The sequence below is a fragment of the Drosophila santomea genome, chromosome 3R (assembly GCF_016746245.2).
Source record: "Drosophila santomea strain STO CAGO 1482 chromosome 3R, Prin_Dsan_1.1, whole genome shotgun sequence".
NCBI classification, from domain to species: domain Eukaryota; kingdom Metazoa; phylum Arthropoda; class Insecta; order Diptera; family Drosophilidae; genus Drosophila; species Drosophila santomea.
This window is the reverse complement of record NC_053019.2, coordinates 22,477,631-22,620,308: the sequence shown is the minus strand read 5'-3', so window position 1 is coordinate 22,620,308 and position 142,678 is coordinate 22,477,631. Positions and strand designations below refer to the sequence as shown.

The 142,678-nt window shown below is 43.5% G+C and overlaps 2 protein-coding genes across 5 annotated transcripts; both read left to right on the top strand.

The window, feature by feature from the left end:
- Positions 1–40,483: 40,483 nt before the first annotated feature.
- Positions 40,484–127,682, top strand: LOC120452739 (nucleolysin TIA-1-like). Of its 4 annotated transcripts, none has more exons than XM_039637111.1 (9): positions 40,484–41,126; positions 41,935–42,433; positions 90,944–91,031; positions 116,209–116,284; positions 124,772–124,874; positions 124,977–125,169; positions 126,853–127,197; positions 127,331–127,499; positions 127,557–127,682. In XM_039637111.1, exons 1-9 carry the CDS (start codon positions 41,004–41,006, stop codon positions 127,596–127,598), a joined length of 1,638 nt encoding a protein of 545 aa, XP_039493045.1. In that variant the 5' UTR covers positions 40,484–41,003; the 3' UTR covers positions 127,599–127,682. The 4 variants fall into 4 exon arrangements, with proteins under 4 accessions (XP_039493045.1, XP_039493048.1, XP_039493047.1 ...); XM_039637114.1 differs by having other exon boundaries at positions 41,848–42,433; XM_039637113.1 differs by having other exon boundaries at positions 41,837–42,433.
- On the top strand, positions 127,611–129,643 carry LOC120452740 (putative cyclin-dependent serine/threonine-protein kinase DDB_G0272797/DDB_G0274007). Its single transcript, XM_039637115.2, has one exon. It carries the CDS (start codon positions 127,611–127,613, stop codon positions 127,962–127,964), a length of 354 nt encoding a protein of 117 aa, XP_039493049.1. The 3' UTR covers positions 127,965–129,643.
- The last annotated feature ends 13,035 nt before the right edge of the window (positions 129,644–142,678 follow it).

Genomic DNA, 142,678 nt, shown 5'->3' with positions numbered 1-142,678 from the left:
TCACCGCAACTGTGTTTAGTGGCAGCGTTAGGTAAAATGGTCAGGACCTCACCTTTCCTTCGGTGACCCACTGCCCCCCCGCCCGCCCATCTTTCGGGGGTGTGAGTGTGTATTGCGGCTGTCTCGTTGATTATGCGCTGATAACAAATTATTCACTTGGGAGCACACTCCAGCCGACTTTGGCAAACACACACTCATACTCATACTCACACACTCGAGCTCAAACTCGCACTTGAGCCCACACACACACACACAAACACACACACAAGCAACACACCTACGGGCACTGGAGACGCGTGGGTTTTGGCCAGGATTACATGAGACCACTGGCTTGGGAGGACTTTCGAGCCGCTCTAACAGTATGTACTCACGCCTACCGCCCCCTTCCGGTGAGAACCCCCTCCCTCTCCTACTGCGACCCTGCGTGCCGAAAATTAATGAAAAGCCACCAGCGACGCCGCTGACGTTGCCTATTTGTGTTTGCTTTTTGTATATTCGATTTTGCTTTTTGTTTTGGCTCCCGGTGACATTGTGATAACAATCAGCGACTTTTTAGTGGCATTAGGCAACGGCATTATGCATACGCAGCGTGGCCATTGAGAATGTGGCATACGAAAGGACCTCGTTGAGTGCGTAACTGGGCAATATGCCGGACAGAATCGCTGATTACGCCACAATCAATATATCGACTGGTATGGAAATATAAATACTCGCATACTCGGGGCCAAGCAAACATGAAACGAAAGAGTTGACATGTAAAAGGGCGGCCTATCATAATGTTTTCGGTGAAAGCAAAGGGCCATGAGGCCTTAAAATTAATTGCTACATTAAATATCAATTAAGTAAAAGGCATTTCCTGACCGAAAAATGATTGTCCAGCAATGTGATATAGTATATTGTTATAGATGAAGTTGGGTTAATGGACAATTCCACAGATAAATAACATTAGGATAACCGTAAATTGAAAGCAATTCAAGGATCGCAGTTAAAATCGATTTCGGGATATACATACATATGGAGTTTTTGCCAAGCCACTAGAGTTTTCGATGGTGAAGCTATTGCCACCAGCACAGCACTTAAATCCGTTCGTTCGAGTTTTGCCAGGAAAAAGGTAGCGCTACAGTGGGCTGGCTCATAAAAATAACAATTCGGAAATCAAACGCTGGCGGAAATAGACAGCACAACTTCCGGGGGCCGAGTGCCGCTGATGGGCCAATAAAAAGGACACAACTGGCCAAACGCCCCCAGGAGGCTGGAGGATGGACCGATTACGCCCGCTTCTTGGCCAACCCACTGTTGTTTTATTATGCGAAACAAGCGAAGGAACAAACAAGAGGAATGCCGGCAAATTCGTGTTTAAAAAATAACAACTACACACAGGAACTGTGCTGGATGGTATGGGGGTGGCCAGGGGGCGACCAGGGGGTGGCAGGGGGCGTGGCAGCTGCGACAGCCGAAGAACGAGTCGCCATTTATCTTAATCTACCTTTTAACTTATCTCGTTGGCTGTTCTTGAACTTCTTCTTACTTCTATCTTCTTTCCTCGGGACTCGAGAGCGTCCAGCCAACGTGGCTATCTTTGCTTTTGTTGCAACAAAAATCAATTAATTATTTATCACTTAAACTCTCCGCCACTTGTCATTATGTCATTGTTTACTCATTGCCCGCGGGGGCTCCCAAACGCGGTGCCACAAGGGGGGAAAGCCAAGGGAAAGCTGAGGGAAAGCCAAGAGGGAAAACAAGCTCTGGCCTTCCTCGACTTTATCAATACGCTATTGAGATGGGCATGGAGCATTAGCTGACCCCATTGATGTTTGTGCGCTTAACTTCTTGCCGGCAGTTTGTCTCAGCGGGCCTCTGTCGGAATGGCGGAATCTTTCCGAGCGACGTCGTATCTCCTGCTACTTTATTTTACTAACTACTTATCCTGGCAGCTTTTTTCCATTCCCGATTCTAGATTCGCCCGGCAGTGTCGTCGCTTTGGCCTCTTGCAACAATCGAAATCCCCAATTGACAAAAAGAAAACCAATTTAGCAGACAACGACAACTGTTGTGGTTGTGTTGGCTGCCACAGCTCCTCCTTCTACTCCTTCTCTGGATTTTGCTACCCGGCAGAGTACTCATTCCCAGCTGTGATAAATTCATCAGGTGAATGCCGAGGCATGGCGCAAATATGCTGCTCCGCTGGCAGCCCCCACCCCCCTCCTCAAGACCGGGCCACTACGCCCCTGGTGCCCCTGGTGCCCCTTGATGTGGCTGACTTCGGTTTGCTGCGGCTGGGCTGTCGCCGCATCAAACGACAATTGAATTTGCCATGTTGAAAACTTGGTCGGCCGACGCCACAATATCGACTCGAAGCCAACAAGGTTCCCGCACTCACAGTGCAGGTGCACTGCAAGAAAAGTTAGCTGTCTTTACCAAACTAAATGAAAAGGAGAGCATGGTTTGCCCTTGCAAAGAGGCATCATTCTCAAACAGCTGTTACATTTTACAATCAGTTTCCTAAATATTTTTTATAATTTTTATATTTATTAATATATTTATACATATATTTTGCAGTGCCTGGACGAGCACCGAAGCAGGAGCTCCAGCCAGGACATGCAGCATTCCACATGCCTGGCCGCACATTCCTTGGCCAGTCGTTGTTATTTATTTAGTTTTGTTTGCCGTTGGCATGCCTTCAATTAATGTCAATTCGTTTTTAAGTAAGATATCGATAGCAGGTCGAAGTGCCGCCCCCACCCTCCTTCAGATGGCTAACAACCGAACGCATCCAACGAAATGAGAACATATGGGCCGAGCAATTTGTCTATATTTGGGGAGGGTGAAGGGGGGTCATCACTAATATACCCAATATGCCAGGTGGAAGGAAGCCAGGAGTGGGCAGGAGTCAGCAGGTGATCAGGCTGTATCATGGAGACAGTTGATGTGTGGATATAAACTTAATGCTAATGTCTTGTCCTCGTCATCGTCGAGTCCCCGTCTAATGGAAGGGTAGCAAAAATATTTTCCATTATGTTTGAATGCAATAAATTACCTGTAGAAGCAGAGGCAAAAACCACACACACACACACACACACACAGGTGCACGGGGAGTAAAAGGATACAGGATGTGGATGTGGTTGGGGTTTTTGGGGCAGAGATGTACGCACATTAATTTACTTTTGTTGTCACTTTGCCAGTGGGCCACATTCGAAGTGCGCTGCCGGCATGGAAATAAAACAAATACAAATGACAAAGCCGAGACAGAGTCCTGGCTGAAAGATGGAGCAGGACACTCGGAAAAGGTGGCCCAAAAGTGTGAATGAGAGACGAAGGACGCCGGACGAAGGACGCCATGCTTCTTGCTAGCCAGGATATGTAAATGTGTAGCAGCGCACACATTTTCGGGCCGAGTGTAATGGAATTGTATGACATTACTTTTAATTAAAAGCGCAAAACATTTTTGGCCAGCCAGCCAGTTGAGTGCCAGGCTTTCAGTCCCTGACGCTCGGTGAAAAGGCTTTTCCTCTCTCACTCTTATTTTAGCAGCTAGGTGTGAAGTGTTTTCCATTTGGGACAACGGCCAGTGGACATTGGACACTGGACACTGGACAGCGGACACCGGACACCGGACACCGGACATTGAGCATTGGGCATTGGACATTTGGCATCAAGGGGTTAAGACGAGCCAGCAGCACTCATTGTTAGACAGCTGCCAAGTCACAAAGAAGCTTAACACTCAACACTCAACACTGGGACAACGTATTTATCAATTGTATTAAATCTGAGAGCAGCAGCGGAAATTGCATGCAATTCAATTGCAATCAAGGAAAATGGTCAAGCGCTGGCACAAATATAGAGCAAAGTCCTCGAACTCGTCCTTATTCACATCCTGGTCCAACGCAATTACAAGAGCAGCGCCCGGCGAGTGGATGGCAGATAAATCAGGAGTTTAGCGGATAAACCAGGTCGAGGATGTCGCATGTGTGTGTCCTATCTCATTTATGAATTGAACAAAATTACGTCCAAAAGCTTGAAATAAAGTAAAAAGTTTTAGCAACAAGACATACATAAGTTCTTTTTTGTCAATGAAATACAAAGAACCTATTGAAATGAAATGCTCATACTTAAATTAAGATGGACAACCTCAGATATATTAAATAATATTTAAACCTAAATATAAACCATAAAATTTCACTTTTAAAGGACGACAATTTAAAAATAATATGAACACATAAATCTATGATATTAAGTTATGATATTAGCAAGATCTACACAAACTTTCTTCGAGTGTAATTAAATGGCAAGATGGCTTTCTGCAGACTTTATCAAGATCCTGTGGCATTTCATACTTTTGCGAGTACATAAATTGCAAAGCCAAAGATCACATACTGAAATTGCAATAAGACAGGATTTCTGAGTTCTCAAAGCAGCAAAAGGATGTTAGAGGTTCGCCCTCCGATTCTGTGGTTTAAATAAAAACAATATCGAATGGCAGGCAGGCAGCAACCCATGCTATTCGCGTAAACGCACTTTATGAGGGCCGCGTAAAAACCCAAAATTGCAAATAATGCGAATCACGTGGCTCACTGTGACCCAAGGCACAAAAAAGCAGTGGGAAGTGTGTGTTTTTTGGGTGGGTTGGTTTTTGTTTCTGTTCTTTTTTTTTTGGAGTACAATGAGTGCAGAGAGCAGGGATCCTATCGCACAATCAACCATTACCGAACGCGATTCGAGTTGGGCACGAGAACATTTCGATTCGCAGGCAAATCATAAAAACGAATGAGTAAAATCAAATGGAAAATCAATGAAGCCAGCCATCAATTGCGTTCCGGGTGTTTTTTTTTTGTTTGTTTTTTTTTTTGTTTTTTGGGCCGCGTCACCCGCGGTTTGCATAAATTCCGCTCCGTTCCGCCGGCGGGCCGAAAGGATACAGGATACACAGGCATCCTGTGCCCGAAAATGCAGCCCTCAAATTATTATTTTTATTTCGAAACGTTTTCCGAACGCTTTTAATTGGGCTGCATGGGGCATCATCGCATCAGCTCCGGGTACTTTATGCAAAATCAACAATGGCGGTGCCATAAAAGCGAGTGAGTGTTTGGGTGGTGGAGAGGGGAGGGGAGGGGAGGTGTGCGGGAAAATGGGTGGAAAAACATTTTCCCGGAGCGGGTGGCTCGCTTTCCATTCGACCGCTGAACCCAAAATAATTAAAAGTATTTGGCGTCTGTAAAGTAATTTTTAATTAAGTTGAAGTGCGCCAAAAGTGCGTGGATGGGTCGGTATTTTTGGGGTGGACCAAAGTGGCTGCCGGTTTTTGTAGGTTGCTTATTACCGTGCATAAACATAAACAATTTTAGAAATTAAATGATAATTTCGGAATATTTACATAATTTTATGCATTATCTCGGCAGCTGGGGCGGTAAATATGGCAGCTTTTGTTGTTCTGTTGTTTTGCTTTTTGCCGGCTTTCATTTTCACGCCGCCAAATACAGATAGATTTCGCTGTATTCGAAATTGAGTGCTCACTTTTTGCTTTTTCCACCTCCCATTCTTGGCAAGTATTTGGCTTTTGAAAATTTCATTGTTTTTGGCCGCTGTCGAGAACGTTGCCTTAATCTCAATCCAAGTGATGGCTATCAACAGCCACCAAATTGATTCTAGTTTCATTTACGTTTCCTGCCGTTTTTCCTGCGACTCCTGCGATTTGATCGGATTGTACTGCCTTCACTGCAGTTGGCAGGACTTGCACATATATTTTTATGACGAGCCAGGGGGCGTGGCATTCTTGCCAGGAGATTGGATGCCGGCCAAGTGCAATGAAATTCTATTTGTGCCCCTTGAAGAGTGGATATTTCTTCTGCTGCTCTTTCAAGTTTTAATTAAGTGCAAATTAGAGGGGTGTACCAATCTTTTTTTTCTGCAGACTCAAGAAATTGCCAACTCTGAATATTTCGGGATATATACGTATATATCCTCTATATAAGAGGTTAAACTATTTAAGAGCGTGTTCACATTAGTGAACCCCGACTGCTGAAAACGCGAAAACTTAATTAGCAAACATTTTTAATGGCACCAGCAGTAGCAGTAGCAGTAGTAGTAGCTGAAAACTGTAATGTTCCCGGCAATTTGGTTATAAATTACAACTATTATTTTAATATTTTCACACATTTTTGTTCTCAGCTAAATGGTAAATGGTAAAAGGGAAAGCGAGTGTCTGGTTGTGAGCAACATTATTTGCACCTCCATGGAATGAAACTCGCGAGCAGCCGGCAATTATTGAAATAAATTTACGAGCCTGAAACGAATTATGGCAAGGAAATGGAACAATTCCCGACCTCAGCCTCAGAGTGAGAGTTCGGCTAATGAGGGACTGACTGTAATGGAAAGGAAAGGAGCTTGTTGGTTGAAGGCTGGAGGACGAGGCGGTTGCCACCACATTGTTGGGAAACTTTGCATATGAATGATAATAAAAAGGGGTGACTTCGGGGTAGAGCCCATTAATATGCTGCATAATTATGCGATAACCCGGCTGCGAGTGGGCGGGTGGCAAGGATCTCTGCTCCACTCTTTCGTCTCCCACGGAATATGGCAAAAACATAACATAACGCTACACGGCGTTAACGCTAATGATGCCCCAGCAAAACGGGGTAACAGCAAAGCAGCACAAACAGCAAACAGGCAACAAAGGTGGGTGTGTGGGTGTGTGGATCAGGTGTGCGTGTGTGGGTGTAAGTATTGGGTGTTACATGCTGCCAAGTACTCCCCAAAGTGCCCCTAAATGCAAGAAATGACAGTCATTTCATATTTGTTGTCCTCCAAGGGCCGCACACTCTCCGCTCCCGTCTGTGACCTGCTGCTCCAAAAGGATCTCGTGTCATAAAATTAAATACTTCACTGGAGAATTAAATGCAGTAAAAAGTGGGCGTGACCCCGCACAAAACACACCTTCCACGCCGCTAGGTATTAGTTGGGGGTTAACTAGGACACACAACAAGTCCTTGCAAATGCCAGGGGCGTTGCTCCGGCTGACAACTGTAAAATAAAGCTAATAATAAGTTAAAAGCTAAAAGTGCTTTCTGTATTACGATTATTACGGATTGTCCTGCTCGTTTACCCCCCCACTTCGCTATCCATTTCTGACTGGAAACTAGATCCTTGCCCCTTTCTGTCCAGGATTTGCTGCCAGGATTTGCTGGCCGAGCTACGAAATGTCAGTAATAAATACATAAACTGCAAGTGCCGAACAACAAGCGGCTGCCATTAGCCGGCAGATATCCTGGGAAATACCTTACCTCAGTCGCTCGTAAAGAATTGCAAAGAGCATTAGCTTAGTGCTCGTAGTGCTTTAAGCCAAATACTTGCGTGATTTGACCTTTCACACCGGAATCTTCAGGTGCCAAAGGTCCTCAAATCGACTGTCAAATGATGAGAATTTATAAGGCTGATGGCAAGTTAAAAGCCCAAGCATATCCAGCTGACCATTTTATCAAAGTATATTCCGTTTGTTATTTAGGCAAGTGAAAGTGGACTTCTAATATATAGGCCACCAAGATTTCATGGCCTTGTAAGTTTGGATATCTTAAGCCGCTTATCCCGCCGAATAGCTATTCATTGAATGTTCGTGAGTAGCCAGCCCGAGGATAACACATCCATAGTGAGCCATTCAGGCATTTAGCCATCCTGCCATCCATTCATCCATCCATCAGTTCGTCCATCTGTCCGCGCGTCCAGTCATTTATCGCTTGAGCCGCCAATGCAACCGCATGGCCAATCCCAATCCCAATCCCAATTCCAATCCCAATCCCCATCCGAAACGCAATCCCATTCCCATTTGAATCGACTCGCATCGAATTGCATTTGGCCGGAAATTGCATGAGCCCGATTGCTATAATTAAAATTAACTAGCGTTGATTTAGCCAAGATGTTCCACTGAGGTTGGCGGTTTTGCCGGATCCCCTGGCTGTCCCCCGTCCCTTGCCCTGTTCCTGTGCCCGTGCCCGTGCTCCTTGTGATCCTTGGCGCTCCTTGTCTTGTCTTGAGCAGGCGGCGATGCGGTTTTGTTAAAATTACATTTGCCAAAGTTTTATCGCAGCTGCGGCAGTGGCGAAGGCAGTGCCATGATATCAGCGCTGTAATTAATTGCGGCCGCTGCATTTCTGGGTGGCCATGGCAATTGTGGCGTGCAAATTAAAAGCCAGCAGGCAAAAGCGCTTGTTCTCCCAAAAAGTTGAGGAAAACAAACACTTTGAAATCGAAACAGAACAGAACGGAACAGAACAGAGTAGAACCGAAGCGAACAGCACCGCGCAGAACAGAAAAACAAAACCCTGGAAAAATCGGGTGAAAACCACAAAATAAAAAGGCTGCCAAGCCAATGACAGCCAAGCGGTGAGGGGAGTGGTGGTGGAGGGGGTTGGCAAAGGGGAAAAGTGTTTGATCAGGGGGCCAAATAAACAGCAACAGAAACAAGGCCAAAGGAAATGGAAAAAGGGAGCAGGGAGCTGTAACCAGATCCAGACCCATCGATGGAAGACGAATAAAAATGGGAGTACGTATAATAATAATAAAAAAAAGCGGACAAACCGCGAAATATCCTGTTGGCAATTTACGCTTGGCACAAGCCAGCTCCGACACTGAGAAAAAATTAGTAATCCACACACACATGCTTTCTATACTTTGCATATGATTCGTTAGCAGTTAAATCATATGTCATAGAATATACTTTTGCCATAGCAAATTCAGTAAAAGCGTTCAAAGCTCTTAATAATATTTTGCACATGTAATGAAAGCGCATTTGTTTGCAGTGCATGGCCGCAGGCCTAGCGAAATGTCTTCGATTTCAAAGTGCTGCTCGCACTGCGGTGGCTGCAGCCACTAATGGTGGTGCGGTGTGGTGCGGTGTGGTGCGGTGCGGAGCGGAGCGGCTTGGAGCTGAGTGGTGCGGTGGTGCGGCAGTGGGGCAGATGAAGTGTTGCCGCGCGAGGACAAAGCTGGCTAAAAGTGTCGCTGCAAATTGAGTGGGAAAGGCAACAAATCACATCAAAAACATATTTGAATATTTGCCGTCACTTAGCTTTCAGTTGGGGCCAGTGTTTGCAGCTGTGTGCGTGGAGTGTCTGTGGCGTTGCCACGCGTGGGCGTGTGTCTCTCTCTGTGTGTGTGTATGTCTGTCTGTGTCTGTGTGCATCCGCGTGAGTATCTGACGCCTTGGTGTGAGTGCGCCTTGGGTCGTGTTGCTTGGTGTCGATCAGAGAACTGCAGCAAGCCACCGGCACCCTAAGTGTACCCGCTAAACACCGGGAGTCTCCGCACCCGGGTGTTTGGAGACACCCTAAATTTAGCAATGACAAACACCCGGGTGTTTTGCCACCAGGGTGTTTTTTGTACTTGCACAAAAACACCCGGGTGTCTGCTGTGCAATGAAGTTTAGGGTGGGTGACGCGCAAGCAAGGATCGGCCGCAGGTACTTTTCTGTATGCATAAAAATTGTATGGGTGGAAGCGAGACACGGTCCAAAAAATTTAGGGTGAATGGAAATACCCAAGGAAAAGGTCGTGCACATGTTTTTGCGTTTTGATGTATCTAATGTCTTAACAGAAAACAAACTTATGTATTATTAAATAATATAATATATATATTATATATATTATTAAATAATATTTATGCTTAATTAAGACAATTCTATTTCTATTGTTTTTTTTTATCACTTTAAAAAGAAAAATTATACATACAAAATTAAATATGGGAATTAAATATTAAAAATTTTAACAAAACAAGTAATATAAGATATAAAAAAGAAATGTCTATTTCGTGTTGGTGAAATTTCTGTAAAAGGAATGCATAAATCTACAGATTTTGGGCATAATATATTTCGTTTTTCAGTACTTACTGTACTTTTCTTTTTCGTATGTTACCTACAACAGGCACTCGAATGTCTACCAGACACCCGGGTGTTCACCAAAACACCCGGGTGTTTACCAAAACACCCGGGTGTTTTGCCAGACACCCGGGTGTTTCCGAGAAAAAGGCACTTGCCTTTTTCTGCATGTTTGCCTTCTCTACCCTTCGTTATGAGTGGCAAGTGTGATCGGTACCCGCGACGTAGGGTGCCGCATTGATTCGGGTGCGTAGGCACCAGGGTGTTTGCAGACACCCGAATATTTTGAGCGGGTGTTTGTATGTACCCGCGAAAACCGGTGTGAGTGGCACCCGCACTCAAAATTGTTGAGTGTGATCAGGGTGGCAAAAAATGCCACTCTTGCAGTTCTCTGGTGTCGATGTCGCTGCCAGTGTTTGACTAAGCGCCACGGAGGCGCAGTCGATGAAACTGACACTTTTCCAGCATGCAAGTGGTGAAGAAGCTGCCAGCCTATTGCACATGGAAAAATATTAGAAATATATAACCACAGAGCACAGTAACAAACCTCAATTACAACAAAACACATTTATGAAATATGTCCGCTTCACATAAAAGCATTAAAGATTATTTATACTTACATTTAATGTGTTTTTTGATTTTTATTTTCTATTTGCTGTATCACATCATTTCTCTCAGTGCACTTGCTGGCAAGTACTGCCTGATAAAGAGGTGAAATCCGTACAGTTTACTTTTGGCCGAGGCTGTCTCTCATTTTTCGGTAAGCAAAGCTTAACGGTTAGCTGACACTTTGCATACAGTGAGTGGGTGGTGAAAGTGGCAGAGCCTATCCACCTGCCACCAAATAGGATTGTGTGTGTGCGTGTGCGTTTGTGGGTGTGTGTGCGTGCGAGTGCGATGTTTACATGTGTATTGTAAGTAAAATGCCTTGGGTAAAAGTGTACATTACGAAGTTTTAAATTACATACAAACATGGAAAGCACAGAGAGAGAAAGGATAAGGCGGCTGGTTGGGAGGTTGGGAGTGTAAATGGCGGGGGAACCGCAAGGATATGCGGTAGGTCTCAGACTCAGGCTCCTTCGCCCCTCTTTCACTCAGTGCACTTAAATCAAAAGTGGATATGATCCTGAAATAATGTTCTTCAAAAATGTAACTATAGTGACAAACTTTTAAGAAATCGAAATACTCAAGAAATGGAAATATTTAAAAATAAAATAATATGACGGTCCTTTATTAAGGACATGTTTCTCTCGGTGCAGCCGTGTACATACAAACAGGTTTGGTAATGGAATGAAATGGGTGGCATTGCGAGCGATGGGGAAGCGAGTCCTGTGGCGTATTGTATCAATGGCAACTCCGGGATTGGTGGCTGCACGTGTCAAAATTTGCGCAAAGGATATACAAAGTAACTCATGCTAATTTCGCCATTGTTGCTGTGTGATAAGGGGTGGCCAAAGTAAAAAAAAACGAGGGAAAGGAGCAGGATATTCATCGCCATCGATTTGCCTTCACACGTGTGTGTGTGTGTGTGTGTGTGTAGCTTTTATGCAAATCATTAAGTGGTGTGCGAGTCTGTTGTAAAGCGTAATGGTTAAGTGGAGTGGAATTGTAATTTCTACTTAAAAAAGTTGCCTATCTGGGAATAGAGGGCGCCAGAGGATGCCCATTAAAGAGACGCCTCCGGAACTGACTGGATCGTCAATCAGTATTAGCAAAAGTAAGCAATGAAATTCTATTTCGATATTCCTTGTAGCTCTGTCATTACTGGATGTTATCAGCTCGAGGTCCAAAAACACAGGACCACAAAGGGATCGACCCTTTCACTCTGCCCAATCCTCACTGGGTCAGCAATGGGCACCGGCTTAAGCTTTAATTTCAGCTAAGCAAGCACATTGACAACCGTAAATGGTACACACTTGCCAGATGCCCTTACACTGAAACAAATTCCTCTAGTGCGAGCTGGAAACTACGTTTAATGTAACATGCGCTTTTCAATTGTGAGTGTTGAGTTTATATGTAAAATACTCTAAGCTTGTGGTAACTGCCATTCGATTGATTGCTTGCATTGTTCGCAGTGTAGGCTTTGCATATTTGCATGTATGTAAATACGTGAAGCCCTCACATTTGGTAATGCACATGCACACACACACACAGTCGGCACTGCAATGCTCGGAGAAAATTGCAATTTCGGGTTTTATTTTATCTCATTTGGAAAGCTGACTTCTAGTTACGCCAGTGACAGCAAATATCAGCCAGGCAACTGCTAATTGACTGGCCTATGTCGAGACCTTTGACTTTCGAAGGTTGAAGGTCCCCCCATAGCCACCCACCCACTCGACCCTTGTCACCTGCCAGTGGGTAAATACCATTTGCGGTTTGCAGTTAGCAGTTTGCCCAGGCCTACATAATTTGACCACACTTAAAGTGCACAACTATTTTTGGTTTTTAAATGCCAAATGTCGCACACGTGCAGCTCACGACTGCAACTGCAACTCAAGCTGCCCCACTGTCAACTAATTGCGTGTGGCAAGCGCTGATAATTGTGCCCTATTGCCGCTCATAATTATTGGGCGCCACATCAAGTGCACTGCCCCCCAAATTCTCGTGCGTTGGCATTTGATGGCCTCTCGGGCTCCCAAGTGCTCCCAAGAATTTCCACTGGCAACAGCTGCTAACTGCTGGCAATTGCATCGCTAGGGCAATTCATTTCCATTATCATTATCAAAACTTTTGCGCTTTCCTCCGCTGCATGTGATGGGATTTTGTACCTCTCTTGTGTGGATTCGGGTATTTGCTATTTGCTCGAAAATAAGCATTTGCTTGAGTACGAAGTTTCATTCAGAAAATGCACAAACCGTGGTAATACACTTACCAAAGTTTTGCTAAGAAAAACTATTGTTTGCATAAATAATAATTGTTTGACTTCTATAAATTAAATAGGATAGAAACCTACATTCATGTGGCTTAGTTAGCGAAACTCTTGAAAGTCCCTAATAAGATTCTTGACAGGTACTTTGCAGTCGATTCTCCCGATGGAATCCCCTCATTTGTTTTCCGTCTTCCCCTGCCATGTGGGTGTGATTTACGCGTCCTTGTGTGTGGCAGGATTGTGGGTATCTGCGAATGTCTTAGATGGCAGCATCATCATCAGGAGCAGCAGCAGTAGCAGTAGCAGCAGTAGCAGCAGCAGCAGCCGCCGCACTTCTTAAAAAAGCAATTACATTAAAAAGGATATGCTTGTGGCAGCCCTTTTTTCTGCTGGCTCGCTGGCTGGCTGCTCACATTACGTATACGTAATCGCAATGCCCGCTTACGTGCCGCCGCCGCTGCAGAAGAACGAGGACGATGTCTTGCGAGAAAGCGAGTGTGTCTCTTAAATGTTCATTAAATTGGATTTTTAGTGCGCATCGTAAAAAATTCAAAGCGTCCATTTAATTCGCTCGCCAACAGCGATAGCAACAAGAACAACAGAAGCTCCCGAAAATGTTGGGCAGCTGGGCAGAAGGTGCCGCTTGGTCAGCACTTCAATTCCGTAGGGGTCATAAAAGCGCTACAGTCGCAGGTCGTGAGTGGAGCCGAGTGCTTGAGGACGTCAATTGAAATTGAAATATTTTGCAATCCTATTGATTTTTCGCTTAATGATGCACTGCATTTTAAATGGTCAATGCAGCAAGTGCAGGGCATTACGAAAAGCAGCTTCCCAGCTACCCAGTTTCCCAGCTACCGAGCTTGCTGGCTTTCCAACTGCAACTGCAACTCCATTCCATTCCATCCACTCCGTTGTCATTATGTGTGGGGGCTTTCCATTTTCTTATTTTTGCCCGCCTCGGCGAGTGTCGTGGAAAAAACCTTTTTACGGCAAATTGTGCTGCATTTTAAGCGGAAATGATGCGCATCCTGCGGCATCACATCCTGGCCACAAAATGGCCACCCCCCACCCCCCTTTGTTTTTCTTTCACCGAAAAATATTTGCATATTCATCTCAAAAACAAAACACCAACTTCCAGCCGGGAAAAGACAAACGGCAAACTACAAATGGCATAAAAAATAAAATAAACATTTGAAAGAAGAAAGCGGCAGCCGCAGCAGCAGGAAGGAGCAAAGTTTAATGGCCAACATGGCCATGACCAGAGTGCTGCACTGGAAATAAACATTTAAAGTCATTTGACTATCATGTAATGTATATATGGCCATTGAGAAAAATCAGACATGAGTCTCAAAATCGTAAACTGCATAGGGAAATATAGCAAAAACCTGATTTTTAAAGGAGGTTTGTTAGTTCTTGCTTGGTCCCACAAATAAAACATCCCAATTACTTATTAAACGATTATAATACGATCTCAGCAAAGCATAGCAATACACATCTGTATAAAGCTATCAGTTTTCTTGGCCAAAATACTCTTTATTTTTTTTGTCAAAAAAGAGTCCATCAAAACCACTATACTAAGTGAGGTTTTTTAGCTGCAACTTGGTCAAATTAAGACGCAGAGTCAAAAACAATACTGTTTTGTGCTGCTTATAAGCCAAACTAAAAGCCCAAATCACTTTTTTAATGTTAAACAAAAAAAATTTTTTTTTCAAATTTTGAATTTTTAGTAAGGGGTACCATCATCAAAATTTGCAAAAATTTATTTGTTCTGAATTTAATGAAAATGGTGTCATTCGATTAGAAATTAAGCTGCGAGCATAAAAAGGTATGACATTCGACATTTGGTTAATTTTGTCGGTTGCTATCGCTAAAAAACCAATAATTTTATTGACTAAAAATAATTGTCAATGCGCATTAGGAAAAACAACATTTTTTGAGACAGGAATTACCTGTAACTTGATTAAATTAGGTCGCAGACTCACGATATGGACTGTTTTATGCAGCGGACAACCAAGGCTAATGATCCATATCATTTTTTTAATGATATAGAAAAATTATTTTTTTTCCTATTTTTTCATTTTTTATAAGGGGTACCATCATCAAATTTAACAAAAATTGTCAAAAAATTAAAGTTGTCCGATTTGAATGCGAATGATATCAAACGATTGGAAATTAATCGACGAGCATAAAAAGGTATGACATTCCAGATTTGGTTAATTTTATCGGTTGCTATAGCTAAAATACTAAATATTTTATTGATAAAAATTAGAAAAATGAGCATAAAGAAAAAATACATTTTTTAATGCAGGATTTACCTGTAACTGGAGCAATTAAGTCGCAGACTTAAGATTGTTTTGTGCAGCAAAAAACGTTTAAAAGAAAATTTTAAATGGCATTTTTAGGCCAAAGTAAATCTCTTTTTTAAGTGTTTGGTGCGTGGGCGCTGGAGCAGGTTGTCCAGGGGGCGTGGCAGCGAGCCAGTCAATGAAAGTAGCCCATTAAGGGGCCGCCTCGTCGTCCCAAAGGATCTGCGCCGCATTGGGAAAAGGCGAAAAAAAGGAAATTCGAAATAATTGACACCAACAGCGCTGTCTGATCTGACGGCATCAAAGGGGTTAGAGGGGTTAGGGGTTAGAGGTTAGAGGTCGGGGTAATTCTGTTTTTTTCGGTGCACCGGCGCTGCGTCAGCGGACGATGCGATGTATTTTCTAATTGCCTTATCGCTTTCAGGGTTGACGGGCGCTCGAGCGCAAGGACTCAAAGTCCTTTGACGATGAGTGGACACTTTTTGGGGTTGGGTCAGTGCGAAAAAAATGGTCGGGAAAGGGGGCGGGAAGAAGCAGTGTTAATTGCAATTTGCCTTGGTATTCGTGTTTTTGGCGAACACTTTGAACAGTGTTTGCATTCCGAAATGGATTTTGGCCCAGCGTCTGCAGCAGAAATATTTCATAAGCGCCTGGCCAAAAGGATCAATTAATGTCAACCGCCACGCAAATCGACAAATCGACAACCGGACAAACTGTTTGCCATCGAATTTGCTGGATACACCGGGATTGCAGTTTCCCATTTGCCTAATTGCAGGCCTTCGACACTGGAGTGAAAACAAAAAGAAGTACCGGAGGTTAATTGAAAGCCATGGCAGAAGAAGAACCATAATAAGTGTAGAACACTTTTTCAAATAAGAAAAGACGAGACTCACCTCGCATGCAAACTTTCGAGCACTTTGCCGGCTTGAAAGATGAGGCCAAACTTGCGGATATATCCTGCAGGATGTGCAGGGTGGCACTGTGGTGGGGAGGGGGCGGCGGGGTCCACTTGACAGAGGCAGGACAGCAAATTTATGGCATTGACCACAGAATGTGTTAGTGAGTCGAGTTCCCACATGTGAGTGCCACACTGCTGCTGCTGCTGCAGCTGAAACTTCACTTTGTAAGTAAGTTTTGGGCAAAGTCTAGCAAGTGCGCTACTAAATAAAAATTTATGGGCAACGAGAGGGGGAGGGTGGTGGCCAGACACTTGACCACTTCCACACTTATGCAATTATGAAATTGCCATAGAAAGTGACACTTTTATTCGTCATCCTGCTGCCCATTGTCCTGTGGGTGGGCTATCGCTGGGTTGGCAGGCTGAATAAGGAAAATTGCGCAACGAAAACTCTTAACAAAGTCATTTGGTCCAGATGCTGCCAGTTAAGTTAGTGAGAGCTCCGCTCCGAAACCCAGGCACCCAACCTTCCGTTCGCTTTCGATTTTCCCCATTTCCCCCATTTGGCCACCGACAAACAACGGTCGCTTTTCCGGGGCAAGGAGTTTCCCAAGCGAAAGGCTGGGCGAAGCACATGTGGTTTAGGATGGTCAAGTGGCCTTCGAAGGGTTAAGCGAGCGGCTGGAATTTCGGCAAAGTGAGCTACTTAAGGACGAGTGGGTGGTGTTACTAGACCCACCCACCCACACGCACTTTGGCCACTTACTGTAATTGTCTCTGCCCCAGCGGGAAACTAAGGCGTCGCAAATTAAGTGCAGAAAACGATTACCCTACTGAAAGGACACTGGAAATAAAATATGTCATTATGTTGGGCATGTTCAGCTGACATTATTTTTACAAAATAAATCGAAGAAACTCTTTGATTATTATAGATATTATTGTTAGTTATACGTTGCTTATAACTTGATGTTATGCTATACTGATGTACTATTTCTCTCTGTGTAAAGTGGAGTTAGCAACGGCGAGGCAGTTTCCAAGTGTCGCAGTTGTAACATCAGGGTCAAGGCGCAGCGTTTGATGAACTTGTGGGCAGAGTCCTTGGCAGGATGGGCGGTTCAGTTCAAGGAGGATGGTGACTCCAAAACCATAACTTTGGCCTAACTTTGCAGCTGAACTTCATCCGAAATTGGGATAGACATTTACTTATCTAGTCGGACACGTGGCCAGCAATTGTCTGTGGCGATTGGAAGAAGTGGAAAACTCCAGTAGCTAGTTGAGTTTTCCAACTGTCTTTCTGAACAGGCGCTATAAATTTTCCGCTGTTCGCTTTCAATTTGTTGTTTCTATTGCTGCTCCATTGTCAACGCTGGAATTTTCATTGCATTTTACTTGGTTTTTGGCAGTACAAAGTCGCCTGCCTCACTCCAGTACATAACTATTCATTTGTTTGATTTCAGCAACATTTTCCAAGCTCTACTTATCAAGTGCAGTTGCCTTCTTGGATTTTCCCCTTATGAGCAACTTTAACCAATGCCACTTGGCTTCTGCAGGCAAGTTAGATGTCTTCTTTATTCTTAGATTTGCGGCAGAAGGAGTCCAGCTGGCAAGCGGAAACTCACAAAAATAATGCAACACTTGGCAACGCATTTCATGGCAAACGGCAAACGGCAAACGGCAAAGTGGCTGCGTTGCACGTGTTTTGGTGTCGTATCCATAGCACATAGGCACAGAGAAAAATACTAAAATATTCTCTCAAATATGAGGATTACCAATATGTTTTCATGGCGATTTCTCTGTTTGCTCTCAAATGTTTTCTTTGAAAATATGTTTATATCACAAATCGATTTGATGATACTTTTCGAAAAGTACTCTTATTTTTTTTGTAGTGAGTATGCAATTTGTGTGGCAAGGCGACAAGCAGGATCTGCCCCAGAAGAGGCACCCTGCTGCTAGTTCTTTAGTTGCTGTCGCATCCCAGCAGCTTGGCTCATCTTCAGCTACGCTGCCATTTGCGACTTCACTCGGCAATTTCCACTTGCTGCACTGGCAACTTTCGGGCATCGTCTCCTTGGCTGCGCTGCGTCCTTTATTGTTTCAAATTTTATTGCTGCATCAGTTTGTGGCAGACGCAGCAGCTCAAAGGGATCTGGGCGCACATCCTCTGGCATTTTTCTTGATGCCTGTCCAAGTGCTCCACTTTCCCTGCTCGCATTTTATTGCTGCGCTCGCCAGCAAGTTGGTCACCACTTCACAGTCAGCAGCCACACAGCAGTTTCTAATCTTTTGATTATGTACGACAGACGCAGCGACGAGTCGAGTTTTGTGCATATGGCATTTCGAACTTGCATTCTTGCCCCATTGTTTATGGCTCTATCAATAAAAAATATAAATTATGGTTATTGTTGTTCCTCAACTGCAAGTGCAATTGATGTTGCTGCTGCTGCTGCTGTTGCTATGGATGTGTATGGGTATGTGTATTGAAAATCGCACATCGTGCAAAGGTCAGTCAGCAATTGTTGTTGCGGCTCTATTTGCGCATCTCGTTCTACCCCGTGATGTCCTGCCAGTGGCAATGGTTTTCGTGTTGGTATTGGGATCCTACCATGACCACACGTGCAACCGCCAATGTTTGTTCATGCCGCTGCCGCTGTTGCTACTGCTGTTGTTGCTGCTGCCGTTGCTGCTGCTTTTGGACTTCCTGCTGCAGCTGCAGCGGCAGCATCAGCCGCTTGTTGACTCGGTTTTCTGTGTGTTTGCAGCGCTTATGCAGCCTGCCTTGCCAATAACAGCAGCAGCAGCAACAAGAACAACAGCATCAGCATCAGCATCAGCAGGAGCAGGAGCATCAGCAGGAGGAGGAGGAGCTGGAGCTGGAGCTGCGTTCATGTCCATACAAAGCGGTTTATGTTTGCCTTTAATTTGCGTTCGCCGCCTTGGCGTATGCAGCGATTTTTCTGTTTGCCGCGAACAATGCATTGCAATGCCGTGGGGCACAAAGAGTGTGCTGCCATAACTTAAAACCCAAGTAAGCAATGGCCTGCGAACTTCATCGATTGCAGCGCAATCTGCTCTGTAAGGATTCACTTTAAACAGAATCAATATCTAATTTTCAATCTGAATGCCAGAAATAAATACATTCACAAGTAATTAAAATAAAATTCATTACATCTCGAATGGAATTCATCCACTGCCATCTTTTGCTTACTGATTTTTTTCATTACGGAAAAGTTAAGCTTATGTCAGGAGGGATTGATTGAAAATCAAACCGAAACCCTCGAAGCTTTTTAGCATGTTTGAGTTATGCTGAATGCATTGTACCATAAATATAAACACAAACAGAAATACACTCCACCCACACACACATACCACACACACACACACAGCAGCACGAGCATACAAACGCATCAAAGAAAAGTCAGTGGGGCGACCGATCCTTTGGAAATTCCAACTATAAAACAGAACAGGAGCAAAATGTTTGCAAAAGAAATGTAAAAGCAGGGAAAAAACACAAAAAATTGCATATTAATTATGTTTTTCTGGCACAGTTCCACAAGTCGATGGTGCGCGCAGGGGAAAGTGTTTTTAGGGGGGAGAGGGGGGCAGCCGTGCAGGACGAAGGCAAAGGGTAGGATATTTTTCACTTTGAACGTTCGGGGCGTGGCAGATGTTGAACAACAAAAACTAGTTTGGGTTCTGTATTGGGGGCGCGCAAAGTGTTTTGCCACTGTACACTGTGCGAAAAGTAAAACATTTAAATGTTTATACACACTTAGAAGACGTAATTAACGATAATTACAGCAGCTTAAAGTGAAAGCTGTGTATTGTTTACTCGAATTATTTTTCTCAGTGCACCATACCTGACTTTTATAAATACACTCACTCACACACGCACACTCGCCAGTGCACCTCTTGCACTAAGTCGGTGTCTGCGTGAGGGAGCGAGTGTGTGTGTGTGTGCATCTCTCAAAGGTGTTTGTGTTTAGCCGCATTCTGTTTGTTTACAGTTTTTGCATGGCTTTCAACACACGCACACACACTCACACTCACACAACACTCGCACTCACACACGTACGCAGCTCATTCTCCTGATGTTTGCCATTATCTTACATAGCGCTGGGTCCTCAGCACTTCTTTTTGCCCGCCATGCCGTTGCCACCCCCTCCCTGCGCCAGGACCTTCCTCCCCTTCCCCCCATTCTTCGGCAACTAAAAATGGAAAATTGAACAACAACTTATGCTCGTTTTGCTGCCCGAGCGAGCGGAAGTCCACAGTGGATGTGCCTGTGCCTGTGCCTCAGCCCAGTTTTCCACGCAGTGTTTTCCTTTTCCTCTTGCCACACACACACACACTCAAGCCGTATATACATGGGCGTTGCAGGCGGCTATCAAACTGCAAGGTTAAGCCATAATGAAAGTAAAATGATGTACAAAATTGTTGCCCCTGCTGGTCCAATGAGGAAAAAATGCGCTTCGTTGGCAGCGGAAAAGGGGGAAACAGCGCGCAACATCGTCACACATTTGCAATGCCATCAAAAGGGGTGAGGTGCCACCCAAAGCAGGCGAAAAGTGGGTGGCGAGGTCACTGTTTCCCAAGGTGTCGTCTACTGACCAACTTACAATGTTTTTGATTAAGCGAACGTTAATCGAGTATACTGAACTGCAAAATCTAAATCGAGTATGCTGAACTGCAAAACCCGAATTTCGCTTCAAGCCATATAACTTGTTTGTTCAGTGCATAGTTACATATGCAATGTTTCTAGCTTAAGTTTAGAAACCATTTCAAAGAACTCAGCTTTAAAGCTCCCCATTTAGCTACAGGTAAATAACTCAACTGCCGGACTAATGGCGAAATCATTGCGAAACGAACTACGGTCACTCCCAATTAAATCTGGTAACTGCAACTCGCCTCTTGCGTCGTCCTTCTGCAAATTAATTACATAAAAATATGCCGCAACACTTTGGGCCGGCATTTTTCGTTTTTGGCTTTTATTTCGCCATATTTTTCGGTAGCGTGTAATGGGGAATGGGCAGCAGTAGGAAGGGGGGGCAGCAGCAGGAAGGGGGCGTTGGGTGTGCCGCATGTGGCAGGCTTCCAAGGATGTTCGGCGTTGCAGTGTCAAGAGTGCGGTATGTGTGTGCGGCGTAAAAGCCACATGTACGTATCCTGGGCCAAATGTGTGTGCGTGAGTTATGTGTTCCGATCCCGTCCATTGCCTTTATTTGCCTTCATGCGTTTATCGTGCCTCCGTCAGCGGCAAGAACAACAAGACAAGGGGATGGGAAAGTGGAAGGGGGAGCGGGATGCTGATGCTGCGTGCAGTTGTTTGTCTTTAATTATGTTTGGACGCGATGCCATTTTTGCGCTGCCCAGGACCTACTTATGTGCATCCCGAGCCTGCCAAGCAGCCAAGCGGAGTGAAGCGTTGTCCCTTCGGATCCACTACTGTTCCCACACTTGGCGAAATTCACAGCAAGAACTGTGGGAAAACATGCAATAATTTACAATGCTAAACTTTCATCGATAAGGTATAACTTATGATGTATAGAAAAGTATCCATTGTCTTCTTATTAGATACGTACTTATGAATTTAACAAATTGAATATAGAATTTCATTTATATTTCAACTAAATTCCCAAGACCCGCATTACTATGAAAGTGTGATCAAAGCCCAACAGACTTTGCAGTTTTGCTGCCGCACGAAATTGATTGGCTCATATTCGCAGAAAGAAAATCAGATGCGTTTTGTGTGAGTGCAGCAGTTCCTTGTGCTCCGCACGTTGCACGCTCGCAGTTATTATGCAGTGGCGCCAATGGCGAAAATAAAATTAAACGATAACATTTCCTTTTCATTTGCGCACGCATAAAATTCCAGTGAACCCATCATGAACGCAACGCAACGCAACACTCGAAGACTGATGCCTTTCGGCCCAGACGGGCTAATACGAGATACTGGCTGATGCAACTGAAGCCAAGGAGTGCAACATTTTCCATGTCAAACGCATGGAATTAATTAAAGGAAGCGACCGGAAGTATTGATTGCTCGAACATGGTGCAATATCGCAAGCGGTGCAAGCGTGGCAAGCGGTGCAAGCTATGGCTGGTAATTTTAATTGGCAGCCCAAGCAGCAGTGCCGCACTTCATTGCAAGCAAATTTACTCCGGACTCCAGGATGAGTCGCGCCAGGACGAAACAGAACGAAAGCGGACGAAAGCGTATGAAACCGGACGAAGCGGGCACAGGACATGCCGCACTGGACAGCTTCATTTCGCGACACTGCATGTCAAAGTGAAATATTGGCTGGAGACATGTAATAAATTTTAAAATTTTTTATTATGCGCTGCAGCAAAAATGCGGGCAAGTTGGCAGGGGACAAGCCAACGCATTGCCGCCAAAGTGGTTTGCACGGCTGCCTGCGCGTCTGTCATGCGTGTCCTCACCACACACACACACATACGCACACACACACGCATACAAACACATATATCCTCACTAACGCACACACTTGCACAGGCTTGTAGTGCCGGCGTATTCATCCAGCGGCTCCTCAGTGTGGCGTGAATCGTAAATCAACGATTTAGGCGCACATGCAGCGACTGAGGGAAATTTTTTAACCATTTTTTTTGTCCTTCGTCGCCCTTCTCGCCATCTGACATTTTTGGCCTCTCTGCAATTGAGGCTATTGCAGTTGGCAATGCCCTGCAATAAGCTGGGATCTATTTCGATCTTAAATACCGCTGCCACTTGAATTTTACAAACATGTATCTCTTCAATATATTTATAACACAGAATCTATGGCATAAAATAACATAATATTTTATTTAGCTCCTAGTTACCTCTTTGTATTGTTTACTCCCGCTAATTTTACATTTAGGTAGAACAAGAATGGAATAATAATAACTAGTTGGGGAAGCTCATTACAGCGCCATTGCAGACCTAAGCGATTGCTCATTTGCAGGAAGCACAACATTGCGTATACGCAATAACGCGTTATTCACACACACGCGCACACATACAGTCATACAGGAGGCAACACCGTCAACACATCAGCATGATACTGTTTCCGTTGCCGCAGCATCGTGGAATTGGCGGCACGGGGGCAGCTCCTCTCATGACATATTGATTTGATGCCCCGGCTATGTCGAGAATTTCCATTAAATTCGCCTCCCAAAAGGTCGGCGGGCATATACCACCATCGGCGATAGCCTATAAGCCTGCCGGCACAACAACAACGAAAAACAGCAAAAAAAAAAATAAAACAGCAAAGTATGAAGGGGAGGGGGTCGTGGAAATAGGGAAGCTTTACAGGCATTTGCCATTAGAAGCGATGCAGCCGCCCCTCCACTCCGGCGCTCCCTCAATTGTGTTTTTGCAATTGCAAATCGCGCGAAAAATTGCGACGCACATCAATCAGGGGACAAAGGAACAAGGACGACGATGAACGGCGGCTGGGTAAAATATTAAATTGGCCATTGTTGCCTAATTGAAAACATAATTAGCCTTAATTTATTAGCTGGCCACGCACAGCGAAAGGTGTCATTGCTGTCGATTGCCGTCAGTCGGTGGAAAAGCGCGTCAAGAAAATCCAGACAACATATCCATGGCCGGGCAAAGGGTTCAACGAAAGAAAAGCAGCGCGACAGCTTTCTAATTTACTTAATCCCTAAAGAGACGCACAGTTACACTGGTCTGCTAAGTAATTGTTATGAGAATTAAATATGAATAATATTTTATAAGTAGCCCAAGAGAAAGTGAACGATTTCATTGCCACAAATTCAGCAGGATAGCATTAGAAGAGAAAATCCTTGCCCCTTTGGCAAGCAACTCGGCCTGGTTGCATAGTGTGGCTGCCGTTGATGTAGCGGCTGCTAATACCTTAACTAAATATATAATGTTGCAGCCGCCTCTGGCCGCGATCCTGGGTAAACTTGAGAGCTGAGCTTGCCGGGCGTCCTGCCTCGTGTCCTTGTCGTTGTTGCTGCGGTGTCGCTTGCAGGCGCAGTTAGTTAATGCTGCACATTATTTCGACAAGAACAACAATCTCGGCGACTTTTTTCTTGGCAGTTTTCTTTGGCTGCCGCCGCTTCTGTTGCTGCTGCCTCTTCTCTGGGGCTCCTGTCGCTGCCAGAAGGACTAACTAGGTTTTTTGACAAGCTCATGCATGTGACTTTGTCGTTTATAACTGCCATCCGCCGTGCACATGTATTGGCATCCTCTGCCTCGGCGCTTAAGTGTGTGTGTAAGATGGCGCTTGTAAATGTCTGCTGGTGCAAAAGTCTTGTATCCCTTCTTTCAGCTCCGTGCATTCATTTTAATTTTGAAACTTGTACTTCCCGGCATTCCTCACAGACACACGCAAAGGCTCTGCCCTTCTGTTCTGTGTGGGTGTTTGTATGTGTGTGAGTGTGTGTGCCATCCATATTACTTCCGGTGCACGTAACGTATACGCCAAATGTTCCGCTGCCTGTTTCCTTCTCTTTGCCACACAACTAATTATTTTTCGCTTGACAATGAAAATGTTTAAGTTTAATTAAATGCATCTTGCGCTGCTTTCTTTCTGTCTGTTCGATGTCCTTGTTGTTGCTCCTGCTCCTGCTCCTCCTCCTGCTCCTCCTGCTCCTCCTCCTCCTGCTCCTGCTCCTCCTCCACCTCCTGATGCTGCATTTGCTGCTTCTGGTGCACCTGATGCCGCCTGCGTGTGTCCCCAAGGCAACAATGGCGAAAGCAACTTTTGCTGCAGTGGCTGGCAGTAAATTTATGCTGCCTGTTTCCATTTGGAGCGTGTTAAGCGAACTCGGGATTGCCGGTTCCATGTTCGTAGATGGCCGTTCCGTTGCCTCCTTTTGCCTTCCTTTTTGCCGATAAAGTTGCCACTGGGAGGCGCAACGTGAAATGTGCAGCTAATTGCAGGCGCTTCGATCGAATACTAAGGAAAAACAGTAAGTAACAGCATCCAAAATGGCAATCTATCTTTTTGGTTGCCAGTTATCTGCAGCATTTTTGGGATTTTTGTAAATATAAGCTTTCACCTATTTAAGAAAGTATTTCAAATATTCATATTTAAATACCAACTTCTGGGAATTTGAAGAAGTTTTTCCTTATTTCTCCACCACAATGTCTGCCCCTCAAATATTTTTTAACCCATTTATCTGCAGCCTTTTCTTTTTTGATCTTTCCAAGACATGGACTGAAATAGCTAAACATGGCTAAAATGTATGATTTTTCAGTTTGTGAACAAACCCACCTGCTGGCGCAAATATGCTTTGACAAACTAAACTATTTGTCTTGGCATGACTTTGGGCAAAAGTTGCCACCAGGCCGTTGCGAATCAATAGACGTGAAAAACCCTGGAAACCACCGCAAGCAGTGGCAATTTTTCTGGTGGGAAATTCAAGGGTTGCCTTGCGGCCACACTCGTCATGCGGCTGATAAATTTTTAAGCGCGTTCTAAACACTTTCTAAGCACAACTCATGCAGTTTATGGCTAGGAGATACACGCACACACAATTGCAAACTCACTTTGAAGGCGGCAAAAAATTATTCTAAAATTCTTGCACACAACTTCGTAGAACTGGGCCAGATCCTTGCCACCACTTGGAACATCCTTTTCGTCGAGTGTGTGCGTTTGGCAACTTGCTGACTTTGTGGGTGACGCTTTTTAAACATTATGCTATGCTAGCATACATTTGGAAATGCACACGCAGAAAATGTGAAATCTGTATTAAATTTACGAGCCTGGCGCTGTTTGTTTTAATTTCTAAGTGTATTGTTTGAATTACAATGGAATATCCTTTCCAACTGATATTTTTTTACAGTGCCGCCTCCACCATGTTTGCCAACGTGTTTTTCGGTTTCGCGTCCATGTCGGCGTGCTAATGTTTATAAATGCTGCGTGGCGGAGAGTCCTTTGAATATTTTAATATGATTTAATATTAAACATCGGCGGGCAGGAGGCAGAATGAGCGAGATCAAGATAACAAAGGCATACAAAGCGCCTCGCTTTCATTGCCTCGCCAGGCGCCGCTTGCCCGAGATGCGAATATTAAGTAAATGTTTTGAATAGTTATCCGCCAAGTTATTTGGGTTAAGATTTTTTCGTCACTCCCCCCTGCCCGCCCCCGTAAAGCTGGCCCAAAAATACCCATACATGCGAGTATATATGCCTGGGCCCAATTGCCATTTGCTGGTGTGCGAAGAGCTCAAATAAACGCATTTTAATTCAAAGTTTTTGGCTTGTCCTTTGTGCGGGAGGGACATGGCCGTCGGAACCATGGATCCATGGAACCCTTAACCCCCGGCCGCCCGCCTTAACCCATGCTCGTGTGTTTGCGTTCGCCATTTTGTGTGCGGTTGAGCGTGTTTGTTAAAAGCTTTGAAAAGATTTGCCATGTAATCGCATGCGGCAGAGGGACACGGGCAGGACATGGCGCGCCAACATGCTAAATCGCTTTGATGACATTGTTAATTTGACATACTTGGGTTTCTTTCTCGCTTCTCGCACTGCGAAACCCCCTTGTATCCCACCGCCGCCACTGTATCACTTGACTCCGGCCTGTTTGTACAGGCTTTGATTGCCACATAAAAGGCCCATATAAAATATGAATAAAAACTTTTGTAGTGCTGCCGCACAATGAGAGCGATAAGTTAGACGCATGACAGCACCAAAAGCATTTCCCATACTCGCCCAAATGGGATATCAGAATGCATAATCACTGTGGTCGCTGGTCCTCCAGCTTCGCCAAAAAGGATCCAATAAAACGGGTGTAGTAGTTACTTGTCGCCGATTGGTATTCAGAGCAAGAAATGCCCGAGATCACTGAGATAAAACACTGACAGTACATATTGTAAACTTATGCAAACCACTGCTACAAGCAAACTGTTGGTCGTAAAACAATCTGCTCATTAAATCAGGCTGCTAGCCATAAAACAAGCGGCTAACTAAAACTTAAAACTTAATTTCCTTTACATAATAGTAATTCCCATTATAATTCTTTATTGAAACCTGTATATTTGATTATATTATTAAGTTAAACTTTGTAAATTAGTTGAATAAATAAGTTTGCATTTTATTTGCACTTCCCGACGCCTTCCACCTTATTCAATCTCGACGTGAAGTGCTAAGTAAGTGGAAAAAGTGTGTGAAATGTATAAATGAGGCGCATACGCATCGTTGTCCCCTGCACACATGTGTGTGTGTGTGTGTGTGTGTAAGTAGATGAGGACATGTCAGCTACACATGTCTGGGTACATCCCCGGCAACTGCAAATGCAACTGCAGACAAGAAGACGAAATGTAGACAAGTTGTCGTCATGTTGGCATCCTTTGCAGAATGGCGACGCCGGCGGCAGGTGACAACCGACGCCTTGCCATAGGCAGTAGCTCAGATTCCCCAACTGAAGGATGAGAATCTGCGCCGCTAAGAATCCCAGGATCGCACCAGAGCCCACCATCCACCATCCAACATCCAGTTTCCAGTAGTCAGTAGTACCAGTACCCAGTACGAGAGTACCCAAAGTCCTGGCTGCAAGTGCAACTGCCGTCTGTCTGCCGAGCGGCGAAAGGGGCGCAATCACACATGCTTTCACTTGTCGCCCGGCAGGCATTGCGTTCGTTGTCTTGTCTTGTCTTTGGCAGTGTCTGTTCATTATGTCTGCTGCAGTGTGTGTGCTGGTTACACTGGCAAAAACTTGGGGCTTAATGGGTAATTGTGTACAGGATAATTTCAAAATTCGCTACTCTCAGTTGTTCCAATTGAGAATAAATTGTGGGATACTTTTAAATTAATCTTGAAACTATTGTGACTTACATTGCTGGTTTTCTGGAAGTACTAAATCAATTTAGGTGTAGTTTTTCCTCCAAAGCGGCAGACATATGTATACGTAATGGCAGCTGCTTATTCGGCAACAAGTTCCACTCGCCTCATTTTTTTTTGGATGCCTCAGCTAGCCAGAAGCTGCGTCGCTCGTGCGCTGAATTCTTCTTAATGAGCGACATCAAGTGTTGTATTAAATGTCAGTTCTGTGCTTATGTGCAGTATCTCTATCTTGCTAGTGGGCGGCAGCACAAGTGTGTGTGTGTGTGTGTGTGTGTGTTTTAGCCACCCAAATGCCAGAAGACCAGGGTACGGGAATACCAGAATAGCAGAATAGCAGGCCCGCAGCCTTGCTGTTGGGTGAGTGCCGGGCAAGTATCTGTAATAAAATTTGTAATGAGTTGCAGGCACGGAAAAAGGATTTTTGAGTGCAATTTATTTTATTTCAGCGCTTTTATTTTTATTTCCTCTTTCGCTTTGGCTCGCTTTCCTTTTGGCATATTTTTATGGCACTCGCACAGCACAGAGCAGCTACATCTACATCTACAACCTACAGATGCAGATACAGATACAGATGCAGATACAGATACAGCTACAGCTACAGATAGAGATACAGATACAGCTGTACAGCTACAGCTACAGAGATGGAGAGCTGCAGCTGCTTTTATGCTCTCGGCTATGGCATGTTTATTTCTGTTTGTATTCCATTTCTTATGATTTTTAATTACGCCCCCCGATTCAAGCCCCGATTCCCATGCCCTTCCTTTTTCGCCCATAAAACGTTGCATACTTTACGGCGCTGCAGGGACTGGCGATTTCGATGCCGAATCTGGGCACTGCAACTGAAACTGAAACTGAAACAGAAACTGTAACAGAAACAAAGCTGAACTGAGCTGAGCTCCACTGCAGCTGGGCAACTTCATAGAGTTGCAAATTTATCGAATGGCCAAAAAGACAATTCATTACATGCTTAGCCATGGCCATCTCCCCTCGGATTCGAGCCAAGCAAAGCATTTGCATTTCAGATAATTGCCGCAGCGTTTTGTATGCATAGCCGTTGGCAGTTACCAGCTACCAGCTACCAGCTACCATCTACCAGCTCCACTTTCGGCCAATCCCACCCCATGTCCCTTTTACCCTTTCCCGGACTTTTGGCTGGACAAGTGCGTCATGAGCTGGGCCATAAATTCAGGCCCGCATGTGCAGGGGTCACTCTCTGCCCCCCATATCCTTCCATATCCTTCCACAGCCTCGTGCTCCTATCCTCCTCTCTTTGGGCCAGTCTGTTTACAGTCATTGCTACAAATTGACAAATTCGCTGTCGCCTGTCACCCGCTTTGGATACTCTGTAATCTGGAAAAGTTTGAGTATGTGGCATTCGACTAAAGGTACCAAGAAGTTACTAACAAAAATATGAAAATTAATATGATTCAGTGTCTCTAAGTAAGCAATAACCAAATGAATTTATCGACTTCCGTAACATTTTCCACAAGTAATTAACTTCCGTAACCCACACTGATTGCAAAAGTAGCGGGTACATTGTAGTCGTAACTACGCACTGCTTTGTGTTTCCTCTGGGATGAGAATTCCCGGCCAAGCTGGAAATTCTGGGGGACATAAATGATAACAGTCGCAAAGCGCTGATTCATTTACTAAATATTTGCATAGGCGGCCTTGTCAATGCTGCTGGTTCTCGTTCTTTTGGCTCTCGAGCGTTTGAGCGGACAAAGCGACGCCGTCGGCCATTTTTTTGTATTTGCCTTTTTTTGTCTTTTTGGCCATGCGTGCTAGGAGTCCTGGATTCAGCCTTAACCCCCTCTGGACACACTGGACACACTGGACACACTGGACTCACTGGACACTCTGGACATTGGACAAACATTGCTCAGATATGTTGGCCAAGATTTACGATTGGCGCATGTCAAAGGCTTAATGCCTGGCCTCCCAGCGTTCCAATCCGCTTCTCTGACCATCTATTTACTCAGCTTTATTAAAAGGACGATCCAGTATCGTTCCCAGCCCCAAAACCCCTTTGCTCCACCCATGATCGCGGTTGCCCGGCGGTTTCTTCATTAATTAAATGCGTTGTCCATCGGAGTTGTTTCGTATGCCGGACACTGACAAAGAGCATAAATATTGTAAAGCATAAAAATAAATAATAATGCCGTACGCGTGTATAAGAAAGTGATTGTTTAAGCACTCAGGAAAATACCCATGACTAATTATATAATGTTCTTTAACGAAGAGTCTTACTTCCTGCTTACTCTCACAGTTTTATAGCTCTAGTTTGTCAATCGTAGATCCTGGAAAGAGCTTCCTTATTACATTAATTGATAAGTATAATTTACAAGTATTGATAAACTTATTCACCACTTATTAATAGGCACTTTTCTCAGTGCATCTGTGTTTGTTTTCCGCATACAAATGGCGCGCACATGTCACCCATTGAGAAATGTTCGGGGAAATGGTAAAAATGGATTTTCTTGTTCGCTTCTTAAATTTGATTGTATGCAAATTTGGGCCGCGGCAGGCATTTAATTAACATGTTTGCCGTTGGACAGTCATGTTGCGTGATTGAGCCATTTAATTGCCATTATTGTGAGTGGAAAATGCCTTGAAAAATTCGCCATTGAATCGCAACGTAATCGCATCTTTAGAGCACTCCTCATTAGAGAACGCTCTCGCCAAAGTCACCGTTTTGTGTAACAGATTTTTGTCGTTTTTCCCGTTCTAGCGTTCAGCCATTCTGCCGTTCGCCATCCATCCATGCCAAGGACACACGTTCCGAATTTCAGCTCATTAAATACTTCAACCTTAGCTGCACACAAAACCACCCACACACGTACCCGTCAAAGGCCACAAAAAGTGGAGGAGCAGAGAATAAAAGTGGCAAACATTTTGAGGCAATTTCATTTCCCCCGAAGCAGCAGCAGCACCAGCAACAACAGCAACAGCAGCATCAAAATCCCCACAGTCACTGATCACGGCAACAAAGTAACGAAATGTGGAAAAAAAGCAAAAGTTAACCACGTTGTCATGTTGCCATGCTTAAATTATAATGAAAAGGACTCGGGCCAGAAGCAGGCTGCTCACGCACACATACACACACACACTAGCGCATTGGCTGTGTAACCTTATTTCCTTCGCCTTTCTCCTTTCTCATTTCTCCATTCTCGATTCGCCTTTCTCCTCCGTGCAACGGCGAATGCACAAGTCGATTTTGTCTCATTGAAGGTTGTTTTTCAGTCGCTGTGTGAGTTTTCCTTTCCGTTCCGTTCCGTTCCGCACATTTTCCCCCAGCTCGGACTGCTCAGTTTCGCAACCCCACAAACACCACCACCAATCCACATTTTCCGAGGCGAAGCTGACTGGCATCACTTACCTCTCGGAAATGGGATCATCAGCCTGCCATTTCCTCGGTGCTCTGCTCCACTAGACAACGGCCCCAGACATTTGGGGCCAAATGATTGTTTATGTGTACACGCTACACTTCAGCAAAATTGTCATTTGAAACGTACTTTCGAGAACTTTTGAGTATAATTTAGTTTTAAATGAATTTTGTTTGACAAAAGTGAAGAGCTCAGGTCATCATGAGCATATAAGGATTATTCAAAATGTTTGTTATACCCTAAGTAACGTAGTTTTTATTTTCATCTTAATCATCTAAAATTTGAGATAGACAAAAAGTTTGTGAAGTATTTATTTTACAGAATTTGTTAAGTGCACGCCATACTTTCTGCATGTTTATGTGTGAGCTTGCGGTCATACATATTTAATATTTCATATGTCTGCAATGATTTTCTACGCCTTTCCAGCTCCGCAGTCCACAGAGTCAGTCACATCCATCTACATTCACATCCATATCCACATCCACATCCACATCCACATTCTCATCCTCATCTTCGGTCCCTTGACGCGTCGCTGCGTATTATATTAAGTCCAAAATGAGGCTCCTGATGACGACGAATTGTCCTCGTCTGCCGCTGCTTCATTGTCCTGCTCCTCGTCCCGTTCCCATGTCGATTGTTCGTCTGTTTGTTTGCCTCCTGTCACTGTTTATTTGTCACTGCCTGGCCTAATGCCTCCACGACCCCACACACCACATATACTCTTACTATATCGAATGCCATACAGCTCAACCAGCTCGCCAGCTCGACAGCTCATGAGAATTTCGAAGCGGCCCATGTGTATTTCATTGCTGGCGTTTGCCAGTTCCGGTTGACTTACGCGCCATGTTGACTGCAATTTGTACGGGGCACGGGCCGCGTTTCGCTTGGTTAGATGGCTCTCAGGCATTCGGGAGCAGATCACATGGGCGAAGGCCACTCGCGCGTCCCCTTTAAAGGACACATGGCCGGGGCAGGGCTTTAATGCAATTTTAATTAGGCCAAGACCCTGGGGCAGCACAAATTCTCAAATCGCAAATCTCAAACAAATTGACCATTGACTCTGCCCATAAACTCTGCAAGTCGCAAAACTTTGCAGGGCGTTTAGTTACCAGCACTTGTGCAAACACGCCGCTTCTGAAGCTTAACGCTTCTAATGTATGCGCATACACGAGGATTTCATGCCTCCACCCACTCACCTGATCCACTTACACCACCCTGCACCAACAGCACCACTCTGCACCACCAGCACCAGCACCACACGCCCACGCCAAATCATAAGAACGGGCCGAGTGGCTAAGAAAAATATGCTGCCTGACTGCTCGCCACTTTCCAGGCAGCTGGCTAAAATCACCGGCAAGGTAAAAGCCAACTAAGTAAAGTCAAAGTGTATAACCTGGCCACGCCCCACGCCCACTGGCAGTGCATACACGGCGAGAAAGGCTTGTCAGTTAATAATTAATGTAGTAAGAGTTACATTTTGTAGTAACTAAAGCAAATAATCAAGTGCACATAGAGCAAGAATCTAGTAAGTATATTAATAGATTTTTTTACAAAATAATCCTGAAATGTATCCCCATTTTTTCGCCGTGTATAGGCTGCACTTTGCCCGTTGTCCCAAGTATTTCCAGGAAATTTCATTGGTTTCGGCTCTACGCTTTGCAGTTCTAACATAAATAGTTGAGCACTCTGACTCGGACTCGAAGCCAAGTGAATGAGGGGGCGTGGCCATGGTGGCAATGGGTGGGCGTTGCTGGGGGGGGGGGGGCAGGGGTGGCAAACATAAAGTTTTCACTGCATAAATAGTTGTCGAAAAATTGCGCATAAGTAGGCGACGATGCTTGGCATGCAAGTGTAAAAGATTCGGACCGAAACTTTTCCACCCAAATGTGGCTAATGAAAAGTTTACCCAGCGGACCAGTCAACTCCAGAAGTGCAGATTGCCATCCACTTTAGAAATGCATAAAGGACCAGAATCCTGAAGGTTTTTAATTAGTTTTTCGGTTTGGCGACTTGACACATACACGACTTTATGAGCTGCAAAGATTTCCGGCCACGATTTCATCAAACGAAAGTCACAAAAACAAGCTGTTTAAACTAGTTAAAAACAATGAAAGGTATAAAATGGTTTGTAATTCTAGGGATGTTTTTTCATTGTGATTGATATTCACCTTCTGTTTTTCTTTAGCACATCTTGAGGGCTTGACTGATTAAAAAGAATATGTTAAAGCAACTTTTCAAGTGTTTTGGAAATGGAGCCGAAAAATGAACCTGCCAGCCAAAACAAGGACCCTTTCTGGCAGCTCATTAATGCAGAGATTTTTGATTTTCAGCTTTCATTTTAGATCGTTTTTCAGGCATTCGCATTGCTGATCAGCAGACCGGAGCCGAGCAAGTAACTTACATCCAAATAAAAGCTGGATATGATAAGCCCCCTGGTGGAAACCCCCAGAAAAACACACAGACACACTCACAATTATAAGCAGCTTTATCAACTGCAATAGCACTTGTTCTTGCCAGGCAAATAAAATGATTCAGAGATTCAGATTCGTTTTGATGGAGATGGATTAAATGCTCGCCCAAATGCGCATGGAAAAATGACCGGGCAGTATTAGGGGCGAATTTTCCATGTTTCCTCTCGTTTTCCAACACCACTCTATGCAATTGCAGCTGCACCTTGACCATTTGGCAGACCGGCAGATGGAATATTCGTAGAGTAAATATGCCAAGTCTGGGCGCACTTTTCGTTTTGCTGATAATGACGATGCCGTTGTTGATGACTGACTGACTCGAGTTTTCATTGGCCCTCGGCATTAAATTTCCAGAAATGCACAAATTCAGTGCTCACGCACTCCCGCAAAAGTGACTTCCGTTGCCAAATCCTGCATCCTTCAGTCAGCTGCACATCCTTGCGCCGCCCGGCGTTTTGACTCGGTGTTTCGTTCGTCGGCTGTCAGGCTGTTGGGCCACTAAAAAATTCCATTTGTAAACGGCAACCGCATTAAACCAAACTCATCTCCGGTTGTTAATGACTGCTGCCTGCCACTGGAAGACAGGCAACGTAATATGCTCAGGCATCCAAAGACGTTCAAAGGACAGCACGGCGAGAAAATTACATAAGATATAAGTTACATAACTGTGGATAAAATAATCTAAAGGAAAACAATCAAATGAATATTTATAATACCCAATATTATCCTATGATTACAATAACATCGATACATGAATGTTGCAGACTTGTGAACACACATTTTTGCCTCTGCAAGACGGCGTGCATCCGCATTTCTCTCCAGCTGACATCCTGAATCCTTAACCAGTTGCAAACAATTGACGCAAATGAAAACTGACGCCCGCTAACTGCGACTCTGCAGCTGCCATTGAGTGATGGGCCAGCACGCATACGCCGTGTGAGCCGCGACTCGATTCGATGCACGGCGCGTAAATGATACAAACAAGCCGTGCAGGTGGGTGGGCCAATGGGTGGGTTGCCCGGTGGTTGGGTGGTTGAGTGGTTGGTGGGTGGTGCGAGGAGTAAAAAGCCTGCTGCCGAGTGGACAGCTTGTCGCTGCTTGTTGCGACTGTCGGGAGATGCAGCCGCAAATTAGTGCAAAGTGCCACCAGGGTTGGGAGGATACGGCAAGGATTTCGCCCAGAACGCCAGCCAGCCTTTCGTTTGTTGTGGAAAGATTTGAAAGTTGATTAATGAATACAAAATGCGGAAATACGGAAATACGGAGACGGGAATCAACAGTCCACTGTACTGAGTCCAGAGAATCAAGAGTGGAGAGAGATCGTTGGCCTCGTCGGCAGATGGAAAGTATTTGATGTCGGACGGAAATGAATAAAGTGCGAATTTTTGTGTTCTTCCCCGCCATTCCTCCATTTCCTCCATCTGTTTGAAGAATGCAATTTTGTGATGAAGAAAAATTGATTGTCGTCGTCGTCCTTTTGGACCTCGCCAAACGAAAAGCGAGCAACGAACGACCAGCGGGAAAACTCTGCCGCCACAGTCACAGACGGAGTTTCGAAGGAGAGGAAAATTCCCAGACTTGGCGGACAGGTTCATGAATAAGAGCGGGCAAAAATTAATATTTGCTCAAATTGCGGCGAAGAAAAATGGTTTGTTCTCAGGCTCAATAGTGCGTGAAATGAATTGTTTCCGCTTTTAATTCACCAGCACAGGCAAACGGTATCGCATATTGAAATTATTTCTCTGAGCTCACGATTATGTGCACTTTAAATACATCACATACTCAACCATACTAACAATATATTTATTTTTATACATAAAGCCCTCCATCCGTGTTCATAAAACATGCGAATTGATAATCAATTTGTCACTTTGGCCCAGTGTTTTGCATACCAAAACTCAATTAAAACGCACACGCATAGATACAGATACAGATACATTTACAGATATAATTAAAGTTTACAGCTACAGCTGCAGCTGCGAAATGCTGAAATCGCCCGACGATCCACATATTGTATGAGCAGTATTTGCGCATGAATTATGAATTGTGTAAATTGTGGACACTGTGTGTGCGCTCGCATCGGGCCAAAAAACTTGTCGCCAGTGCTGCCAAGTGCCAGTGTCCCGACCGAAAACCAAAAGGACGAAAGGCCTTGCCAGCTGCGTCGTCCTGGAACTGCAGGACGAAAGGATGCGGATGCAGGGGAAAATGGGGAAAGGAGGATGTGCTCTTCGGCGTTCGGGGTACAACGCCGCAGATACACATAACTTTACAGCCAGAGCCTACAGACGACAAAATTTAAATCACTGCGTGGCCTCGAGTGCTTTTTGTTACAATTTACGCTTTATGGGTGACATTTTACAATTTACTTTGTCGCAGAAGCACTTTGCGACCGTGAGTGTGTGCGACTCAAAGCGAAATGGCCAATATAAATTACCCAGTTATGTGCAGCCAGCCAGTGTAACTCTCTCTCTCGCTCACCGAAGTAACAAAATATTACTTAAACACTAAATTGTGCCAGCTCAGAACGGAAGAGCACCCAGTGAAGGACAGCGACAGAGACAAATCGATGGGACGCGCTTCCGGTTGAAAATGCCATCGGTGGCTGTGGCCCAGGGTGGTGGTAATAGTCCGGTGACAATTACTGCGAAAGCCGTTGAGACCGAAAATTGCCACAAGAAGCTGCAATTGAAGCTGCCACAAAAAATATCAAATAACGCACAGATACTTGTAAGCTAATGGCCGTAGGTATGATTCTGCAGGCTAGCAAGGTAATTCAACTATTTATTCAAATACCATATATTTAAGGTGTAAAGTGTCAAGTTAAAATGTCAATTATATATATTTAAATCTGGTTAAAATGCACTGTACGTGCTTCCGACACTTTGACACGCACAGTGACGGCTCAGCAGTGGTCAAATCTCTTGCAATTTTTGTTTCCTTAAAACTCATTGTGGTTTTGTGTATGGATAAAATACACTAGCATTTGTCAAGCACTTGGGACAGCTCAATACCCATTATATACACTTTGCCACAGAGCTCGTATTCAAATCAGTGCCCAGAACGTGACTTATAGATACCATTTCGCTTTAATGGCCCCACTAAGTCAGCTCAAAATAAAAAATAGATATGAACGCACGAAGGGTGCGTAACTCTTTCGCCAGCGGAACTGACTGTAAATGTTCGCGCCTTCGCCCTTGATTATTGGCAGTCATAATTTGGTCATGCATAATGGGACAGGCTGGATATATGAACACCACGATTTGCTACAGTTTCACATTTGAATTATTCCAGTTATTTCGCGCTACATTAAGTCGGCCGCACTCGCACAAAACCGGCGAATACGGCTCGTTCTTGGCCAGAGGACTTTATATTTGAATGCGATAATTCATGCGGGCATTTTCCTCAACCGATTCAGTTTCAGACCGAGACTCAGAACCAGTTTCATACCCAGACCAAGGCCCCAGACCCACTGGAGATTTATCTGGCAGACCGCAGACTGACGAGCTGGCACTCGCTCCATTTTAAAATTCCAAAATTTTTTTTGCCTCACCAAAAGTTGTGTGTGTGTGTTGATTTAGTGCTTGCTTATTCTTTATTTCTCTTTATGGCAGTGTGTGGGATTTTATTTGTGTTTGACTTGCTTTCTGTGAACACTTTAGCACCCGTTCGTGTTTGCCTAACAGGCGTGTTTGTGTTTTCGTGGCTAGTGCACATTTTAATTAAAAAATATTAATAATTAACATGGCAGGCGGTCCAACTAGGCGCTCCAACTGCGGGGCTCAACTGAAGGGCGGGCCGAGTTGTGGATTTGCTGGAGTTGCTTTGGTCACATAACTTCATATCTGCGTAAAGTACATTAAAGGGGCATAAAAATTCATTACGCAGCGCCAGCCAGCGCCGCCAGTTGCCAAACAAATTATCGTTAGCCAAGCTAAAAGGCAAAACGGCGATGGCCTTCAAGCCATGTCCACATCAGTCGGCCGGGAAAATGGGAGCCTACAAAAAGCGGAGGAAATACTAAACTGTGACACACGGCAGCGCCCCAAAAAACGCTTGTACTTTTTGCCAGCTAAAACTCCCCCGTCGGGTACTTATTTTCATTATCTGACACACCTATTTAAAAATTTAAATCTCCAAGTGTGACCCCCATTAGGTGGCACCTAAGACCGGAATAGGGCCCGCATAAATAATTCACTTATTTTGGGTTCATCGTCGTCTTGAGCATGCGAACGTGTATTTATTTAGTGGCAGTTTTAGGGGTGCCGGCACCCCAAATTGCAAATTCCTTGCTGAGCCATCAGTGTGGCAAGTCTTTCGGCAAAAGGTGCTTAGTTGTTTTGGGGCCCCAAAAGCATCACCAGCGAATTCTCCATCAACCTTGGCCCATCATCCCACTCCTCAGTTTGCTAGCTTTCCCTTTTCTGTCCATCCCATTGTCCTTCAAGGATCTGCCGGTGGGCTATTTGGCTTCAGCCGAGGCAATTGGTTGTGTCAAGAAGTGGCATGTTTGTTGTGGCTTAGTTTGATTTGGCTCGAACCCTATTAATTTGCACTTAAAACTTTGGTTTTAAAGACTTAAGAGCTTTTGTCCGTGAATGAAAATCCTCTCAGAAACTATATTTTGAGCGAGGCCTAATTGCTTTATGGACGATACATAATTTTACTCATCTTGCAATTTGTAATAAGTATTTAATTTAATAAAATAAATCGATACACTTGAAAAGTACAATAAAGGAAATATGGATCAAGTTCTCTCTGTGCACTCAAGTTGTAGTTATTCGTCTGCACATTTTCCCACATGCATGCCCGAAATGCATCTGCCCTTTTCATAATTGTCAAGAAAATCGCTGTGAAGTCTTCCCCTTCAGCTTCGCGCCATTATCCTTGGCAGCTGTCATCCGCCATGAAATATCACGCATACGCCGTGTTGTGTCCACACTGCCTTCGCGCCGGGACTCTCGACTAAATACCCTAATTGGCTTTAACAATGCCTTAATTTTGTGCTTATAAGGGAGGGAAGGGTGCAAGGGCCCCTCCTCGAGTGAAATAACAACAATAGTACCCGATGCGCTATTGTTATGTCGCCACACACACACACACACACACAATGACAAACAAGCAAACATACAATTGTATGGGTTTGTATGGGTGTACTTGTGCATGGTCACAGGTCACATTTACACTCACACACCCGTGCACTTCATTATAAGCAAATATTTTTAGCCTCATTTCAGCTAAAGACGCTTAAGCACGTTATAACTTTCCGCACGATGATATTGTTGTTGTTTTCTCGCTGTTTTTGCTGCAAAGGCTCACTCACTCACACAATCGCACACACGCACACTCGTACACTCACTAACCAACACACTCATGCAAACTGGCGCTGATTTACCTAACAAGCGCAACTCGAAGAACAAAAGGCCAAAAGGCGGGGGGATTCCAGTTGTTGTTTTCATTTAAAGGGATTTAAAAATTCAAAGGGCAATTGTCACACACACACACACACAAGTGCATAGAATCGGTGAGAGCGGCAGAAGGACATGCAGAAAGAGTGGGCCAAATAAGAAAGAAACTCGTCTTTTGCATCGCTCTAACGGCCTCTTCTTTTTGTTTACTTCACTTTTGTTATAACGTGAAGTTGCTGCTGTTTTTTGTTGCATTTAAGCACATGCAATATGCACTTGAAGAAATTGTGAGGCGATCAGGGTGTTGTATATATTATCATTCATATATTATCATTAAGTTGGAATGGCTTGTATAGTTGAACAGTTTTCTAAATCATACCAAACCTATTTCATCTTTGAATTGAATATTTTAAACAACTATTTATCCGCTGAAATGTTTAATTAAAAAACCAAGTTATATCCTTTTTCCAAGTACATACAAGTTAGTTAGGGAGCAGGGACAGCGCATTCAGGACCCTCCCGTTGTCCGCCACATGAGCTATTCCATGGACACTCGACGTCTGAGCCTTGCGACGTTGATTCTATGCTAAATACCAGCAGAACAATGATAATGTCGCATGGTAAATTACATGTAATTATGTATTTTCCCCACATTTCCCCATTTCGCTGATGGCTTCTTCCCCAGCCCAGACACTTTTTCGAGCACTGCTCTTTGCAACATTACCTCTGTGAGTACCGTCGTCCTTTCGGTCGCTGTCTCTGTCACTGCCGTCGACACCAGCAAGTATGTTAATAACAAAAAAAAGAAGTCGAGTAATAACGAGGTGGAAAGAGTGCAATAATAGGGAGATGCTCCTTAAATTGCATCCTTTTTGCTGTCCTGCTTGGATTTCGTTCCAGGACTACAATTAACGCAAAGCAAACGGCAGCAGGAGAAGCTGAAGTTCGCATGCGATTCATGGTCTACAGTTCATACAATACTACATTTCATATAAGGGATACTGAATGAAGAATTTCACTGATTAAAGGAAGTTGCTTTCATCTGAACCTCTTCACAATATTTGGCATTTGGCTCTGACTGACACTTATCACAATCACTCAAAAGTTGTAGATGTTTATGACTAGTTAGCTAGTGTTCTATTAGTTTTAAATGATAATATATTAGAGCAATTTGGACAAAAGGATGGATAATGCTGAAAAAAGATTGGAAAACATTGGCATCTGGTGGATGTTATTAACATTTACCTTGGCCAGCAAGCGTATAACAGTTTTCAGTGCCGTGCCATAAAAATACTGGTATTTTCGATGAAAGGCGGCAAAAGGAAATTTGTAGGGTTCCTATTTAGAGCAATAAGTAACAATAAAAGTCTATAAAAATGCTGTGATTAAATGGAAAACTGCAGTTTTAATTGTAGTTATTTTTATATTTTATTTAAAATATATCAAAATATTTGTTTCACATTAGCACTTAAATTATAAATCACAAAATAAGCCTTCGCAGGCAATTTCAAATGTGGCTGGCGCTTTCGAAAACCAAGTGCTCTCGGCTGCTCGGATTCTGCGCTCTGTGGCGACGGGAGCCGAAAGGACCTGAAAGGACGAGGCTTGCGACTTGTGAATGGCGCCCGGAGCAAGGAAACGAGCCAGTTGGTATGGCGAGAGGGACGGAGAGAGGGCCAGGAGAGCAAGGATTCAGCAAGGAGCAGGCGGCGCGAGTGAGAGCGAGCCATTCGTGAATATTTCATGAACGATGGCAGCGATGGCAGCCAGCTTCGTGCCGCCGTTTAACCGAGCTCCACGCCGCCGAAGAGAAATGTAGGGAAACGCATCCCGTCGTCGTCATCGGCGGCAGAGGCAGCTGTAGCAGCAGCGGCATCGGCAGCGGCGACAGCGATTTTCCTAGCAGCAGCGGCAGCGGGAAAATCGGCAGCAGGAAAATCGGCAGCCTTTCTGCCGTCGTTGCAGTGGCAGCAGCGCCTCCGAATTTTGGCCAATGCGTGTGCTCCTGGCGTTCAGTAAGAAAAGCGTCGCCCAGCGGTCTAGTACGAACGTATACCGAACGCTTTGTATATCCTGTAAATTATATCCTGTGTGTGCGATTGATCACGTCTGCCTGGTTCGTGCGTAGTTCGAAACAAAGACTTCACAACTCGCCTTGCCTAGTAGTGGCAAATTATTCTGGGCCTGGGACTTGAACTTTTTATTTTTCCAAAAGATCACCTAAACCGATATTTATCACGCACTTGGAGTCACTGACTTCGAAAGTTGCCAGCAAATTCGCGCGCGACAAAAACTCAGAAGCTGCCGGCAAAATAAAAATTGCCATTGCAGCCAGCTGCTTGAAACTTTCCCTGAGATTTTGAGCCGTCTGAGCAGGGCTTCACTTTTCCGTTTGGCATTTTCCCCTGTTGTTTTCTCCACATATTTTCATTATTTTTTCCATATATTTGTTGTTGTGTTTATTTTTTTTTGGCCTGACATTTTACATACCAGACATTGATATTAAAAGAGAAGACGTCTGGCAGGCAGAGAACTCGGTAGTACTACTCGCATGACAGGAATATTTATAATTTCCGCTGCCAGCAGACACAACAGAAAAGAAAGAATAATTTGCGATTACTGGCAGGCAGAAGGCGAAGGAAATCCCTGAAACGATATTACAAGCCAAGTGCGCTTGAGTTCGTGTATTTCCGGTTGAACAAACACATAAGCGAAACATAAAAGAAAGGCGAAAAAAAATATATATACTTACACATTTTCCACATGCCCCCCCATACTTATGTCAATATATATATCTATATATATATGCAGTATATGTATGTGTAGTACATAAATAGAGTAACCAGCCAGCACGAAAAGTGAAAATACATAGAGGCAAAGCGAGGCGAGAGCATATTTCATAAGTTTGCACTCCGCACACATAGAAAGCAGCGGCGAGAGCCAGAGAAAGCTGGCGACAAAGGCTAACGCACGACCTTTGGCACCGAGTTCACATCCTGCGGAGGGGTCAGCAGCGAATCAATAAAGACAAAGCCAGAGCAACTGCATCCCCAAATACAGCAAACCAACACACTTCGCGTCCACATCGAGTCCAAGCGACCAAAATTCACTCGCAAATTATGCTGACCATGTCGACCCTGATGATGCCAGCACCAACCATAGCCATGGGTGCCCCGCAGATCACAATGGGTCCGCACAAGCCGCCGGAAACGAAGCTGCTGGCCATCCATCCCGCTGCAGCGGCCGCAGCAGCCGCCCAGCAGCAGCAACAACAGCAGCAGCAACAGCAGTCGGCGGTGACAGCTGCTCATTTGCAGCACAATGGCCAGCAGCAGCACTCGCAGCAGCAACAGCAGCAGCAAATGTCGCAACAGCAACAGCAACAGCAGCAGCAGCAGCTCGTGGGCAGCAACTCCAAGCCAGGTGAGTGGAAAAGCGAGTTTCCCGGGGTGAATGTCCTTGCCCGTTTCGGTTTCGGTTCTGGTCCTGTTCTTGTTCTTGGTCTCGGTTTCGATTTCGGTTTCGATTTCGGTTTCGGCGCCATTTCCACCGCCAAAAAGGTGTTGCATAAATTGCGAAATGTCGCTGCCATTTTGCCCCTGAGACGTGTTTCGAATGCGGCAGACAACGAGCTCTGTTTCGTTCTGAGCAGTGCTTTTTACATCAACAACTGTAATAAATTTTCATTGGAAAACGTTTTCATTCATCGAACAAACTGCTGAATATTGATGCAATATCAATTCTCAATTGAATGTCTTCTAAAAAGAGGGCAGAAACTAAATAATCAAACTAAGGAATATAGTCTTATCAAGCAAAGTCTATAAAAATTAACAAATATTTGTGCCTCATTTATTTCCATTCCTTAAATAAAAACTCTGTTAAATGGCAACCGTTTAATACCATGTAAAGACCAATAAATCAAGTATTAGTTTCATTTAAAAAAAAAAAAAACCATCAGCATAGTCATTTGCAATTCTAAACATATTCAGATTGGCTTTCAGTTGGGATTTAATTGAAAGAGTTTTATTTTGCGATATAATTGCATTTCATTTTCAGCCAAGGATTTGTGCGGGCTTAAAAAGTTAGCAAATCATTCAAACACGTTCATGGCAAAAAAATAATTTATCCTATTAGTTGTATCGCAATAAAATGCTGTTTGTGCTAAAATTTGTTTTATTTGTCAAATTTGTGCACTTATCTAAAAACGCAATAAATTAGGGTATACAAAAAATACATTATGCTACAAACTAAAAATACTAATAAAATCCGAGACTTTAAAATCAACAAGAGTTCAAGTGCAGCAAAAACCTCAAGCAAAATCCTCAGTTAACAAGAACCCCTTGAGAAATAACAACAGCTTACGTATTCAGAGAAATGTCTGAGCAATTACAATTCAAGCCAAAAAACACTTCAGGCGATCGATATCTGGGCACGATAACGTATTTCATATTTGTAGAAATTGCGTATGCGTCAGATGGCCAAAATCATACTGGCAACACATTCAATTAAACGTGGCCCAGACAGTCAAGTCAGAAAGTCAAGGATGTAGATTTCAAAAATACCAATTGAGCACACGTATCACTTTCGGCCACAGTTTTAAATGAGTAGAATTCCAAGGGGCCAAATTCGCACACGTAATCCGAAAAATAACAAAACTCGAACACGCATTTCAGAGATGAATTATTGTGGACACCAACCCTCCGGGCTGAAAAATGTCAAGCGTAGGCATTACAAGCATAAATATCAGTTACAATTTTCATATTTTTAACCACAAATGAAAAATTTGATACAGCTCGGACGGGCAGGCAAGGGAAATTGCATGCCCGTAGAGATTTACAACTTAAAAACAACTTAAGCCGAAACTTGGAAACAAAGGCAGCGGCGATAGAGACAGAAACTGGGACTATTCTCCAATTTGTTGGCTCTACCATTCCCATTCCCATTCCCATTGCCATCTGCAGCCCCTAAGTCCCTCAAACCAACGACGGTTGCTAATGGCAAAAACTATACACAAATAGACACTGGCAGGCATAAGACCGGAAACAACGGCACAGGAAGCTGCATGAAAATGAAACGAGGAAAAGCGGCCAGGCGGCCTTTGCCAGGCATCCTGACTTTGGGCTGTAATGAAAAATGGAAAATGTCTACTGCGACGACTAGGACGACTAAAAATAGTGAAAAGTTGGGTGTGCGTCGGTGTGGCATCTCGTTGAGTCGAAAGCCGGCAGAAAGGCAGCTAGGCAGCTAGGCAGCAAGAGCAACTTGAAAATGAATTTAATTATGGCAAAAAAGTGAAAATTTCCACACTTGAGTCTGCGAAGTTTGCCTTTCCCTTTGGCCGCCGGAGCGTTGATGAGCGGCTGCAAAGTGTGAGAAAATTACTAGACAAGACAACAACACCAACTGGCGGGCATGGGCACATAAATAGAAGCCGGGGCGAAAGTGAAGAGTCCGCCGGTTCCGGGCATTGTGTAAGTTGGCTTAATGCGGCCAGGCTTACTAGAAGTCCGGAAAATCGTGGGGGGGGGGGGGGGAAGCACCCTGGGAAATGAGTGCGAAAGTGGAGCAAATTCGCTAGTTCTTAACCGGCACAAAAAAGAAAAATATAGATGGAGAGTCATTTCCAGGACAATTGACTTTGCGATGATCCGCATTTATCCACTAATTAGCGGGCATATAGAAAAAGTCGATGGCAGCACAGCGACAAAGCCAAGTGTTCACTAATTGAAATCTAGATCATTTTCCCTTGCAAATAGACATTTTTCAATAGGTAGAAATAATTACTGTGAATGAAAGTGTTTTCAATAAGCGTAGCTATTTAAACCTGCTTCGTTTCTGTTTGTTTTCTTCAGATATCTTTAGTATTCTCAGTTTTATTACTAGTTCAAAGTGTAAGACCATAATTTTTAAATTGCAATGCAGTTGGGTTTCTGTATGGGTTCTCCTGTAGTTATTCAATCAAAAGAAACCAATTGGGAGAAGGCAAGAGGGACAATTGACTTTGTGATGAGCCACACTTAGTTACTAATTAGCAGAGGACTAGAAAAAGTCGACAACCGCAACCGACAAAGCAAACATTGATTACCAGGCCAAATGATTGCAAATTGAAAATTAAGCACGCCGCTGAATTTCCAATTCAAATGCGAGAGAGTCGGCCAAACTGCCGGCAAACCGAAAGGAGCAGAGCGTAACAGGCACATGCATATAAATGTATATATGCACTAAGGACACACCGTGCACACCCACACAGCTGCACTGCCACACGGTGCATGAACTTTCGAGCAGCACTTACACAAACACACATACACTCACAGTGTGGCAAGGGGCGGGTTACACCTACATGCCGCTGTTGCAAAAACAAACAGCGACTGCGAGTTTCTCAAGTGTCGCAACTGCAACAGCAGCAGCAGCAGCAGCCAAGCCAACAAGTGCCACAGTAGTTGGCTGTGGGCGTAGTCCCATCCGCAGCATCACAACAGCAGCCACCTCCTAATGGAGGTTCAACTACAGTGGCAGCTACCCGTAATGGATGGTCCATATGCTGAACAACTCACCTTAAATTCAGCTGCAACTCAATTCATAGAAGTTTCTAGATTGGTGTTTTATTTCAATTTAATGTCTAAATGAAAGGATGTTGGTTCTAAAAGTTGCTTATGCTATAAATAATTTAAAACAATTATTTTACTTGCCACTGCTTAGTCTCAGTTACCAGCAAGGACACTGAAATTATATCCTTGGCCAGATTTAATTGGTAATGTGATTTGCCAACATCATTTCCACTGTATTCCGGTGTATAATCTCCATCTGTGATCCGCCTGCACTTGGCTGTTTTTCCTTGCCCCCAAATGATGCAACAACAACGGCGAGCGCGCTTTACTTTCGCTCAGGCAACGGCGACAGCAAAACTTTTAAATTGGTTGGCAACACTTGCAGTCAACATTCACATACACACACACACCCGCATACGGACAAACACACATACTAAATGTTTGTTTTGGAAATGAATTTGGCAATTTTTGTACAGCAGCAAGGTTCGGGCAAGGTGGCAAAGTGAGGCGAGAGACAGCAGGCAACACCTCAAAGTAATTTGCCAGCAAATCATTGGAAGGAGTCAGTTGCGAAGGCGGAAAAACCGAAGAGGATAGCAGCAGCCGAAAAGTATGCAACGCCAAATGAAACACACACAGAAACGTAAGGATATGCACGTAATGTGTGTGTGTGTGTGTGTGTTTGTGTGGACGGGAGAGAGTTTGTGTGGGTAAAAAACCACCAAAGTGAAATGCATTTATCGACCGCAAAGCGTTCGAAATGAAATCTGTTTAAAGGATTTTAATACCCCAGCAGAAACGTGGAGTCTGCATCAGAATCTTTGACTGCGCTGGTAAATGTGTGTGTGAGTGTCAGTGTGTGGGTGTGTGCAAGGAGATGGTTGTGCGGGTGTGTGGGTGCATGGGTGGCGAACACAAAAAGTCAATGAATTCGTTTGGCGAATTGAAAAATTAATTCAGTTGCCGTCGCTGGCATTGATAAGGAAAAGTACAGGGAACTGGAGAAACTTTTACACGCCGCTTTCCTTTTATGTGTGTCTTTATCTTCGCCTCGTCTGTGTGTGTGTGTGTGTACTTACACACACATTGACAAGCTTTTTACTTACTAATGATTTCTCATTTCGCTTACGGTATTTCTCTCTCTTACCCGTGCTTTTTGTCTTACTTTGCGTTTTACAGCACACACACCCACACCCACCCTACACACCAATACACACTGAAACCGAATTACTCACTGACGTTGTTGTGGATTTTCCCTGCGAGTTTTCCCATCTCGAAAAGAGAAGGAAATTAAGCAAAAAGCGCAAAGATTTATTTCGCTTTGATCAAAATTAAATGAATTGATTTTAATACGCCCCGTGGGCAAGATATTTCCTACGCTTTCGCAAATGAAAACGCATAAAAAAGGTGTTGGTTGGCCTTGTGGGCGTGGCCGTTTGTGGGCGCTTCTCGTTGTGAGCTTTATTTTATGCCAGCGGCCATTACAATTGAGTAGCTTTGGCCATAGCTGCTATGTGCTCGTGTCTGTGTGAGCCATTTGAATTGCCATCCGCACTGGTGTTGGTGTGGAGTGCCCGTGCTTAAAGACTCTCAATAAATTCCACTTGAATTGGGTACAAAGTGGAGGATGCGATAAAATGTTTAAGGAAAGCGTGTCGGAATATTTGTGTTGTATTGGAAAATTCAGTGTTGTTGGCTGCTAAGAAAATTCAGGTTTTGCATCATTATTGCAATTTTTACTGTTTGTACAAAACACAAAACCAAATTGCTGTCTTCCGCTTCTATTTGCGTTTTAAATATTTATTAATAATAATGGACTATTCAAATGTCTGTACATTAAAACAGAAATGCAGATCTTTGTCCTAAAAATAGCACACTTATCATTCGATTGAAACATAAAAATCGCTGCTTGATTTGATGTCTGCCCGCTGTCCTGTTCATTCCGTTTGATTACATTTCATTTGATTGGTAACATTTTTGACTGTCCATTTTGTACACTGCAATTTCTTTCGTGCTTCGTTTTGTTTCCTGTTGGTGGCGGCAAATGAAAAGTTTACATTTCATTGCTCAATTCGACATTTGACATTTGGCAGCGGCAGCGACAGTGGCAGTGGCATAGAAAATGAGGTTCAGTTTTTTTCACAGTCTCCGATTTTCAGTGTTTTCATTTCGTTGCCTTTATTTTCTTGCTTTCGGTTTTCAAAATTCAGACAATTGACAGCGGCGTCATTGTTTTTGTTGTTGCTCGTATTGTTTGTCATCGCATTTGTCGCTTTTTGTCTGTCGATTTTTTCCGCCTTCCCTTTTGTTTTGTTGGCGCCGTGTAATAAAAGTGTCTGCGGACCATTCGCTTGTTGCACGGTGTAACAAATTGCTCATGCCCACATCGCATCCGAGCAAAGCGGATTTCAGTGGTGGCAAAGGTGTGGGTCCAGCCACTGGTCAACACTTTGGCGCAATTTAAATTTCATGCATTTTTCATTAACGCCAAAAAGGAGGCGACCACTCGACTGAGGTCCTCCATTACCCGGCGCCAAGGACGTGAACTGTTTCAAGAACGAGTGCCACAGCAGCGGACAAAGAAGTAGCGATTTTCAAAATATTTTAACAAATTTAAATTATATTCAAAAGGTATTAAATAACGTTGAAACTTTACACCGAAAGTATACCACTTTCTAGTTTCCCATCTACTAAGATGTTTATAAACCATTTTCAAACTCAGAAACATTTTTAAAGACCCTAAGCTCGTAACTAAGCAAAATGTACCGCCCAAGGGAAATAAAAGGAAAACGCTTTTCAAATGACTTTGCAATGAATTGGCCAACTGATCTGATGACCGCAAGTGTGGATTAAGAGACTGAGACTGAGAATCGGAGGGCCGAACGGGAAGTTGGCTCATCTTAAATGCCCATCTATTTTACTGCTGCAGCCCCATATACCAAATAAACACACAGAAGCACTTCGAGCCCGAGAACCAAGGCCCATTTACATTTTCGTACTTTTGCAATGCCCAGCGTCCAAAGGTTCACATCCTTCGAAGCACATCCTTCGAAGCCAGTACCAGTGCCATCCTGTAGTTCGGTTCGTATCGATTTTGAGTGTCGCCTGCCATTCAAATGGTTTTTATTTCGCATTTATGTGCCCGGCCCAGACTTTGTCCTCACACTTTTCACTTCTTCTGAGTTTGGTACGATTTTAATGTATTGGCCACAAACTGGATCCGAATATACACCGAGCATAAATGTGCGGTCCACAATTAATTGACTATTTTTGCATTTATGGTAAAAACTGTAGTAACCAACGAATGGATTTTACTGTCGTTTCAAATAGAGATTAAATAATCGTTATGCATTTTTGGTTTTCTTACTGTGTAAAGCAAACGTGTGAGTCCTTTTCCTTAACCCTTTACCGCCATGTCCGCATTGTTTTGCTCGTTTGGCATTCCGGCTTCTCGGCTCCTCGGCTTTCGGTGCCTTTGTTTTTTATGCCCTGGCCAAACTTTTGCATAAAGTCATTTGGGGCGTTGATGGAATTTTTGAACGGACCTCCCATCGCCGATCGGCAGGCAAAATCGTTTAGTCTTGAGCTAAGTTTTATGAGCTGTGCGTGCGAACTTCTGTTTGACTTTGGTCTCATTTGCGCTGGCAAATACGGCAACTTATGCAAATAATAATTTATAAAATTTCGCATAGTTATCCCGGGGCCAAAGAGGGCTTAGCCGAAAATAAAAACAGTTCGGTCTAAATAAAACAAACTGTAGGTAAATAAAACATGGACTGCGGGCTGGCCAGGGTTTCCGGCTTGGCCAGGCCATAAAAAGTGCTAAGTAAACACATGTGCCCGGCATCCCCGCTCTTTGCACATCCGCACTTCCGCACTTCCGCACATCCGCACCCGCAAAGCAAATGCCTGCACATAGTGTAAACACATAAATTTATGCATTTTCAATGGAGAGCTGTTAGCATAAATTTACGGCCCAAAAAAAAAAAGACGACAAAAAATGGGGAAAATCAACGACTGTTGGGAAAATGGTGTGTGGGTGTGTTGTTGTGTTGGTGTGTTGGTGGGTCAGCCAGCAACAACACACTGTACAAAAGTGCTCAACGCAACAAAACAAGGCAAAACAAAATAAAACTGAGCGAAAATAGCGTTAAAGCAACGCAAAGCAAACAGTCGACAGTTGAGTTGCTGCAGAGCTCGAAACAAACAAAAAAATGCAAACAGAAAACAAACACAGCAAAAAGGCAACTCGCCGGAAAGCGGAAAAGGGCGGCGAGGGTCCAATGGGCACAGGGTGGCCCGTTAAGGGTTAAGGGTGAGGGTAGTGATGGTGCCCAGCTGGGGGGTGTCCTGCAAAAAACTTGAAGCAAATAGAGAGACTGCTTTAAAAACCTTAACACATTTCCAATGATTGAATCAATAAACGGCGACAAGTGCGTTGGTATTGCTCGCTGTGATTTTGCGTGTGTGGGTGCTCGCACTGCGAGAAAAACTGGTTGGATTAAGTGGATTCTTCAAGAAAATATATGTTTGCATTCGTATACAATGCTTAATAGAGTTTTCTTTACTCTGCCAGGCTAGTACCTCTGATTTCTCTAGCTGCAGCTGAAGAATTAGCTTCAGTGGGAGTTTTGTTTCCCCAGTTAATCCAAGTGTATTTTTTTCGCAAAGTGCACGTGTCTGACTGCCGCTAACTACTGCCAATTGGCGATAGGGAAAAGAGCAACTGCTGCCCTTTTTCGGCAGGATGCGTGTCCCGCTGCTATTTTTGCATACTTGCTCTTGCTGCCAGCTGACACTGCTCGGTACCAGGACCTTTTTTCTTGGCCAACAAGAGTGATTTTAGCCTGGCTTTTTTTGTGTACCCACCTCTTGGGCCGAGGGCTGTGGCCAACTGCGCTCCGAATTGCATATGGCAAACGTTAAAAGGTTTGTCTTCTGGCCACAGTTAAAATGGGATTACTGAGTCGATTTAAAGTTGAAGCCTCAATGCAACTAATCCGTAACAATCCCTATTATTCAGATATGGTGCTGCCATAAACCACGCCAGGAGCACGCTTTGTGCTAGCTGGAAAAAGTTTCTCTAATTATAAATATCTGTTGCCATGACCGTTTCACATTCGTTGCTTGGCCAAGAGTTGAATGGTGTAGCCGCAGAAAACAATTTGCAAAACTTTGCAGGATCTGCGGTGGCCTTTACTCATGTCTCCTGCTTTCGCAGGAGGCAAACTTTAAACATTTTCATCGCACTTTTCAACGCAAAAGTCATGGCGCACTGGAGTTAGATATGTCAATAAGCACGCACACCGTACATCCCCGGCAACTTATCAATTTTTCCATGCTCAAACCCACTTAAAGGAGATTCCCAATGGGAGGGGCGAACCCGTAGACTGTACAAACATTTGACTCCGCCGGAGAGGCAATGGCAAAGTCAAAACGAAGCGGAGATGCAGTCGGAAATGCCATTGAAAATAGTTTAAAGTTGCACCAAAAAGGATATTGAGCTAAGCCAGTTGCAGCTTACAAGGCGGCGAGTGTGTGCGGGTGCCTACACTGCAAACATTTGTGACCCCCAAGTACATAGAGTTTCGTACAAGTCCTTCGCAAGGAGAGCCCTTTTTGGTATCGGACAGTAAGGGGACTTCATATATTATTTACAGCTGGATCGTAAGTGCCACTGATTTTGTTCGAGTGTACTGTGTGTGTTTGCTCATGAGCTGGTGGTGGTGTCCTCTGTTGGTTTTCTATTTGCCTTCGACTCGCTGCTCGCTGGCTGCTTATGGAAATCCGCATGATGATTGCATATCCTTCGCCAGAGACGCTGCCATATCCCTAATGCCGCCGAAAGTTTGCGTTCATTTGGCTGCTGCATGCCAGCCGGAGTCCCGCCGGTTTCCTCCCACTTCCTGCCATGCATTTTTCGCTATCCCTTTTTTTTTTGCCTGTGATGCTTTCAGCTGAGAAAACTTTTACTTGGGTTTTTCCTATTTTCCTTGTCGGCTGCGGTGGCGGTGGCCAAAGTGTTTCTCTTGCATTTGAAGAGCTTTTTCTTAATGTCACTTATGCATAAGTTCCTATGAGTTTGGCCACACACTCACACACACACATAAGGAAGTATATATACGTATACGAGTATGCATATCCATGGCCGGGGTGGAAGCTCACTCATGTTTGCATGTGGATAAAAGTGCAGCGGGTGTGCGTGTGTGTGTTTGTGTTTGAGACTAACTTGATGGCACATCCTCCATGGGGATTTACAAGTGCTTAGTTCTATGTCGCAAAAAAACGCTTTAATATTATTATACTTTCTTCTATGTGCTCTGGCAATTTTTGCCATTTTTGCTATTTTTTCATTTGCTTTTAAATTAAATTAAATGGATGGGAAAAGAGGAACGAGTGGCGGGCGTGCAAATTGAATGCCAAGATTCTTAAAGCTTCACGCCGCCACAGCCAACCGCAAAACATCATAAATAAACAGCGACGCACACATGGCCGCCTTGATGTATTACATGTGTTGGCATTATTTACTTAACTCGGCTCTGCTCTATTTTAGCCGCTCCAAAAAGTCAAGTCTACTTTTGTGGGCGCAGCTATTAGTGCAGCAGCGACATCAGCAGAGGCACACAGGCAGCGCAGAAATGCCAACAACAATGCCATATAGCCTGGCTATAAGGATGAAGACATTAAGGCCCAGCATGCGTTACTAACACACGCACACATACAGACACAGATTGCCAGACATGGGCGTGAAGAGAAAGAAATATAATGCCAACATAACATTTAATCCAAGGAATTCCATATCGCTGCCAGTGGGGAAGCCAGGCGAAGGCAAACGGTGGCCACCGTGAAGCAAAGTTGAATGTTGTCGGCTTTCGACAGTAGGATGGTTGGATGTGGTTGAACAGACATAGGTGTAACCCTAGAAGGACCGCTAGAATTATCAGTTTAGGTGCTCTAAATAAGAAAAGAAATGAGTATTTCATTAGCTCAGCTTGCGCCAAAAACTACAATCAAGAAATACTAAACTTCATGAACTAGCTAAAGCAAGTTAGAATTTGTTAATAAGTTTCTTAAGCCCGAACTTAGTATCCTATTTGCACTATGCATGTCCTTTTGAACTGCCCCGTAACACCTGTGCATTTTGGCAAAAGTCCTATTACAAGATTGCACCCACCATCTGCCTGATGGCTAATGCCTGGACGATCATGGCGTAATCTGAGCAGTAAGTAAATGCGGCCACTAAACTCGGACCCCGTGGCAACTTGTAATGTTTATTTCCACTGTGCTTATCTGGGCAGAGTCAGAGTCGGAGTCGGAGTCAGAGTCCTGGCTTTGGCGCACTTAAATGGCGCACGAGGAAATAGAGGAGCGCAGCAGTTATACTTTTAGCAGCTCAACTGGGCTGAGCTTCTGGTCTGGTCTGGTTTGGTCTGGGTTTCACTGGGTTTTGCTGGCTTTTGCTGGCTGGGCTGTGGATGAGCCAGCAGCGGAAGGAAGAAATAATCATAAAAATTATTTCAGCATACACACATACTACCGAGCATACACGTAATGCACATGTGTGCGTCTGGTGATCATAATGTTGCTGGTTGGCGCTGGGGGAATCTCTTCATTTTCGATGCCTTGCAAGGATTTACACTTTAATGGCTGAGGGAAAAAAGGGGCAAAAAAACGAAGTCGAAGGCGTGGCTGCCTTTTTTAATTTTCGTTCTTCATATTTTCTATTTAGCCAGAGATCTTTGCTTATGTGTGTGTGTGCGTCGGTGTTAATGGGTCTCGTGTCTGGCCAAATTGATATCCCGCCGTCGTTTTTAATGCCTTATGAATGCCTTATGAATGCGGCTAATGAAAGTGTGCGTGCCCGCAGCCAAAGCGCACTTTTTATTATTATTTTCTAAGCCGCACTTAATGCTCATCGCTTTCCCCTCCGTTTTTCTCGTTACAGGTAAGCCAAGAAACCGTCTCGACCGCGAGTTCATTTGCCAAAAAAAAAAAAAAAACAAGAAGGGAGCCATGATTGGAAGTCGGTAATTTTGAAGGTCGCAACGGTGAGTTGCAAAAAAAGCAGCCGCATACCGACTGGTAAATTTGATTTATTCGGGCACGTGGATGCACCCGGGGGCGCCAAGAAAGTGAAATGAAAGAAGAAGAAAAAAAAAGACCAGCACGGTACAACCAACGACAGCATCGTTAACATTTAATTATGCCATTTTCATTTCCGTAATGAAATGAACTTGTTAGGGCAGCCTTTGTTCTCTTATTCATTGCCCTGGCAAATTATCATTGATTTTGTTGCTTAATCCGCCTGACCGTCGCACTAAGGTGAGCATTAAATCGAATTAATTTCGGGTACTCGGCGGTGGGCCACCATCCACCATCCACCATTCACCCATCCCATTTGTTGGTTTCCAGTTGTCCTGGAGAGTGGCCATTTGACATTTGTCGACAAAACGTTTACATTAAATGTCCTGTGCCGTGTGACCATTGCTCGTTTTGCCTTCTTCGTTTTTGTTTCGTCCTTCTCCCCATTTGTGTTATAGCAAATGTCTTGGTTCTGTCTACGGGTTCTGTCGACATTCCTGAAATTTTGCGCATTGTCCGGACGAAGCGAAAGTGACACGGATGGCAGGGAACCAGGGAACAGGGAGCTGGACGCTTAGCGCCCAAGTTGAGACATTTGCGTTGACAATTGCTCGGAATTGGAAATAAGATATTTGCGACACTGAACTCTTATGTGAGGCGGGAATTTCTTATTTCAAGCGTCGAATTATATTTATTGCCAGTTTGGGGGAATGTCATGACCATACATTTGTCACGACCAACGGCAAATGCAATTAAACACGTCTTTCCCTTCAAAAATCACTCAATTTGAAATTTACGTTTTCGGGTTTTTGCGGGTTTTTCGAGTCTCGCACACGCTCCATTAAACGGCAAACAAAGGCCAAAAAGCTGGAGTGGAATAAGCCGACAAAGAGGTTTTTGTACGCAAATTTTTTAATTTATTGCATAAAATGTTTTCGGGGTTCGGTAGCATGTTGGCAAGCCACAAAAGCCAAAGAAATTGTTTCAATTTGTCATGACAATTTCTTTGAAAAGCCGCTGCCTAAAAAAAAATGTCCGCCCCCGCAAAACGTCGTCTGCCATCAAAGCCCTGAATTCAATTTGGTTTTAGAAGGGAAGCCAAGGCTCATTCCACTGGTAATTTCGCAAAGTTCCTTCTAGGTCTACGAGTATGTCGCCTGCTTTATTTGCTCGGCTGTAATTTGCAATTTTCACCTTGCCCCATCGCCCAGCGAGGCAGTGGCAAAGTCGCGGGAAGGAAATCGTTGAGAGCTAGACCATTATCAGAATTGCGAGTGGGTCGTGGGTTGACAAATCAGTGGCGCTCCATACCAATGACATTAAAGGCAGCTCAGTTGAGCTGAGACGAGGCCGTCGTCGTAATGCTTGGCTGCCGCTGATGATAATGGATGCTGTTCTTGGCTCTGCCATTTGGCAAGCGGCTGCAGTAAATCTGATACATCCCCTTGGCATAAATAAATAGGCACATGGGTGGCTGGCATGGGTTTGTAGGCCGCCCTACAAACTACACACTACAAACTACAAACGATCGCAATCTGAAATTGCATCTTGCCAAATCGAATGCCGCCAATGCCGTGGAGCCGGATGACCCAAATTAATGTTGCAAATTGCTGCTCACTGGGAGCAAACTTGTCATTAACTCCTCACTAAGTGTTAAAGGACTTTAATTAAAAATGTTGTATGCAATTTTGTCAAGAGAGATATATAAAATGATATTTATTCAATCATATAAGCAACCTTTTATGAAATTAAAACAAATGTTTAAGCGCACTTAATCTGCATACGTGCAAAAGGGAAAACAATTTGGCTAATAGATGCATACCAGCATTTGCTATCCATTCGCCTGCATCTTGTGGCTGCCACTCAAATGAAAAGCAACGTGTCCCTGGGCAACGGGTGCCCGGATTCCCGGACCAAAACACATCTCACGTGGCAAAACCCAAACTGAACCCGAACAGGACGATAAATCTTCAGCTGGAAGCGTTGGCATCGATGATGCGCCTTTAAGCTGCTTAGTCTCTGTCCGCATCCTGATGCCCCACGCCTTCTGCCCCACATCCCTACATCCCCACAGCTTGGCTTGCAATTTCCGCTGCGCCGGCGGGACGCATATTAGCTGGCTGCCAGTGGATTCAGGACATCAGGACATCAGGACATCGGGACTCTGGACCCTGGACTGAGGATTCCGGGTGGACAGGCGACGGAAGCGTTACGGCGGAAGCGCAAGAACAAAGTAGCCAGATCCGGACAGCTCTGAGCAGTGGCAGTGCAGCTGGAATTTCTCCGGCTCCTGCTGCATCCTGATGACTGGCAGTCGCGGATGTAACAATATGATTGGATTATTATTATATTATTTATTGAAAGGGTCCGGCTCAAGTGTTGGCTGCTGCACCAGAGATTGGGGCGCCAGATAATGAATGGTGGCATCGGCATCTTTTCCGCTCATTTTTTTTCCATGCTCTACTCTAGTTTTTCTCCTTTGGATTCTTCTCATTTTTTTTCCTTTTTTTTTTTTTTTCCTTTTTTGGCCTCAAATGGCAAGCAGACATGCAATCAGCCCCGGGATCTCAGCCGTACGGGCGTTTGTAATTGGGCCCTTTTATCTCGTCCACCGTTCGGGCCAATTAAAGTTAGTTTGCAAAGTAATTAAGACGATTATGTGGCGCTCAAGTATCAATAAGCGCCAATTATCCAAGTATTTCGCATCGATTGTTAAACGTTGCGGCTCTCTTTTCGGTTTTCGCTTGAAATAATTTGGTTAGATAATTTTTTAGCGCCACTTAAGTGATTGCCTTCGGTGGCCGCGGCAAAAGGTTATGTAAATGGAAAATGGAAAACGTAATTACGGACACGAAAAATAATTATGGCAAGAGGGTCGAGGCGAAGGGGAAAGATTTGGCTGACAAGAATTTAATTGGGTTTACCACGAGGAAACTTCGATTTTTAAAAATTTAATTATGAAGAAAGAAGAAATGATGGCTGTGTGTACCGATAAATACTATTTAAGTACTAATAGTTTGGTATAGATTAGGTAGCTTTCCCACTGTGTGGGGAAAATGTTTTTCCAGCCAAAAGTAACTGTCAAGAGCCTGAGCAGAAATCATGCAACTTCAGCAAGCTAAACTGCAGTCAATGCCGGGCGTCAATCAAGCAACTTTTGGCTTCTGCTAATGAACTTCTGGGCGCATCCACTCATTTGAAAGTCACTCAGCTTAATTCACAACACTGCCACTGCCACTGCTACTGCTACAGCAACAGCCACGCCCATCGTCCTTCATCCTTCGTCCGCCCCCTCACGAAGCAGAACTAATTCCAGAGTCTGTCGCTTCGGCAGTGTCAGAAAGCCAAATTTTAATCTGTGATGTTGCCAAAACTTGATAAAGAAAGTTCAGTCTTGTATGCCACATGCTTAGATGGATGCCACACCCAGTGGATCATTGGGTGCCTGCCATTGGGAGGTTCGCCAGGGTTTCTTCTGGACGGGGATTGCAGTGGTATTGCAGTGGTATTGCAGTGGGATTGCTGCACTTTGCAGGCCATACTTCACTCTGACATCGCAATCCCCCATCTATGGCGATTCATACATCTGCTCTCTGCTCTGGCTGAAAATTCCTCTGCGTCATTGGCAAAAGTTACGCGCATTTCAAAACCCTCCTTCCTCTCCAACAAAAACCCCTTGGGGGAAAAAATAAATCTTCGACTTTAGTGTGTTTGTACTGCAATGGGGCCAGGGATCAAAGGGGTCGGTGGTCCAGAAGGGGATGGTGCTAGAAAGCATTTGTTATCGCCGCAGCAACATAAATTCACTTTTGTAATTATTTCTGGTATTAGTAGCTGAGGTAACAAGCGGAGAAAAGTCAGCCAACGACTGCTGCCTCTGACCGAACTCCATCATGGCAGCAACTCCTCTCACTCCTCCTGCTCCACCCCAAAACCCCCCTAGATCCTGTGCACCCACTCATGTCCTTACACTGAAACGCAATAAATTTAAAATCAAAGCGGAGTGGCTGAGACCACAAATCTAAGGATTAGGCATATGTAATTTCTATAAATATTTCTGAATAGAAATACTGAACGATTTTCGAGCATTGATAACAGGAGTTGAGAATGTAAAACTTAATACCAAGTTTTAGTTATTGAAGGTCCTTGTATTTTCCTAGGTGCATCAAAAGCAGCAAGGACTCAAAACGAATGGACGCCAGCGAGATTATTTGTTAAAACTGGCAACTGAGCAGCAGACTGTGCTTAAAACACACTGAAACACACACACACACACATAACCGGAAACACACCACCCACTTACACACACACACACGGACGCAGGAGCTTAACCCACCAATACACACATAGCAACAACTTTAAAATTGAATCAATCATTCTCACTTTGATGCACATCAGCAACAGAAGCTGCCGTCGTTGCCTCGACTGCAGTTTTAGCCAAAGAAAATGGTTCATAGGCGAAATGGCTTGGTCACTGGAAAAGCGGGAAAGCAGGGAAAAGCGGGAGAGCTGGGAAAAGCGGGAAATGGGGGTTAGGTGGCAGCATAAGCTGTAACTATAAACAAGCAGCTTATGTGTGTTTCAGTCGTTCGTTTTCTACTTTTTGCACTGGGTGTTAATTTTTGTTGGTTCATGAAGTCGTCTTCTCCAGCTAGAGCTTTCTAGCTGCTCGAGCTCCTTTTCCCTATTGGTACAGAGAGAGAAAAAACCAAGTTTAAGTACGCAAACGTGTCATTATCGAGAAGCTAAGTATGCAGGTCTGCTTACGCATGCATCCCTATGAGTGAGCACACAGATCTTGGTATTATTTTCTCGCTGTGCAGCCCTGCTTAAACACTTCTCAACATGGCCCGGCAGCTGTGCGCAGTTCTAACGAGCAAAAACTAATAAATCCCCACGAAAATGGCTGCGGAAACGGAAGCCGTGTGTTGTGTTGTGCTCAGCTCCCTGTTCACAGCCCCAATCCGAGCTCCAAAAAAAGAGCGCAGAGTCGAATGCGAATCCGAATCCGAATCCAAATCCCAATCCCTGGCCAAAGCTATGGCTATGGCGATGGCTACCACGATGGCTATGGCTCGGATGTCTGTCTGATGTGTTTTCTTGCTTAATTCTTATTATTATCCCAGCCATTATTATGGCCGTTGTTGCTGCTGTTGCTGTTGCTGTTGCTGTTTTCTCTATTGCCGCTTTCACCCGGCGTCTTTCACAGATTTCCTTGGGCCAGGCTTTTTCTTTTATTCATTCATTCTTTAGCACTTGCGAGCGAAGTTGCTTCGCCCTGCTTCGTGTTGCTTATCGTTTGCTTGTATTATTATTGCCACTGCCATTGTTGTGGTGTTGTTGTCATGCAATAGTTCATTTTAATCTAGCGGCAGGATAATGCAAGAAGGATTCCGTAATTTAGCCCCTGTGTTTTCAGCTCCTTGGACGGCCTTTCTTTGTCTTGCCATTATCGTGGCGCTATATCTGGCCATTTCGTTGATTGTGCAAACTTTGCAGTGGCCAAACTCGAGTTATAATAAATTTCATCACATTTCCACGACTGACCCTAAATAAGATAAAATACGCTCGAAGCCAAAACATGATTATTTCATCGCCGTTTTTGCACTCAACATTCCACCCACAGCATCCATGCCCATTGCAGTCAAGTGGTGTTGCTCCAGTTGGAATCAGATGCAGCAGATTTAGTTGAATCTATTTCCGGCTGCTTGGGCAGCGGCTTTAACTTTTTAAACAGTTTGTCACATAAATTAATTGCCGGCAGTGCAAACTATTGCGAGCAAAAATGATAGCAGCAACTTTTCAGTCACGTCTGGCACATGGAACATGGAACATGGCACATGGCAGCTGCATTTGAGTGTGGGAGTGCTTAAAGAGTTTAGTTTATGTTTAACCATCTAGAAAAAGCGGAGATTTATTTCTGTTTGTGTACTTAGGCACTGCGAATAAATATATAAACAAGCTTAGTTTTTTTCTAATTTATTTTCGAGGTTTCTTTGCATCAGATGATATGTTTATACCGCAACTTTCGAGGTTTCGAGGGGAACGGCAATGGGTTTGTTTCTCACAAATCTAACGTTGAATTCCTGGTCCTCAATTACACATCAACGCGTTTGGCCAATGACCAGCCAGCAGCCCGCAGCTCCCATAAATCCCCATCGCACTGACTCCATTCTGACCCCTTTTGCAATCCATTCCCGACAAACTGCAAGACAAACTTTACAACTGCCCCAATGGATCCAGCAGCTGAAATATATTGCCGGCATTGGGGTGAATAGCTGATGGGGTACAGTTCCAGGAATATGGGGGAGAACTAAAGGTCCTGGGCGGTTGGGCGGTGGGGACGACAAACCACAAACTTTCGTTCTGCAGTTCAACTAATGAAGCATCAGAGTGCACACAGTAGATGCACAATGCAAATGCCAAAATAACAACAAAATGTTAAATAAATGAAAAAGCGTTTACAGAAAATGGTTTCGATTACTAATCGTTCTGTAATTACTGCGCTTAGAAAATTAAAAGAATACTATTTCTGCACAGATAATATTAATAAAATCAGCTACACCTTTTATATAAACCCTTTCAACCTCTGGGACTTAATATTAATTTATATGTGACACGGACTTTCTCCACGAACAGGGTAATCCCATTGCGTAGTTAAACTAATTAGAACTTCCGCTTTTGTTTCTCCACTTCCGGGGACTTCTCCCATTTTTTCCCATTGGCCATTCAAATTTTTTAGTTGCCGCTTTGATTTGTCCATCCATCCATCTTGCCATCTCTTGTGCATGAATGTGAAAAGTTTCGAGTGCGAAATACATTGAAAACCATTCGGGGGCCCAGTCAATCGTTGCCATGGCCAGTGGCAAAGTGTTCGCTGAATGGCCAAAAGTTGGACGGCGCTGCAAAAGGACATGAAAATCAAATACAACAAACACAACAGATCGGATCATATTGGAAAGTTTAGTCTCGCGTGTGTGTGTGCGCCGCGGCAACAACAATCTAATTGCGCACAAAATGAATTGATGTCGGTTGCCAAGCGCAAATGAAATGGATGTGACATCAGGGTGGGATTTGGTCGGTTCTGGAGGGGAGCTGGGGGGAATTGGAGGGGTCTGGAGCGGTCAGACGACGCCGCTCAGCCTCTCGAGTGCTTTATTAAGCGCTTGTATCCAATTTCGCAGCGGGACTCAAGTGGCCGAGAAGAAGGACAGCGCCACTAATTTATGGCGTTCCATTAAAACTTGAGTTCAATTGCCAAAAATTTCATAAAAATTTTATTTAAAAAGCAGCAGCAACAACAACAACACCAGACCAAGGGGGGTACGGGGATTGTACAGCATAGGGATGCGCAATCAAGTTTATTACAGCAAACAGAGGGCTCAGTAACTTGACTTCAGGCAGAGATGACTTTGTATATAATTATATAAATAATTCATAATATCAGAGCTTCCAAATATAGTACTAGTATATACATAGATACAATGCCTATAATTATCAGTTTAGGTAACAAATATTTTATGTTTCGCCATAATATTAACGATCATTTTACCAGCACAACTCTCGTGTTCTTGCTGTACTTTTCTCTCTGTGTAGCGCCTCAGCAGGCAGGGCGGGGGTAGCGGGGTAATCGTCCTTGTCGCCTGGCTGGCGTCATGGCAGCTCCACGTCCGACGTCCGACGGACCCCCCACCATTTACATTTACCAAGCGAAAACGGCAAGGCTGCACTTTGGCCATGTCCTGCGCAGTTCATTTGGGGGAAAATGAAATAAATTTAAATATATTTTTAGTGCATTTCGCATAAAACAAAAAGATGCCTTGCTGTGCTTGGTGCTGGGCCCCCATTCCCCTCCCCGCGCCTCATGCTAAAAGGGAAGGGGAGGGGGGAGGGGAGCAGGAGGTCCTTTGGCGTGGCTTTGGTCGTCCGCTTTTATTTTCCGGCCGTTTGCCGTCTCAGCTTTTTGCTTTTCTGCGCCTGCCGCCTTTTATTGTTGTAGTTTTGCGTCTCCGCTCTGTTTACTTATTTACTTTTGCGCTTTATTATTCTCCATTAACTTGACAAAATGAAGAAGCTCCAAGGCGTGTCCTTCAGCATGAAATTAAAAAACACAGACCGGCGCTAAGAAAAGCAAAAACAAAACAAAAAAAAACCCAAAAATAAATTTAAATAAAATAAAGGGACGGCAATGTTTCATTTAATGCGGCGGCAACTCAAAGATTTTCTCAGCCAGAAAAGGATTTTTCGGCCTGGGTGTCTCGTAAAAATGGGCGGCAGGCTTTTCCAGCTGGAATAAATTTTCATATTTTGATAGCAATCTAAGCTAATCCTTTCATTAGAGGCGTTCCAGCAATTTCAATTCCCTCTTCTCTCCTTTTTATTTTGCTTTCGGTTATCCTGCGGCCCACGAGTAAAGTGTAATTTATGTTGTTGGCGAAATTGTTGCGAATGCTTAGCGCCTTAAATGAGTTTCTGCTCTGATTGTGTTTAATTTTGACGCTCTTGTGGTTGCTGCTGCTGTTTCTGGTTTTATTGCCAACATGTGTACAAAGACAGCCACACAAAATGCTTATGCAAATAGAGCTCTGAGTGTGTGTGTGTGTGTTTGTCTGTGTGTGTCTTTGCGGAAAATGAGAGCACAAGCGACATTCCCATTTCCATTGAGCAGCTGTTAATGCGAGCAGAGAAGCAAAGCAGGGCAAGGAAAACTGTGCAAGTCTCAGAGCCAATTCGACTTTGGCAACTTTCACAAAAGCCGGCTCTTGTCTTAGTCCAATTCCCAATGCAAATTCCATTCAAACACACAGACACACACACATAGAGCATAGAGCTGCAGAAGTACGCCCAAGTTGGATATTCAAGTGTGGCGAACTTTTCAGGTTTTAATTAGCCGGCGGCTAGTTAACTTAGCCTCCACTTTAATTCAACCCCGAACAATTTGCGCACGCCTCGCATGTTATTTTGCCTGCATGCATCCAATTAAGAGGTTCGTCTCCACGCCCCCCGCCCCCTTTTTTTCTGGCCGGACCGGAGGTTTTCTGGCCCCTTGCTTTTTGCCTTGCTGCATTTTAAGTGAAAAATACTCAGCGCTATTTTACTTATTTAGTACGTAACTACAATTTACGCCATGCATCTGCATATAAAATGCATTTTTTTTCCCCAGCACTTCTTTTTCACTTTTTTGGTTGGTTTTGTTTCGACGGGGGCGGCACGCCCATTTTTTGCACACACTCACACATACTCGCCCATGGACTTATTATTTATATCTATCTCTCTTTCGCCCCACCATAAATGGGTGTGTGATGGTGTGTGTTCGCCCCTCTCAACTTGTTTTTTATGTACTCGCTGCTATTTGCCTTGCCAAAAAAAAGAAGGGAAAAATGAAAACTGGGGGAAAAGCGGAGAGAAAATGCAAATAGCATGGAACACAATGCCGAGGCGCCTCCTCAAGCTCTTAGCTCTATCACCATCTCACTCGCTCCGCTCGGTTTTTCACTTAGCTTCTCGCTGCGGATTTCTGTGTATTTTAAATGCATTTTCAGCTTGCACAAACACTGCCAGTTTCACCCACTCCTCACCCGAAATCCTGCAAGTAGTAAAAAAATCTTGCCAAAGTCGCCACTCTTCCCATACATTTTTTCTTTGCTTCGTTTGGGCTGCAGGCGGAAGACCTCTCTTCCTTAACATTTGATTAATGAGTGCAACTCGAGCTGGCAGTTCATTTTTGGCGGCTTCAGGCAGTTGCCCCGAATATTGCGCATACGCAGCATTGGCCGCCATCCATTCAAGTCGACTGGCAGTACGAGCATTATGCCAACAACGATTGGCTTTAAGTAAGCCAAACTGGGTGATGGCCGCTTCGAGAGGTCATTTTTCTATCACTGATTGGAAAAGTGGATTTAAATTTCCTACAATGGAAATGGATATTTCCTTAAGAGAAATTAAAAGCTACAAGATACATTTCAAACCTCTTAAAGCGACCTCAGAATATATTAAGTTCACGCACCGCTGAAGACTCAATCGGCAAAACCGCAAGAGCTCAATGCATCTGCCATAATATGGCGGCTTTAAGACCGGTCAAAGTGCTTCCATTGCACCGCAACCGGCACAAAAGGCAGCCGGCAGCCAACGATGTGGCCTCAGTCAAAGTCGGTTCAGAAATTGAATTGTAAGTAAGGACAGCCGGCAAAAAAAGAAATGCCTTCGCATAAATACGAGACGAAAGTAGGGGACTCCTGTATTCAGAGGGCAGAGGACGAAGGATGCGAGGAGTCTGGGTCGTCTGTGTCGCAATCGAGGAAGCCCCACATCAATTCAGGGATTAAGGACACTGATTTGATTTACTTTTTATTACCATTAAGCGTAAGTTGGCGAGTGGAACTGCGAATGCGGCAATTTAATATCCAGCCCAGTATTGGGTATTGGAATTTAAAGCTCTCCGGAGCGCTCTGTAGCTCGGTAGCTCGGTACTCTCGGTACTATATCATCATTCGGGGCAACGGCCATTTCAGCCAGGACACTAGGACACCAGGACACGAGGACGCCCCTCACCCAGTCATTAGCTGCGCACCATTAGCGCTGGCGACACCCCCGCAGCCTCGAAAATTCTGCTCGCCATGCTATCCTGCTTCTACCACCACCGCCCCCCACCGAAAATCGTGGCTCGTTATTATGGCTGATAACATTTTTACGATGCCGACAATGACATGACATGATTTTTTGTGCCCATGCCCCATGCTCTGCCCCTTCAAACTGATGCCACACTGTCAGGACACACAAAAACGATTTTTTATGCCGCCCAAAATGACGCAGTTTTATTGCGCTACGGCCGATGGACCCGGAACCCAAACCCAAACCTAAAACCCGGACCCGGATTTCATTCCATCTTTCTTTCCATCCCAATGCCGTCCAATTCATTGCCGCATTTCTTTCGCCCCACCCATCTCGTTTCTTTCCTCGCCCGCCGAGATTTTCATTCTCATTTTTAAAGCATTTAAAATCGCTCATAAATTTATGGTTAAAGTTGCTGAGGACGCCAGAAATATGCTGTCATGGTAATGACGGCTTTAGTTCTGCAAACGGAAAAGCATATTTTGCGCCATGTTGATTTTTCGTGTAATTTTCCATGCTTCAGGCATTTAATTTCCCAGATTGCTTTCGTTCGAACAGAAAAAAAGATGTTGCTTCTGGCCTCCATAGAGGAGCCCAACTAATAAACATCTCATGCATAAATTAGCAACAAATTGTTGCAAAACCAAGTTTGCCCAGACAATGCCAAGTGAAACATGTGTATTAAATATTATGTAATTAATCGGCATTAAAAGCCAAACACAACGATGGCTGGGAGTAACCAAAAACAAAAAAGAAAATAGTCCTGGCCAACTTCCATATTGAATAAGCCACATGCGCCGTGTTTGCCCCACTTTTCCACTCCACCATTCACCATCACCATCACCATCATGAACGCCCATGTTTAATTAATGAAGGGGCGTGACGCGCTCTGTGTGTTTGTGTGTTCTTGCATAATTAATAATAAAACTAGGCTTTTGCTGCTATTATTTTAATTATACACGCGTGAGGTGAGTGGCGGCGGAAGCCACTTACAGCGAATCGAATGAAAATCAACCCAAGTTGCAGCATCTTTATCTTGCTTATGAGGTTGTGTTAAGCGGTTGTAATACACAAATAAACATGCTGTAAGTAGTAATGAAGTAGAAATAGAGGCCTCTGAATAATATAGTAATTTTTCTGATAATATGGAAATGTTAGTTATATTATTGCTGCGATATTTTAAGCTGTTGGTGCCTGCAACAAAAATGCTTCACCCATTGTATCCCAGATACAATTGTGTCCATTTAATCTCTTACCCCATTTGTCTGCGCACACACACACTAATACGTTAATGAAATTTCAATTCAATATTGCGGTTATGCACTGCTAATGCTCGAACACCCCTATTCAGTTCCTTGAAATCCAAAACCCCCCAAATTTCCCATTTCGAGCAGCTGCACATTCAGCAATTAGTGCATCGAACACAATTCTCGGCCTGTGCACTCGCAATCGACCGAAACCGACCACCTAGCAATAATTCGAAATTACCCAAATGATTATTTAATATAAGCTGGAAACATTATCGGGCAATAAGTGAAATTTGTTTTGGTCCAAATGTCACGTTCCCATCGACACTGTCATCCGTCCGATTGCGTAGAATTGGTCCAGGAATCGGTTCGGTTCGCTTCGGTTTAGGATCTCGACATGGTAATTGCCCATGTGAACCGCAAAAACTGGGTCCCTGGAATCGATGTGCCTGACTTTCTGCCACTTAATGCCGCCCCGCTCACAGGACACTGCACAAGTCGGCCAAGACGGGCAAGGACCTCCAATCCCATGCCTGCAGTCTGTCATTATTATAATTTCTGTATTTGCACAAATGTCGCCCGGACGTCGCCAGACCGCAAATTGCAATTGCCAATGATTATTGAATTAAGTTAAACAGCGTTTGCCGTGGTCGGTCATCCTGTTCTCCTGTGCTCCCCACTCCTTTTCACTCCACTGGCTGCGTCCTTCGTCTAATCGCCAGCTGTTGTTGGCCTGTCGCCAGGACATTGCCACCGCCTCGTCATTCGTCCTTCGTCCTTGGTCCTCGGTGGCCGGCTCATTGCAATTGAACTTCCGCTGCGCTTGCGTATCAAAGTCTGTCGTCTCCGTCTGATTGACTTCCGTTGTCCACGTTTGTCAGTTTGTCAGTTTGACCATTTCGGTTTGGGCCCACCCACTCACTGATATTTATACACTCGCATACTCGCATATATAAAGGATATGGGCAGAGTGGTTTCTCTCCTCACTTATTTGCACTTTAAGTGAATTGTTTGCTTGCGTTTTAACGCAAATGCAATTATGCTCGGCCCGGCTTCGTCGACGTCTCTGTTGTGGCCAAATGCAGAGTGGAAAATAGAAAATGGAAAATGGAAAATGGCAAATGCAAGATGTAGAGCGTGTTCCTGCTAATGTTTGACCATTACTTTTTGTTGTTTCTCGGCTCATTTCTCAATTGCTCAACTGCGAGCAGGAGTTTTCACCGCTGCCCTTACTTTTGTGGCAATTAACGACGGCTTGTTGAGAGAGTTCGATTCACCTTCAAATTGACTTAGCAACGCATTAAAATTAGATAAGTGGGCCATTGTGGCTAAATCAAAATTACCAACACTTTAGCATTACATATTTAACTGCTCTTTGAATTACCAGAGTTATCTTAATCGTTAAGTAACATAATATTGGTTACACTTGTCTGGAATTGCTGTCATGCATTGTGTTGAATTTTACTGTCATGTTTCTGATCATATTGCTATTTAATATTTCGCTTGGCGATGCCATCGAAAGGATTTATTTTAATATCAGCCAAATGTCCAAATGATTGTAAAATGTAAATAATCATTTTCCATGGTGTGGAAAATATCAACTTTTTTTTGTTTGTTGTGCTCCACATGTCATTTCTTAATGGGGGCGGGGTGTGCGTCTGGTAATTAAAGGGGGCGTGGCTCGCGCAGATGGCAAAAACGAAGCCAACAATTAAACAACAACATTGTTGTCTGGCTTACCAATCTCCCTGAAAGTTTCTTTCCCTCACACGCACACAAACACACACATACTCGTACACATGGTACTCTGTAATAATGCCGAGCAGACGTATGAATTGTAAATTTAATTTAATCAGACATGAGTGCAACGGCAGCAGCGGCATATTTGTGTGTATGTAAGCATAACGTATACGCCACGTTGCCCCGGCAAATATTGAAATTGTATTAGGCAGACAGTGCAGTGGGGAAATGGCAAAATGGGAAATGGCAAACGGGAAAAGGGAAAACTGAGCGTAGAGGATGAGTCTCGGGTTGGCTAGACACAGGCGGACTTTCGCTTTGTTGCCGCACAGCAATAATTGTTAACAATTTATGAAAATGTCTATTGGCACTGCTGCTCCTTACCGTGTGTGTGTGTTGGTGGGTGGATAATTGTTGTTCCAGCCACGCACAAATACAAATATATATATTTATATGTATGGCAGCTCTAATTATATAGAGCTACTGGAGCACAACAAGAAGGCAGCCGCCTCGCCGGGAAAACAAAGGGAATGAGCGTCCGACGAGGCGTGTAAATTGAAGTTGTCGTTGCAACAATGCCAATGAACGCCACAAGGTGCAGGGACAGGTCCTGCCTGATCCGACATACACACATATATAAATATATAGGCACAGGGTATATAAATACATATATGCGAGTACACACAATTAACACCGATTAAGATGGGGGGCAGTAGGATGCGATTATACATGCACACAACGGCGAACCTCCAAAGGCTTAAATTACAAGCTAAGCTCCCTTTGTCTCGAGCTATCAGGGATACACTGGGAAGTACTCAGTAAATTAGCGATATTCAGGAACTCCAGAACGAATATGTAATATAATAGAAGTGTGTCCCATTTGGGGTATCTGCTTTTTGGGCCGCACTTCAAAGCTTCCGCTTATTGCTTATCAATCAACACAAATTGTGGATATGAAATCAGCAAAATTGGAATAGAAAAAAAGGCAAAGATACTGACAGGACAAAGGCAAAAGGAAGCAGCTGCTGCTGCTGCTGCTGCTGCATGAATGGGAAAATATGAATGTTTATGAATAAAAAATGAGGACCCTTTCACTTTCCCTTCAAGGGTCTCCTTCTCCCTTTTGCCAATTTGAGCTAATGCCCGAAAGTTGAGCCCGCCAGACGTTGGCTTTGTTAAGCAATCGCATCGATGACCCCAAGGTTGACTTCTTTGCATCAATTTTGTGAGTGTGCTAGTATGGGTTTGACCTTTTTTTTACTGCTGCTTGGAGGGGCCATGTGATATATATGTGTTTGCATTGCGTTAAGTTGTGTTCCTAGCCCGTAATTACCTGTTTAGCCCAAGCGCCATTGTTGTCCAGTCCTGAAGGGGCAAACGAGCATTCAATTAGGTTATTTTTGTGTCAACAACCGTTTGATTTGTGTTCTATATATATGATTTAATAAGGCAATAGGTTCCTCAGAATCTATTTCCAAAAAAGGTTTTTTTATAAAATTATTTACCAACGCAGCTGCAATTACATCCCTTTCTAATTCGATTTTCAAATATATTTTCACCGCCTTTGTGCACATGTAAAATATATCCCAAGCTATCCGCCCACATCTCTTCTTTGGCACGTGTCAAAGTCCTTGCCGACCGCTTATGAAATTTTTATTGTGCCCGCTTCTCGTCCTTTAATATGCAAATCGAAAAGTTTTGCAATAAAATTACATTAAAGTACAATTTGTCTAAGCGCCAGTCGACGGATGTGGACTTGTGAGCTACCAGGCAGGCAGGCAGCTTAAGTGCTCCAGCCGGATAGATGCCCGCCCGTATCCTGCGTAGTCCTTGCGTCCGGCGTCCTGCGTCCTTCGTCCTGCCGAACCGAGTGAATCAATCAACTGCGGAAATTATGTTAACAGCGGAAAAAGTTTCTTTCCGAAAGAATAAGACAAGTGTGCGGCAGTCGAGGGGACTTCAATTGTAATCGGCCCTCGAGTGTGGGTATCTCAGTGTGTAATATATCATCGAGTGACCGCAAATGGGACTCGGATGGATGCGGGTGGTGGGGGCTGAAAAAATGTGTCAGAGCGGTATCAGCAAGTGTGGAGGACCTCAAGTATTCATCACTGTCAGCCAAGGACTGCTCTGAATGTTCCGAGAGCTCCGGCTCATGCTAATTATTTTACATTAAATTAAATAATGATTCACTTGCCAGCACAGCGACACAGCGGCATTGGCAGCGACACGAAAGGAGTGCCGACGGAAAGGTGGCTCAGATCCTGGAACTGCGACCTCCGCTCTCCTTTGCCTCGAAAGAAATCATCGGGGCACGTGACGCAATTTGCATAAATTTTTCAAGCGGCCTTCGTCGTCACGGAAGCGAGCGAGTAATTTCAATTGCGGTTAAACAGCAGCCAAGTAGAAAAGTGGCAAAATGGCTGCGGGACAGGAGCAATCAGGCGGTGAACCCGGCTAGTTAGGGTTGCCAAAACGTAATGTCGACTTTATTGAATAGGAAGCCCTCACTTAGTTCGATAGAATAGTCTTCGAATTTATTGAAAAATTATGAAAGCCATTGGATGGCCAGGTGGCTTTTTAGGGTTCGCTTTTCTAGCCCAAAAGTCGAAAAGTTATTTCGGTCGGTCGTCAGGTCCTAAACAAACATTTGACCCGCCCGAAACATATCTATATTTTTATTTCTTTTTTTGTCCATTTTTGCTGCTATTTGCTGTGGGATTTCTAATGAATTTGGCTCGGCCTCAACTGTTGGCCAAAGATAACGAAAAGCGCTTGAAGTGTTTACTTGCGACAAATTGATGTGTTTGCATAAGCACGAAATAATAAATTAAGTTTTCGTAAAAGTCTCTATATTGTGTGCGAGATCGTGGCTCACAAATAATAAGCAGGCAAATACAAAACACTAACACAACATACAGAACGACGACTTGCACTCTAATTAATATCCATTTCTCTTGTTTTCTCCATTTCAGGTAAGCAGAGCCACTTTTCCGCCATGCATAAGCAAACGTTTCCACTTTGGCCCCATTTGGCCCGAAGAACAATGCCCGGGGAGCGAATGGCTCGAATGGCTCGAATGGCTCCAACTCGAGTGGCGAACGGGGAAAATGTGAACTGAATCTGGCGACTGGGAGTGGGGTAAATAGTGCCAATATTTTCTAAAAATAAAAGCAGAAGCTTTTCGGCCACCGGAGCCCGGCAATATGCGGCGGCTAAACGTTTCCGTGCACGCGAAGACTCCGGCTTAACACCGCCGCTAACCCACTGTGGGCCACCCTAAAAAGGACCTGCGAGCCACCCCAAATTCTGCATTCACGACAGGCCAGGCCATTTCTTTACACTTTTCGTGTGCATTCATATTTTTTCTTCTTTTCTAACGTTAATGTGGCCACAAATTGAAAAAGAAGCAAAGAGGCGAAATCAAAGGTTGCCCTAAAGTATGCCGGCAGACTAGTACACTGTAAAAAGTGATTAATCTAGTCGTCATTGAAAGTATTCAATTTAAAAACAACTTAAATTAGAAATACATCTAAGGACATAAACCTTTTTATTAATTGTATGTCAGAGGTAGTAATTCACACTGTAAACATGTAAAAGGGAAATGCTAATAATTATTTTACAATCTTCCAATCAGGTGTATTATTTCCCATTTTAATTAGAAGTACTATATAATATTCTTTCGATGTAGAATGTAGACTTGCCTATCAGCGGAGCCAAAAGGAGTGGGAAAGGCAGCGCGCACCTGAACTCAATAAAAGCTTCATTTTAGATTGCTCAAGGAGCAGAAAAGTAGCAGGACTGAAGAAGGAAAACAAAAACCAAAAATAAATTATTTAAGAAAAATATGTTTTACATAAAAATGGAGCTACCGAGCGAAACAAAAGCAAAAGCAGAAGCAAAAAACCCGGCTAAATAAACAGAGTCGCGTTGGAGGAGCGAATGGGGAACGGGGAGCGAAAGCTGAAATAAATGGCATGCAGTTGGAGCGTTGAAAATTGCAAAAGTAAACAACCCAAGTGGGTGGCTGGGTGGTGATGTTGTGGGTGGATCTGGGTTGGTTGTCGGATGGGTTTTTTTTGGCCAACCGCAAAAAATAAAGCATGAAAGCGGCGTTAAGGCAGCCCGCCAGCGAAACAGTTGCATAAAGTTGTAAAAGTATTATGAAATTTCAAATAATAACTACATCTGCATGGCCACAGAGTTTGGGGGGAAGTGAATAAGTTGCAAATAAAGTAGCACGTTAGGTTCTCAACTTGCTGCCTGTTGTTTTCCCGTTCAGCTGGTAATGCACCCAAAATGCATAAAACGCTATATTATTATGGCGGCATCGGCAATAACAAACAAGCAAAAGGTAGGGGACAATTGCAACAGTGTATCGAGAAAAGATCACTCTTCAAGACTGCTCACTAATAAGTTGATCGAATGCAGCACTTTGGCATACAAATTGCCGTAAAGAGTGGCGAAATTGCAATCCATTTATGCGTGCGGTCTCGGGAAGGAGGGAAGGGAGGGTCGTGCCACACCCATGGGTATCAGCAGAGGGCCATAAATGTTGCAAATGTCAGAAATGTCAAGCCACCAACGGCAGCGGTTGGCTTCGCTTTTGGGCCTGGTCGGAACAATGGCGCCGGCAACTGGAAACTGAACTGACCCATTGTCAGTGGCCAGCAGCATGCAAAAATAAATGTCACACATGCAACGTATATATATGTATATATATGTATATATATAATAGAGCTCAAAATGGGGCACACAGGAAGGAACAGAGGTCCTGCCGGGAGTGGGTGTTCCCAAAGGACTCCAACCAGGACAAATCGAATGCTTTCAGCTTCGGGCTGTTCCTTAAATTATCTCAACAATATACTAGATTTTTCATTTCAAAGTTATGTAAAATGTATTTAAAATAAATATTATTTAAATTACAAAACCATAATGTATGAATGCACATTCCTTTGGCATACTCTAACCAAAGCTCCACTGTTATGAAAGCTGCGCAAGTGAAATGGGAACCGAAATAGGAACACGCCAAATAATGGCTGACACTCGGAGCTCATTGCTTTTGTAGCAAATCCTGCCAAATCCCCCGCCCTCTATTCCACATCCTTGGCGTTCATCTGGGCTCATTTTGCTTCTGCCGCTGCATAAATTGAATATTTTGACATATGTAAGCGAGGCGGGAAAGGCGGCGGCGATGGCGGTGGTCTGTACCCAGTTCGCCGGCAAAAATGAGCACAAATAAATTTACATGCATGCAGTTTTGGTTAAACTGTCAGACCACAAATCAGAAATACACTAACACCACGCCTAAGTCAGTGAGTCTGTGAGTCTGTGAGTCAGTGGCATTGTGGCCCCACTGTACCCACAGTACCCACTGTGTATTTATATGAATAACTACTGACAAAAGTGGTGGCATGGCCATGAGGACGATGAGGCTGGTAGAGATTTATGGATGCGAGGCGGTTTTAGTTGACGCTCCCTATCTGCGGGTGGAGTGGGTCGCATGTAGTGGGTTGTATGGATGCGGATTGTATGGATGTCGGGGGTATGGATGTCGTGCACTCTATATTTAATGAATGCCATAATGACTGCAGTGCAACGCATGAAATATTTATAGATGCGCCTGTGTATCCGTATCCCTGCATCCCGGCTTCAACCATCCAATCGAGGCTTTAAGTGTTTGCTCGAACTGGCTTTAAGCTCGCTGGCAAACAGCTGGCGGGAATCCGGAATTTACATTATCCCACAGCCATTCAGCATCCTTTGATCGGGGCTTTCGGGCATCCTGTCGCTGTTATTGCGAGTGGTGGTGGTTCTGCGGTGCTTGCCGCATTAAAATACGTAATTTCCTTTAATAAAGCCGCACAAATTTAATTAACCAGCATGCAAATGCATTTACACCTTAATTATTAATTGAATTTAAATACATAAATACGCATCCAGCCACATGCCCTTATGTGTGTGTTTGTATGCGCATCAGCATCAGCATCAGCATCATCCCAGCCATATACAAACAATAATTCCATCTTTTCATCGCGCGGGGAAAATATGGTAAATAGTTGCTGGTGTTATTGTCTTTGCTTTTGTTTGTGCGCTTTTGTAATTTACAATTTTTTCCGCCAACATTACAAGATAAAACGAATACAATTGACCAACACAAAGTTTTGTTAGCTGCTGGCGTAATTTTTTACCCATCGATTCCCTCGTGCATTTAATTTGTATTTAAGTTGAATTTTCGTTAGTTTTATGGTTTCTGCGGTTATGTTCGCTTAACAATGAATATCGAATGTTCATCGAAGGGGGGAGTCTGACTTTTTTTTGGATTGTACAGAAAACCAACATGTATGTATGTAATTGTAATTTAAAAACTTTACAATATGTAATTCGATTACAAACAAGCAAGGAAACTCTAAACCCAAATGAACTATGGAGCATTGAACACATGTGTGTACAACAAACTAAAGCAATGAGTAACTTGGATTTAAAACTTTGCTTCTGATATGGATATATCTAAAAACTAAGTTTTAATTTGAGCATTCCACATTCTTTGAGACAAACTTACATGGCTACATGATATTAATTGAATAAGTTCAAATTATTTATCTACTTCTCATTTATTTCGGGGCCTCAGATGGCGTGTCGTGTTATGAATATCTGTTCGAATTTTCTTTCTGCGTGAGGAATGTGTAACTGAGAAACTTTGAATTAGTAAGTTGCTGTCGGTAAACAAGAAATATGATCGGAAGCCGGGGTCAGGAAAAGCGATATCCGCACATTGTTCGGAATTTCACCGCATTAATGCACTGCCAGCCACTCTTTTCTGGTATGTTCTGCAATCTGACACATGCATTCCATCGCCAGCGATTGTCTTTTGAGGCTTTGGCTCCATTGCAGTCACACTGATGAAGAGCAGCACACGCTGCTGTATATAAGCTGGCAGTGGGCGGCGGATGTGGGTGGTGGTGGTGGTGGTGTCAGATGCGAGTGGGTGGCTAACTGTCAACGGCAACAGTGGCTGGGTAATGAAACCGCGAGGAATGCAAACCTGGGCCTGAACAAACAGCGCAAGACACTCGAAATGAAATGGAAGCCGGTCGGTTGGCCGTCAGGAAGCTCGGTTAACAGCCCAATGGCGGCAAGTGGGCAAGTGGGTAAGTGGGCGCTCGCTGGGGGCGTGGCTTTGCGCAAATGTCATTATGTAACGGCGTATAATTAACCGAAAATCGTTTAAATGCGCGCGCAATCCGCCCCGCCGACCGCAATGTGCAAATTAAAAACGCAGCAGCGGCTGTTTGGCAAATGGGTTTGGGGAAAATGAGGAAAGTGGGGAAAATGAGGAAAGTGGGGAAAATGAAGCGGAATTTCCAGGTGACAAGCGCTACACTATTCAAATTTGCTTAAACTGAACAAAAAAAATTAATATCTTTCTATTAAAACTAATCAAGTAGCAAGAAGTTATCAAGTTAACTGCAGTAATTTCATGTACTCAAATTGTAATAAAAGTATGACACATTTAAGAACTGGAAAACACTTTTTTGAGTGCACCATCTACAGAGTGAAGAGGCTGTGACGGCGTGTTTACTTTGACATTAAATAAAGTTGTTTGACTGGACTGATTGTGCCGTCGAAGGAAGGAGCCATCACTTGTCCAACATGGCACGCATAAATAACAAATAAATCATTTATGGTCAGTGCAAAAACATTTATTGAGGCTCTGCCGGGTAAACGGCAAACAGACAACGTCAGCGAGCCAAAGCGAGTGCTGGGCAAAATAAATTAATTAAAAGTTTCACTTGCGTACGAAGGAGGATGTCAAACTTTGCCATGGCCTCTGGCCTCCAATACAAGTGTACAAGTGTATACTGGCTAACACATACACGAACTCATGCGTGTGTAGGCGTGCATACAATTGGCAAGAAAGGAATCGCAGTTGCTTCGATTAAGGATCGCTTGCCTGCGCTCGCATAAATGTCAAATTGGGGACACGAGTCGGTAACTGCAATCAGCAGCCAAGTGCAAATCTTTTCACTCCCACCGCTTCTTGGCTTATTTCTGCAGAATTTGCAAGTGTTACGTGTGTGCACTGGAATAAAAATGAGCCAGACAATCGGGAAATCACAAATAAAGGTGTAGCATGCTCCGAAGATTTAACAATTGCTTTTGTAAAATCTTCAACACATCTCTTATTTTTGTTGCATTTGTTTTCACATTGTTCTACACAAGTTTTTCGCAGTGTGCTCCGGGTTTTTAATTTGTCTTACAATTTTAATTGCAACGCCGTCGATGTTCAGGAGGCTGGCAGCCAAGCGGGCAGCTCGCACACGTCTTCATATTCATTTTCATTTCTTATTGACATGTCAATGCACCACACACACACACACATAGGCACATACCCATGCACACAGGCACACTGCAGTGTGAGCCGTTTAAATATGGCTAAAAGCCGACGCGAAAAAATTCTATAGCATGCCTTTGGGCGCAGCGAGGAAGGCAAGAAAATTAATTAAAAATGCGCAACAAACTTGCTAAAAGTTTGCCCTCGTTTCGCCTTGTGTTCCTCTGCGATGGCGATGACGATGACGATGGCGATGGCTATGGCGATGGTGTGCAATTTAAATTTTCATCCTACTTAGTCTAGATTTTCCCGCAGTAATTTCAATGCATTTAAAAATTCAAAAGCCAGCACAACAAGTTTGCCACGTCACTCCCGCCCCCGCTCCCGTTCTCATTCCTTGCTTATTTAAGCATAGAACTTTTGACGTTTCCTCTATGCCAGATGCTTATCAATAATTTATTTATAAGCTTCACCTCAGAACACATGTTGTCAGTATGCCATGTTGGCCTCAACAGGCTCCGTGTCTTGCCGTCGCTTTCCGTTTCGTATTTTGTGCTTTATGGCCAGCCGAGTTTCAGCTCAGTCTCCTAGTTGGCTAACAAGTTGCTGCCAACTGGCAACTGCCAACTGGTAACTGGTAACTGGTAACTGGCAACTGGCACACACATGTGTTTGTGGGGCCAAATGCTAGCTGGTGGCTGCTACGTTCTATTGCATAATTTATGACTGCGAAATGTGTTCATTTAGTTTTGCAAATTGTTGACATGAACAATCATTAGAGCGTCGCACAGATTTCAGCATCATTTCATCCACTCGGTGTGTTGCTTAGCGAAAATTCCTTGGCCATGGCATCTCCGCTATTAGACGGTCTAATTTCTGCTGCGAAATGCGACTGTCAGTGGAGTTCGCAAGCCCCCCGTCGACAGTCAAGTTAAATTCGTTGTGTTTGGTTGCTAAACAACTTAAGAAGTTGACACTTGCCAGGCAAAATATTTTCATCAACAACTCAGCAAAAATTAGCAAGTGTCAAAGATAAATAAAAGACGGCCGCACCCCCGATACCCCATGTTTATTTGCTTGTTGAAATAGTGTCAAAGTGAGTGGACTCTTCACATGCGGGAAGCAGTTGCCACTGTCTTGGCCCAAACGCCCGACCCCGTTCCTGGCCATTCCCATTGGGCCAAAGAAAACTTGACTAACTATGCAAATAAGTGTGCCATGTGTGTCTGTGTTTCTGTGTGTGCCTCTGTACCTCCAGGACTGCGGGTGCACTGACCAAAAATTGCTATTAATTCATTGCAATCAGTAAAAAAAAACATTAAAATTCCCAAAAAAGTAAACAAGTATTTTTTGTGGTTAAAAAACTGAAACTTGGTCAATTTAAGTCGCAGAGTCAAAAAAGATACTGTTTTGTGCTGCTTATAAGCCAAACTAAAAACCCAAATCACTTTTATAATGTTCAACAAAAAAAAAATTTTTTTTTCAAATTTTGAATTTTTTGTAAATTAAAAGTTGCAAAAATTTATCAAAAAATTAATTTGTTTTGAATTTAATGACAATGGTGTCATTCGATAGGAAATTAAGCTGCGAGCATAAAATGGTATGACATTCGACATTTGGTTAATTTTGTCGGCTGCTATCGCTAAAATACCAATTATTTTATGGACGCAAATTAATGGCAATGCGCATAAAAAAAAACTACATTTTTTAAGACGGGAATTGACTGTAACTTGATCAAATTAGGTCACAGACTCAAGATATGGACTGTTTTATGCAGCGGACAACCAAGGCTAATGATCCATATCAATTTTTTAATGATTTAGAAAAAATATTTTTTTTCGAATTTTTGCATTTTTTATAAGGGGTACCATCATCAAATTTAGCAAAAATTGTCAAAAAATTAAAGTTGTCCGATTTTAATGCGAATGACATCAAACGATAGGAAATTAAGCTACGAGATCAGCAAGGTATAACTCTCCACGTTTTGATAATTTTGTCAATCGGTATGGCCCAAAATAGTTACTTTTTTGACGTTTTTTCTCTCTGTGTAGGGTAAGGAAAATAAGTAGTATAACCACCCCAACGGCGACAGTTGGTGCAGAGTAAGTGCAGTTGGTAGAAATTAAGTAAGTTTTTAGCTGCAATTTTTGCCGAAACTATGTCAAGTTTGGTTTTAGTTGCCAGCAAAGTTTTTGCTTAAGAAAATGCCAAGTATAAGTATATCAAAGGAAGCTGGAAAAGCGCGACTCTCGAGTAAGACACTAAGCAGACGTCGGCAGAACCTAATGAATTTCATGCATGACATGCAACTCACGAGTCGGAGTTGCAGTCGCTTAATTAAAACCATTAGGCGTGAGTCAAACTTGCCAGGGGAATAAAATTTGATGGCATCGGGTTAGGGCAGTAAAGTTGGTGGCGGGGTTAGGTGGGGAAATCAGCCACGCCCCCCGGCAGCAGCAGCAGTTGCAGCAGAAGAAGGAGCAGCCAATTTACATAGTTTCTTTAATGTTTGCTGCATAATTTTCACATTTTTCAGTGTCAAGCCATGGCTGCATTGTCTCTGCTTCTTTCGCAACCGGCCCTTTGGCAAAACTGCTAGCGAGAAATCTTTTGCATGTTTCGGTCATATTCTAAAAGTAATAGCATGCCACCACTGCTCTGGGATTCCCCTGAACCCCGGTCAAGTGCCCCACTTAGCCTGACCCTTCGGGAGATTTTTATGACTCGCCCAGTCAGCGTCAGATGCAGCATGTGGATATGGCTGAGGTTGAGGATGCGGATCCGGATCCGTATCCGTATCCGGATGTGCATGTGGTGGCCAGAAAAATGGGTGGGCGGGTGCAAAATTATAACATTCGCCTGCAACTGAAAGCGAAAGCTTAACAAATTTTGGACCAGCGATTAAGCATGGCGAGAAAACGAGCACTGAGCAATGGGGCCCGTGGGACAGAAATTAGGTGGCGGTGCACTTAGGTTAGTCCAAAAGGAATACAATTAGCTACAGCTACGAAATGCATAACACATTTTTCCTTTAATCCAACCCACATTTAACGTACACTACGTTGCTCGCTACTTTGGCTGTAGTTACGCGTAACGTATCTGCTGCACTTGGCAAAATAATGAGAGCCACGGAAATGAACTTGTTTCAGTACGGTGCAAACTTTTCACCCGAGCTGTTGGCCAAGATGGCCAAGCAATGGCGCAGCGGGCTAAAAGCCCGACAGTCGCTTTTACAGCCACCCAGCCAGCTCAGCTGAGCTATGGCCAAGGCGAAAAAAGTTTAATTCAAAAACTTGTACAAAAATGCACATTTAATGGAAATTTACAACCTGGAGTCGCGTCAGCGACAGCAACAGGAGTTTTCCCAGTCCGGAAACCCCGAAACAAGGGCCACAAAGTTGCAAAAGAAAAAAGGGGTGGTGGTGGTGGTTGGGTATAAAGAGAAAAGAGCAGCGCAGAAAAGTGTTAACGGATTGTTTGTGCGCCAAATGGCTGCCAAGGATGAGGCCGGGATGTTGTCCTGCAGTTGTCTGCCTTTGGCCCTGGTTCTGCGCAACCGGAAACGGAAATTGCGTAGCGCAGCCAAGTGCGTTGCTGTGGTGCAAAAACGGCAACGAGCCATAACGTGGACACCATCACTCTGCACTCCATCACCCACACCCCGTGCCACCGATGCACCACCACCCAATGTGGCACAGGTGCTGCCCAGGCTGCCATTAACGCGTTTTGCATTTTTTAAGTGCTACGGGTTGGGGAAAATGTCAAGGCTGCGGTGGCCGGGAAATGGAGAGGAAATAATATCTGCGGATGAAATGGATCAGACAGTGCAGCTTAGGAGGTTGAAAGGCAATGATTTCATCATTCTGAGCTGCTTGCATTTAAGAGATTGAAAAGCTACAATTTTAAGAATTACTGCAGTTAAAAGCAGCTGTTTGTTATGCATACAAATCCGCATAATTGGGCAAAAACTTAAGTTTAATTCGTTGCGCAGCTGCCTTCATTAGCATTGTTCGCCATTACGACTGCACGGCCATCGAAAGATCATCCAATCAGCACTTAACTCTCGACTCCTCAACAATGCAAAGCCATTTGCAAAACCGAATCAAAGCCAATGAAAATACGAAAAGTTTTTCATGTGCAATATCCCGCTGGCCGGCAAAAGTGAGAGGGCGAGCAAATGAAAATGGAGCACTCCATTTGCCGGCCAGTCGCTGCCACATGGCAATCCCAGTTTTCCCCACAGTTTTCTCCCGCACTTTTCCACAGTTCCTCGCCGTTTTCCACGCTGCACCGCAAGAGCCAAACAAATAAGAAATTAGTTCGAGCGAAAGTTGTTGCAGCTGCAACCGAATGAGAGAAAAATCGCAAACAGCGCTGGAAAGGGCAGAAAAAAAAAAGTAGGGAAAAAATAAGTTTTTCGCTAATGTCTTAATGTAAAAGTTTGTTAGCTGTAAGTGGTGGGAGTGGGCGGTGGGTCTGCTTGGCGAATGGGGCGTGGCACCGCCACCTGAGTGGGTGGTGCAACTTATGGCAACTTTTTAGCGAGCACGTTTGATTGAAATTTGTGGCAAATTGCTTCAAGCAGCAGCGAGCTGTAATGGAATGATCAAACTGCTATCAGTGCGCTGGGGTCTTACCAACTATTGGAAATGAGGCATAAAAGGCACCACTCTTATCAATTTCACCTCAAATGAGTGTACCTACCACCCACACCACCCAATCCACCCACACGTATCTGCAGTTTGTGCAATGGCCAAAATGGCAACGGCAAGAGCCAAACAAATTGCCAACCATTACCAGCCAGAAGGGTAATTTTTACATTTCCAGCTTTTCCAGGCGCTTTATTTGCCAGCCAAATTTGTACGAATTGCTGCAGCACCACCAATACCACCATCACGACCAGTTGTAAGAACCAACAAAGCTGCTGTCGATTTGTAATAGGTGATTTGGCGAAGGAAATTGAGACATCAATAAATGTGGCTTGCCTTGGCTCGCTTTAAGTTGCCTGCCAGGAGGAGAGCCGACGTGAATGGAGTCATATGCAGAAAAAGAGTTGCAGTTGCATGCGTTTGCGTTGCGCATACGACACGTTGTCTGCAGTGATGAGAAGCCTCATAGATATGTAACTGTGTATCCACATATTTGTCAATATTAGTTTTGCATTTTTATTGAACTTGTTAGTCTGACAGTAAATGAAATGGCATGGGTCTTGGTTTCATTCCATATTTAACCTGAAACTTAAACGCATTACTTCTTTTTATAGACTACTAGCCAGAAACTTCTGAATTTACAAAGGTAAAACATAGTTTTTTGCCATCACTGATTTTCTGCAGGTATAGCACAAATCAAATTGGGATTGTCTTTGTTCTAATTGCCCGAATTGAACTGCATTTGCGGTGTAGTCCGCCATTGACTTGATTTCTTTCGAACTTGTTGGGTCTTGGGCAAATTGAACGTTATTGCCAGGATTGCACAATAAACGTGACCAGGACATTGCTCGGACAGCCAAAATCAATGCAGTTTGTTGACCAGCTAAATTCGATATGACAATTTGACGAAGCAAATGCTGGAAATGTGAGTCCCTTCGCAAAGTAATCCGTGGGCGAGGAAAAATCGAATGACACGTTTAAAGCGAGAATAGGTAAAAGCCAAGAAAAAGGGATATTTTTCATTGAAAATCAAGCTCACAACTGCTGGGCATGCACAGATGATTGAGTTACATAACGCTTCAAGGGATTTGGCACAGGTGCTAAAAGAATTGGTCACACAAACAAATAGAAAAGGTAGACACATAAGTGGTCTTTAAAAGTGAAGAACATGTGTTACAGATCGTAATTATGAATAAACTCACTTTTGAAATAAACTCTAAATCACTGATAAAGTTCGTGTCTCCCAAAAACAAACGAATATTATAAATAATAACGAAACAAAAGCGGCTAACGAACAACATCACGATATGAAAGGGGAGCACAGACAAATGTGACAGCAGATGCAGATGTGTCGCGGGATTGGGATGAGCTAAATGTTTGTGCAAAACATTAAAATAATAATCAAAACAATGATAATTGAAAGCACATAGAGCGAAAAGAAATACGTGGAAAAATTAAAAACAAATATCAGAGACTGCAATGGAAAATCGTCTGGCATGTGGATAATTTCCAGCAGACTTGCCGCTGCATTAGTGCACAGACATACGCACACATACACACATGCTCGTATAGACAATCACACAAATATCCTGACAGGCAGGACAATATAATCTGCCGACAATTTGCGCCTAAAAGTTGGCTGCATTTTGTTGAAATGCAAACATGGCTGGTTATTCCGCAAGAGCGCCGACACATTGGCAAATCCAAATATTGTTGCAGCCGCCTCACCCGGAGCCCAAAACTCTCACATATCATTTAAAATGCATAAATTCAGCCGCCTGCCGGGCATTACACACATTTTCCGTTAACAGTTTTCGTTGCCAAAGTGTCGAGTGTTTGAGTTCGAGCCGAGTTTTCCCACCAGCACAAGGCAAATACCCGCTTTGTTCATATATTATTTGCAGTCAAATTAAATCTAACAGCTGTGAGTTTTACATGTGTGTGCGGACGACTGCGAACACATTTCGAGGCAAATATGAATTTTTAATACAATTTTCGGTAAACTTTTGTGCAACGTTTCTGCTTAATTAAGTATGCTGCAAAGGAGGACGTATGCAGTAAGTCGTCAAACGGTTGAAATAATCAAATAAATTCTTATAACGTCATATTAATTTGAGGGAAAGTTTTGTCGGGGAAAAAGTTAAGGCAATAATTTACACAAATTGCCAATTCTGCTGGCCGAATAATGTCAGTCAAGTCAAGCCGGGCAAAAGTCAGAATTCGGTCAAAACTTTTCTCCGGCTGCCCGACAACTTGTTCTCACTTTATCGCATCTTTATCGGCTCCAGCTCGACAAACACGTCGCCGGAAAATTCAAATGATAAGGCTGTGGCGCACCGAGCTCAATCTGTGGGTGGTTGGGTGGTGCGGGCCTCTTAAAAGTGGGTGGATTTTTGGGAGGTGGTGCTAGTGGTGATAGTGGTGGTAGTGTTGGCTGCAGGGCATTGCGCGTTATGACAACATAAACGATATTTACTTTTTGTGCCTGGCTATTGCCATTTCGCCTGCCATTTCTTTATTTCTCTCGATGCCTTTTATGCCGAGTTTGCTTTCCCTGGCTTTCCCATTTTCCTCCGCCACCAGCACCGCTCCTCTCACTGCGATTCTATATCCCTTTTCGTATGAAAAGTTTTTGACTGTTTCTGTGTGGCGTATTCTTTTTGTTCGTTTCGTTTGGGTTCTTTTTCTACGTTTTGCTATTTGAAGTACTTCAAAGATTTTAGCATATTTTATTTGAATACTTTATTTCGTGAAATGCGTTTGTGTGTGTGAGTGTGTAAGTGATGGTCGGGTATGAGGGGGAATGAAACGACATGACTTTTTCAGCTTTGTTGGCCCCACTTTCCACTAAAGCCCCCTCTTGTATCCGCACTCCTAACTAGTTTCTATGTCTTTGGTGCAAAGTTTTCCTTCAGTCGTTGGGAAATGAAATTTTTTTGAAAATTTTTCCGCGGGGAAATGAAAAAGTTTGTCCTGGTGGACACAATGCGGCTGCCCTCGATCTTTTCACCCCACTATACACACGCTCTCACACACACACGCTCACACACACACACCACACCACTTGTCCTGCAAGTTCTAGTTAATATTACGCATACGCCGCGTATGCCCTTTTGACTTTTTGCACCACCCACCTCAACCCGAGAAGACTTTCTTCGTCCATTTTGCGTGGCAGCTGCTAACGCGGGCCACAGGACTCGGAACAAGGCGTGGGATAAGCAATAAAGGATAATGTCATTCAATGTTTTGTGTGTCCCGCGCACAGCAACCAGGACAACAACAAAAACACCAACAACTGAGGCAGCGACAACGGTGACAACAACAAAAGCGGAAACGCTTGCCATCATCAGCGTTGTGCCGTCGTGCTCATCGTCTTTCGTTGCCGCTCTCGTTGTCATTGGCAATAGTTTTGTACACTGTTCAAAAATATGTTTAGTACTTATTCAAAAACATGTAAGCTTAGAACTCAAAGTAGCTAAAAATATTTAAAGTAGTCCACGAAACAAGACAACTAACTTATGCAAACAAACTGTTTAAAAGGTGCACATATTTTTTTGAAGTGCACCGACTTTGTTGCTGTTTTCGGCTGCTTCAGAGATTCTACTTTCAGCTCGCTGCTCTGCCAGACAATAGTCAAAAATGTCTTCATGTCGAGAACGAGGAGCATAACGGAAATTCGCATTTGAAAAATACTTTCTTCATTTAACAACAATGTCGGGCGGCGACAAGGACGATGGGAAGGTGGTAGCGACAAGACACTGGCAGGGCGGCAAAGTGTTGGCATTACTGTAAATCGTTTTCGTTTTACGTTTCATAATGGCAAAGACAGTGGCAGCGGATTCAAGCCAAGGCGATTCCAGCCGATTGACAGACAATGGGCGGAAATGAAAGGAGCTGTTGCCAAAAAAAAAAAATAATAATAATTCAATGAAACAAAGAAACAAAGAAATCCAACCAAGTGTTTTTTAATGAGCGCTAAGCCCTAAGGTCAGATCAATATTTCATAATAGCTTACAGAGCTTTTATAGTAATTATCAAACGTAAATAATCATATTGGAAATATGTAATCCCCTCGTGGCTTACAGCCATTGTGCAATTGTGGGTGAGGGGAAAACGACTCAAGTTTCATGGGAAAACTTTTCGCATAAGCGTGTGTATGGCTAGGGAATTGATTTTTCTATAAGCCCTAGTGAAAACTTTCGGCCGCTTTCGCTGTATAAAATAAAAATAAAAAACAATCAGCAAAATGCTGGCGTCCCATATGCGCGACAAAAACACTTCACTCCGCCGACAGCTCATTTTCATCGGGATGAGAGTTGCCAGGAGCAGGAGCAGGAGCAGAAGCGAAGGCAGTAGAAAGCGCAGGACATGCGGTGACATTTCGCCAAGAGGCGTTTGCGGGCGGGCATATTTAAATCTAATTTTGTCACTCAACAAACAGCGACACGCTCACATATTCCACATGCAACTGATGCTGCTTATGCAGAGCGAAAAAAATAGTTCGTCAAGTGGTTTTAAATCGGTGATAAAGATGTCTACTTACAACTTAACCTTATAAAACGCCATAAAAACTAATTTAATCATAGGTGATGTTGCAAAGCATAGAATGCCTTAGCATCGCCAAAGTATATTAGAAGCTATTTAAATGATACTAAAGTAGATTTCAAGCTTCACTTTACCTTAGTTATTATAAACATATATCATAACCAATTAAGTTGATTTTTGCCCAGTGTATCGTTCTCTGTAATCGTGATTTCCTGTGCAACAGACGGCAAACGAGAAGGCGACAGGGTGAGCGAAAGGCGCGGAGATAGAAGCATTGTTGTCGTCCTGCTGCTGTCTTTGTGGGGCGCGTTAAAAATGTCACAGCGCATTGCATACTTATTGGCGCATGTGGTAATGCACCACCACAGGCATCGCACCACCGAACCGCCAAACCACCGCTGCAGCGCGCCGGCAGGCTAAATGTTACGCGCTGCATGCATTTGTGGCTGGCAAAATCCTTTCGCTTTTTTCCCTTTTTTTCCTCGACGTTTCACTCGTTTCATTCGACGTTTGCATATTCTCAGCTCTCACTCACACACACACACACACACACACACTCACACTCGGCTTTTTCCTACCTTTTGTGGCAGGTGTTTGAATTAGCTTTCTGTTGGTTGGCCGGGCTTTAGCTGCAGCACAATGGCTTGCAATTGCACAAAAGCTTATTAGGTTTTCCCTGCCGTTCGTTTCACTCGTTTTCCCTCTGAATGTGTATGTGTGTGACTGCCATTTCGTTTCAGCCCTGGAATTTGTGTGTGTGTGTGTGTGTGAGTGTGTGTAATACTTTTTTTTTTTACAACAAATAATGCGCTTTGAGGTCGCGTGCTTCACGTGTTTTAATCCATTCGCTTTTAGCCCCCAACCCGCGCTCTCAACTTTTGTGGCACTTTTACGCTTCGCTTTTAACGGCGGCGGTGCAAACGGCGGCTCCAAACCAAATCCATTTGACAATGTAAACAACAAAGGGAAACTTGGTTCCCAAAATGCATAGTTCACTTCGATAAACAGAAGTAGTGGTTCCGCCGGAAAACCATTGGGAGTTGGAAGCATTTAAAGCGCTTTAATAACTCGCATGCGCTATACAAATGTATCAGTATCTTGGCAACAAGCTGTGAAGAGCTTAACTTAAATTATATATTAAATGAAAGTCTGTTTAAGGAAGAACTTGACTTTAAGTACCATTGAATTACGATGCACAAACCAAATTGAAAGTCTCCTCCTTTTGCTAGTTAAATACTTCTGCAAAATTTCACAGCTGTTCATTAAATTTAAACTGTAGCCTGGGGGCTGCACCTTTACATATATGCCTTTTCCCCTGCTTATCTGCTATTCCGCATGTATTATAGCCGAAAAGCTTGACGATGCGAGTTGTCTGGCTGAGCCATGAATTATATTCGGACAACAATGGATGGCAAGGACTCTCCAGCAGATGCGTTGCCCATGGCTATAATATGGCCCGGGGCACTCGAAAATGGATCGGGAAAAACCGGGATGTACTCCCATTTCGTTTACACGGCAATTTCAGCTTGAGTTGCTGTTGATTTAATTCAAGAGGCCATGCATTTGCAATGTCGAGGGTTCGCAATGAAAAATGTACAGCGATTCGCAGGAGCGTTATCCTTCTTTTTTGCAATATAATTGCTGGGCTTTTCGAGCGATGCAAATACAAGTGGCATTGTAACATAATTTTCGAGCAAAATACATCAAAATGGACCATTGTGAAAATCTCCATTTTCATATGTTTGCACAACAGTCTAAACTTCACACAGGCAGATATGTTGATGTGGTTAGTTAGCATCTGTGTTTATATTTGTGTTTGCATTTTGCATTTTCTGCCGACGATTGGGGGAGGTGGGTGAGGGGTGTGTGGTGTGTGTGGGGGCATACACATGTCCATGTCCGTCACATTTGTCGGTGAACATGTAGTAGTGTTTACCTCCATTCCACAACCCATTTTATCGCTTTTTCTCTGTCGATTTGGCCTGGCACATTTGTGTTTGTTCAGCTACTTTTGCGGTTTGCCGCTTTTCGCGCACATTTCAACCACATTTGTAGTCACTCCGGTTTGGACAACCGCCAAAAAAAACGAGCCGAGAAAAAACAGTTCAAGTGCGCGAAGGAAGAAAAGCCAGCAAAAAACATGACTACAGCTTATGCAACACCTTGCAATATTATGATCATACAGCTCGGATACATCTGTCCGTGCTCATTCATCTTATTTTCAAAATTCTTAAAGGAATACCTTTAAATATATAAATTATGATGTGTATTATAGTTTTAAAATTAAATACCATCTTATTTCTTATTAAACAAATTCAGAAAGATTTATAAATAACATCCAGTACCATGTCAAGTTCATATAGTAACATAGAACTGCATTGATTCTCCTTTGATCGACCGCGAACTGCCAATTTACCAAATTTTAGCCGTTTAGATAGCCACTTCTCATTTAATGCCTCATCATTTGAATTTGGTTCGATAATCGAGAGAGCGGCGGAAATGAATTAGAAATGCTGGCAAATTGAAACGCATTACCATACAAATCTATAGTTTCAACAAATTTAGTGTACTTTTATCGCAAACCAATGTTTTTCCACTTTTTCCATACGCTCGTCACGGTGTGTGTGCGTGTGTGTGTGTGTTTGCGTACCAAGGGGCGTATGCGCAATTTGATGTGCTCGCAATTCAATTAAATTCGGCAAATTAAAGCGAACTGGTATAGCTGAAGTGAAATTTAATTGCATGGGGGAACAATTCCCCTTTTGTTCACTGGCTCTTTTTCTCTTGGGAGGTCAGGGCAAAATGCAGCACGTATTTATTAGCTGACGTGCATTGATGAAGGTCGAACTAGCGTCGAATGCGTGATCAACTGGAACAGGGGATGAATATTGAAGGAGGGTGGCAGTCGGAAGTTGGAGGTGGGTGGTGCAGGATAAGGAGGTGGAGCTGGAGCTGGAGGAACCGGCAAGGATTCCCTCTGGCCGCTGATTGACTCACGATTATGCAATAAAACAGCAGACGACATGCAGGACAACACTCAAATCCCCGCAGAGACAATGGTCCGCAGACCAGGCCTCAGTTCATCAGCGTCCTTTTCCTCATTTTCCCTCGAGCTTTGGGTGTTTGTGAGGGTTTCATTGGCTTCATTTCAACAGCAGCTTTTCAAAAGCTAAAACTTTTTTATGTCCAACTCATTAAAAATGTGCGCCAATGGGCATTATGCAGGCCAGTTCGGGGATCCTTGATTCCTCGCCGACTTTGGCTCAAGCTTCGTTTGTTTGCCACACAAACACATAGGAATATAAACAGAATCGGGCCAAAATACTTCTACACTTGAAATAACAGGCTGCTTGTTTATGAAATTGGATAACTAATAAATGACTTAGATCCCATTAAAAATAAACACTTTAATATAAGAAAAAGTAACCTTATTTACGATCTATTTACTTTGATTTTCACTGTATTATTTTTTAGCTTTCTTAATTGTAACCACTTTATTTTTTTTCATGTAGGTTTTAGGATGTTTTCTGCTTGAATTTCCCGCCTTTTGCCTGAATGCGAGCTCACGACCAAGTTGAAGCCAGAAAGCCAAATGCAATTTCCAAGTTTTTAATGTGCGAAATTTCTAATTTAAGATTTACGATATTTTTATGTCGAATTACGTACCAACCGGCATTTCCCTCCCAAGCCTCCAAACCCCCCAAGCCCAAGTCGTTGATGTTCGCTCATTTTCGTGCTCTGGTGTTTTGCTGTGAATTCCTTTTGGCCAGCTGCTTTGTGCCCGCTCGCTGGGAAGTTGGCCCGGCTTTTAATGGAGACGCCAGTGGCGGAGTCTTTAATTGTGGAACCGAACTGTGTGCGTAATGCAGGCCGCACCGGATGGGTATATTTTTGGACTCTTAATTATGGACACGCCCAAAGGTCAATGGTCGCCTTTTGATGCAAATTTTATGGACTGGAACTTAATTGGCCCCGGACCCGTTGAATGGCCCACACACAGCGCGGAAAAAGCGCTGAAAAATCTGCCGCTGGCAAATAAAATGCCCTGTCCAAATTGTTTTGCGACTGACCAGTTGACTAAAACCAACAAGAATTTGTAACTGGTGCAGATTTAATGTGCATTTGTTTTCGGCGCGGTTGTGTTTTTGTTTCGTTCGGGGTGAAGCTGAATGGGTGAAAGGTCAGGGGAAGGTTTGTAAACGCAGCGATTGCAGCTGCAGTTTTGTTAGTTAGGGCAATAAATTGTTGGCTCGCTTCGGACGGGAATGGGGGGGTATAGTGGGGTTGGGATTGTGTCAGATGCAGAGATTGCATAAAATAAATTGGTCAGCGATTGATTTGGGGGATTTGCCGAACAATTTATTACCACCGAGATAAAGGCATTTGAGTGTCAACATCAAAATGGCAACATTCCATTCCAGTCGAATGACCGACCCAGTCAAATATTTTCCCTTTAATCCTTTTTGCGTGACCTACACGGCAACCAATGTTGTTTGTGACTGATGGGGTTTTGGGATTGCACTTTATCAGACTTTTACTATATTAGTAACTGTTTCGAGACACATACAATCTGATAAAAGAGAATTAATTTCAAAACTATTGATTACTCTACGTTCATTACTATGAATGACGAGAGAAATAAACTGAAGTGAAATAGTGTGCTAAATATTAATAAATTTTACTTTAAAATACACTTTCCTGGACCTCGCTTTTTTGCTGAGTGAATCTTTAAGGTCACATTTTACAGCACATTAGGCAGACATCCGTTTCGAGTGGAATTTAAACCGCTTAAGTGAAAAGAGAAGCGTCGACACGTGCTCCATTGGCCAGACACAGGGAGACAGCGATCCCCAGCGGTGCTCGAAAAAAGAAACCGCAAAAACCGTATCTCAATTGCAATCACTCAAAACAACGGAAATGACGCTTAGCACAACTTCCTGCCGCTCCGGCGGACAAACGGACGGACAAATGAAAGTACCCCAGCTACGGGACGACGCGCAGCACCACCACCACCGCCCAGCCACTAGCCACCAAGCACCACCCACCAAGCACCACCCACCAAGCACCACCCACCAAGCACCACCCATCTAGCACCACCCACTCGAATTGTAATTCATGTCGCTGGGGGAGTTTTCTTTTTTGGCATATTTGTCAACTCTGTTTCCACTGCACACATGATGAGGTAGGGCGTGGGGTGTTAGTGTTGGTGTTGCCATGGGTGTGGGTGTAGGTGTGTGTGTGGGTGTGGGTGTGGATGTGGCACATTCAAGTGCAATTTCCTTGTAATGCGAAACTATGTCATTTTGGCACGGACGCGAGCCGAAAAGCAGTTTCAGGATCCCGGATGGTCTGCGCTGGTCTGTGGGTACAGGCAAGCCTCATAAAATCAACAAAACTGTTCAATTAATCAACAAAGCTAAATACTTTGCATAAATCACTTTCGTAATGTTTTGTGTAATTATAATATTTTGTACTGTAAAGCTTTAACATAATTTTAGCACAATGATTATGGTGAAAGTGAAAGTACATAGTGCAATTTCGAGCAAACCTATTTATAGATGTTGACCCGTGTTTGTTGGCAGCGCGTGCATGCAAACATGACACGTTGGCGCACTTGTGATGGCACTCGTGTCCACCTGGCAGCCGGCTCCTGGCACTTTTCACCCAGCGATTGCAGCTGCAACCGGATGCGGAACCAGAAACTCTGCATCTGTATCTGTATCTGGGCTCAGAGCTGCAGCTAAAGCTGGAGCCGGAGTGCCGAAAATAGCCGACAACAACCGGCAAGCAAAGTGGCAACCAGAGTGACGGGCTACGGCTCCGGGTCTCAGGGAAAGGATTCCGGGCTAGGATTCGGGGGCGAGATACTAGGCAGCCCGGCTGACAGTGGGCATTTGATAATGTCAAGCCCCAAATCAGCAACAGACACCAGCCAACTGGGGGAGCTCGAAACTCGTCGTGGGTGGACAATTGCACGTTGCGATTACAGCCAGTCGCCACTTGGTCGGGCACACATGGCCATCTTGGCCATCTCAAGTGTCTGTCTGGGCCACTCGTCGAGTGGGAAAGTGTGTTATGTCTGGTCGCCCGATGGCGAGACTAAGCAACTATAGTTTAACTCTTGCCCAGACCGTAATTGCCGCTGAATTTGTCTTCCTTTTTTTTTGTCTTTACAGAACAGTTTCACATTTTTGTGGGCGATCTGAGTGCCGAAATCGAAACGCAACAGCTGAAAGATGCATTCACCCCATTCGGAGAAATATCGTAAGTAACTTTAAATAAACTAAATTTAGTAAATATAATATAAGCAAGTATGTATCAGACATCTAACAATCTGGTAATCGCCTGGGTTACTATTTCCTAATTATTAGAACTTTACCCACTCCAAAAAACTTTGCTAGCATCGATTCATCTTGCTGCCTGCACATTAACTCCAATCAAAGAACATTTTGCCGCACTTGTGCCGGCCGAGCAAATTGTTAAATAAACAAACAAGCGGCAAATGAAGTCCCCCGTCTTTCTGCGCCTAATTTATGAATAATTAGCGAGCCGAGGGTGCATGTCGAAGGAAACCGCGAAATGTTGTGCCACAGCAATGTGAATTTCTCTTATTTCTGGTTCTGGTTCTGGTTTTACTCTTGTTTTTTGTTTTTTTTTTGCCGGCTGGTTTTCTGGAAATCACGAGTGAATGGTCCATAGAATCTGCGGCTGGGGCTGTGGCTCCCAGGCAACGGGCAATAAATTAATAATTTAATTTTCGACGTTTTTGTTTGAGCTGCAAAAAAAGGGGGAAAAACAAACTGCACCGGGGACCAGTTGAAAGCCACAAGCCGCTGTCGACGCCGAGGCAAACAAATGATGCCGAGTGGCCCGAAAAAATATTAGAGCAGAACAAGTGAAAGCAAATAAAACTGATTTATATACATACATACTATACACCCCTGCCTGATTCAAGTGGGCTTACCTTACCTTACCCTACAAACTTACATATATTTATATATAAGTATATATGAGTACAAATATATATACTTGTGCCCGGCTCAGGAATGTTGCGTCTGCTCATCAGGTCAGTAACCAAAAAAAGACGTCCTGGGAGCGTTTTTCGCAGGCTTTTCATTTGCCACTTCCTTAATTAATGAGCATCAGCCTCCGTCTACGTCTCCATCTTCCATCTTTCATTTGCCCCTCGCTGTTTGCTTGCAGTTCTTTTGAGAAACGTTGAACTCATTTTGCCAGAAACTATTTATTCGAGTGAACACTCAGAAAAACATTGAGACCACATATTTGAGTTTGTAATTCATTGCTGAATTTCAACTTTATACTAGTCAAACTTTAACAAACTCTAATGGTTTATAGATAATCATCATGCTCGTTTTCTTTAAACAAGCTTTTGTTGCAATAATACACCAAAAATTTCCTTGTGCAACGCCAAACGTTCGTTTAATATTTCGGGGGCTTGTCCTTTTGAAGTGCTCGTCGAATTTTTGGTGGCTTTTTATCCCGCGGCTGCGGATCTGCAAAAAGCGTTCTTCCGCATGTTTATTTTATGGCAGGAGCAAATCTACGAAATAATTACATTTTCCATCTACACCTGAAGTGGTTCTGCGCTGCCTTCGGGGTCCACGGATTCAAGGATTCCAGCAGCCGGCTTCAAAGACATCCTCTTGCCAGGACATCCTTCGCCTTCGCAGCTCGCTTCGTCTCTTAATTTATTGCTCTTTATGCGTTAAGTGCCCGCGTGGGAAATAATCGCAAATATGTTGTCGTCTCCGGCTTTACCTACTTTTCATCATCAGGTTAACAGCACTCATGGGTGGATTTTTCATTTAGGACGCTAAATTTATACAACAAATTCGCCCCCAGACTTGAGCTCGTTTTTAATTAACTGGCCTAACTTTTCAACTGCGGTGAACTGTGCAAACTTTGCCAAGTAATATGTGTGGAAAATTCGACATTACGGAAAACTTTTTGTGGTTCTAGTTTCGGAGACCGGGCCACCAGACAGAGAGCTCGTTATGGCAGTCGATGAGAAATTATTGAAAGGCAAAGGAAACAAAAGGAACTTAATCCCTCAATTAATTGCTTCCCTTTTGCAATACAATTGCAAGCGGCAACGGTAATCCCACTCATAATCCCTTCAAAATAATTAAGTCTCTTTGAGTTGCCAAATCAATCAACACCTTGTTCTTAATCAAAACCACCGAGCACCCAGCACCCAGCATTTGTCCACTTTCCCAGCACACAATTTGCCTTCGGGGGCAGCACTAATAAGTAGTTTCCCTATCGCAGATGCTTAATGGACTGGCACCCAGCAAAAATCTGATTAGACAATATAATGCGAAGCCCCTCATTCTTATGAGGTCGGCCCATAAAACACAACGCCTCGAGTGTGTTTGCTTTAATGCAGCTAATTAATTATTCGACTGGTCGAAAGGATCCCATAAAACCCAAGACCACTTCAAGTTGGCCAATTAGGCGAATTCGCAGAAACCAATCGACTGCAGTAGCAGTAGCAGTAGCATTAGCAGCTAAGACGATGACGGGCAGTTCAAGGGACTCGAGATATGCTATATATACTCGTATAGTATATGGTTATAATACTATATTCGTGACCGGGCACAAAACTGAAATTCAATTACCCGCCTGCAGTCGCGGCAGCCCAAAACCATAACCAGATACCAATGCTCCTGATTAATCACATGCAATATGTTCGGGCCTCGGATTCGAACTCGTTTCACGAGGCGCATTCATAAATAAAACCAGAATCAGATTCATATTCAGAATGAGCATGAGAATGGAAATGGGAATCGGAATTAGAAGCAGTCCTAGTACCAGTAACATAGAGACAGAGAAACAAAGGAGTCCGGCACAATGGGCAAATTGATTAGCGAGCGAGCGGGACATGGACACGTCCTGGCCATTTGGCAGGAGCACTACTGTGGGTCCTTGGCTGATTAGTTTCCTCGATATTGTTGCCGCCTCTCATAATTCAATTACATTTTTGTGCTGCATGGCTAACGAGGCCTTCTCGGCCTGTAATTGGCAGCCCTTCTTGCTTCTTGCTGTTGGCCGCCATTCATTGTCGGCCACAAAGGGCTTAACTTGGCCTTTGTACTCAAGCTTGGTCTGTACAAATTTCAAAATTTCTTCGAAAAAAAAAACAGTTCATAGTGCAATTAATCTTTCAACATATTTCAATGATTTCCAGTTAAGGCTTTAAATTTATAAGCAATACAAAAGTTTGGTTCAGAAAGTCGTTTTTCTTTCTGTAATCCTTCTTTCACCATTTGGCTAAACTTTTTTTTTCCTGTGCATCTACACAAAACTTATGCTGAACTTACGTGTAGAAGTCCTAAAGAGGTTTCCCGAAAAAAAAGCAACGAAATCAACAAGATAATAGTTGATAGTTGCGACTGGGAACGCGAAAGGGAAATAAACTCACTCGGTATCTCGTTTGCTTTTTTCGGTTACTTTTAATGACACTTGGAAAAGTTTTGATTTTGGTTTGCTGTCTACCATCTTCAGACTCCAGACTGCAGACTCCATTGCCACCTGGCCACGACGTCATTACGCTGATATTCCTTCTATCCATTTCAATTCTTTTTCAGAGGGGCATATAATTTTTGTCGCCTCCCGTTTCAGCGAGAGTCGTCGATTGGGACGATGGGACGTTGCTGAAAATGAGCAAAACTTTCAACTTAATCTATTCAGAAAGTTGCCCAGCTTCAGCGATGGATTCAGCTTCGGCCTCAGCCTCAGCCCTTTTCATAAACTTCAAAATGCGCTTGTGCACGTCGTCAAGTTAACTTGGCTCCTTTCTGCAGTTCCACAGTTCTACAGTTCGACTTTTCAGTTGCAGCTGGGGGTTGGGGAAACGGAAACCAATGATCGGCGACAAGTGGGCGGCGGAAATGGCGCAAAAAGTTGAGCGGCCCGCGCCATCTAACTGTGCTGTTAAGTAGGCGGCGGCTTTTGTTGCGAGGCGGCGAGTGACAAATCAAAATCGCATTCAAATGCGACGCGGCGTGCAGCGGAAGTTAATGCGAAAAACTTTTGCCCCAAAACGCGCACAATCAGTCAAGCATCATCTCCTTGGCGCTCTTAGCGATTTTCCCTGCACTTGGAAATAAAATTAACCCTTCAATTTATAAAAACATACTAACTAACAGTGCATAAACTAACTTAAAAATGTAAGAGCCAACTGTTATTTTAAATGATCTATAAAATATAAAGAAGCAAGGATTTCTTGATTTTTTTTTAGGTATAAAATACAACATTTTCTTTATTTTAGAGTGCATTTTTTCTCTATGTGCCTTTGCCGGATTTTCTCGCAATCCTTCGCTCTGTTTGTGCGTAGTGTGAAAAATGAGTCTTGGCAGTTTGTGTTGCAGCCGCAAAAGCCTGACACTTTTTCATGCCGCCTGCGACGATTTATATTTGTGGGAAGTGTCAAAAGTTGGAACAAGTTCTGCGACTTTAAAGCGCCACTCAATGCAAATTAAAGAAAATTGAAAGCAGCCCAAAAACCCGGAGTACATTCAGTTGTGTAAACTTTTTAATATAATTTTAATGGCCAGCAAAGTTTGCACAATCATTAAATGGCAAACAAATTTCATTTTCAATTTGTACAGATTGTGTATCAATATACACACTCAGGTTTAATGCTTAGATAATGGACAGAGAGCCAAGCTGTGGCAAATAGCAGCATCGTCCTTGGATCCTTGGGCATAAATTTATTTAATTTACTTTCATGCCGCGGCCAGGCAACTTTTCCCATAAAATACGCATTAATTCATTAAAATTGACAAAGGCGAAACACGAGTGCCAAGCACGGTTGGCTGCCTTTTGGACAGTGTCTGTTGCCAAATGCTCGGCGACTGAGTGAATGAATGACTGACTGGCTGAGTGACTGACTGGCTGGCTGGCTGACAATGTCCTGCGTTTTTGGGGCCAACTAAACGGAGCCAAAACAGTTTGCAAAACGGCGCCCCACAGCGGCTAAATGTATATAAATAAAAGTGCTTCAGAGCGGCGGCGCCTTTTAAAATTAAATCAACGGAAATAAAAGGGACAACAAGGGATGTAAGGGCAGCAGCGCAAACTTTTTTATCGCGCCAACAAAGCCGCGCCAGAAATTATGCTGCAATGAAGACGACAACGAGTGTAGTCCTTTTCGTCCTTGGACGACGAGGGGCGACAATTTTTGGCTGCCGCTTAAAATGGCACTTTGGCTGCCTGTCATTTGCAGGCAGCGCGGCACAAATTGAATTTAACTGCAGTTTCTGGGCCTCTGGTTCTTTGGTCCTTCGCATCTCGGCTCTGCACGGTATTGAGCCGCTGCCAAAAAAAAAACAAAAAAAAAATTTAAAAAAACAAGTCAACGGCGACGATGGCGATGGCTGAGGGGCCCGCACATATGTTGAAAGTTTATCACTTGGCCAAATAAAAATTTGCTACTCGGGCCGGGCCGAGTTTGCCACTCCACGGCCTTGCTCTAAACTTTTGGCTACAAATTTATTGGCAATAAATTGACTGCCATTAAAGTAAGCGAATAAAAAATGGCTGCCAACGCATAAATCCCCCAAATAATTTGACAAAATGAGTCACACAGATTGAGTGGCCCATTTTATGTGCCCCCGGCTCTGCGCCGAAGTCACAGGTGCAATTTCGACACGGAAATGTAATTTTAAAACACTCAACGACCTCTGGGCCAGCCTACTGAAGTTTGGTCCTCGCAAAAATTAGCGGAGGGGCACAAAATTGTGTAATCATGGACCAATAAAGTCCGTCTATACACTAAGGAATAAGATGTATACCTCCTGTTCATTATTGATAGAAATACATTATTGTTGCCCCAAGACTCTATTTCGCTATGTTACCATTATGACCATTGTATGAAATCAATTAGTTGTTCATTAGTTGGCTCGTGGATTTTCGCTTAGTGTGCCGCCTGTACAGGTGCCCCGCCCACTTGAGTGACACTCTGCGGCAGGATGGCGCAGAAGGAGCTGCAAACAAGAGAAATCTAATCAAAGCTAATCCAACAAAAGCGAATGCCGGGGCAATGTCAAGCGCTCTTTGTTTGCCCCAAGTGGCGTAAGCGCGGAAATTTGCTTGGCCAGACTCAAGGGCCCCGACGATGGTAGACATTTATTTAAAATACAAGCTATAAAATGGCGGATGCCGGACGACCATGCAGATCTGCCACAGAGCCATCCAAGTGTCGAGTGCCCTGTAATTGCCGGACAGAGGTAAACGCCCGAAGGGGCGCTTCTCAAAGTAGAAAAGATAAGGGCAAAGAAGATCGGGGAGATTGGGGGTGAATTAAATGAATTTGATTTACGTTTTTAAAGCCAAATAAACGCCTTTCAATTAAGTCGAAAGCCGGAGCGGCAGCTGCCCGTCCGTAGCCTCTTATTGACTTTGGCAGTGGCTGTGCCGCTGACAGCGTTCGTTGGCATTGGTCTCTGCCAAAATACTCGAAAAACCACCGCAAACACCTGACGAGCATTCATTCGATGCCACCTGCCCCGAGCTGGCCATCCCTCTCGCACTCCTTGTCCTGCGCCTAGCTACCCCTCTTCCCCCGTCCCCCTTTTCCCACTTGTCGACCACCCACAACCGCCGTTTGCACAGAGCGCTCATACGCCCTGTTGCCTCGCTTCGCTTTTGTCGTTACATTTTGAACGAACAAGTCGTTTTGCACTTGGATAAATTGGGCTGTATCGAACGAATATATAATGAATTTTAAGATATTAAAAGACATCTTTTTTGTATGAAGTGCCTGTGAAATGTTGTGGGAACACTATGAAATGGAATATCAGCCTAACAAAAGCCAGCACTTTTCCAATTTCAGTGTTATTCCGAACAAATGAGGTGGCTTTTTGCTGAGTGCAGGCTCCTCGCCTGTTGTCATTTCGGTAGCGCCGCACCGTGTTCACTGATTTCGCTTGCAAATTAATGAGAAATTAGAGACAATGCAGGAGTCGGAGCCACAGTGGCGCAGATAGGAGCCCGGAACCGATGGCAGGACCATTGCCACTTCCAGGTCCTCGTTCGCCGTCGTAAAAAGAACATTTGTGCTAATTTAGAAAAAGGCAAATTTGGACAGGACTTCATTACGGGCACCTAACGGCATTGGCATTGCTTTTGCTTCTGCCTTTGCCTTTGGCCTCGTCCTTGTTTGATTGATTGAATTTGTCTGGGATTGCTCATTGGAGGTCGTTGGTTCGGGAGTTCAGGGGTTTCGTGGGCTTCATGGGTTTCAGGGATTCGTCATCCGGAATAATGGGCAAAGTGAAACGCTCCGGGTCCAGAAGCCATACATATTTAATATTTAGATTATTTCCTTGTAGATTGATATCAATTTAATGTGTTTTTGGGGCCAGCAAACCATTTGCATAATGTCTTTTTGATTTCCATTTAGTTTCAAGGGTCTATCAATTTGTTTAAAAACCAGCAGCACAATGGCGAATTGAATGCATTTCAAATTAATCTAGTCCCATCGAAAGCCGCAAAAGCCCCGGCCCAGCACCACTCCGCTGCGTTAGACTGCAATTAAAATTAATTAAAACACGTGAATTGCGGACACTGCCACGCCCCCGAAAAGAATAGGTAGGGCCTTCTCTGAAAAGTCGACGCCCTTCTATTCGCAATGCGCTGTAATTTCAGATTAATTTGCATATTAGACCGCTGACATTTCCAGCTACGGCGAAACGACTGTGACTGTGACATGTGTGTGTGTGCGTAGTGACGAGTCGATTAATTGCGTTAGATTATCCGCTCCGCACGCACACACATACACAAACACATACACACGCACACTCACACACACAGACACATAGAGTGCATATGTGTAGGGACGGGGCGCTTAATTTGTGCCTTGAGGTAATTTCATTTCTTTGTTGTTATTGCAATACGCACGAAGGACATAACGTTTCTGGGCGACCATCAAGCAAAATTATAATTGAGACCCGGCCGCATTGAAATCCTCGAACGCACGCGCTCTTATAAAATCAACAGTTACAGTGAGAGAAATACTACCTAATACTACTTAATAAATTATTGGATAAAGCGAAGATGAAGCCATCTATCATTGTTCAGCAATTAAATTATTGAGTAGCCTAAGTAGTTATACGGATATATGTGGTTCGTTCCTGATTTCTACACAACATCAATCAATCCGGCAACTACATTATTAAAATAATGATACATTTCGCCGCCGTGTACTTGTAAATGGGGGAGTGAGATGTGTTTGTATAGCTAAATAGCTATGCATGCCTAATGTCTGTATTTAACTGGGCATGAACCGTGGGCAAAGTCTGGTTCTGGGCACGCTCGTAATTATAGAAGCTACATACCCAGCCAGGACCTTCCCCCTTCCACCGACACCAAACCATCAGCCACTTCGTCACCCACTCACACCACTTAATAATCAACTTACGCATCTGCAGCGAAGCGCACACACACACACACTCGCAGAGAAGTACACGTACATGGAAGGATAATGCGTGCGTGGCTGGGTGCTTGCCACTCCCACTCCCACTCCTGGTCATGATAATGTCAATTTGTCTGTGCCACATGGCCACGCGCTTTTTATGATTAAAATAGGTAATAAAATTGTGCATGTGAGTGTGTGTGGGCCTCTCGACACTGTCATCGTGCGATGAGACAGTTCGTTTGGTGGGGGAGGTGCTTAAATTAATTAAACCAAATAGAAAAACTGAAGCGCAAAGCCACAACAAATTAAATAAAAACGTTGACAATTCATATGAGGCACGCAGCGACAATTCCCGAAATGATTGAAATGACGCAAAGGTGGCGAAGCAGGTTAAATTAAAAATGTTAATTTGATTTTCATTTAAATGGCTTCTACCATGTTTCTATTTTCTTAGAAATTTGTGTTTATTAAGAAGCTTAAAAGGCTAACTTATTCAGCAGAACAAGGTCTAATTAATTTAGGGAATTTACTAATTAGAAGATTATGTTGTATAACTTTAAAAACATTAAATTGGTACCATACTCTTAAGCTAATATTTTATTGGAATAAAAGGAACTTTCTGTCTAGTTTATCTGTATGTGAAAACATCTCTAAGTAATAGCGAAATCTGAAAAAGTTTCTCCAAGACTTAAATGTCTTCTTCACTACCAAAGTGTCGCCATCTGCTGCCAGTCTCGGCCTGATGAATTTGTTGATTTATCACAGTCATCTCAACCCACCCACACCTACGCACCCCAAGGAATCCCAGACACGGCATATGAATATATCCTATATATGCATGTAGTATATACTACACTCGTATATACATACATACATACTATGTCCACAAAGAGCTGGCTGTGCACGTTGCGAGGATTTTGCCAAATGGCGTGAATTTATTTTCCAGATGTAAGCAGACGTGAAGTGCGGAGTTCATTGGCATCGTGTAACAGCTGCTGCAGTGTAAAGTCTTCGGACTTTGGCCAAAAGCGGATGAGCCGGCCAAGATGCTAAGCTTTCAGACCGACTGATTACTGGCTCCTTTGAGAAAGCAGACGGGAAGAAGATGAAGTCATCAGATTAGTTAGTTTCAGCTTTCCCCAGCTCAAAGCTCCTTCCAAATGAACTCAGAGATATTAATTCGCTAACACACCTCAACTGAACTGCTGGCTGAGTAATTATGTGTGCCAATGCTCGTGCTCAGGTGGAAATCATGTTGTGTATTTCCGTTGCAATTGCAAAATTTTAAACTTGTTAACAGCAAATTGAAGCCATTTCCTGTTTGCAACAACAATATGTTGCGGCATAGTGTAGCGCAAAATAAATGAGAAAACCACAATGCAACAGCAACCGACAAAACACAAAATATCTACAAAACATACAAAAAAAATGAAAGAAAGAAGGCCGAGGCACAAGGACTCAGGACCAAGGAAAACAAAAATGCCAAAAAGGTACAAAAGCGGAAATAAACGTTGCAGGCAGGCAGCCAAGGAGTACAAGGACCAAGCACCAAGGACCAAGGACCCGTTCCCCGGACAGGATAACCTGTTGACCACGTGCATACTGCAATTCAAAGAACCCTGCTCAAGTTTTGCCGAAAATGCCAAGAAAATTGCATTTCGCTGGAGCAGGAGAAACATGAAAAAGGTAGCAACCTCGACTGGCGACAGTGCAAAATAAAGTAAAAGGCAGCTGGGAAATAAACTCCGGCGTTTTGTGTTTGTCGGGAATAGGCATTGGGAAAGGCACACTCAAAATGAATACAGCGCTATTTTAGGAATTAGTTTATGTGAAAATAGTTAGCTTGTAAAGTTCCATACAACCAATCATACCACAGAACACTTTTATTACAATTAATTATTTATAGTACATATTCCCAAAACAGCTGTCAAATAGTTTATTTTAGGCATACGGTTCTTAAACCTTGCAAATATTATAAAAATTTGTTGAGTGCACTGGCAAGTGGTGGGAGTAAAAAGGGAATCATTGAAGGGGATGGCCGAGTGAAATGCGCGCATCGCGTGCTGCGAATGCAATTTCGGAGCTGCTGCACGACCACGCCCCTTTCCACCAAACTGCGTTAACAATTTTCAGCTGTGGCGTATGGTTGGAAGGGGGGGGTGGGGCGACAAATGCAATCTACAAACAATGAAATGAATTGTCAAGTGCAAACATGCCACTGACGTGCAATTGCAACGCATACTCGTATATGCAACAAGCCTCCATTGGCTGCAATTGCCGCACCACGTCACCACCCACACATCAGCAGCTCGCGTTGCGAATTTATTTTGCATGCGGCTGGCAGTTAAAAAAAAAACACGCCAGAAATGCGAGCTGCTTAGGCGCTTCCGCCGGTCGACTTAACAAGAGCCCATCAGCCGTCAAAGCGAGCGATAAAATGCTTTTGGCCAGAAAACGAAAGGAAAGTAAAGGCGGGAAAACGGCCAAAAACGAGTGGCTAGTGGATGGAAAGCGCTGCCACTTTTATGACACTGCAATTCGGCGAAAGCTGTTTAGTGTGTTGTCCTCTGCTTGCTGAGTTGTCGTGCTGTTGTGCTGTTTGTGTTGTTGTGTTGTTGTGTTGTTGTGACACGATTAAAGGACTCGGGGACTGGCCGACTCAAGGACGCTGTTCTTTTGCCGCTCGCTCGCTGGCTCCTCAAAGATTTATGGTCCGCGCCGTGCACTTGCAACTCCGCCGGATATCCGGAATGACACGACAAGCAGCCGAAATGCATTGGCCGTTAACGGATACTTGGCAGCGAACGATTACTTTGGGCCGGGGCCGCAGTAGAGGCTTTATGTCCACTTCGAGGACATCCTACTGCGCCTCTGTGACCATAATTGTACACTGAGAAAAGGGGTGTCGAACAGGAGTAACTGAACTATTAATAAAACCCCTGCTCTACACTGAAATCAAACGCATTGAAACCCATAAATGTTAAAGCTCAGCAGAGCCACATTTAGTTTAAATGTCCTTTTTACTGTTCCCGGTGCACTCGTAGTCCTTGCTGCATCCAACTATCCCGCTGGCTGCCTAATCTTGGCTTCATTCAGGCCACCCACTCAGGATGCTTTCAGCAGCCTTTCGGCTGACTTTGAGTTGGATTTTCGGTAAGCAATACAACAGCAGAGATGCCATAAAAAAAGGGAATGGAAACTGAAAGCTAAGAACTGAATGTTGAATGCTGAATGCCTCTGCCCACAATTGTTGCTGCGAGTTGAGACTTGGCTTTTGTTGATTTGAACTTTTGTTCATCTTTTTCCTTTTTTCTTTGACAAGGGGCAGCCGATGTGGGCATGGTCATGTTATCTTGTTGACATGCCGGACGTTGACATATCCATTTTTTACAAACCTAGACAAGCCCAGTGGCCCCTCCGGCTGCCTGGTCATTCTTTTTCTATTTGCCAGGACAGGACTTATGCTGGTCCCACTTTCACACTGCCTGCGTTTCTGTGTGATGGCTTGTGTATTTGTGTATTATAGCAATAACAATGCCATTGGCCAAAGGCAACGCAAATAACAACAACGACAATCGGGCTGCCATGAAGGTAATTTATTATTTTTTTGTGACTTGATTTCTCTGTTTTGTGGGTCAATTCCTGTCTTTCACCTCCGCAAATAGAAATAAATCAATTTTAAATCACGTCATTATTATATGGCTATAAATGGGCCCATGCTTTGTTTGGCTGAATGAATGCTGGGTAAGTGTGTGTGTGTGTGTGTGTGCTGCACTCACACAACAATTAACACTTGGCCATTACTTCCATTTGCGGCATGTTAATTTGTTGCCACATCAATTGCCGTTGCCAATATGCGAGGCGCATGCACAAACATACGGCGCGCTCGCAATCAAAGGCGCACCCGTGCACTGAGAGAAATGCAAGAGAAGCTAAGTCGTGCAAAGTTTGTGAGAAATGAAAAATCTTAGAGAATTAGATCGTGCTATCCCTGCTTTTCATAGGTACTTCCAAAACAATGAAGTGGATAATCAACGAAGTTATTTTGAGTAGTTTTCCTCCGTGTACACACACATAGACACCCTTCACGACTCTGGACTCAGGATGCTTGTGCAACAATCTCACCGACAGCTGACGCTGTTGCGGTTTGCAGCTACAACTATTACAACGGCAAGGCAACAGCAACAACTTGCTGCCAAGGGGGCTGCAAGGCAACTTGCTGGATGGGTGGTGTTCCAGTGGGTGGTGGTGGGTGGTGGGTGTTTTCTAGAGCGCCGGCGGCTTGCTGACAATTGCCTGACACTGGGCAGCTGCTTTATTTGCGCCGCACACGTGGGCAAACTCATACCCCCGGTGGCGCATTGATTTGGCCCGGCCAAGTCAGACAAACAGAACCCAGTAGACCAGGAGGTGGGTTGGGTGCTGACGGAGGGCGGTGGCGCCGGAAAAGTGGGCGTGGCAGGGAAAGCAACCAAAACTGAAAGCGAGCGAGAGGCTGGCTACAACCCAGCGGTCGAACAATAACGCTTGAGTGATTATGCAATTGACAGCTAAATCAATCAATGATGTCAACTACATGCTGGCAACACACACATCGACATCCACTGGCATACACACACACACACATTCAAACACATGCTGTATGTGTGGTGGTAGCAAACTGGCAAAACGTCCACGTTGTTTTTGACATTTTCAATTTTTTATGACAAAACTCCAAATTGGTACAAGTGGTTTTTTCTGCCTTTTTTTTCTGGCTGCCTCTTCGTATTGATTGCCGTAAAAAAGTTGATGCCATTTCAACAAATTTTCGTGTTGTGCATGAAGTTTTTAAACTCTTCAAATATGTTTTTCCCGTTTTGGTGACAGCTTATTGTTTTCTTCACTGGGGAATTGAGCAGCTCATATTTGATAATAATTATTTTTATTACGCTATAAAAACAAAAAAGTTTGACTAAATTAAAAATAAGTGATGACGAAACTAGCAAATAATTCGTAGAATGTTCTCTTTATGGATAAATAGAAAAACTACTTTTTTAACCTTTAAGAATAAATTTACCATTTAATTCACATTTTTTTCGCTGTATAGAGAATCGAAATTTAATGGAAATGAACATCGATGGCTGCCTGTTTGATGGCCTCAACTTTTGCCCAATCACAGCCACTCGAAAGGAAATTAAGCAGACCCCTTGCCGATAAAGCAATGACAAAATGATGACAAATTTGAAAGGAAACACGAGCAGTGGTATCGGCAACTCCCAGTCAGCCAGTCAGCCACACACTCGTATTTGTCGGGATTCGTCCTTTTTGGCGCTGATTGCCGGCAATCGGCAGATGCCAACGCACGTTCGCAATCGAGAATTGTTATTGGGACGTCGAGTGATACCGCCTCGGATGATAAATATTTCATTTTTATGTTTTGGTCTGGCAGACTCTCCCATATAACACACATGCCACCTACCCCCAACCGCAATCGATGTATCGTATCGATGACGTTTAATTTATAAATATGATGAAGCTGATGTTTGTCTAGCTAACACCAGCAGCACGCTTAGCAAAAAAGGAAAAAAAAACATAAGAGCTGGATTTATATATTGTGTATAGCACACAGGCACACACAAAATCGGTCTTCAATCAGCTGGGAAATCGGAGGAAAAGTTTACCCTCAAGTTTACATCTGGTAAGCGGAAGTGTACGCTTTTGTGTGTGTTATTAGCTGAGGAATATTTATGTCTATGGACTGGCTGCTTCCTGTTTGTTGCCGAAACAGTGGGGTCAATATTAAATTTCCCTTCCCCAGCCCTGGCATTCACTGCCTTGGCTCGCCATCTGGCCCCACTGTATTTATCTGTGGCAGCACATCATCAATTATGGCCACCGGAAGTAACATTTTTGTCTGCGTCGTATCTTTATTTTGTTGCTGAGATGAGAGATGAGCGTTGAGAGCAGCATGCGAGAGCCCACCTCATGATTTGGTAAGCCCTCGCCCCAAATCCCATCCACTGCCAGCGAGTGAATAATTAATGACAAGGACAATGGCAACATCCGCTGCGACGGGATATGCAAAACACTCTCGGGGGAGAAAACTCATAAACATGGCTCTTGAAAACGGCAAGGACTTGAATCGATTCCGTGTTCTCAATAACGCGTGAAAAGCTCTTCTTTCACCACGAGTATTATGCAAATCACGGCCCGAGACGATTTCTAAAAATCTGTTTACGAATGAGAACATCTGTTGGGTATCTAAAATATTTGCCAACAAAGGCATCGGCGGTCGCACAGCTTACTCCTTTGCCATGGAATTTGATTTCACGTTTTGTTTTCTTTATGCCCATTGGTGTTTGTGTTTGTGTTTGTGCAGTCTGCGTCTGCCATTCATATATCGTGCTTCAATAAAAAAAATTTTCAATATTTCTAACTTAACCACCCACCATCTAACGGGCGAACGCAATAAGCCTGGCCAGAAGCAAAGTCTCAAATCGGCGTGGGATTGTGGAGCTCCATCTCCATCATCGTGGGCATTGCCGTTGCTACTGGCTGGATTAATCCGGCTCCGGCTCTTTTGCTCTTTGTTGTGTTGTACTCGCATTTCAGGACGATGGGAATGCCAGCCAGGATGCGTGTATTTTACAGCACATGTTGCTGAGTGCACTGAAATTCCTTTCAATATCGCAAAATATCGAAAATTGATGCACGGCCAGTGCTCTCACGAAATAAATATTTGGCCAATGCTGTAATGTTTGCAATAACTTTATGGCCCTCATTGCTCTGAAATTCCAACTGGAATTCACGTTGGGTATCCTCGCCGCAGTGGAATGTTATTCAGGCTGCCATGAACTTAATGATCGACAATGACCAAAAGGAGCTGAAAGGATTGTCAAATGCAATAGCTGCACATGTGGAAATAATGACTTTATATTAATTAATCGTTCGCAAGAGCGTACCATTTATTTTGCGAGCAGACAGCACTATCTGTTTCAAATTCATTGAGTCTATTGTAGCTAAAAACTTAAGACATATACGTATATTACGACTTGTTTTCTCAATGTGTAGGACAAGAAAACCAAACATTAGCCACGTACAGATAATCAGCACCCAAAGGTGCACTCGCCACCAAACACATAAAATGAAACGAAAAACAAAGAGCCACAAAAACCAACAAGCGGCAAGAAAAAGCTGCTGCAAGGCACACAGCTTAAGCGGCGATGGACTGGCGACTGGCCAAGACAGACAGGAAAAGCGGGGTCGGAAAAGCGAGGGAAATGCAACTCCCAGGTCAGATGAGAGGGCGAAGAACGCCGCTGCACTCGTTGCAAAAGTCAAAAGCATAAAATCCGATAGCTTCCGCTAAGCTGGCTTATTCAAGCGTACGTAGGGCTAATAAAACATTTCCAAGGATTTCGCTAGGATTTCACGGCCCAGGTCAGCTTGGAGATCTCAAGTTTTATTTACGGACTTTTGGCCATCCACATGGCCAGCAAAAGCAAAAGGTGGCCATCGAGTGGCAGGTGGCACTGAAAGGCCACACTTGTTAACTTGTTGGCGTTCTAAATTATTTCTTAATTGGCTTGGCTTGGCCCAGCAGCCGGAGTATGCCAAATGAACACCCACTGCGATTGGTGTTGAATTCAAAATTAAAGCTGCCTTTATCTAAAAAGATAGAGAAGAGCTAACTCAAGAGAGTGAATAGCACAGTGTGCAGAATGGCAACAAACAAATTCCAACGCCAGCAAGCGATGCTTATCCTTAATGATGCTGTAAAAAGTCCTTCTTGTACCAAGTACTCTTTCCAGCAAGAGTTTATTGTGTTCTTCGAAATCTAGAGAAGGTTAAAGGTAAAAAAAAGATTTTACAAAATAAAATCAATCAGCAGTTGCAGCTCATAAAGTACGATAATTGATTACCCAAGTACCGCTTTAAGCTGAAAATCTTTGAATAAGAGGTATCTGCTAGTCTCATACCGTCCATAGCTGCAGCTGTAGCTTTATCTCAGTCACCGTGGTCACAGTCTTACCGAGAAAACTTTCTTGAATCCCCCGCTATCCACTTTCTAGCCCTTTCAGGCCCGAAGCAATCAAAGTTTCGCAGCTCAAGTAAATGGCTGGGGCATTTGTCTTGGCTTCTTCGAACTGGCACTTAATTGCCGCCAGTGCTCGGCTATCAATAAAACTATGGCCGGCGATGTGACATTCAAACGAATGCCGGATGAAATTATGCTTACCAAAGAAACAAAAAAAAAAGGATAACGAGCCAAGTTGCTACAAGTTTTTAATAGAGCGAAACAAAGGAGCTGCATTCCAGACTTTGCAACTCCAAAAGTAGGCAGCAAACTGGCGCATAAACTGCTGAAAAGATGATGAATTTACAAACGACTCCATAAAGTTGGCCGCAGTGAAAGCCACTCCAGTTTTTTGTGTGCCGCTGCTGCCCGTTGTCGGTGTAATAAACAAACTTTTGAGCAAACTTTAGTTCACTACTTTCGCATCCTACTACTTTTTTTTTTTTTTTTTTTTTTGTGGATCCACTCGGCTGAGAGGCTGAGTGGTGCATGTACGACAAGTTTAACACCAAGGGAACAGCAGCCGAACAGGCCACGCTTAGTTAGCCATGTAGATGATGTAGATGATGCAGCCGATGTCCGTGGTTCTCTGGTCGCATCCAGTCCATTGACACGATGGGGTCGCTCATCTTTGGCATCATTAAGCGCCGTTTTGCGGACGCCAGTTCGCCAGTTGACCAGTTGGGGGCTGCAGGTGGAGTTAGCCAAGTGCAGTCGGGCAGAAAGTGAGTCTCAACTTGCTCGGAGGGGAACGCAAAGATACAAAAGCGAATATTTCAGCTTTTATGACTTCCAGACGTCCTTTCTGAAAGAGATGTAACAAAAGAGCTCTCCGAGCAACTCACACTTTTTAACTGAAGTATTTCTGCTGTAAAAGATTTAATTTTGGGAATAAATATTGACATTATGTGTAAAGACAATAATGCATTCCTAAATGGAATCCAAACAAGATTATTCTACTTACTGCTGAAAGTCTTAAAAGTGCACTAATGATTTATTGATTACTTTGCATTGAATTGTAGACGTATGCTTTCAAAGGAAATCGTTACCATTTTCCTGGTTTAAATTTAAGCTTTGCCGCAGGAACTCAGAGTCGCCTTGGTTCGCTTGAAAACTAATTAATCTAAATGGATTTTTGTTGTTGCATTTTGCACTCGTGCATATAAAACAAACACATGCACATACTTAAACTCACACACACATACGGGATAAAGTCGAGTTAACAGTAAGCGGAGCACTCAATGAAAGCGAAAAATGCCGGCGGGGGGTGAGAGAGTGTGAGCGGGGGGTTGGTGGGATGGGAAAAGCGATGGCGGGGAAAACCGAAGCGAACCGCAAGCAATTTGCATGTTTGAAACCGCCATTCCATTCACCATCGCACCATCGCACCACCCGGCCATTGCACCATCCAGAGACCAGCGCACCACACAACCACCCAGCTGCCCCACTCACTCCTCACTCACTCACTGGCCATCAACCACTATTGGGGGCAAACACGAAAGGGGCCGACCGTGTGTGGCATCATGCAGAAATCGGGGACAGCGTTAAAGTAGCCTTATCGCCCCGGCATCAGCTTCACTTGCAGCGGCCAACAACTTCAATGTGGACAGTTTGAAGCAGTTTTATTGACGTGTGTCCGGGCGTGGCCACAAGGGGGGTGGGGGTGTGGGGGTGTGGATCCATGCATCCATGGTTGCGTGGATCCATGGATTCAAGGAGATACATAAAGCGGGTGTAGGTAGGGTGTGGCAGGAGGTGCACTATTGCGTTATAAATAACGCCCTATTCATTCAGTCGGTCGGTTGGTGGGTAAATGCACTTCAGCGTTTAGCCTGCGGCTGGCATCGGTTAATGGAATTTATCCATTCTCACGGAAGCCTTAAAGTTTACGAGCAAGATTTTCAGAAATTGCTACTGGTACTGGTACTGGCACTCTTGTCCCGAAGGACGAAGGCAACGCAATAACTCATGTCAAATCAATGCCGAAAGGATGAGCGCGGCTAAAAGCTATATCTTATATAATTTATTGAACACTCACACACACACACACACGGAAGGAAAGTTGCTGGATTTGCGTGTCTGTGGGACAACGGCGCCATTTTAATTTGATTTTACCAGTTTTTTTTTGGTTCCTGCTCAGCCCGTTTTGTCTGCCGCCGGCGTCGTTTTGGCCATATGTGACAGGACTGACCATTTAAGGATTTTAGCTGATGAGAATTCAACTAAGCGGACGCAAATTGAATAAAAAGAATGGCCGAATGTCAGGCAAAAGGAGCTGGCGCCCAAATGTAGGCAATGGAAATTTGGCAAATGGCAAATCAATTTCCAATTTGTCGGTAATATGTTTAAGTATGATACAATGACATAAATGCTTTAAATACATAGTCATTAAATATGCCACTGATAACTTTATTTACAATTGAGGGTGATTGTGGCTTAACATAACCGTATAGCTAGGCTTTATTACAATGATAAAGATAAATCTATTTAAGCAATAATATTCCGCTGCATTTCCATACATTTTTCAGAAAAATAGATTTCATCGCTTTCATAAAGCTGTTTTTCCTCTTATTTTTTCGGCTGACCGTCGAAGCATATTGTTTACCCTTCGTCCTTTTACAAAGATCCTGGCATTGTCCGATGTGTACATGTGGTGTTCTTTGTGCGGTGCAGCTGTTGGTATTTCTGCGTGGTTTTTGGCGGTGCTCTTTCGGTTTCTGTGTGTTTTTTTATGCTTTTCATTTTTTGCCGGCACATCGTTTATTATGCCAAGCGAGAAATGCAATATTTTCTCCTGCGCCGCTACGTGGCCGACAAAAATATTTACAATTTGGCAGCGGCAGCGGCAGTGTCCCTTCAGCGCGCCACAGTGGAACCCCCAACACCGCCACAGCCACCGCCACAGTCACCGCCACCATCACCACAGTGGAGCCACCATAACCATGCAGCGGCAGCTGCTATAGAAACGGAAGCCATAAAAGGAAGCGCACTCCATAAAAAAGGAGGCCACACACCATTCGGCTAAGCTCAAAAGCGGCAACTTCAATCTTTGAATGTTTTATTTACTGCAAAATCGATATGGCTTTTTGCTCCTCTACCCCCTCTTACCCATTCCCCGCACCCCGACACTTTTCGCTACGTGCTCGGGAAAAGAGTTGGGGTGCCAAGGGTTAAGGGGCGAGCGGGCTTAACACACAAGTGCCAAGCGTAACGAGTTGCATGCAAATTTCTCCTTTTTGTTTCTCGTTTTGTGCTCTGAAATATCAGCTCCGCCTCTTTCTCTCTCTTTCTCTTCTCCAAAAGGAAATTTCAATAGCAAAGCGGGGAAAACCTCGGGAAAAGCGATTGCAGGGGGGTGAGCAGAGGCAAACGGGAAACGTTCAGTGTCCATGGCAAATCACACACCACATAATTTTCCCGCTGCACTGGAGACACACTCACTCACACTAGCACTCACACTCGCACTCACACTCGCACTCGCACTCACACTAACGCGCACTCACACACGCGCGTAATGGCTGGCCTGGAATTAGTGAGACAGTCGCTGCTGCCAGGATCCCCAGGCGCATTACGTATGCATGACGTTGGCAGGACGAAAAGGACGAGGAGCCCACCAAAGCAGCCGCGTCGCATCGTGAATGGCGTAAATGCCTGGACAGGCAGGCTTCTGCTTCTGCTCCTCCCGAAAATAAGAGGAAAACTAGCAACACAAGTCAAGCAGTCGCATCCGCACCAGTCAAGCGATAGATGGCCTTCTATACACTGGAAAAAATAAATGACTAAAATTTAATGTTGAATAGAGGCTAGTTAAGGCACTAAAACTTTGCTCTTCCAAACTAAAACCAACCATTCTGCGTACTCTTCATAAAGAGTAAAGAGTTTTCAGCACAAGCAAGAGGACGCTAGCTATTTCTCTCAGTGCTGGATTGAAAAGAAATGGATAATGGATGAAGTTGGGGGTCAGGTCTCAATGCTGATTGCGATCGCTGCCGGTTTGGCCATTTTGGCCACGACTCCCCGACGTCGGGTCCCATGTTGATAATTCGAAATTTGTATTCCAATCTTCAAATTGTCTCCAAAATGGAATTGATTTTATGCAGATGAGCATGAAATTGTCTCAATGCGAGTTTTGCATGCTGGTGTAAATAAATGTAAAGATGTCCTGGCCAAGGGAACAAGGACAAGGACGTGATGAGCACGACTTTTCTCCGCTTCTTTTTTTTTTTTCATTCCGATTGTGCTTGTTTTATTTTTTCTTCGGTTTGACTCTGGCACTTTTGGCCATTTCGCAGAGTGCATGCCGCATCAAAGATGCGACGTTTACGGATTTGTAATTCACAGCAATTCAGCACGGTAGCCATTTGGGTTCGGCAACCGGATGCCTCGAATCCGAATTTATTACTTAATTCTCTGGGAAAGTCAGATGCCACTGGCCGGAAAATCAAATCAAATAAAAGAAGGCAGCCGCAATGGAAAGCTCATAAAATGCTCCAAGAAATCCACTTTAAATATTTGGCTAACCAAAAAGCCAGAATTGAAGCTCCACCTACCACCCCTCATCCGATTTGTACCCATTTCGGTGCTCAAACAATGCGCTCGCTTGCATTTCATTTGAATTTACAACTGTATTCGGTATTTGAACGGTCGCTGAAGTAACTCTGCCACGCCCCCCCATTCCACGCCGCCCCCGATCTGCAATCGAACAAGGAAATGGAAATCATCATCATCATCATCAGCCATCAGGGTTATCGGCGCAGAGGAAGCCAATAAAATGCAAGCACGAGACAAACACAAATCGAATAAAAATGCTTGGCGAAAAAAATTCAGTATGGAAATTCAAAACCGGGAGGCGAAAAAAAAATTCAAAAAAAACCGAAATGCGGAATAACTGTGCGCAGTCAATAGCCCGATGTGTAAACATGGCCAACAAAAATATTTCAATATTTCAAACACGCAACTCAATGTCGATGATGATGCCAATGTTGGATGCTGGATGAGATGCGATGAGCTCCCCATTCTCCATTCTTCTCGTTGCAGCAACGTGGCCAAAAAGGAAATTGAAGGACAACCGCCATTCATTGATTTAGTGCCAGGGATTTTGACTTGGCTTCAGCTAATCCTGTAGATATATACATACATATACATATATACTCCATTCTATATTTTCCCTTGTGCTGTACGCGATATTATCGCTTTTCATTTGTTTGCACTGCTGAGTAATTTGTGTTTGCCATCGCTGTTGATGTGTTCAGCATGTCCTGCCAGCCCGATTCCTATCCCCTTTCCTTTCCAATCGACCGATTTGTAAATTATATGTCTGCCAAGTGTGCCGATGGGGTGCAGATAATGCTCTTAAAGTGGCCAGGAAATTGCAAATTGCTGGTTAAGTTGCGTAGGCAAGTTACGCCCTAATAAATGTGTTACTAGTCGATGTCTTGGCCTTTGTGGCCCTGTCTTATGTCTATATTTGAATGGCTGATAAGGAAAAGCCAATGGCTACATGCAGAAGAATTATGGACGCCAACATTCAACTGTTTCCGTACTTATTTGTTGCCTGGCTAGAAATGCTATGTTCTCGATATCAAACTCATATTTTGTATGTTTGCCACCGGGAAAAGCCCACTCAAACTCAAGAGCTATATCTCATGCAGTTATCAATGGGCTTACACTTCCCATTTTACCCATTTCATCCATTTCATCCATTTCACCATTGTGGTGCACAAAAATCCCATGCATAAGTTTATTTCACCCGGCCAACTTCGAAGCGTCTATAAATCATCTATGCAATTTTAATTCAAATACAAAAGAATTTCCAACACATGGCAAAGGGGGCCGGAATGGGAGCTGCAGCTGCATTGCTGGCATAAACCAATTGCAAAGGCCAAAATAGCGAGGACTCCACAACTAATGCGTTCAGCGCGCACCGCAAACATTCCTTCGTCCTTTCGGCCCACAAATCCCCCACAAATAGATCGGGCCAAAAGCTACTCGAGTCCCGGGCCAAAGGCTTTGGGAATAAAGCCAAAAAACTATATGTATGTATGTATGCAGTATAAATAACCGCATTTCTATGAGTGCGTGCGTGTATGCGAAATATTTTGTTTAACGATTATAGTTTTATGCACTTAAGATAGCAAAATATTTTCCTTCTCCTCTGGTTAAATTTATTTTCGAGTATCAGGCACAGAGCTCAAGCCATAAGCAAAACTTTTGCCAATATTTGTAAAAAATATATTGATTGGCCACAGTCGAGAGCAAAAGAAGAAAGGGAAACAGTAAGACGGAAAGGCTTATGGCCGTACATGTGCATACAGATCTTACTTATGCACATGCATTTATCCCCTTTCCCTAAGTGTTCTTGAACTTTTACCCTTTGACTTTCGAATTCAAATTGTTCTTCATTGTTGAGTGCTTCGACTCGAGAATCATTAGCTGGCTGAGTTCGTGAGACTGTAGGCTCAATGTTTAAATTATTGTTCAAACTTTGAAGTGTGTCACATGACACTACACAACAATAAATAAAAGCTTGCTTCAAAATAATATATATTTGTTGCACTATTTATATTTTTTGCAATATTTAAAAACAAGTAAAGGGTATATGGCAATCACTTTGAAATCAGACTTTCGTGGTTGTCTTTTGCATCTCCCGAGCGTCTCACACTTTCCCCAACGACTTCGTCGCTCAATTCTTTGGACAAACATTGGGCACAGCTGGTGCCACGCCCCCAAAAGCCGATGTGCCCGCCCCCATTGGCTGCAGCCGTTGCCTGCAAATTTCGCAAGCATTTCGTGCACGATAACAAACTGTGTGGCAAACGCAGTTCGAGGGCCATCGATGCTACTCCACGAAAATCTCTTGGCCCGGGGCACAAAGGTTGTGTTTGTTTTCTGTTAAATGTTCAAATATATTATTGCAGCCCCTCAGATGGAGGCTATACCATACTATACCATACTATACTATATGTACATGTGTGCGGAGCGAAGAGCACTTGCAGACATTTTCGAACTTGTATTTACATGCAAGCAGGAAATTGTACACCTCCCCCGCTCCACTCTGATGTTGTGTCTGCATGTTAAAATATTCAAACAAAAACGTTATGAAAATATGAACTGTGATGTTTATCGATTGTGAAATATGATATACTCCGGGGAGATGGCGCTGGGTGGGTTAGTTGGGTAGAGGTGGAGCTGGAGGTGGTGGAGGTCTCCAAGGGAGTGCACATACTGTCCTGGCCTTTAATTTGTTAGCACAATCCTTACCAATGGCAGTCAGCACCGCTGACAGGCAGCCAGGATGTGTTTGCTTCTCGCACTGAGAAAAACTTCGGGAGATTTCAGTTCTATGTCTGTATAAAGAAGAGACTAGAATTTAGTCGGTATGTTTTTACTAGTCGATATACCAAATTACTTAAATTCAATTTTGGTCTTCGGGAAATTGCGCACATTCATTGTGTAAGTGTACATCAGTACATACACTGAAAGTGTTTGCCCTCCTGCTTGTATTGGTGTTGGCCAAAATGTGTTTGCTTGCGCCGGTCAGAAAACCTTTCGCCTGACCAAACCAGACAAACCTCGGCCCCTGGCAATTGCAGCCGAATTCCACTGGTAGCTAATAAATATTAAACTTTAATTAAATATGTTTTTTTCTTCGATATTTATGTGTGCATCGACTGCATCGCATCGCGCTGGCTGGCAATCGCATTGCCATTTCGCTTCTGGCCAGCCCAACCATAAATTTACAGCCTTGAAGCGGCCCACCAAAGCCAAAGCGCCAAAGGCCATTAAAATACGTTTCCTTCTCCTTTTTTTTCGCCAGCCACTTAATATGGTGGGTGGGCAAACGGGGGGGTAACACGGACTAAACTAAAACTCATATTAAAAATTGACTTTTATCGTGATTTACAATCAAGTTGGCCTTTTTTAAATGCCGTGGTCGACATGCGGGTTTTGCCTTGTTGGCCCCCGTACACTTTGAAAAAAATACACTATATGGAATATTTTGGGAAGTAATAACACTAATGCTGCAAAGGAAAAAGATTCTGATAATTAATGTGTTACTACTATAAAAATATTCTTACCCATGATAAACATGTAAATTGAAATTGAAGGCATTTCATTTACATAAATGCCTGTATAAACATTTCTTCTAAAAATGCATTTAAAATGCTATCCACTTCCTTTCTGAATTTTCAGAGAATCCAAACTTTTTCGAAGTGGCCTAAACTGGTTGCCTAGTAGCTGCGCCAGCTTGTTGTTGCTGTTGCGGTTGGCCCACACACTCGCACACACACACACACACATGGGTGTTGAAGCGAAAAGGGGGCTAAATATTTCTTCGTGGCTTAGGTTGGACGGGCCAACATATTTAAGCCGAATGCTGACGCCCGATTCTCGAGCAGCGTCCACGACATGGCACGACACGTGGTTTGGTGGTTTGGCGGGGTTACGGGTTTTCGGAATGGGATTGGTATTGAGTTTGAGAATGCGAATGGGAATGGGGATGGAGATGCAGATAGGGATTGGGAAATGGGGAATGGGGAATGGCGAATGGAGGCCGTGGCAAATCCCCTTGGCCACGCCCTCTGAAACACCCTCGAAGGCGGTGGCCTGCACTCTATATCTCTGCACTTCCATTACGAAATCCCTTTTTCTCCGCCCAACGCCTCATATTTCCTCACACGTAATTCCATTGGATTTCCAATGTCGACATCGACTTTTGCATCTTGACTTTAGCTTGGCCAAGCGTTTGCCTTTCAATTTGCTCAAGGACTCCTGCCATTTTTACAGGACTTTTGTGCTGGCTCTGAAGTGTATAAACATTTAGCAGATAACTCTAAATTACCCAAATAAATTATGTAAAGCTACCTTTTATTGTTTCCCACTCTCGTTTGGAAAAGTTTTTACTCGAGATTAAATATTTTTATTTTCTCGTTCTTTTTTTGCAGAGACTGCAGAGTTGTGCGCGATCCGCAGACGTTGAAATCAAAGGGCTATGGCTTTGTCAGCTTTGTCAAGAAATCGGTAAGCTATCGCAGAAGATATGCAACATCAAAGGCTTCCTTCGCTGGCAATTAGAAATGTTTCAATCAAACTCGCATTAGTCGCTACACAAGTTTAATTCTCTAAGTAAGCACACACACAAAAGCACACAAAGGGGGAATTTGGCAAATGAAATCTTAATTAAAACAAGTGGAAACTTTAGCTGGAATCCCATTTGACGTTCCAGCAACTTAACATATCAAAAGACACCTGTGGCTTCGTCTACCTTTCCCAAAACCCACTCCTTACTTTACCGCAGGTTTGCTCAAGATATACATAAGCCAAAGAAAAGCCAAACGAAGCGCACACATTTTTAAGATTTAATGCATTCAGCTTTTCCTTTTCTCGGTTAACTGCCAAGGGGCGAGTATTTGATTTTATTCTCTTCCTCATGGACACACTCGTATATCAAAAGCGTGCGGCTCACGAATCTGTAATGTTTTTTTATGGCCACAGATGCAGCGAATCTCACGGGCTCCCGAGGCTAGAAAGAATAACCCGAAAAGAAACCACCCTTGGGGCACTGTAAACATTTACACATCATATTCAATATGTTTAAACCGCAACTGATAAGGGTCCAAGTAACTGCTGGCAGGACTCCATATCCCCATATCCCTGTGTGTGTGTGTGTGTGTTGTGATTGAATTTCATGTGCCTAATAGGTAGAAAATTCGACAAAGACGCAGAGAAATCGAGAGAAGGGAGATTTTACCCAATTTATGGAAGGTCCTTGTGGTTAAATCATGTCAGGAAACTTGTTCAGCTTTTGAAATTCAAGACTTCAAGATTTTTAAAAACTTGTTCTTCGTAACCATTATTTTTACATAAAAATGCCATTTTTTCCGTGACTAGTTTTATAAAAGATGGTAAAATCTATGGGGTTTTGAATTTTTTACAACCATTGCCTCTCTGATGCATAACCATGGGTTGGAAATTACGAAAATTCATAAAACGCATGGCATAAACATGGTTTAAATCATCAAAGGCTGCTGACTAAAGCCAAGTGAATTGCGTGTCAGTCAGTGGAGCAGAAAAAATTCGGTAGCTTAAGGCTTAGAACCCGAAACCAACCAAGCACACACGGAGATTTATGCTCACATGCGAGCATACTTTGCGAAAAGCCAAATCAGTTGCCGGAGAAGGCGTAAAAGCCAAAGGTGCCGCTAGTCAATTAGGCGGCAAAATGTTCCAAATTATTAATTAAATTTTAATGCTAATGCCATCAAGTGTGCAGCCGACATGGCCCAATGATTTGGCAGGCAAGCCAATGATTTGTTTGACATCGAAGAGATGAGCGCGGATTTGCGTTGGAATGTGGAATGTCGTGTGCAAATACGACATAATCTCTGACACTTGGCTGCTGCCACGCCCCCTTCGATCGCCCGCCCAACTGTCATTCGGCGATATATGTGCACATATATATATAAATAGATATATTTAAGCCAAAAGCGAACACTCCGTTGGAAGCCTTTTGGCAACTGACTTGTTTTAGTTGGAATTATGGCCAATGCGGCGTATACTTAATGTTTTTCCCCAGCTAACTAGTTAACTTTTTGTGCTGCAAGTGGGGAATGGGATGCCAATTTTCGAACTTTCTCGATTAGTTTCGATGCAAACGAAAAGAGGACGAAGTGCAAACACACAAATGCATGCACACACACGCACACACTCACAGACCAAATAGCAAACTCAAATATTTCAAATTAAGTTTCTCGACATGCGTTTTGTACACAGTCGGAACGCCCTAAGCCGCCACGCCCCCTTGTGCCTGAGTCCCGGCGTCGCTTGCAGCTGATTTAATGCAAATTTTATTTATGCGAAAAGTTTTATTAAATTTTTGTGCAAAGTTGATATTTTCTGTGGTTTTGCGGAAATTGAAAAGTTATTTTTCGAATGGCTTACTGCACACACACACACTCGCATGTGTGCACATTGCAATGGCAACTGCAAGCGGAAAAGGAAGAAACAGTTTTCTTTCATTCAGCACTTCCGTTTGCCGGCGCATGAAATTTTGCCAATCGCCATGGCTTTGCATAAACCCAATGCCAAAATGCCAGAGATCTGCTCAAGCATCTCGAGAAATATTTAACGTAAATTGTTTGGCAACATGTTTTAAATAAACACCAGAGCATTACCTCTCCTCCCACGCCAGCTCCTTTGCGTTCCCTCCTTTCCACGCGACGCATACAAATTGCCATAATTTAATAACCATCAAGGCAAGCTGAGCATTTGCATGGGGAGCTCTTCGCGGGAAGACGATGCCTGTCTGCGTGTCATTAGCATCATAAATCACAACAACAACGCCAGCGAGTACGAAAAAATTTACGCTAGCATTAAACGCAATAAACATGTCGATGGCAGGAGTGGAATACACATAGAGAAATTAGCACTCAGTCAGGTGCACTTGTTACAGGCATTTTCTAATATAAATATTGTGTTTGTCTTGTAAGGAAGAGGGTATCCTTTCATATAATACTCGAAGTTCTTGTATGTTCAGGTATGATTGGAATATTACATTATTTTTGCACACATATATTTTTTCCGTGCAGTACTTCCTGCTCCACCGGAAATGCTAATGCCTTTCGCTATTGCCGACGGCTTCTGTTATTGTCACACAGCCGAGGCATATTAACATATTATTGCATACTCACATGACAAAAATAAAAGGCGATCAGCACATTCAGGAAGAGGAAATCACCGCCTGCTGCATCTTGAGTGGCTTTTCATTTTGACACAAAACTTATTTGCCAGCGTTATGGAGACAAAGGCAGGCTCAGGGCCCGAGATGCATTTAATCGCATTACGCCCATCGCCTTTGCCTCGTTTTGCTTTCGACGACAGATTTTTCGTTGTATAATGCACTTAAATTTATTTAAAAGTTGCCACAACAGAAGACGTAGATTGCAGCAGGGCCACAAAAATACAAATAAAAGAAATGCATGCAGGAGAAGGAGGACGATGAGGAAGATGAGGATGTGGAGGAGGCAAGCGAATTGACAATGTGTGCAGCGAACAAGATATAATGTCAACTTCCCGGCCACGCCCCCCATTCTTTTCATCATCTTCTTGTGCAGTTCATTGTTGCATTATTATCATTTGTTCTTATTGTTGTCGCTGCTGCCGTTGTCGCCGCGGCGCACAGAATGCCTGTGGTTAACCTCGCACCACCCAACCACCACCCAATCTCCAAACAGCCCGCACCACCCAACCACCCACTCGAATGGCAGTGGCGATGTTTCTTTTATGATTCCGTTGCGTGTTGCTCCTGCTGCCTGCTTGTCATGTGCATGTGCACTTAAATTAAAAAGCATTCCGCATACATTGGCCTTAATTTGCGCTACGTGCCTTCTTGCCAGAGCCAAAATTATGAGAAATATCAGCAACCACCATGAGATTGATTACCCCTTCGATGCTAACTTTAAATAAAATTTGTTTAATCTACACATATTTGAAGTGCATACGCATATGCAGCCCGTTAGCAAACAAATCTGCAAACAAGCGTAAATCAATTAGATTTAAAAGGACACTTTTTCATCGCAGGACATATGCAGAAATCACAGCTAATTTATCAAACAGATTTCAACCCAATAACCGAAAACTCTTCCGATATTTCTGCCTGCATTTAAAGTTTTTACCCCGCCCCAGTGCTTTTCAATTTATTTAATTTCAAGCCAGGCAATAAATTTGCTGAAGCGTACAAAACTCGGTTATAAATATAAATGGCCTGGACATTCATTTTATGCTTTCCATAATAATTCAGGAACTAGTGATTTGAGGGCGATGTAGGGACACCACGGCTTACAAACTGCCTACACACGCATAAGCTCAAGCCTCGGAGGCAGTAACTATAAAAAAAATGTTAGATGGAAAAATGGAATGGGGGAAACAACGGCCAGAGCTGACATACTCGTACATAAATAAATCCCATGGAATTATGCCTTGACAAAAATGCGTTCTAGCGTGAAATACTGATTTTTTGGTCAACAACTCCCACAACTTCACCCAATCCAACCACCCATTCCCAACTTGGATGTGTGCGAGTGTGGTCAAAAATCGAAAAGCGTTTTGGGCCTAAGCGGAATGAAAACAGTTTTTACCGTTGACTGGGCCAGACAGATTCAAAGATGACTGGGCCTTATCTGCGCCCTTCGATGGCCAGAACATCATAATGCTGGATGCCGACCATCATTATCGTTCGAGAAGTCCGCAAATGGAAGAGCATTTTCACTGAGCAAACGATTTGCCACTTGAGTTATTTTATAAATATCAAAAAATCATCATCGGAACTGCGAGTTGTGAACTGAGATGCTGGTGTTTTTGGTTTTTTTTTTTTTTTGTGTTATCTGGACAGCTTTAATATTCAACTTGGGACTGGGGACTCGGATTGGAATTGGAATTGGTATTGGTTGGTTGGTTACATTCACGCTTATCTAAATAGCCACGTTAATGAATCTGACCGAAGAACAAAGCTAAACCAGCTTAGGAGCTGGGAAGGCAAGAAAACCTTTTAGCCGATGAAAAAAACAAATAAGAAGGTATGGGCTTGGCCAACACTAAATACTGGACGTCTGCTACCTTTTTTAAGACAAAACGGTCGCCGTAAGAAAAGCCAGAACCCTCTTATTTTTCCTGAATGTGTCCATGTGCCAAGGGTGTCGTCTATGTGCGGGCGTGGGATTATCCCCTTTTTGTGTGTGTCGAGCTGGCCTTTTTTCACCTTCTTTCGCAACAGTTTTTCCTTTTCCGCCTGGCCTTTTTCCGTTTTCGGCACAAACCATTTCCTTATTGTTTTAATAAACATTTAAAATGTCTTGCTTTCGGCTTACGGTGTTTTTTGTATACACACGAAACGTCAGCCGCAACCAGCGGCATCCCCCATTTTGTGGCGTTAGATAAAGGGTTCCTGATCCCGTCGAGATCCACATGAAAAGTATGACAAAACCCTTTTAAACCACTTAAAAATTCTTCAACTTACTTTTGCTTTTCTTCATTCGCTTAATGAAGGTATTTCGCCTTTTTGGTCTTGTTTCCAACGCCCCACAACTCCGCACCCATCGGCAAACTTTGGTCCATCCCAACTCGTTTCCGTTGTTAGCCATGGTCAACGGTACGCAGCATTAAAGGATTCTGCGCCTTATCAAGTAATCAATATTTACAAACGACCCGGCCTCTCACTCTCGGTCCCAGTTGACTTTACACAAGTTTCGCTGAAAATTCAATCTGTACGCAACGAAAAATGTTCTTAAATTTCAGTGTCGCGCAAGAAGAAAAGTTTTCAGCCAGCCATGTCCATGAAAATTAATTAACTTATCTCGAAGGCGGAAGTTGTCATTTAGGAAATTTTCCAGCGACAAGGAAAAACTTCGAAGCAGGCCTGAAGTTTTAATCACAGGCGAGTTAAAACTCGAAACGGTATTGAAAATGGACCGTTCACGATTTTAGAAAAATAACTCACATATGCACGTATCCATTCCATATGCATCACAGTGTTAAAGGAATTGTTTAAGTCTTTATGACCTTAGTTAAGCTCTTTTCTGTTCAGTGCACGACAAGTTAGTTGTCACAGCGACAGACCAGAAAACGATTCAAGTTTTCCTCCTATTAGCTGCAAATTTGCCATTCATCATTAATTAATTTCGCCCAGTCAACAAACAACAACCAAAACCGCACACAAAGAAAATGTGTCGCTCCAACTGCCAATGATGCGAAATGGGCCCAAAACCCAGGCCAGTTTCCATTGTCGTCTGTCTCGAGTCTTGAGCCAATGCCGTAGATTTGCAATTAGCCTAGGCATTCTGGCCAACAACAGTTTTGGTTTCGATTCGGTTGGCTTTTGGGTCGGACTTTCATAAATAGTTCGACAAGTCGTAGTGGGTGCCATATTGCGGTCGTCGGCCTTCCATTTTGAGCAAGATGAATTGGTAAATTACTTGAGAGGCTCTTGAGGCCCGAAATTGTGCTATAATCAACTCATTAAGGGTGCTTGAAGATTTCTGTGTCGAGGTGGATTAACTTAACTTTAACTTGGTGCCATTTGCAATTTTAGCAATGCAAAATTGCCCATGTTCAAGTATTAATATTTTATATATTTTTTCAACCATTATTCTGTTAGCTTGCTCTCTTCTTTCACTAGCATCCACTTCCTGTTTTCTAAGCAATTGGCCACCAAAATGATTGATAAAGTTTCCTGGCTTCAAAGACTGGTCAAAGCAGGGAAAACGGGAAAAACTGGAAAACTCGACCGAAAATGTCCGTTGCAGTTAGGACAAGTTTTTGCGTGTGTGTGCGTGTATGTCTGGTCTTGGCCATTGCATTAGCCAGGGCCAAAGTTGTTCTAACAAACTCTCCGTCTCATTCCTCTAATCCACACACAATCATGGCAAGACAATTTTCATTGACACATGCGATTGCAATTGGAATTGGCAAAGAAGAAAGCGGCACAACTGCACTTGTAACTGCACTTGAAGTGTCTGGTCCTTTGATAAGTCCTGAAGGATGTATACCGCTGCGAAAGGACGAACAATCGGGCGAAACGCTGGGCTAGGCTTTAAGCTGGCGTAAAGTCATTGGTGAAATATTTAAATAACATTTCATGCCCGGCAGAAAATCGCAGGACGAGGGATGGGTATTGTGGTATTGTTTGCAGGACTTGTTCTTGTTGTGGTTGCCATTGCTATCGTTATTGTTGTTGCTGTTTCTGCAGTGAGGGCACGTGAGTGTATATATATGTAATCAACGATGCGTATCGCTTAAAAAATGTAAAATTTATAGTTTATGCAAATATGAAAAATGCAACTGGCAATGCATAAAAATGCGCACGCACGCAAACTGAGCGACGTTGCCCGGGAACAAACGCACACTGGCAAACATAGGAGTCTACACATACACACACACACGCATACACATCCTGGAACTCACACATGCAGACATTAAATTACGGACAAAGTTGGGCGACAGTTGCGTGGTTTATCGCTGACGGGGCAAGCACTCAATTGTTGACTCTTACTCAAGTGGTTAAATTACAGGGCCAAGAAAACCAATACACAGCAATTTACGCTGAGGGATTTTAAGTACCATGTAAGAGCTATTTAACAAACGACTTTAATGCGTAATTTTTATACATTTAACTGAGAAACCTTTTGTGAAAATCAATGAATTCATTTTATCACTCTAGAACTGGATGAGAATGAAGCTAAGGAAACAAAGATCAAATATGTTTAAGGATTGGAGAAGGTCTATAAACGCTTAGCAATTACAGACCCCTCGAATGAGATCTGCTCTTGAAAACCCTCGAAAGTTTTCCCCTTCTAAAGTTCCAGTCCACTTTCGGTTTGAAAACGTCGTTTTTCAGCCGGTGCACGTCAACGCTGATTTCGAGCGCTGCACGTAGCCGCCACAAAGAGTAGGAAAATTAATGGAAAAAAAGAAAGGACGAAGGATGGAAGGTGGGTGGGTTTCGTAGGTTGGTTGGTGGGCGGGCTGTTGTAGGTGCCTAGTTACAGTTGCTGCCAGCCGCAGTCGTATCCGGATGCGGATTCGACTTTGCCGCCATTTAAAGGACGTGCAATGAGCAGCTGCAGCGTCTGCAGCGCCGCAAATGCCATTATTGCATTGCATTGCTTTAGCCGGCTCCGCTCGGTTTCGGTCTTCGGTCTTTTGGTGTGCCGCAAGTAAATTGTTATGAAACGCCCACCACACATACACGGAAACACTCTCAAGCACACTCACACACACACACACTAACAGAAACACACACATACACGTACAATACACACAGGGAGGGCAGACTGCATGCAAGACCTCCTGGCAGTTGCAATCATTTCGGCATGAATCACGTTTGATACGCACGAATTACCTTTTATGCGAAATTGAAATTATAATTTGTGCACGGCCTTGTAAATGCTACGTATATAGCCTGCCCTTTTCCTCCTCCACCGCCCACTTTCTCCCGCTTTTACTTTACTTTACACAAAACGCAGCCAAGGAAAATCAAAGAGCAGCAGCAACAATGTCGCCTGCTAACCACAAGGAGCAACTTTCCAACGCGATTGTTTTTCCACGTTCTTTTTTTATTTTTTCATCTCCGCTTAGGCACTCAAAAAAATCATTATTACTCTTACATTTTCATAGTTTAAGTTATACAAGTAAAATACTTTTATAATTTTATAGAGATTATTTCTCATTAAGTTGTTTGGAATTTAAAATGAGCAGAACACTTCGATAGGGTTGCGACTAATTAAAGTATAATTTTATTTTTCCAAGTGCTTGCTACTTTTGTTGCTTCTGCCTTAACACTTTGTGAGCTGTTTGTTTATAAATTTGGGGCTGGGATCTCTACTTAAAAACCAAGAGCAGTCTTTCGAGGAGACTTAGCAGCCGCCGTAAGCGGCTTAGGCGGCTAGACAAGCCCGCGTAAATGGAATGGGCTCTTAGCTAATTGCGCTCTCCATTTAATTTGGCTCGTTGCAGGAGGCGGAAACCGCCATCACTGCAATGAATGGCCAATGGCTGGGCTCGCGCTCGATACGCACAAATTGGGCCACACGAAAGCCGCCGGCAACCAAGGCAGACAGTGAGTATCCCCATCCCATCTGAACCACCCAGCATCAAGCACCATCCAGTGCAACCCACCAAGACATCCCGCATCTCAATGTCACATCTCGTTCTTCCGCAGTGAACGCCAAGCCGCTGACCTTTGACGAGGTCTACAACCAGAGCAGCCCCACCAATTGCACTGTCTACTGCGGCGGCATCAACGGAGCCCTCTCCGGTTTCCTCAACGAGGAGATCCTGCAGAAGACCTTCTCGCCGTACGGCACAATACAGGAGATAAGGGTCTTCAAGGACAAAGGATATGCATTCGTGCGGTAAGTGGACAGGAAAATATTTAAATGTATAAATTTTATATAAATAAATATATAAAATCTATATATATTATTATTATATTTATTATTAAGAATACCTTATGTAAAAATATTTTTTAAAACGAAATATTACAAATATTTCATTAACTGTTAAAAAAATCTTTAGTTTGTTAAACATGATTTCTTGTTCTTTTTATAATTTTATATTTTGTGTGCTTCCATATTTCCAAAGTACCCCGCCGTAAAATGAGCGATCAGGCAATCGATCAAATAATGGAGCAATCTTCCCCCATTTTGTGTGTGCCCCTATAAGTGTGCTACATTAACCCTTTGTGGGCAGCCATTTTGATTTGCCGCCTGCATGGGTGTGCGTGTGCTGCGGTCTGCGGTGTCATCGGTGTATTCTCATTGTCATCGTCGCCGTTGCACACACACATCACGCCACATGAATGTGTGCGTGGCCCCCATGCAAACCGCTCGCCGTTAATAAATCAACAACACTTTTACACTCGACAACAATAACAAGGCATGCAACAACAGCAACATCGAGAGGCAAATTTGAAGTTACAAACAGAACAATGAACCGCAATAACAGCGACGACAACGATGCCACGGCAAAGAGCAAAAACCAAAAAAAAAAAGAGTAAAAACGCGGGGGGATAAGCCCCCAGCCAAGGAGTCGGTGGTGCAGGAGGTGCAGGGTGGTGCAGAGGTGGTTGGATACCGGTGGTGCTGGTGGTGTCGGCGGTGGAGATCGCAGCTGCCGTCACGAATGCTGATAGGGTTTTAATGGCAGCCGTTGGCCCACGACGGACTGAGTTTACCCCACCGCAACCAAAAGGGCAGATACGGATGGGATTCACTCACTGAGAAAAAATATTACTGGAACTGAAATTTAGTCCTTAAATAACAATATCAATAATATTGTAATATCTTATTCAAACAAGTTTAAGCGAGTGCAATGAAATGTTTTCATTCCACAAACTTTGTATTTTTGTAAAGTAGTATTAGTAGCCTTTTTTGTGAAGTGTACGTGTGAAGTGTGATGAGCGCGCGGGGGGTGGGCAACAAACGCATTGCAGTTACTGGCCATGTCCATGGGCGCCTTTTGTGCACTGCTCCAAAACTCATTTGTGTGTTGCAAACGTGATGCAAAAAAAGCGGCAAAGGGGAAAAGAAAGTCGAGGAGGAAGTGAGTGAAAGGGCGGAGGAGGGAGCAGAAGTCAGGAGGCAGGAGGCAGGAGGCGGGAGGCGGAACAGAGCGGAGCGGAGGCATTGTTTGGCATTTTGTAACATAATGAGCTCGGGGACTACAAGTGCAGCAGCAGCTGTGGCAGAGTTGCTGCATCATTATAACCAATCCAGCAACAACGGAATAATTCCACAGACGCTTGTACCACTTTTGCGCTTTGTTGCCGCAGCGGGTTAAGCGGAAATTAAACCAGGCCAATCTGCTGCCTGCATTCAAAAAAACAAATCCAATAATAGAAATGTTGAAGAAATATCTGATAGCTAATTATAAATTAAATATTTTTAATGGTTGCTACCAAATTTTTATTTATATTTTAATTTAGTTTTTTCAATCTAATCACGTTCTTTAAGATAGTTTTTGATAGTTATATGATATATGAACAAAAAGTATTAAGAATAAATAATAAATACCAATTTTGTTCTCCTACCTCTCAGCTTCTCCACCAAGGAGGCGGCCACCCACGCCATCGTGGCCGTTAACAACACGGAGATCAACCAGCAGCCGGTGAAGTGTGCGTGGGGCAAGGAGAGTGGCGACCCCAACCACATGTCGGCCATTGCCGGTGGGGCCTTGGCCCAGGGATTCCCCTTCGGCTCGGCGGCTGCGGCGGCCGCAGCGGCTGCCTACGGACAGCAGGTGGCCGGATACTGGTACCCGCCGGCACCCACATATCCGGCGGCAGCACCCGCCAGTGCCCTCCAGCCAGGACAGTTCCTGCAGGGCATGCAGGGATTCACCTACGGTCAATTCGCCGGCTACCAGCAGGCAGGATACATGGGGTGAGTTCGATATCTGGTTTTGGGGGTCACAAAAGTAGAGTTAATACTTTAGTAAGACATATATAAATAGTATTAATTATTTGGTGTTAGTTATACTCCTTATTTATGAGCTCTCTATTGTTTGCCACTTCAGAATGGGCGTCCAGCTACCTGGCACCTGGCAGAGTGTGCCGCCCCAGCCTCAGTTGGCTAGTGCAGCGGCTGCCACTGCGCCGCAGATCACACAGAGTGTTGGCAGCGCATTGCCGCAGGCGGCCGGAGTGGTCGCCTATCCGATGCAGCAGTTCCAGGTCAGTCCACAGGTGAGTGCTCGAGGATTTCGATGATGTGGCGGTGCCTAACGATTGTACATCGTTTAGCTGGCGGAGGATGAGTGGCTGGCGCCCAGTCTGCTCGTGTAGCTGCCATGAGGGATGGCCATGTATCCCACACAGCAGCACCAGCAGCAGCAACAGCAACAGCAGCAACAGCAGCAGCAGCATATGCTGCAGCAGCAACATGAGCAGCAGACGTCCGGGGAATATGTGAAGGAGCCGCCCTACCAAACGCAGCAGCTGCAGCACCAGCAACTGCAGCAGCAGCAGCAGCACACACACAACCAGCATCAGCAGCAGCAGCAGCAACACTATATCCACCAACTGTACTATCCATCGCACTGGGTGCAGCAGCAACAGCAACAGCAACAGCAACAGCAGCAGCAGCAGGTCGCAAACAACGAGCAGCAGGCGCAGCAACAGGCTCAGGTTTATGGCATGTCCGATGTGTAGGAAGGTGCAGCATAACACCTAAACGAAATCTTACCCTAGATTAAGTATAAGCCACGGCGACAGCAGCAACCACACAGGCCAGAAAGTGCAATAGTCGAAATCCAAAGTTGATCTAATCAATCGAAAACCAAAACCGGTTAACCCGAAAACCAATGTTTAAATGTGTGTTATTTGTGTCTATTTTTGAGGGACTTTCCTGCGGTTCGAGGAAGTCGCCTCAGTCGAAAAGAAAAATATATTAATAATGAAAAAACACGAGAAGCTCTAAATGTATTTTAGTAGGTATAAACATATAGACGAGTATGTAGGTATGTATATACCAGAGTAAGAATAGAGTGGGTGCTACTAAGAAAGTGGTTATGATTTACCAGGGCTTACGTTTCAGATAGCAAAAGAAAGCATAACAAACCGAAAGTAATATTTAAGCGTAGACTAAGCAAACAAACAAAAGGTTAAGACAAATATGTTTCGTTGACTGAGAACTCATTTTGGATTGACCCCATCTTCGATGATTGCATAGAACCTATGATTTTCCAATAGATTCCATTAAGATGATCATTTCACCGATATATCGATGTGCATAGGCCTAAGAATTAGCAAGTAGTCAAGGGCCAGTCAAATGGTCCAACATTAGCATTGATCAGTTGAGTCACGACTATGAGTGTTATCCAGCATTATCTAGAGAAATATCAAAGTAAATGTACTAACTGAGTTAAGCACCGACAACTAAACCGAAACCGAAAATGAAAATGAAAATGAAGAACACACCAGAAATCGCGTAGATAATTGCACTGAAAACCGAACGGATCGATTGAGCCAGAGAATATATATATGTAGATGGACCCATGACTAGATCAAACTATATATCCTAAACAATACCCATAGAAGAGGCTACTACACATACACACACACACACACAAGCACACGCATACGCAGGCACGCACAAAACTCACACGTAAGGATCCTTATTTATGTATCTGTGTTTGTGTAACGTGTAAATGTATTAAGGTAACCTATAAGAAACTAAGGAAATAGCGAAATATTTAGAAAAGGATATGAAAGAAAAACGTGTAGCAAAAGCAAAATACAAATTGTAGTCAATGTGTAGCTAAGAATCGTAAGAGTAACTGTAACACTATACACTAAAATGTAAACCTAAACACAATTATTTATGGTATTTACAAAGGCGAAACGGCTAGGAAACAGAAAACGAATGCGAATACAAATTGTAAACTATTTTTTACATACCAAAGAAAACGAAAATTGAGAAAAAAAAACGTAATTCATAATGCAAAAACGGAGAAATCAAAATTAGAAATCTTTCAATTGGATAATCGGAGTGGAGCCAAAAGAAGCGAGTCTAATTTCTATTAGTTGTGATGAGAGCAAATCGATGTTACGGACAAAGGAAACTGATTTATTTTTTCAACTTGGCATAACATGTTTTTGAAAGCCAACGACAAACTGTGCATCGACGAATGCATCACTTTACATATATACAAATCTATATATATACACCAATATATATATACAATGATAAATGTTATTTGAGCAGACAAGAAAACTGTGTGTCAGAGCAAGCTATGCGTAAATATAAATAAAAATATAAATATAAATATATAAATAATGAAAATATATGGAAAATCAATGAAAATTAAATAAAATTGTAGCTGAACGTATGTTGGAAATGTTGGAAAATTATGGTAAAATTACGAAATAAATTTAATGAAACGGAAGAAAAAATCAGAAATACTCTACGACATATACATAATAGCATAATTATATTTAATTATATAAACATAGTTATGGTGTAAGCAAAAGAAATATAAATAAATGATTCAATGTTGTGTATGTACATAAAAAGTATATCTAAAAAAAACATATAATTAAAAGCAAGATATATGTGCGCATAACAAAGGCAAACTAACTAAAAGGAAATTGTATTAATATTTGCATATACATGTAAAAACAAAAACAAAAGAAAAAACAAAGCCGAGAGCAAACAAAGCTGCAGGAGAGCATCTGTTTTTGCAAAGGCCCAGCGCAGACATATGATAGATCATTAAATAGCGCCCATCAGATCCAAACAACAACCAACCCAGCAACTCGCCTATATAATTGCATTTGTGACAGCAGCAGGAAAATCGGAGAACGAAAAATAAACAAACAAACAGACAGTATGAAAAAGAGAATTATGAAAAGTGTGCAAGCAAAATGCCATAATTATGTTAAGCGCCTATCAAAAGCCTATCCAATTCAATCAAAACCGAACGAAGCCCCCGGAACAAACTCACAAATACACATTAAAACCCACACCAATACCCACGCAATCACACACACACAAACACACACGCCCACACTAACGCACACTTGAGTGTGTGGCTGCAAACACGTTAATATATGCATAGAAAAAGGCGCTGCCAGCGATTGCAGCCGAGCAAGAGAGAAATAATCAAATAAAATGGAAAAATGTTAATCAAAAAACAGAAAAACAAAATTAAAAACAAATGCCTTGACGTCTTCTTATTTACTTGGGAAACTGGAAGGGATTTGTTGATCTTTATTTTGATTATTAACATTTCTGTGTCCTATGGCCTATTATTGAGACCAAGTATGAGTTGAGACAGTTTAAAACCTGAATAATGGGTAATGGCTTATAAAAGAATGCATTTATTGGCAGGAATCACACATCAATGCCTGATTGGATGCATTTGCAGAACTTCAAATTATTGTTGATGCCACCCAGAGTTCTGTGGAACTATTTCAGCCCGATAAACTGCAAATGATATTGCAATGCTAATTGGAAATAAGAGAAAATCTGCTCCAAAGTCACCCATCCACCCATAATCGAGCCCCGAATGTTTCGATTCGAACTATTTTATTTTTCAGTATGAAAGTGCCCCCTTACCACCCCACCCCACCGCACCCACTCTGCAATCGTCGCATGCCAGTCACGTAAAATCAAAATTCTTCCCCACATGTGAGTGCACACAAAAAAAACAAAAATAGTGCAGAGAGAACACTGAAACGTCGCTGGCATTGCGGCTCATTGCACAACGGGAACTGTACAATTTCAATATTTTACTGCATTTTGCACTTTGGCCGTGTCTCTGGGCCTCCGTGTTATCCTGCCCGCTGGCCTGCCAGTCCCGATGCCATGGCCACACACAAACAGCCATGTCCTGTTTAATATGCGCGCTCAAAATGGCACAGCGCGGCGAAATATAAATAAAACAAATAGGCCCCTTCCCTCCATAAAGTGCACATGTTACTCATACGCCCCGTTGGCCGCACAAACGCAAACGCATCGAGCTCGAAATTGGTTGCACCATAAAAAGGGTCGGGGCCAAAGTTTCGGTGGGCCCTCGAGTTAGGTGAAGCTGTAAGCTGTGCTTCTTAACAAACACTTGACTCGCTTTACAACAGTTTTAGTGGATAATTCTTTATACTGCCCTGCCATGCAAAATATTCCGCAATAAAAACTAAGCGCATAAAATTTCACTGCATCATGTAGTGGCTCCGCTCCGGCTTTTGTTTCTCATTTTTATATATATTTTGTTTTTTTCACTGTGCAGTGCATTAAGAACGCCAAAAGGACAACTGCAGAAGTGCACCTAAGCTGCCAAATATAAAAACTCTGAGTTTGCATGAAGATTTGCCGGGGCTTATTACGGCATAGGGAGTGGCACATCCTGCTACCAGACAGCCAGGACCTTAACGATGCCTGAATGCTGGGTGGGTTTCCTTTGTCTTTGTCTTTGGCCCCATCCCATCCCATCCATTCCCCACTCCCCAATTCCCGCAATTCACCTTCCACCTTTTTATGCTCTTTTAATAGCACTTGTTTAGCAAGCAAACAACGCTGGCAACTTAAAAAACTCGCTCACACACACTAGCTGGATATTTTTATAGCAAAAGTTTGAGTGTTTGTCTGTTTTATTAACCGTGCCTGGCTGCCTAGCTGCCTGACTCGGCTCCATGGCGCTGCCAAAGTCAAAAGCCCAAGTTTTCGTCCTGTCTTATTCATAGCACACACACCACACACACACATAGAGTCACATGTGGAAGCTGCAGTCGTGCTGCACCACCACCGCCATCAAAACTCCGGGGAAACATTTTTATGTGTGTGAGCCATCTTCGGCGTCGGCTGCTGCATTAATTGATTGCACTCTGCTGCCCTCGGATTGTGGTAAATAAGCACAGAGGCCATGTATGAAACCACAGAATCTGTTTAAGTCCTACTTCTTTATATAGGAATCTATTAAATTCATTAGTATGTAAGTATGCAAGTAATAGTATCAAATGCATTAAATATACTTTGAGTTTGATCAGAATCTAACACAACTGCTCTTTCAGTGTAAAGTTCACCCGCCATTAAGCTGCAAAATCGCACCACCAACATTGCACCACCGCCGCAACGACAAACAACAATCTCGTTTTCGGAAAGCAAACGCTAATGACAAAATGCTAAAATTTGCCGCAGGGCGGTGGAGCGCCAAAAAGGGGGCGTGTCTGGAAGCGCGGCCAAAAACCGCACAAGAGCGAGGCATCCATTAATTTTCGCACAACCGCAAAATTCAAAATTGTTTATAAAGCTACGCAGGATGCGACCACGGCCACGGCGGCGGCATCGGTGACACGTGCGGAGATAGAGACAAAGTCCTGCCATTTCCACTATCTTAACCCATTGGTGGCCTTCGCGGACCGAAGGCGTTGTGCAGCAGGGCCAAATTGAAATGAATTTTAACGAGTCACAGAGCAAAGTGTCGGCAAGTAAAAAAGTGCAGCGCGCTACTAATCTGTACACCTGAAGATTGGGTAAATACATTTGGGAATTTTACTACAAACTAATTATATTTAGTATGATTTAGCTATTTAAACACTTTTTCCGGCTTTATAATATTCTCATTATACTTAACTTAAATATATACCTTTTCACTTGCAGTTACCTTTCTCAGTGCACTTTCTATTTATCTGTGCAATATCCAACCCATTGGGTCCTCTGCCGGGCTACTAAATTATACGCAACGTCGGCACACTCCGACTCCAACTCCAACTGCCATCCCAAAAAGCTGGGCTCGGATCCGATGCGTGGCCTAAGTTTTTAGCGCGATATCCGACGGAGCTTCCTCTAAAATTGCGAACAAATTACGCAGAAAACTATTATCGTTAGGAGCATATGTGACGCTGTTGGATAGAAAGCCGAAAGGGCCGATCCGTAGCCCGGCTAACACACCTAAAACCATCGCTACACCAACCCAGACCAGACCAGACCCGTTCGCATGGCAAATGACTATGACAACGGCGCTTGAGTACCTAAATGCAGCTCCAACTCCAGGATGCCCGTGGCAACTATGCCCATCTTTTTTGGAACACTCTGCAGGCTCTCTCTCTCTCTCTCTCTCTCTCTCGCCTATTTAACCCATGTTGTCCTGCGAGCGGGAAAAAGGTGTGGTGCGCGGTATATGGTGTGTGCATATGCAATAACCACCAGCACCACCGCGGACACCCATCCACCGGTGCAGTCATCAGAAATGGTAGAGAGCTCGCTTATTGTCTGCTTTTGTGTGTGGCCCAAAAACCAGTTCCTGGTCCCCAGGTCCCTTGGTCCAGGGGCAGATCATCCTCCTTTTCCTTCGCATCCTCGCTGGATGCGTGGAAATTGCTTTGCCATGTTAATGTTGTTAGTTGATTTCAGTTTTGGCTTTCAAAGCCGCCGTTGAACCGGCGAGTGGACAATAGGGTCACGGATGCGCGAGTGGAGGGGCAGTGGTGCTGGAGGACACTGTGCCAGGGGCTGGATTTCAGGTGATGCCAGCAAAGAGCATTGCCAAAATTGTTAAATACATGATGCCCCGAAAGACCCAGTTGGGGGCTCACAGCTACACGGGGAAAATGGATTGTATATATTTGCATAATAACACTAAAAACTCAACAAACCATATTAGAAGCGACTGGCACTGGAATTCTTAGGATTTGGTCATAGCAATATGAAATATTAAGTTTCTAATGAGATTCTGATAATATAAAAAGGTTAATTTTTTCCGAGTGCACCCACACCCCCACATGTGCCGTTTCTGTGTGTTTATGCCTTTGAGTTATGAGCGACATTCGGTTTTTTGGTGGCAGCAGCGGGCAGCAGGGGCACCGCCCACTTTTAATGGTAATAAAAACTAAAGCTGCTTTTGAGCGGCCATGAATTCGCCGGCGTGGCCAATGCCGCTGCATCTGCTGGCGAATGGCTGATGTCCATCCGGCGGTGCGACAAAATGGCCGCTGTGCGCAACGGAAGTGCACTAAACTAAACTAAGCCAAATTAATTGCCAGCTGTGGTTTAATGTGCCAAACAAAACTTTGATTGTGCCCCCAGATACGGGCCATCCGAGCCGGATCATTTGCATATTGAACGCACTCCCGCTGCGACGAGAAAATGTCCAGTCCCCCAGTCCAACACATTGCCATCTCCTTTAGCCATAAAAACATGAGGGATTCGGACTTGAAAAGCTATTAATTCCATTCCAGAGACTTTATTAAAGAACAAGCGCGCACAGCCTGCTTAAAACTGCAATAAAAGCGACCGAAAAACTTAACCCAACAACCGGCAAAACATCTAAAACCCGAATAAAAAGAACAAAACCAGTCGGTGCATAAAAACCAGGACGAGGCGAATGGAGCGACTGCACAGTGCGGGAAAATTAATGGTTCTGACATGGAATTTTAATAAAAATGCTTGCATCCGGATAGCGAGAGGTGAAAAACTGGCCAGATGCAGGCTGCTAATGCTCCGGCCACCGACAAGAAGAGAATTCAACTCAACTGCATTGCACTGCCACGGAAACAGCTTCTGCTTTTGCTTCTACTTCTGCCTCAGCCTCAGCCTCAGCCTGTGACTCTGCTTTTGCTTCTGCTGGCGCTGTCATAATGCTGCAATTGTTCATTATCCACTAATGAACAAAAAGTGTGTGAAAATCGCACAGACAAAAACCTAAATGAAGAAAATGCCGCACAGCACTCGCTGAGCGATGAAAAAGGAGCAGCGGACGGATGACACACGGGCGGTGGACTAAAATGGAGTGGAGTGGAGTACAGTAGAATCAACTGAAGGCAAAGGCAAGGGAAGTCCTGGAACACGTTGCTCTGTCAGCAGGTAAGGAATCACTTCACAGCGAGAAATTGAGCTTTTAATTCCCCGGGATTCAACGTAAATGAAGTGTAATTAGACTAAAGTTATATGATCAATCCAACTGTATAGCTTTATTTGTTTATAGATAAAAGGATATCACATGAAACCATTCAATGAAAAGTAAAAGTATTGTGATATTAGATATTGATGAAACTAGATAGATCTTGAAATATGTATTAAATTAATTTCTTTGGCTATAAACACTATTTTTTAAAGCAAAAATTTACATTTGATTGCAATGACATTGTTCCATGTATAATTGCACACATTTATTTCCAGCTAATTAAATGGATGTGAGGAGGACATCTTAAAGCACAGCCCTCTTTGGCTCAGTGCATGGGGGAATCCAACCGGCAATGGCTTTAATTTGCGCTGCTCCTCGCACGTTTTCTTATTTGCCATCTGTAGTATTGGGGCCAGGACGTAAGGGACTCGGAATGGGGACAGATCTGGGGGCCTGGTTCTCTCTGAGGGTCGGCAGACGTTGCTTTGAGTGCATTACGTGGAATTTTTGAAGCACTTAAGCTGCGCCATAAAATGCTGCTGCCGTTTGCTTTGCAGCAGCACAGCCCGCTTTCACATGTGACAGTTGCAGTTGCTACCTCGGCGAGTCCATGCCTTTGGTCCTTGGATCCTGCACAGTTCCCAGTGCTCTGTGTTTGGTCCTTGGTGGGTCGACCGACGACCAACGACCGACGACCGTCGACGGCGCTTTTGTCTGCGGCGTTTTTGTTCGTGCGGCATTTTCTAATGACAATTGTTTTGCAATATAAATTGCACAAGTGCGCAATATTTGCCTTTGTTTATGCGAAAACTTCAGCATTGCCTAGACTCATGCGCCTGACACCTGCCACCTGCCCACCGAAACAAAAAAGGACCAAAGAGGATGACTGTGACTGCGACTGCGACTGCGACTGCAAGGCACCCGGAGATCTAGGCGAAATCCCACCATTTGTCTCGCTTTGCACGTCGCTCGTCGCCCGTCCTTCTTTTGGCCTTTATCTCGGCCAGTTTCTTGCTGCTTCTTGTTTCATTACGCCGACTCTTGGATTCCCGAAAGCCAAAGCCAAAGAAGTAGCAGCAGCAGCAGCAGCAGCAGCAGCAGTTGCATTCAATGGCTTTTGTTGGGGTCGTGATATTTGCTAAATTAAATGACGTGAGTTATGAGATACGATTTCCTGACCGGGTTCTCAGTCCCAATGTGGCAGACATGTTGCAGGCAGCACAAAGGAGCATGCTATATATGAACTGAATTTAATTTGCTAAATGTTTTCACCAGAAAATTAAGTTGAAACCTTTTGAGTATATATTAGAAGATATTTAAAATTGGATATATGACATGAATAAGAAGCATATATGAAATAAGTTTAATTTTCATTATGGCTTCTTTAGAAAATTAAATTAAATTCTTATGCAATATTATTATATATTAGTACTAAGTAAGTTTAAGCAAATAGATGATATAGGCGAGGAGAAGAAATATTCTTTTATTTTGAGATTGCGAGTTTCATGTAATTGACTGACGATCGAACTCAAGTTTATGGCTTTCGAGAAATGCAGAAATGCACTAACTTGCGTGCCAGAAATATTTTCCTACTTAGAGTGGCAATAAAGTAAAATTGCAGTCCACTGACATTAAGCTTAGTTGATTTGCTGGCAGGCGGGGCGAAGGACGTACAACGGGTGACGAATTTATCCCTATTTGCATATCATTTCGCAAGTTAACGGTGAGTGCACTCACCACAAACACACAGCACACACACACACACGCACACATACGTACACACATACACGGCAAAAGGACACGGCTCAGTTAGTGGTGCGTGCATGTTTCTGCGGTGTTGGCAGTTGGATGTTGGCAGGCTGTCCGGGGCGGCTTTTAAAATGCGCTCCGAGCACTGCAAATATGTAACATTCTGCTAATGTAAATTTATTGTTAAGCAAAAAGTGGGCGGCCGGAAAGGAGCTGGCCGCGGACCACGTTCGCTGGGCAGGTCAACGCGGTAACCGCAGCGGCACCGCGGCGTTGGACCTCAGAATACCACCGCCTGAACCACCCACAGCTACACTTGAACTATTTATCAACCATAATTATGCAAAGCATGAAGAAAACTACAATCAAAGGACAATAAGAAGGTTAAGTTAAGTGATAAATAGATGAGGTTGAATATAAGCATGCGTATTCTTTAAGTTTGGTAAAAATAACTTAAAAGATATTTCAAAAAAGGTTTCTTAAATGTGCTTAAGTATGCAGCTATGAACTAAACTAATTAATAAATTTGAGATTGTTGCTTATATCTCCACCCCGTTTCTCCAGGTGTACCTCGGCAGTCACCTGGCAAGTGCAGTGGCGTACAATAAATCTAATTTGCGTCGCATTTAATGACTTTGTCCAGGCCCCGGCTTCAGCTTTGGCCACGGCCTCAGTTGCCAGCATCAGCGTGAAAATGGAGGGCGCCTCGAATGCTGGCCCCTAACGAGGCACTCGGCGGATGCCTGGCTATTTGGCCAGGTGGCCAGGAGATGGAGCTGGAGCTGGAACTGAAGCTGAAGCTGGAGGAGCAGGTGGAGGTGGAGCTGAATGTGGAACAGCGATGACATTTAAGCCGTTGTTGCCCGGGCAATTTGAGCCAGCCATATTTTTTAGGGTGCGGCGCAAAGTGCCTCATAAAGTAATTAAAAGCGTTAATTAGAATTATGTGACAAAGTTAATGCGCAAATTGTAAATTAAACAATGCGCGAAAAAGCTGTTGGCTTTGAGAGCTGTCCTTTTTTTAACCATTAAGTCATCTAACTATAATGGGATATCTGCTCTACTAAGAACCCTATCATCGTCAATCTCAACGGATTACGGATTTCAAAGGAAATTCCGCTGACTGTGCGAAAAAATATATATTTTCAATAAATGTTAGCTCATCTGACAAATGAATGCTAAAGTCGAGAGCCTGACAAAAGTGTCCCCTTAAAAAACTACACACACACATGACGAGCACATCACATATCAACATTTACATTCGGAAAAAAGTAACTAAAGTGGGGAGACATTTTTTCAGACTCCATGAGTCTGTGGAACATTTGTTGCATCGTGATTTGGCTGATTTATACTCTTTGATAGTCTAGAAAAAAAGCGGCTTCATTGGCCCAATAAAATGCAAGAAACGGCTTCCTAGTCCTCCAAATAAATTTATGGGAATACGTTTATGCCTATATCCATCGAATTATAATGGACACAATAAACTGAGAACTACCCACCATTGAAAGTTATATTGGCATTACAAGAATATATAGCAACTTTGAAATTTATTGTGTTTAGGTCAATGGTTCGTTTTCTCCAAAAAGGCTTCGCATAAACGCCGCACCAAAAAGCAAGGCAGTCCAAGAGCAATTTACATATTTGATGCCTTCCTCCTCGCTGTACTTTAATATTTTGCAAATGCTCCGGCATTTTGATTTACAACGCACCAAGCAAATACCCCCAGACATTTTTAAATATTTCCACTGAAATAAATCCCCTCCTTGGTGGGCCCAGCTAAGCGATCCTAATTTGCTTTGTATTCCGGACTGGAGGCTTTTCCCCCAACCTCCTGGCAGACATTCCCACTGTAGAAGGAAGGCATTCATTCATTCGTTTCATTTGATTTCGTTCCGTTTCATTTTGGATACGCATTTCACGAGAAATGATTTATTAAAATTCCACAACGCAGCAGTTGAGAGATGAGTTCCTTTCGCAGAGCCTCTCCTCAATGACATTAATAATGGAAATGCCTTTCAGCCGTCTCTGTCCGTCGGCCAGCGACTTCCATAAGTATGCAACAGTTTGGCATCTGGCTTTAAAATATTTACGGTCTCTTCGGCATGCATGCTAAACTTTGCCAGCAATTGACCTCGGTCAAACATAAACAAAAAGAGGCATGCCAAAAAACCAGAAAGGAAAATTCATTCGCTTTGCCAAATTATTCAAGTCAAACAAGACCGACAACTCACCGGTTGAGTTGCATAAAATATGCAACAGCCTTTTGCGAAAGCAGCTCGAAAAGCCGAGAAATTTCTTCAGTTCGATTCTTAAGTTAGTCGCCACTAGAGCTAAAAGCATTTAAGTTCACATAAAATTATGTTGTTTCGGTTTGGTGAAGGGAATGGGACCAGCTTGATTTACGCCTCCCCAGAAACCAGACTGAATCCTTAATGAGAAGCCAACTAGACTGGTCAATGCTCAGTGCGTACATTGTACACAGGGAAAAAATAAGTATATATTCAGAAAATATATTTTGGAACGGCACATCAACAAATTTTCCCAAATTACGTATATAAATTTAACAATCTATATCAGGATTCTAACACATGATGCAAAAATGACTTGCAATAAAACCCCTTAGTTTTTTACAGTGTACGTCTGATGTCACTTTTGTGGCTGTACCTTTGTTGTTTTCCATTTAGTAACTACCACACGAACCCAAAAAGTACTAAGACAGGTGGGAATGGGATATTACTGCGAAGGACTTTATTTGGTTTTGCGGCACTTGCCTTTAATTTCTTTGGGAAAGTTTGTTTGATTGTATTAATTGTTTTGTTATTCATGGCAGCCAGTTAACCGAAAATTGTAAATTAATTGCTTGGAAACCGAAGCCGCACACACAGAAAAGACAAAAGTGTCATGTGGGATGTAATTATTATCTTTTAATTTGCATAAAACTGATTACGAGTTGGCCCGGCTTAAAAGTTTTTGCATAGCCTTTGTCGACCCAACTAACTGCCAGATGGATAATTGCCATTATCTGATTTCGTTTTATGAGCCAGCTATCGAACGAATGAAATTTATTGCTGTAATTTACATAGTTTTTATTTAATTTTCAGTTTTATTCAAACCAATTGCAAAGTACGATAACGAACAGTCGATTAAAGAAGAGTTTTTGCTTCGAACAACAAGAAAATAATGCTATTTACCTAGGGGACATCAGAAATTCATGCCACAAATTGCTCGGATAATTATATCAATAAATTTGATCAAATATAATGCAAGCCAAGGCATCCCTGCTTTGTTCGTTTTCAATTTTCATTTTGCAATTTTCATTGGGCATTTACAAATTTTTCATTTGCATACACTAAATGCGCCTAAAATAAACTTCATTTAATTTGCATTATTTCCAAATTGTAAAATGGACCATTAAACGTATGAGAAAGTGGATTATTAAACACAATGATGTTCACCTATGAGAATCTAAATAGTTTTCTAAGCTATTTCTTTTTGTTTACTATTTTTAACTTTAAAGTTGTGAAAACTCACTTGAGCCTTTCGAAGCACTATCCAAAATAAACCTATAAATGACAAAAAAAATGTCATAATACCAATCAAAAATTGAATCGCATTTTTGGCTTACCAGCGCAACTCGCACTCGTAAAATATAGAAATATAATGCCGAATGATGCCAGCTGACGCTACAGTTTTGGCATTTCGTGTGTGGCGCTTGTACTTTATTACACTATGTAGTAGGAAAACGCCACTAATAACACCAATGCAGCAGCCAGCACAGACAAAAACAATAAATAAATAAAAAGATGGCATGGCTTTGTCATTGCCGTTGCCGTTGCCACAGTTTCAGTTTCGGCTTTTTCTGCTCCTATTTCTGATGCTGATGCTTGCAAAACCGCAATGGTCCCTCTCAAAAACACAAACACACTCATCTCCACACACACAGACACACATGACACACGTTGAAGTTATAAAACACACAGATACAAAAGGGGGTACATTTTTCGCCTTTATTTGTTTTCACAACATTTGTACACACGTGTGCCAGAGTGAGAGAACGAGTGTTATATTTTCATTTTTCGTTGCTTTGAATTCGTCGCCCCAGCGAAAATTCCCAGAAATTTGTCTTCACACGCCTGTCAAACCGTTGCACCGCTGTCATCCATTCGCTACACTAAGCCTGCTCCAGCATTCACACTGAGAAAAATAATATTCTTCAATCAATATAAGCCATGCACTCGCACAAACATTTATAAGTTCTACAAAAAAAATAATAGCAATTTACCTGAGATAATTGTTTCAAAATGATTTCTTACATTTCGCACCAGACAATAAAGTGTTACACATAACTGGAGTGGCCTAAGATCATGCTGCCTTATGTGCTATCTAAGTCTAATTAACCTTTTGAATGCATTTTTTGTCAGTGCAGCGATCTGAAGTCCACTTAGTTGGCATGCGCGACCACAGACCGAAAAGCTCGTGTACGTGGACACAACCAATTTCTGGTTCTGAATTTTTACAAACTTTGCACTTTTTTGTTGGGGTGCAGAAAGGGTTAAGGGTGCTTAAGTGGTGGGTGAGGGGATGGGGAATGGGGAATGGGTAATGGGGGGTTGTAGACCAAGGGCCATGTTTGTTGTGCCCGCTGGACATTTGGGCTGCCGTCCAGTGGAGCCTTTGTTTGCCGCTACTGCTGCACGATTAAAATGTGCTCGACAAAGGAATTATTTAATACACGTTTCACCTTTTTGCCCAAGATTTTTATTTGCACTGTGTCGCATCTGGGATCCGCATATAGCTACGTACAAATGTACATACATACATACACATATGAACATTTGTGTCTGTGAGTTTGCCTCAAGCAAATAGCGTGTTGGTTACACATTTGTGTGCCCGTTTTTGGCTCTGCACAAATATTTGAGAGAGCAGCGAGTCGCGTTTTGCAGCAGCTGAAAATATAACGTATACGCAACATTAGCATGCATACCTGTCCTACGTCCTGCGCCCTTCGTCCTTCGCCCTGCATTCTATTTGTTGTAGGTGTGTGAAACGCTTAATGCTTGACAGCGTGCATGACTTTGAAATAGACAAACTTTTGGGCCATTACAATAAATGCAAATGCTGAGCAAACAGGCAACACTTACTGCAAGAGTTCGCCGCCCCAACCGACCGACTGGCAAGCCATAAAAATACACACAGCCGCAGACATAAAATTTATTTATTCAGCTTGCCAAAAATCCCTCAGATAATAATTTCATTTACGCATTCCCACGAACCCGAACCCGAACCCGAAGCCCAAACCAAAACCAAAACCAAGATGCCATAAAAATCAACAGAGTTGGCAAGAGCGATAAGTCTGCCATTATTCCATTGCCAGGTGAACAGGCTTCCAAATCTCGTGTAGCAGGTGGAGAGGAGGTGGCTATTAAATTAGGTACACCAAGTAGAAACAAAATCACAACAGGCACACACTCACATCAATTCAGCTTTAACTACATAAAAAGTAATATCATAGCAATGGAGGTGATTCCACAGAAAGAAATCAACTGAGAGGCATTGGAAAATGTTGGATTATAAGGATTATCCGAGGAACTAAAGTCTTGGAGACAAAATATACAACCTATATATTTAGCATCCCAAAGTAAATTTTGCTTCATTAACATCTAATTAAGTTCTTGTTCCTGTTGGTAATTTTTTCTCAGTGCCCACACACTCCCAACTTTATTTACTTTATATCATTGCTGCTCCAGCCATTTTCAGATTTTCCACTCACAATTATGC

Coding starts and splice junctions, on each gene's coding strand:
- LOC120452740 (XM_039637115.2), top strand. CDS start 127,611: ATGGCCATGTATCCCACACAGCAGCACCAGCAGCAGCAACAGCAACAG.
- LOC120452739 (XM_039637111.1), top strand. CDS start 41,004: ATGCGTGTGCTCCTGGCGTTCAGTAAGAAAAGCGTCGCCCAGCGGTCT. Junction 125,170..126,852: donor AAAGGATATGCATTCGTGCG/GTAAGTGGACAG, acceptor CCTACCTCTCAG/CTTCTCCACCAAGGAGGCGG. Junction 127,198..127,330: donor CAGCAGGCAGGATACATGGG/GTGAGTTCGATA, acceptor TTGCCACTTCAG/AATGGGCGTCCAGCTACCTG.